The sequence below is a fragment of the Corvus kubaryi genome, unplaced genomic scaffold (assembly GCF_017639235.1).
Source record: "Corvus kubaryi isolate FWS band 111438036 unplaced genomic scaffold, C.kubaryi_AGA036_p1.0 71, whole genome shotgun sequence".
NCBI lineage: Eukaryota > Metazoa > Chordata > Aves > Passeriformes > Corvidae > Corvus > Corvus kubaryi.
The window spans coordinates 3665323-3809501 of record NW_024582059.1 but is presented as its reverse complement, the minus strand read 5'-3'; the positions used below and the strand labels follow the sequence as shown (position 1 = coordinate 3809501).

General features: G+C 40.0%; 5 protein-coding genes across 11 annotated transcripts in view; 1 reads left to right on the top strand and 4 right to left on the bottom strand.

Moving 5' to 3' along the window:
• Nucleotides 1–25564: 25564 nt before the first annotated feature.
• On the bottom strand, nucleotides 25565–84576 carry EGF (epidermal growth factor). Of its 3 annotated transcripts, XM_042049802.1 has the most exons (25): nucleotides 83877–84574; nucleotides 74913–75044; nucleotides 71268–71467; nucleotides 70141–70322; nucleotides 67051–67281; nucleotides 65316–65518; nucleotides 60953–61078; nucleotides 59832–59954; nucleotides 57495–57617; nucleotides 56209–56334; nucleotides 55106–55242; nucleotides 53066–53214; nucleotides 51406–51510; nucleotides 49469–49692; nucleotides 46045–46212; nucleotides 45171–45320; nucleotides 44591–44737; nucleotides 43826–43942; nucleotides 42664–42789; nucleotides 40369–40488; nucleotides 38247–38397; nucleotides 35523–35687; nucleotides 32605–32707; nucleotides 29546–29648; nucleotides 25565–28109 (listed from the first exon to the last, which is right to left on the bottom strand). In XM_042049802.1, exons 1-25 carry the CDS (start codon nucleotides 84001–84003, stop codon nucleotides 27886–27888), a joined length of 3762 nt encoding a protein of 1253 aa, XP_041905736.1. In that variant the 5' UTR covers nucleotides 84004–84574; the 3' UTR covers nucleotides 25565–27885. The 3 variants fall into 3 exon arrangements, with proteins under 3 accessions (XP_041905736.1, XP_041905737.1, XP_041905738.1); XM_042049803.1 differs by lacking the exon at nucleotides 29546–29648 and having other exon boundaries at nucleotides 28012–28109; nucleotides 83877–84576; XM_042049804.1 differs by lacking the exons at nucleotides 25565–28109; nucleotides 29546–29648; nucleotides 32605–32707 and adding an exon at nucleotides 33420–35409 and having other exon boundaries at nucleotides 83877–84576.
• A 14623-nt stretch (nucleotides 84577–99199) lies between these two features.
• Nucleotides 99200–114384, bottom strand: LRIT3 (leucine rich repeat, Ig-like and transmembrane domains 3). The gene is made up of 4 exons (XM_042049930.1): nucleotides 113997–114384; nucleotides 112298–112776; nucleotides 104427–104732; nucleotides 99200–103402 (listed from the first exon to the last, which is right to left on the bottom strand). Exons 1-4 carry the CDS (start codon nucleotides 114110–114112, stop codon nucleotides 102339–102341), a joined length of 1965 nt encoding a protein of 654 aa, XP_041905864.1. The 5' UTR covers nucleotides 114113–114384; the 3' UTR covers nucleotides 99200–102338.
• Nucleotides 114385–114485: 101 nt separating this feature from the next.
• On the bottom strand, nucleotides 114486–132753 carry RRH (retinal pigment epithelium-derived rhodopsin homolog). Its single transcript, XM_042049933.1, has 7 exons — nucleotides 126897–132753; nucleotides 121806–121996; nucleotides 120123–120222; nucleotides 119252–119405; nucleotides 118721–118889; nucleotides 116522–116700; nucleotides 114486–115629 (listed from the first exon to the last, which is right to left on the bottom strand). Exons 1-7 carry the CDS (start codon nucleotides 127000–127002, stop codon nucleotides 115500–115502), a joined length of 1029 nt encoding a protein of 342 aa, XP_041905867.1. The 5' UTR covers nucleotides 127003–132753; the 3' UTR covers nucleotides 114486–115499.
• Nucleotides 132754–132834: 81 nt separating this feature from the next.
• Nucleotides 132835–138426, bottom strand: GAR1 (GAR1 ribonucleoprotein). 4 transcript variants are annotated; one of them, XM_042049938.1, is made up of 7 exons: nucleotides 138229–138311; nucleotides 136800–136990; nucleotides 136565–136719; nucleotides 135061–135120; nucleotides 134525–134660; nucleotides 133650–133757; nucleotides 132835–133344 (listed from the first exon to the last, which is right to left on the bottom strand). In XM_042049938.1, exons 2-7 carry the CDS (start codon nucleotides 136975–136977, stop codon nucleotides 133331–133333), a joined length of 651 nt encoding a protein of 216 aa, XP_041905872.1. In that variant the 5' UTR covers nucleotides 136978–136990; nucleotides 138229–138311; the 3' UTR covers nucleotides 132835–133330. The 4 variants fall into 4 exon arrangements, with proteins under 4 accessions (XP_041905872.1, XP_041905874.1, XP_041905876.1 ...); XM_042049940.1 differs by lacking the exon at nucleotides 138229–138311 and having other exon boundaries at nucleotides 136800–137404; XM_042049942.1 differs by lacking the exons at nucleotides 132835–133344; nucleotides 133650–133757 and adding an exon at nucleotides 133764–134165 and having other exon boundaries at nucleotides 138229–138426.
• A 254-nt stretch (nucleotides 138427–138680) lies between these two features.
• Nucleotides 138681–144179, top strand: part of CFI (complement factor I) — a 14151-nt gene continuing 8652 nt past the window's right edge. Inside the window, exons 1-5 of one of the 2 annotated variants that reach the window (XM_042049932.1) lie at nucleotides 138681–138832; nucleotides 140425–140704; nucleotides 141335–141479; nucleotides 142824–143002; nucleotides 144012–144122. In XM_042049932.1, coding sequence (XP_041905866.1) covers nucleotides 138773–138832; nucleotides 140425–140704; nucleotides 141335–141479; nucleotides 142824–143002; nucleotides 144012–144122 — 775 coding nt within the window. In that variant the 5' untranslated portion in view covers nucleotides 138681–138772. Of the gene's footprint in view, nucleotides 138833–140385; nucleotides 140705–141334; nucleotides 141480–142823; nucleotides 143003–144011; nucleotides 144123–144179 lie in introns of both variants that reach the window. The other variant, XM_042049931.1, reaches the window with a different exon arrangement.

The following is a 144179-nucleotide window of genomic DNA, read 5'->3' as shown; positions in this document are numbered from 1 at the left end:
CAGCTAAGAGCTGGCAGCATGGTAAAACATTCTCGGGTGTGTCAGTCAGGTCCCTGTATGACTCCTACTAAATCTGTGCATTTCAGATGCACATCCTCACTCCCACCTGTTGTCCCTTTCCTCCTAGCTCCCTTCTCACTCCTCCTATCCATTGCCCCAGGCATGCAGACCCGGGGATGATTGCACGTATGTGGTAAATGGGTCAACTCAGTGGTTCTCTTCTTTCATCTGATGCACGAAACAGCATTTCAGACATTGCATGTGCTTTTGAGTTAATCTTCCAAGCCTACAGTGAACTATCCCCAGGGTTTTCGCTACATTAAATGTGGTGTTTATGTGATTTGGGGGAATGTTTGACAGAGTAGGAGGTGTTCACATAAATAATACAGCCACAAAGTCCGTGGGGAACTACTCATTCAATGCAAATTGGCAAAGATGGCAGCATCCCCTTGAGAAGAATCAGAAAATTAAATTGAGGCAAAAAGCTGATCTTCTTTCCATTCACTAGGGACAAAGTGCTCCAGTGTAACTTTCTCTCTTAAAATTTTTTTAAAGCAAGACTTCTTGATATTTCATAAATCAATATTACATGCTGCTGTTAATAAGGCCTTGTGAAACTTTGTTGTTGAAGGAGCCATGCAGAAAGTCAGCAGCCCAAAGGGACAGACTAGCCCTTAGGAAAGGGCGAAGACTGAAGTGGCCTAATCCTCTAGGACTGTAATCCTGCACACCCAGTGGGAAGACAGATACACTGAGTCTGGAATAAATGTGAGGGTGGGTGGTGTGAGGAGCAAACAAAGGCTCTGACTAGGACTTGGCCTTCAAGTGAGCATGAGTTCATCTCACAGCAGGGAACCACGAGCACAAATTGCTATCCAGTGTTTCCATTGCTTTCCATAGCAGAGACGAGCAGTTATGCAGTGATGTAAGGAGTTTTAGCAGGATTAAGTAATTTTTTTCTGAATTGAGAGAGTAATCTTTGATTTTCCCCTCTGCAGAAAGGATCTGTACAAGCATGGTGAGCACATGGAGTGGCATGAATGGCTTTCATTGCTGTCAAGCAATATATCAGCCAGGAGACCAGCCTCCTGAGAAGTTAAACTCTTGATTTCTGTGGGTCTATGCTTTGCCACAAGAAGAACTGTCATAATCAATTTTTTTTTTTGCTTCAGCTCACAAAGCCAGGAGACCTTTCAGCATTTTCTTTCCTCCCCATTTTCCTTCTTCTTCTTTCTGAGGAGTCTTTGTTTGTCTCACACAGCTTGCAAAGTTGTTAAGGCCAGAACAAAGTAAAGCAAATCAATCCTTTCTCCATCTTTAATGATGTGATCAAAGAAAGAATGAACATACATAATCAAAGCAAAGTGGTTGCTCAGAGGTTTCAACAAGACAGACTCTTGTTTGGGAATAGAAGCCACTCTTTTTCTTTTTCATGATGCAGTTACTTATTTTCCAGGAATCCAACATAAAGTGTATTGAAGCAAATACATCTTTCCTAACAGCCTGACTACTACAGGGATTTTCAGCGGCTACATTAAAAAAAAAAAAAAAAAAGCTGTTATTGATCCAACAAATTTCTTAAAATAGCAATGCTAAAAAATTAAAAAGGAATCCTTATTCTATTACAATTCACTCAATTGCAGTTTGGACTGTAAAAATCTTGCCAATGGAGAAAGATCAAAGAGCATCACGAGAATTAATCTCCCAACATTAACTACAGTATCTGTGTGTAAACCACAGCAAATTAGATGTGTTTTTTTAACCTTTTATTTTTAATCCAGAGAAGAAGAGTGAGAAAGAGATGGAGATCTGACTCCTAGGCCTGTCCACTCCGCTGCTATTACTCCTAGCACATGGGTATTGCAGCACACTGGTGTGGGAGCTGGGTGGGTAATCTGGGGCAGTGGGAATGGGCATTTCTCTTCGGTTTTAATCCAGCCAGGCAGTGCATGAACAGCAACACCACACTGCAGGGCTGCACCACCTCAGCCAGGCTCTGAGCCAGCATTTGGCAGGTCTTCCTCTGCCAGTTTCTTTGCTCTCAGTGCCAGGCTGGCGGGGATGGTTTCGTCAGAAGGGACTTTCTGGCCCTAGGCACACTCTGCCCAGAAAACCTTGAGGTGCTGAAGATACCTCGTGCCTGCACTGAAGTAGCATTTGCAAGCTTCACCTAAGCTGTAGGGCTGGTTGGGCTTTGCTACAAGGTGGTCAGGTCTTTAGTTGCCCAAATGTAGGCTGTCTGGTTTTACAGAAAATTTTTAGGGTAGGCCATTCTCACAGTTGTATCCTTTCAACACATTTTTTTTTTACCCCTTGTCAGCGTACCAGGACACAACACAGCCTGAGTTCTTCTGTTAATTCACTGTGGTATAATTCTTCCCTTAGAGTATCAAACCACAAAAACAGTTTATAGGAAATCTTGGCAAAGTTATTCCCATTTGTCCAAGCACAGTCACTCCTCAGTGCGATAAAGAGCAAACAAGGATCAGTGGTTTGCTGCTCTTCCTAGGTTACTGATTAGCTCTGTATGATTAACTATTTATGTATCAGCTGAGATTTGATTCTTTTTCCATAGTGATCCCTTTCCTTTAACTCTTTACAAACTTGTTCTGGGGATAGGCAGAAATTTTCAGGGGCAGCAATAATTTTTAATATTGCAGTGTCTTTCAGTCAAAATAGTTGGGCACGACGGGACATCTTGTTCTGTGCTGTGAAATAATTTCAAAACTTAGTGAAATATCACTCACAGAGCTTTTTCTGAAGCATGCAAACCACAGAGCATCTCCTTCTCTGGAGATGAATAGGAAACTAATCCTGTTTTCAGACATAAACATGCACATCTATGCAAGTTGCAATTTTGCTATTCATTTCATGGCATGTACAAAAGCATTTTTTGGGGGACATTTTTCTCTACTCACACTCATATCATATGCTACAATGAAATCATGTTTCTTGATTATACTCCCGATTATTCATAAATCAGAAAGCCCCCACCGTTTCAGTGATGCCGGTTTGCAAACCCACCATTTTGAGGAAGGTCTTTCAGAAAGCTTTGTTCTAAAACAGACGTGTGGTTTGACCTTTTGGGGCTCATCTGTAATATTCCAAAGCATCCACAGACTGAGTGAAGGATTTACAGCACACACTGTCTCAAGGTGAGACGTAGGGTGGTGAGAACAGGAGACAAGTACTGCAGTGTGTACTGCAGGCAAGGCTGTGGTGTGGTGCTTCCATCACTGGAAGCATTGAAGAATGTATTAGGAAGATATAACATGATAATAGAATACAATATTTTTTATAAAGGTAGTTGTTCTTATCCTGGAGCAGAAAGAATCGGGGAAGCTACTGGATTGCTTTTCAGCTCTGTTCTGCTATGATTTTTATTGCAGCTCTCAATGGGTTTTCCTCAATTATTTTTTCCAAGCTAGAGCTGTACACAGTATTTGCTAAGAAACATAAAACTCACAATTACCAAGTTGTATGGTCTGTAATAAAGCTGTAAAAGTTTGCTTTCTAAAAAGGAACAGATGGATTTTATTCCAGAGGATTAGATATGACCAAGAAAGTGTACTTAACTTGCAGAAAAAAGCCAAAAGAAGCCCTCAAGCAGGTACTAGGCAAAATGGTATTAGAAGCATAATCAATCAATCTGTCATATAGAGCAAATTATAGAAAAACTGTAGCTCTCTAAAAATCAACTGGTATTTTTCCAGTGGTCACCCTTGGCCAATGATGGTGGCAGAATTTATATGGATTTCCAATAGCAAGTGTTAAAGTTTAAGATTAGTGTCTATTTTTCTTTTTTTTAATAAAATGGTGTATCTTGTGTCTTCCCACTGAGAATTATCGTGGTGATGATAAATAAAATAAAGATAAATAAAATAATAAATAAAGACGACAAATAAAATAAATAAAGGAATGAGCCACTATCACAATTTAGATGGCATGGGACTACACCTGAAGAATTGGTTCCAATGTTGAATTACCATGCATGGTCTTTGTTCATCACTGAAAACTTGCTATATTAAAGAAACATGCTTAATGAATAAAGCTCAGTTACTTATTTACTCACACAGGAAGTCTTGGAGTTTTGCTACTGATATTGGACATGCCTGAGTAGGAGAGGAAAATGTGAGTGCTGAGAGAAGCACTGCTGGATTTGGATTACTTGAACAAACTGTGCTGTGCTAACTTGTGTTTCTTTGTGGCTGGGCTATAATTCACGTACAAATAGGGATTCCACTCTGTCACAGGGAGTCAAACGCTTAAAAGTGTTCAAAAAAATTCAAATTGCTCAAGTGTTTTTCCCAAGCAAGCATATTCCCCCTCAGTTCCGACATCATATCCTTTCTCCACTGTAAGAACATCACAGACTTAACCTATTTCACCTGCATTCCCTTGTATCAATCCCTCTGCCTTGCAGAATCCTGGGTCCAAAGTCCCAGGTAGTTTCCTGGATTTTTCCATCAGTATGTAGAATTTATGATCAAAATTTTTGCCAAACTGATAATAAATCAATTTCACAGAAATGTTCAGGAAAAAAATGGTCACTCCGAAAGGGAGTTGCAGGGGGAGGTTCTCATGAAATGCAGATTTCACCTCCCTATCAACTCTTAGACATTGCAGGAGCCATGGCCTTCCTACAATGCTCTTGATACAGCTTTAAGGATGTCCCACACTTTTCTCCTTCTTTTCCTCCTATTTGGTCACCAAAGTATATTTTTCTTAACACTTGTTTCTTAAATCATACTTTCTTCTTCTTGAATGTTATTTGACAATATTCTATTTGAGGAATCAGTGCAAGTTGCAAAACAGTTCAAGTGAAAAATCTGCATTTACAGCAAGGAAAAAAACCCCACAAATCTAAACTATCAAGTGCAAAAAAGTTAAGAGTAGGATGTTGAGATCAGTCTACCCACAATGCTAACTGCTGCATACGCAGCAGCATATAGAAATCTTGGGAGATGAATCATTTACAAGCAGCAGTAGATTAAAATACACATTGCACAGGGACAGACAAAGCCAGCGGATGTCACGTCTGGATTTCAACAGCCAGGGCTGCTCCACAGTAGAAGCCACCTTAGCAGAACTTTCCTTTCTCACTCTGCACCTAAAATTAGCTATATCAAACCTTCAACCATGCTGGAAATATCTGAATATATATATTTTTTTTTATTTTTATTTTTTTTTTTTTTTTTTTGGTCATAACTCAGATATGCCTCTGCATTAAAGAAAATAACCAACTTTTTAAACAAATTTGTTAATGCAGATATGCCTCTGCATTAAAGAAAATAACCAACTTTTTAAACAAATTTGTTAATGGGTGAATGTCTAAAGGCAAGTCACATCCAAGGAAGAGCTTGGTCATGGCTCTGCACAGATACTATCTGACTAGAGAGGGAACTAGGAGCTGCTGTAAAGCGTGATTTCAGGATGTATAAATGAAATCTGAGGACAGTAACGCACCCATAGTGGGGCTGGCTGCAAGGACTAGGGCTTAGTGGTCAAAAATGAGGTCACAAGCTTCTCGTATTCACTGAGGCCCTGCTTGCACAAATGACCAATTTTTATTTACTGGGGTTTTAATTTTCCATGTGTACGAATCTAACTTAACAATCAAACAAGACATGTCAGAGCCATAAATAGAGCTTTTGCTTTGTTATAAAGGGTCAATTCTAGGTGCTGCATAAATGTAATTCTAAAACATTTTGAGATTTTATATAATGCTTCATCCCAGGTCATATCAGTGCTGCTGCATTTCAACAGTGTGAGCATATTTTATAGCAGTTGTTGAAACATCCTATGATTGGGAAGGTGGAGTGAAAACAGGGGAACATTTTGTTAACAGACATAACAATACTGCACCAGATGACTGGTCCAGGCACAAATAAAAATGGGAAATATCTCCTGCATCACGAATTTAATGCAATAAACCCATGCCTGTGTTTAAATACTAGATACTGTAAGTGGATTCTGGTCAGACTGCTGTTTCCTGCTGCAGGAGCACTTGCACCTGCGTGTTGGGAACTGCACACGCAAGGCTGCCTCTCCTCTGTGTAAAAGCCCCCTCTGCTGGACCAGCCTGACATGGAAACAACGCAACATAAAAACAGCAGATCATCCCACCTCCCCCCCAAAAATGAACTAGTCAGCAAAGTAATTCTCCACCAGCTGGCCCTTCTATAGGAAGCCCTTTTCCAGACTGATGCAATGTGAGTCACAGGAGTGGTTTGCTAAAACACATCATGCTTGGAAGAACACACACCTTACCTGTCCCACATGTGAGATGGACAGAAGGCCTTTTCTCCAAAGCATGAAGGACTCCCAAGTTTCAGGCTGTCTCCTGATGTCCTGCCAAGGCAGTTCTTACCTGACAGAGGGCAATGCCATTCCCCTAGAGACGTCTTGTACTGCCAATCCTTTCAACTTTATGGAGAGGATCTTCTTAACACTGAGGAGTATCTAAACTGGATGAGATGTCGGAAAGTAGAGGAGTGAAACCAAAGTGTCCCAGTGAGTTGAGCAGGCTACTCTGACACCTGGAAATCACTCAGCATCAGAGAAGTCCTGGAGCAAATGTAAAGATTACTATTTTCCTAAACATGATGTTAAAGAGTTATTTACTCCATTCAGAGAGAGCTACAAAGAAATGAATGGGTAGCACTCCAGCTTCCTTGCTCTGATTTGGCTGAGTGTTGTTTATGTCCCTTTCACTCATGAACTGCTGAAGACAAAGCAACTACACAGATACCCTTGATAAGTTCTCATGACTCTCTGATTCTTTAGACAAGCGCCATCATTACAAGCTGCCCAATTTCAGCTGGATCTTAACTCCAATGAAAGCTTCCCAATTGCCCCTTCTCCTGTCTATTGTCACACCCAATATCTAAGCTGCACACAGGGATGACCCCTGTGCAGCTGCTCAATAATGCATTAGGACATCAGTCAATATGGCTTTTGTCAATGAGCTGCTGTCTACAGCAGGAGTACCTTTTAGCATGCAGGAGGTGGAAGAGCTGTGGGTGCTTGCTGGACAAAACTGGATGCTGTTACCACCTGACTTCATAATAAACCAAGTTGTGGTATGCTGCCAGTGTGAATTTTTCGGCCAGGCTCTTCTGCTTAAGCAGTTAGCAACGGCACAAATGTGGGTTCAGCATCTAGGCTGGCCATAATAAAGTCATTTATACAACTTACATGGGGTTATTTCTGGTGTCTGGCGACAGGGGTTTCAAGTTTCAGAACAAAATGAATTCTCTTCACCACGTGGTGTTTTATAACACATGCGGAAAATGACACTTAACACAAGCTTGTAAGTGAGAGGCAGTGATGCAGTCACTCACTCTGCCTTGATGGAGACTGAACATGACAGCAACTCAAATAAACATGGGGACTATCATTAGTTTGCAATGAATCTCTCTCACACATGGCTTGCTGGAGCTGTGTGACAGCATCTCTCAAAGACAAAAGAGAAAACATCCCCAGAATGGAGAGGAAAGAACCAGAGGGGAAAGGTCCACAAAGCATTGAGGCGTGAGAGTAAAAAGCAGCTGAAACACATGACTGAGGAGAAGGGAGCCCTGTAATTTTGTGAGGACTCAAGTGAAAAGCATGTGAGGCAAAATACTCAAGGAAAGGCTTACAATTGTATTTTTGGAAATGGAGCAATTAGTAGATCAATAAATGTAACCAGCATTTTCAGTGCAGGTAAAAATGGCAGTGAGGCATTAAGAGGTGGGAGAAGAGAGAGACATTAGTGTGGAAGAGGTGGCATAGTTTCATGGAAGAGTATCACAGGTTTGGAGAAGGAGCAGTCCATAAAGCTGTCCAAACTGTTCACTGTGAACCAGCACACCTGGAAAGCAATGAAAATAAATAATGTTCCTTTCTTTTGGAAAACACTTTGTAAATCAGTATATTAATCTGAGTCCTCAAATTACTTACTTTCTGAAATATGTGTTCCATGTGGGCAAACTGAGATAATGAGACTCAGCTTCCTGCCTCAAACATGCTTCTGCCATACTACATTCTCTTCCTGATTCCACCACCTGTAAAATGAGAATAATAGTATTATCCTGCTCTATCAGACCTTCTCAAAGATAAAGGCTCTGATACTGCAAGGGCTCGGACACAGTGGTATCCTGAAAGAGATGATGAACACAGAGCAGCCTTAGCAGGCCTTCTGTGCCAAACATGAACATCCTACCCCTCTGAAACAAAAATAGAGGCAGTGTTTGTGGCTTTGCCATTGTAGTCACGGACTCTCCCTGGTGGTCGATCTTTGAACCTATGTGGAAATCAAACAGATCAGTACAACCCATTTCAAAGTGTACTTTTAAAGTTCACCAACTTTTTGACCAAAAAACCCCACAATTCTTGATCAGCAGTGTTAGCTAACACAGTTCCAAAGTTTCCTCTAAATTTCTTAAAACAGGAGACTGAAGAAAAATCTGGCAGAAGAGGGTATGGCCAAAGCTTTCACAATGTATCTCCTTGACATCCAGAGGTTTTGCTGAGGTTTGAAACAGTGCAGTTAACTTTACCCTTTTGTCTTCTCCCTATGCACTCCACAAATTTGGCTCTTTCAACCCTCCAAGCAATTCCTTGCTTGGACCAATGTTGTGTCAAAGGGATCTCATCCCTAGCCATTATCTCAATTCAGCTGTGTGGAAATGGCTCTTTTTCATTTCTGTGCTCCCACCTACTTGAAGTTTAAACCTCACAGTCACGGCTCTGTGTAATTTTTGATCAGTTTAAATTTTCTTTTTCATCCACAACTGGAGCTGGAAAAACTGATTCTCAGCAAATAACATATCCCACGATGTAAGAGTCTCTTTCCATCTGCAGGATATCTGAGACCAATTGTAATTTTCTCAAATGTGTTTTGTTTTCTACCACTGCCGAAAGAATTATTTTGTTCTGTAAAACTCTAGTTGCAAGCACCATTCTGCAAACATCTATGCAACTGCTTAATTTACCCATTACTGCAATAAGTAAATTTATAATTATCTACTAAGCCAGATTGTAAAGAAATATTTAATGTTCCAGACTGAGGTTTGCTCAGCTATTATTGGCCATGATTGGGACTGCTTCGAGCCCTTGGCTGAGAGAGCAAAAATAACTGTGCAGCTTATGTATATTTCTGTTTCACTGAATACTTTTGCATTTAGAGTTTGAATGTAACTTCTCTCAGATATTCTAGATAAAGTTTTGTACCAGAGAACAGACAAAACCAGACATAAAGTAGCTGCCAGAACTCACTCAAATGTTAATTCATAGCAAACATATTTTTGCAATACCAGCTTTCAAGTGTACTCCTATACACCCTCAGCCAGCAACAAGGAGTCCCATTGATAGTGCTAAGGTCAAAAGCTTTATGATTAAATTACAGTGTTTATGCCCCCCTCCTTCTGAGAGAATAGGAAGGCTTGTAAACAGGTTCATAAATCCAGGTGTAAAGGTTAGCCCAGTCATCCAGGCCTGTATGTCATTACTGAATATATATGTTTTTAGAATATGGTAAATAACAAAATTAATGTTTACTGTTATGTGCTGAATGCAGATTAAACTCATCTTTTCCATTTATACTATGGGATGTATAATAGATCCTGAAAACCTATCAGCATCCTACTTGAATGGAGCTTTTATTCTCCTGAGTCTGGTTGAACAGTTCCTGGATTCCTGATTATACTGAGTCGTGGGCAAAACTAACACATGAAGAAACCAGCTCTCTGTATTAGCTTGATAGAGAACTTGCTTTCACACTTATCTGAAGTGACAGCCCCTCTGGGTATACACTCCTTACTGTCCTTCATTTAAATGCTACAGCTTCTTTTCTTTAAATGCACTTATTTTGAACAGAAGACTAAACAACTTTTAAATCCTAATTTAATCTGTGTAAAACCTCACATCTAAAAGGGTTGGACAATAAAATGAAAGGAGATGTTAACACTAAGTACTAATGCCCAAAACCAGACTCCAGCATACAATTATCTGGCAAATAAAAACTACATGACAAGTCTCCTATGGAGTATAGAGCCCAATTCCTGGTCTTTCTGCAAGATACTCACTCTAAAAACCAGGGACACTGAACCCCTTGGCAATTTTAAAATCTAGTTTTATCAGAGTTACAGTTAACTCCTGGCTGTTCATGGGCAGATTATCCATGTTGCAGCTCAGTGAGCGCCTGCTTTCCCAAAAAAAGTCTTTGACTACCATACAGAGCCCAGCATGAATCTTCAACTTTTCCTGCAGGAAAAAGAACTTCTTTCTAAACCAAACTCTCCAAATCCCCCTTTTTTCCCTCCAGTTACACATTTCTGGACAGAAATTAAATCAGTTTTTTATCTCTTTACCTTCAAGCCTGCCACATTAAAACAATAGTCCTAGTTTTTATTCCTCAAGAGCATATTTTATCAAACTTCTTCCCAATTGATAGTTTGGGGAGAATATAAAGCAAAGCAATTTACTGTAGATTCTTCCTTTCCCAAAAAGAAAAAAGATCTGTGTAAATTCCCTAACACATCCAAGGATGTTGCTATGCATTTTCTCTAATATATAGTCATTATTGTCAAATCCTCCCAACACATCCCCAAAAGGTTTGATACGAGCTTTAGGAGAAATACTGAATAGGTTTTTAAGTGCATACAAATTAGTTCACATCTTTGTTTAGTGGCACTGTCTGGCAGCAGTACAGGCTGATCTTTTAATAACATCTTATTTTACAGCTCCAAAGGAAAAGTAAGCACTTGTGCATTTTGACATGATAGCTGCCAATACCAGGAACTGGGAAAAGTGAAAGTAAAAAATAAGTGACTACAGTGTGTAGTGTAAAGCCAATGGGGAACTCACCTGAGATGCCACATCTTTAATAGTGATCCATTCATCTGCTGCCTCGGAACAATGTTTCTCATGCTTGAGCTGTGTACCAGGAGCTAGGAAACAAATAGACACCTTCTCATCTGATTCCCCACAGTCATGGAAAACCACCTGCTGGAAAAGAGCCTGTACCATTCCCCTGGCAAACAGCTCCCCACAGGCTGTGATCCTGCCATTACACCCCAATCAGCTCCTTTCAGCACCTTGAGGAGCTGAAAAGAGTCGGACACCAGGAGGATTCTGCTCAGATTCAGGAAGCGGCTGCTGAACTCTCTGACTTTGCTCGTGCTCTCTGGAACATGTGCCCCTGGAGTGGTCCAGGATCATGTTGTCCTGGTGATTCATGCAGGGACGTGGTGGAGGCTGTCACAGCTCCTTTCTCTCCTGTGCATTGAGGTTTCTATCACTTGGAAACGAGGTGCCAGCAGTAGCAATACATGCAGGTGTCATTGAGTGATGGTGACAGGTTTGGCAAAGGCAAGCAGGTGACCTGGCAGCTGGGAATTGATCCCAGTTTAGACACAAATCCTGGGATCATGAGTTATATTTTTCTACTGTGTCAATTTGTGGGAGCTTCCACACAACCAGAAACTATGGAAAGCAACGAAAAAATGCACCAGGAAATCTGCACAAGCAGCAAGAGCTTTGAAAGTGTTTGCATTTTATCTTTAAATGTGAGGACACTGAGCACAAGGAGAGAAGGACAGAGGAGGGCTAATGCTGGCACCATCCATGAGGATGGTATTGAGCCCCAAGTATCAGAACCCACCCAGCTTTATTAAATGCAGCCACAGAGGAGAACATGTTGCACAGGTGGGTGTAAGTGCCTTTCTGCACTCACAAAAATTACTCATTCTCTGAATGCCTCAGGTGCCCTGTTCATAAATACAAATCATGTTTCTTTCCAGCTAGGATTCATTAAGATCAGTGAAGCACTTAAGACTTTGGGTGGAAGCGTTTTCTCTATAAATATGGCCAATAGTATTACACAGTGAGCTATTATTCCTTAAGAAACACAACTAAAATACATTTAGTGATGTAGAAAGGTTTCTGGGGGATCTGTATACTTCCAGGAGTTTCAGAATGGCTCAGAGAGCAAAGGCTAAGAGATGGCTCTGCTCCATTAATGTTAAGTCCTCCTCCATTAATTTTGGTCTCACTTTTGTTGGGCAAATTATACAATTTATCCAAGACAGCACTGGACATGTAACCCAAAATTTTACTTTCTGAATTTTAACAATAAAAGTCCCTTTTGCCAGGAGCCCTTTATAAATGCACACTACAGAAAACAGCAACCAGGAAATTTAAAAGAGCTGCTAGAAACCTCATAGTAATAATTAAGATTCTACAGCTCTTCATATCTTCAAAGCAACTTGCACAAGTTACCCAAATAATCCCAGCTCCTTGGGATTCTCTTGCTCAACTACACTGGCCAGCTCCATGCCTGCCTGCATGGCTCAGCAGCCCCTGCCAGGAAGAGAATGTATGGTACAACCCTGAATATGCTGCCCAGCTGCCTTGAGCCCACCTGGCCACCCATGGTGTTCCACCACACCACAGACAACCTTTCCTAGCAGGTTTCTCCAAGCATGGCCATTTACCAGAAGTTGTCCTTCTCTGGGCTGCAAAGCAGCTCTGTAGCAAAACTCAAGAGCAGCTTGTAGAACCCAGAGAAAGGGAAAACCCTTGTCCAAGCCTCAAACTCAGCCAATAGGGCAGGATGGGGTTGTGTGTCCCATGGTGCCCTAACCCCAGATTATAGGTGAGGATGCCCCTGAGAGCTGACACTGGAAGGTGCCTCCATGTGCTCAAAACACTGGAGGAACTCTTAGTTCCCTCCAAGTTGCCTGGGGCCTTGCTGTGGGATGAACATGCAGTAAGGCATGATTCAAAATTCAGACCCTTGGAGACCACCCAAAGTCTCTCCAAATCTTTTGCCACTCCCACCTACCACTAAACACAAAGTTTCTTTTCCTAGTGCAAAAACGATGAAGAGGTTAAGCCAAACAAATTTCAAGTGTCCCCCCTCTCCTCTGTGGAGAGGGTACAAGTTTCTCTCTCCTCTCATCAAACAGACATCTTTGGACAGCTAAGTGGGTTAAAGTGCGTGGCTGAACCACAGGGACCATCCACATGGGAAAAGTGAAAGCAAAAGCTTCTAGCATAAACCTTGGCTAAGGAGGTTTGTCCTGCCAGTGGAAACTTTAATTGTGTCCTCCTGTCTTCCCTCAGTCCCTCATTTCGCTGTCAAATGGGCATCAGTTTGAAGCACTGAATAAAATATTGGTGCAAGTCACTGATCTCTGGTTGTATCCCTGCATTAAATACACACAAAGACCTGCAGATTTTTTTTTTAATAGAAGTTGTTTCAATAACTGAATTGATAGCCCATCAAGGGCCAAATTACCTTTGATATTAGCAGGATCATGCCTTCATGATAAGATATATGTTAATCTGTGATAAAGGTGCATGTTTTAATGAAAGAGATCAGCTAAAGTAGTAACAGCTTATCTCAGCTCTGTAAAGATTCCTTAAATATGGGTCCCCAGATCCCTGTTTTGTGTGTTCTCACATTAGGGCACTGTGCTATTTCACTTCCCTCTGCTTTAATATTCTGACAGTCAGTGTAGTGTAGTACTGTGAGGTTTTGGGGTGAGTGGGTTGTCAGTGTTCAGGCTTTTTAATTAAATCTAAATAAACTTTAAATGTATTACAATCTAGGAATGTCTAAAAAAGTTATTTAAATAGCCTTGCTCATAAACAACTCAAGCTGCACTAAATTCAGAACTTCAGATTAAATCCTGCAAGTTTCTAGGGAGAGTTTCAGTTCTGACTGGCTCTGTGACCTGTTCTGCAGAGCAGATCCCAAACTCAGAGGTACAGGTTCTGCATATCCCAGCACACCAGCTGGTAGCTGCACCCCAAATACCCTGCACATACTACTTCAGAATGAGCCAAATCCTCATGTAGGTTTGATGACATGGTGTCCCAGTCACAGAAGGATTAAATTGTGTCCCCTGGTCCACCCTGAGAAGAAATGAGCTGAGGTGAGTTACACCAACTGCTCTTGAACTGGTAGACTGACGATAAATGTGCACTCTATTGAAATATTTTAACAGGGTTTTACTCTTTTACTTACTATATATTTCTTTCTAAATTAGTGCTTATGCAAAGAGTTTTACATTCCCTTCCCAAATCAGCAGGAAAGAACTTGATTTAAAAGACAAGAAAGAAGTTTCATTTTCTCTTGCTTATGGCAGAGTTTTATTCTTCTTCCAATTCACTCTTCACATTTTCATTTCTTGGGAGTGACTTTTTCTGAATGTACAAATATGTCTGCTTAGAGAAACAAAATCATAGAACCATAGAATATACTGAGCTGGAATCAGTTTTTGCCTTTCACACTCTTTTCCCCATTCTTTCTTCTCAATAGGCCAACCAAAACCCCTCATCTTAGACTCTGAACCTGCCTGCAGCACCACTGTAGAAGCTGCTGGCAGCACACAGAGTTGAACACCCACATAAACCTCTGCCAGGCTGGGGGCTGAGCCCTCTCCAGCTCCTGGTCTTCCTCAGTTCAGCCTGGCACTGGCCGTAGGAGGGACAGCAAGTGATGGATGGAGGCTGACAGGAGCATGGCCCCATCACTCTCCTGGGGGCTGAGCACTGGTTTCAGCAGGATGCTCAGCCACTACTGTGCATGAGGCCCTTGGAGAGCTTTTCCTGCCAGCGAGGAGTCTCCCAGCTGAACCATGCTTGCTTCTTAACAGGGCCTCCCATGTAATACTAGAAAGTGCCTGTCAGCCCTCTCACAGCCCTTGGTGCCTCACACTTGCCTTCAGGATGTTTCTTACTCCTTGTCACTGGTGGGAGGTGCAGCCACATCACTTCAAGAGACTGTTTTCCAGACACCACGGGGCAGTCTAGAGGAAAATCATGAAAAATTGATTTTTGTAGCTCAAAAACAGGTCTGTCCAACTAAAGCCTGATGCTAGATTTGCCCTACTAGAGAGGGCAAGAGTCCTTCATTGCAAATATACATGCAATGAGACAAGATTCGCCTGTGGTTTTTCTCCAATACACTCCTTTCGGTTGCCACAGATCTTTGCAAAGCAGAAAGGAGATGGATCAGACCTGCAAGTACCATCCTGGTGTACCAGGTACAAATCTGGTTAACATGAATTACCCACTTACAGCAGGTCTACACCAGCACAGGGAAATATCTCTGGCTGCATTTCACATGATCTATAGATACACATTATATGCAGTTAATCGTGCTTACAAGAGCTTCAAACTCTTTACTCAGTGATGTATAAAATATATTTCTTTATCTATTAAATCTTCACTATCTGTAATCATTCCCCAGGGAACAATAGATAGTGAGTCAGCAGGCACATATTTAATTATCAGTTTTTACTGTAAGATGATGATGTTTATTGATATCACTATCAGACAGACACTGAAATGAAGCAGATGTTAATCTGAGGTTAAGCTCCAGGAGGCGCCTAGCAGTCTGACCAAAGGGACTGATGTTCATCAGATAATAAAAGAGGAGACCTCCCTCCCCTCCTCCCTCCCTCCCTCTAGAGACCTGCACAGAGCTCACAGATGTACAGTCTTGTTTTGCAAATTCCTCCTCGCACCATTTCCAACCCCCTCTAATAAGCAGCTTGACCCTTATTGCAGATCTTTCCATTGGCTCTAGCAGACAGTTTAACCCAGCATCTTATTTTACTTACACAAGAACTTTATGGTTGGGTTTGGTTTATTTTTTCCCAGTATATCCTAAAGGGTGATGCCAGAGCAGTTGAAAACAGAAGTGAAGTGGTGACAAAGTTGCTGTGACATCACAGTTGTGAGCAGAAAGTCTGTCACTGATCCCCATCACACCAATATCTGCTTTAAGTAAATCCATAGCAAGGTAAAACACTCAAGTTTAAACGGTACAATGTACTGGAACAGGACCTTCTGTGGGGAAGGATAGGGTGAAAAAGTAACAGCAGCTTTCTATGTGTCTCAGAACACCATCACTTTGTAGTGTTGAGTGCAGTAACGTGACAGTCTATATCCTAATGAAAAATATGCTGGCAGCTGACACTCACCAAAACATATTAATGTTTGACATTAGAACTTGCAAAATGATTGGCAAGCTGGTGCAAATTATCTGTTTATTGATATTTCAGTGGTACACTTCTTTCCTAGCAAGAACACATAGATCAGTTTTGGTGAGAGATGAGTGGATAACAAACCCCACATGATCTCTTTTCTCCACAGACGCTAGTGCTGCGTCCTACACCAACCCCATACTATTTATTGTTACCATTTGTGGATCAGCAAGGGCATTATTAGGCCATACCATGTTGCATTCAGATCCTTCTGTTATGCTTTCAGCCCATAGAAGGCATGGTCCAGCCTCATGCCCGGCTTGCCACAGCAGCAGAGTGATCTCCCTGAGGCCCTGGCTTGGGTGGACATGAGCAAGTCTCTGGGCACAGGACTGCAGGGCATGGCATAGGCAGGCTTTGCACAAGATCTGATTATCTTGAGAGGTACAAACCAGAGACACAGAAATAAAGCACCTCATTGACCAACATCATAGAGCAGTTCAGTGGTGAACCTGGAATCAGAAGAGAAAGTTGCTAGACTATATTGATTCATGCAGTCCCTCAAGTCATATTTACTCTGTTAAGGTCAAAGTCATACATGAAGATCCTCTCCTTCAGGTCCTGCTCTTAACACCACCCCAGCTTGATACCTGGATGAAGGATACCTCAAAAAGTTGACATTGGTATATGTTTAAGTTAATGTAAAAAGGTTGCTTTAAATTACTAGGAAGATAGACCTAATACCCTTGGAGACTAGCAAAGATAATGAGATGGGGGAGCAATGATCCTTTTTTTCAATTAAGAAGAGAAAAATAAGGAGTGAGACCAACCTCTAGAATTTCAGCACGTGAGAAAAGATCATTTGCAAAGGAGTCACACTCAATCTCTGTGACTAGCTGAAAGGAATTTGTGGTTTCATTTCAGGCCCTTTTGGACTGTTTTTCATATCAAAATTACATGTTTGCTATGCTTTGTCGCTCTTCCAAGATTTACTGAAACAAAGGAAACATTTGAATGAGATTTGAGCCAACTTCTTTCTCACCTGTCAGGAAGGTAATCCCCAACCTTCAGATAAATGTGGGCATGTGGTTTCCAGTACTCTCACTCCATATGTCTTCACAAACACCAAATAGATCTGAAGTAAAAGGACAGGTTTTTTCCTCCGTAGATCAAAAGGTTAAAGTGATGGACCTTGCCCAGGATGATCCAGACTTTCTTCCCTATAATGCCTTCATTTTCACTCCCTTTGGAAGTACGAACTCCCTGGCACAGAAATTAGGAGAAGGATTGAAGGTACCAACCCATTCCAGCATTACTGATCTCAGCCGTTTCAGCAACAACTGGAACAAAAGTTATGCCCAGTTTAGGAACTGATCTTTACAGGTGAAGCACTGCAACATTTTGACCACTGTAACTCTGAAATGAGGTAGACACTGTTGTTTTTTTGTCCTTTCTCATTCCTAAAGAAAAATGGTGTTTAATGTTTTGTGTCAGCTCTCTTCCTTCAATATTTTAGAGTAAGCATTATAGAGTAAATACTACAGCTCTAACATCTCCTGCTTGCATGAAACCTTGTGGGTTTGAAATCTGCCTTCATGCACTTGTGTTCATACGGGATTTGGGGAAATACCAATGAAAGCTGAGGGAGTGGCTCCAGCAAAAGAGCAAAAAGATGGACATAGAAAGCCGTGTTTGCACCTCACCACACTTCCATTCCCAATTAAAAGAAAGTTTAGTCTGTGTATATGCATACACATGAGGAATTTTTGCTGGTAGAGCCATTTCAGTCGCAAATTATACCTCTTGGCACTCTGGCCACTGTTTATACAGTAGGTCCAGCCCTTGCCTTACCCTAAAGGCAACAGTTTCCTGTCCTGTAAAATATAACACAGGGTGAAAATTTGAAGAACCAAGCTCAGGCAGCCTGGATGCAACCAAAGCCTCCTTGTTTCCAGTATGAGCTATTGGGTCTGGCAGTGGCATGAGCAGGTCAGGCAGGGGAAATAGCAACTCGATTGACAGCTGCCCAGTTGGCTTCACCACTCCCTGGCTGGAAGTGCATCTCTCAGTACCTTTGCTTTTATTGCTACAAGGCTGGACAGCCTTCCAGAGCAAGGAAATAGTGGGGGGGGAGGGGGGGGCAGTGTTTTACGTGGAATTTTTCCATTAGAGAGGGATGTGGATGTGCAACTAATTCTTTCCAAGAAGGCACACACTGAGCTAGACAAGACTTTCTTCAGAAGCCGATTAAAACACCAATACAACATTTAGCATGCAATATAAGAAAGTCTGTATAACACACTGTGGTGTTTCTTCCTGACATAAATGGACAGAAGTTATGCATAATGCAAAGCCCTAAATGCTGACAGACATTTGCAAGAATGTTTACATTTATTTTTCATAGCCCCAAGAAATCGATTTTTAAGGACATCCCAGGAGAGACTGCATTTGGCCCTGAAATACTGTCCTGGGAGACTGTTTCTGTCTTCCATCTGACACATTTTACAGAGGGTATCAGCATATGGATTTGCACCTCAGCTGTGTCATGAGCAAAGAATTGCTAGTGTTTTACTATGCTACGCTGGGACATTTAAACATTGATATTGTGAGGTACTACTTTACAATTCCCATTAGATTTGTTGTAAAGCACACATTTATGAAACAAAATATTTCTGTATTCACCCATAAAACTCTACGTTATAACAGTATTGAGCATCTGGTTTTAATCAGAAGTCAGGAAATTCACTGTTCAAGCTGGAACTCCATCCTCTCCTAAACTCACTGTGTTTAATTTCTGCAACTCAGATGTGAACGGGTTCTTTAAAGTCTCACTGCCCCTACTGAAAGATAAGCACCACTCACATAGGGGTTTGGAATTAGGTGACATTATCAGGGACATTTCTGCTTTCTGGGTCTTTCTGATGGAGCAGCTTGAACAGTGGCAGTAAAGCAGGACAAAGAGATCACACAGAACATCACTGCTAATAGTCCACACAACGTATTGATGTTCAGAAGCAGGCACATTTGAAGTCAATTTTCAAATCTAAGCTCTATCTAAAAATGGTTTAATACTTTCAAAGATTTTGTTTAAATTAATTTAATGCTTCCTTTCTCTAAAACCTCATTAGGGATTTTGCCAATAAAATAAAATCAGGATTGAGAGCCAAAATAATCTTTTTTTAGTGCAAATCTATTCTAAATCATTTTGTTCATGAGTGAATCAAAAATCCATAGAAGGAAAGAAAATAAATGAGTCTAATGCACATAAACGAAGAGGTGGAAATAATGTTGGACAAAGAGTTTTGTCTGCACCATTTAATAATTTTCAATTGATCAGCTTTTCTAGCAAATAAAGGAATTTTCATTTATGGGGTTTTTGTAAGTGTTCTACAATATATCTGATATAATATAATATATCTCGTTCATTTCAGTCCTTGTTCTTGAGGCTTTTCTCTGCTCCTATAGCAAAGTCATGCTGTCAGCTACAAGTCAATTAAAAATTGGGTCCCAAAACCCTTCCCAAGCAAATAAATGGAGTATCTAAGTATAGTTGAACCTTCAAAGGTTCCTTTCAGCTGTGATGCTACACATTCACAAAACTCTTCTCTGAAGCTTAGCCAAACTCTTGTGATCTGCAAAGTTCAGCAAAAAAAAACTTTTTAGAAAAGCCTGAAGGGTGCAAAAACCCCCCTGCAAAACATCCCTGCACATCTCATATGCTGCAGGACTGGAGCTGTGACTGGAAATCTTGCAGAAAATTAACCAGCCTCTCCATTTTTGTAACACTGATTAAACGTGTTTATCAAGAGGGAGCTGCTACCTCAGGCTCGCTATGGTTTCTCTATCCAGCAGCCAAGAAGGCAAATCACATACTCACAATTATATTTACCTCTTGGTGTTTTAAAGAACAATGTATCATACTGCTCAGGGTACCAATAGTTGGACACTGCTTTCATCTAATGTCTGAAACACAGAAGCAATTCACTGCTGCGTCCCTTTCACCTGATAGGACAGAAAATTTAAAGTTACATATTTAAACTAATTCACAGTGTGGTAATGTAAAGATAGAAACATGCAAACATGCATACAGAAGAGCCTCAAAACATTGCACTAGAAATGGTAGTTTCACAAATGGAGGTAATAGGAGAGATCTGCAAAGAAGAGTTTACATTCATTTATGTCACGCTATATATGATCTAGATTTGTCTTCAGGAAACGCTGTTCTGATGAACCACTGCCTTTAACCACTGTCTCTTCATTCCCTCTGTCTCTTCTAGAGCACTTACAGAACAAATAAACTCCTATTTAATTTTTATGATGAGGAGATTCAAAATCTGCCAGCCATTGCCATTTGTTTCCTGTCCTTGTGGGCATTTGTCTGGCTTTTATATTTTCGAAAAAGCAGACTGTGGACGCCTGTTATCTATGCACAGTATGCAGGATAAATGCAAATACTTAGTGGTGTACCAAATATGACCCTTTGATTTTGCACATGAGAAGCAGAGGAATACTACCCAGGTTACTAAGCCATCTAAATGTAAGGCTGAATGACCTGTAACAGAACAATAGATGGTGAAAAAAGTAGCAAAAACCAAGCCAGAAGAAAAAATACACATTAAACTGGAAAAAGGTGAAATGTGAAATCTATCCCTTTTCTATAAACACATGTGGAAAGAATAACACCTAGCCTTTTTTATTCTTGGCTTCCCCCCACCACCTCCCTTACATTCCAAGAGAAGATCTGCCAACTTTTGGCCATATCCGTTTCTCTTCTGTTGTTTGCCAGTATTAGTGCACTCTAGCACACATTCTTTCCTAAGACTTCAAAACGAGTCATTTGTTAGGTCCAACTGTTTAAAGGGTCCAGCCACCCTTCCCTCCTTTGCTTGGAGCAAGCTGGGTGGCTCACAGGCATGCACATACCCCGGCTTACAGACTTGGCTTTGGCTGGGACCTCTGATTGAAAAGACTCCTAAAGAGACTTCACAGTGCATGCCTTGTGTTACTGGAGATCAGAAGACCTTGCACCAATACATCCAAATGCTTCTAATGCTCCCTTTGTCCTAAAGTACACACTGAGGCAAGCATTCCTGTGCTTTGCTTATTGAAGCTGCTCGTGCAGGGCTTCAGTACTTCTGTTCTGTAAAGCATTTCTAAAATCTTAGATCTGGATCTGCTTATCATTACACATATAACCAGAGGGTGGATTCACCTCTACACTACTGTTTAGCACAGTTGTAATTGTTTTAAGATTTAAGCTGGACTCTAAGGCTCTAAACAAAGGGCTGAGTTTTTACCAAGAGAGATTAATTAACATAATTAAAAAATAAAATATTGAGTAGGTTAGGGTATACAGTACTCATTCTTTGCATATAATAATGGGGTAAAATTCATATTTGATGTAAAATGTGCCAAAAAACATTGCTGAAGCTGCATCCTCTTCAAACAGCTTTTAGTCCGCCTCTGGAGCAGAAAGAAATACAAATCTCAATCAGCTTGATTTCAAGTCCACTGATTTTAATGTTAGCTTTGTTTATAAGAATAGCCCTTCTGTTGGAACTTCTTTCAAAGATAAAAAACCCCCATCATACCAAGAGCTATTACAATATAGGCAACAATTCTTGTGCCCTGCTTTCTCTCCCTTCCTCCCACCATCCCTCCCCTCTCTTGCTTCCTCTCTTTCTCCTCCCAGCTCTTTTTTTCTTCTCGTGCAGAGGAAGCTTGCAAGGACCTGCTGAGTTATTTGCCTGATGTCATCCCATGAGCAGTGCAGTGAGGAAGAGAACCAAGAGCACCTGAGTGCTCACAACCACTCTCTAAAGTAGCAGTATCCTCAGCCACAAAGCCCTGAATTTGCATTTTGAGGCAACATCATATGGGATGCAGAAGAAGAGTAGTGAACCACTGTCTGGGTGAAGACTTTAGGTTTGGTTTATTATTACATTCAGCCACAAGGCAGTTCAGATCCAGACCCAGCTGCCTCAACATTTGGTAGTGTTCAGCTCTGGGGTCAAGGTTCCCTCTCTGTTATGAAAATGGGCTCAGAGTGTGTTTTGATGTACTTCCTACAATTCATACAGATTTTTAGGTATGAGAAAAGAGAAAAGAACTATTATGATTATACCATATAATAAGCCATAGGGGATGTCTTGTTATATATCTGTCTACTGAGGGTGGTGTTTAACACATTTCTGCGTTTAGGCCAACAAAACTCTCTTAGAGGTAAAAAATCATTGTGTAGTGATTAAAAACACTGACAACCCCCCAAAAATGGACAGTTAATACCATGTTTAGGTTCTCATTTAGCAGACTTTGCAGAGAAGAGTGTTACTTAAAACTAACTGCTGTTGACCATTGGAGAAATGAGGAAAGATACTATAATCTTATGCAATCCCAGTTTTGGTCTGTTCCCCTGACCTGGATTAACCTTTTTCCTTTTATCTGTATTTTAATTCCAAACACCTCGCTTAAATGCGACTGTATCCAGATCTCGGCTAAAAGCTTTAATGAGCAACTCTAAGGTCAGCAGAAATGTTTGAGCTTTATTATTATTTCATACAAATGCTGTAGGGATCCTTGAATCTCCCATAGTTATTAGTTATTTTGGTCTCCAGTGAGATGTTCGGCATCTGGCTGTATTAGTTTATTGATTTCTTTTTTAAATGGTTGCCTTTCAACAGCCATTTAAAATACATGTTTCTTCTTCTTAACTTACTTACAGGCACAAACACTGAACAAAGGCTGCATGGAACTGGGCCCAGCTTTCTTTTGTAAACAGTAAAATGGTCCTTGTAGTCTTAGTGTAAATATTTCCATTTCTTTCTTGAGAGAAGAAATTATAAATTTATACATAGCACACTTTAAGTACTTTTACTGCATTATGATTAACTACTGTTAATAGACTAATGAAATATCAACTGTGCATTCTTTCAATTTATTACATCACAATCAAATGTATTATTTTGTTCAATCAATATTAAAAGATCATGTCCATTTAAGTGTGCACACTGTTTTGTAGACTGAATGTAGCACATAAAAATTTTTGTCTTTAATCGATAGAGATCCCAGAGCAGCTAATTATTTTATAAATTATTAAGTATTCTTTTCATTCTTTGCATCCTATTAATACCTAGGGAACTTATTAATGGACCAAGACTCCAGCTGTTCTGTTTCCAGTATCTGCTCACATAAAAGTGAGTAATTCCCTTACATGGTGTCTTTTGACTTTCTTTTAAAACCAATCCAAATCGGTTTGGATAAAGACCACACGGGTGAGGCCAACATTGCAACATGGGCTGAAAACTGGCTGTCAGACAGGATCCTAAAATCCACAATGAGCATACAGTGAGGGTCAGGCTGACAGGGACAGATTAGGGGTAACATGGACAAGAGTACCGGTGAACTGAAGCTCCAGCAATGTATGTGGTATAAAACCAGATACTTGGAAAGGTAACTGTGTCATGCAGCAGTGAGTGAGAGCAAAAACAGGTCTAGGACTCAGATGTTCTTAAAATTATCCTTGGAGATTATATCCTAAATTCTTACCTGGAAAACACAAAGCTGCCAGACTACAGGGTCTTGTTCTATGAAGTGTAGAAATTCCTTGTAGTCTTTGGGCTAGCTTCAGCTTGCACCTAATAGAATGGAAGAGCCACAACCATTCCCTCCAAAGAGAAAGTGGGCAAGGAGAAAACATTTTGGTTGTAACACCTACAGGTGTTAACCTTGAGGAAGAAGAGGTGATGGTGGCCAGGGACCCACTACAAAAGGGCTTCTGCATCTTTATGCACGATTATTGCAGCAGTTGCCTCAAAAGTCAAGCTCCAAAATCTTGGAGTTGAAGGATATTAAGGATCCCTAAGTCTGGCTAGAAGGGACAAAGGCTTCTCACGGGTCTGAATCTAGTCCACCTCAGTACTGAGGAGTGCCTGAAAGTTAATCCCATGATGAATGGTCTTCACAAAGTTAGCTGGTTCTGGTGCACATCAAAACTGGCATTAAACAGCAGTCTCAATAAAAGATCAGAGGAACATAAGCCAAATTAGGCTATCACCCTTGCAGATTGTGTTTGGGGTGCATTCCTGGGCTCTGGAGGAGGTTTCTAATGCCACTAACTTCTTTCCTTTTCACATGCACAGAGATAAAGATGGCCAGTTATCAGAGAGTGAAGCAATAACACCAAGTGTGTCCTGAAGACTAATGGAACTCTGTAGGCATCACCCTGAAAAAACATAAGATAAAATTACTCTCAATAAGACAAAACCACAATATATATTGAGAAGGCATAACCTTCCCCTAATTAATCCCATTCTGAATAACTTTTCACTTTTTCCATAGAATTTTTTTGGGGGTGGAAAGGTTTTCATCCTGAAAGAGATCACCAAGATGAAAAATTTTTTCAGATGAACAGATAAATCTCTGCAAAGCTGCAAGTGACTGCAAAAGGGATGTAAAATTAGATGTGTCATGCAGTTCTATGACTAGGAACCATTGCATCCCCCGTGTCCCATATGAATGAGCATGAACCATTCCTCACTTTCTTTACAATGAAAATACAGCTTTAGCCAATCGAAATGCTGATTTCAATAAAGTCAAGATTTACTAAACTAAACAGAGTCACTTTGCTCTTTAAAATGGTCCGTGGTTTTGTCACTTTGGACTTGTCAAGATTTTCTCCCAATATGTTTCTAAATTCCTCTTTTACAGCTTAATATAACAGAGGACATTTCATTTTTAGAAGTCAGAGTACACCAGTAGGATTGAAGATCAACACTAAGTTTGTTACATACACAGAAATTCTAATAATTTAAAAAGCATTTTTGGTGAAGAAAGTTTAGCCAGAAAAACTGAGGAACCTCCAGGATTCAACTGTTTTACTTCAACTGACCTCCATGTAAAGCCTGAACAGAACATCTTGGCAACCAATTTGAAAACATATTGTGAATCCATGGATAATATTTCTGGACAAATAAGTAGCAGCATTCATAAGAATCATTTAATTGTGGACACAGAGGTTTATATGGATTTGATTGGTGTATGGAAAGGTATAAATAAAATATAAATAAAAACTTACCATATTCAAGGTGGGATACCTGCGAGCTGCAGCAGATAATCCTCACTAGTATAGATTCTCTGGGTGGAGAACGAGAAACCCATGATGCCCGCACATGCCGCACCAACACATTACAGACTGTGCCTGTGTGAAACCAGTGGAGCTTTCAATTTACCTGACATGGGTTCACTGAAACCAGAATTGTGCATTCTCTTCTCTTAAAACAAGAGGGACACCAGGGATTTTTGTCTGGTTTTTTTTATTGTATAAATCAATAACTTTATAAACAACAAATAAACCAAATATATTATATTTGAATTGAAATTTCATGTCAAGTTTTTACACTGAAGATTATTTTGAGTTTAGAGCTGAGTTTAGGAAACGTTTAAAACTCCAAACACCCTAATTACAAAAATACATCTGCTTGGTTTCCCTATCTTATTCTGTAAAGAATACTACCAAATTTAAAATCAGATCCTTGGAAGGACAGCCAAGTAAACAAAAAAACCAGGATAGAATAGCAAACCAATTTTTAAGAAGTCTGAAACATCTTTATTTAGGCAAGGTTCAAAGTTACAAATCTTTATTTCTTTTGACTGGGGAAGCTTCCAGTGAAATGTTGACTGTCATTCAACACAACACTTGAATTTTAAGCACATAAACATACTTCACCAGAGAAACTCGAAGGGATCAAAGTCTTTTTACTGAGTAGCTCTTATGGAAACAAAATGCTTTTTTGAACTGGGGCCTTTAGACCTGGACTCTCTTCCCATTAAAATACAGAAGATCAGTAACGATCTGAAAGACCAGGGAATCCAAACTAGATGCTTTTAACAATGTTAATGAAATTAAAATCAAATCTACCAAATCCAAAAGATTCAACACAATTGTAGTTGCCTGTTCCTGAATGCAGTTTAGTATGCCAACACCTCTCAACTATTTCTCTTTCTGTGGAAGTAGCCTTGTTGCCATTCGCACAAGAGAAGGGGTCTTCACTGCTAGTAGTTTCAACCAAGCTTTGGAAAAGCATATTTTGCAAGTTTATTCTGAATTCAGAACTGATGTGGTTAGAAAACAGACTCAACAATTCACAACCACCAGCAAAAATCACTTTAGAAGTTAAATAAGTGACAACCCTCTACAAAACACAGCATTATAATTTTTGTAACTCTTGGACAACTTGGACTCAGTGTTCTTACTGTTTCACCAACATAAAATAAAACTGACTTCAGAAAGTTACTCCAGTGTGCAACTAGTTTGGATAAGAGGTAAGAACTTTTCAATACTCTTTCCTATATCAGCCTATAGAGCTCGTTAAAAAAAAAAATTACATCATTCCATACCTTTCTGGCAGGACTCAAAAAGAACCCAGAAAAGCAGAATAGTAAACACACAAATTAGTCATATTTGCCACTATTATCCAGCTTATGAATTACAAGGAACACTAGTTGTGGGCACTGTAGCAGGGCTTAAAGGTTACAACAGCAGGCTTCAAAAACAGAGGACTGAGAGATCCCCTACCAATAATAAAAGCATTATTAGTAATTTAGCTGATTTCCAGGTGTCTTCCAAAACATTCTGAAAACAGCCTCAGGAAGTCAAGACAAGTTGGTGAAAATCAGTTGATATCACAGAATCACAGAATGTTCTGAGTTGGAAGGGACCCACGAGGGTCACTACGTCCAGCTCTTAAGTGAAAGGCCCATACAGGGACCAAACCCACAACCTTGGTGTTATCAGCACCATGCTCTCACCAACTGAGATAATCTCACAATAAACAACTGACCTCATCTCTGCATACAACAGGGCTTTATAAGAGAGTAAATAACTGAAAGGGAACCTGCTAGGTGCTAGAAATCCAGTTGCAAGAAAAATTGGTTGAGTTTTCCAGTTGTTCCCTCAGATTTAACAGGCAACACAAATCAGTTGAGTGGAAATCAGTCCAAACTGAGGTGGCTTTTTTGTGGTTTTGTCCCACTCCTCCTGTTCTTTCGGAATAAAAACTGGCTGGACTTCTGTCCTCACACTGAGCCCTATATAATGGGCCAGGTTTTGGTGCCAGGCACACCTTTGTAAAGCAAGTACAGCTCCAGTACATGCCCCTCTGCAGGGCTGAAAACAAACACAAGCCTCCTTCCCCAGTCCAGAAATAATCCTGTTATGCTCTGAAGAATCAGTGTAGACTGGATATAAAATGGAGGCATCACCTTTCCCCTCAAATGCTGCCCATCATTAATAACATATGCCCACAAATCATCCTCCAGTACACCAAACCTGAGAAATACAAGATCCTATTTGGTGCTTGCTCACAGAACCAGATGCAAGAACATCTCAGGTGAAATCCACTAAGTCACTCTGGTCTGTCAGCAGCACTGGGGAGAGGCATATAGTGTCCATGAAAAATATTTTAGTAGTAATTTGAACTAATTTTTCTGCGTTATCCTCCATTCCTGTTTCTCTGCAGCTGTTCTTGTGTCCCATTTTCTAGGCAGTTTCTAGACTCTGTGTGTGTGTAAAGATCACTACTTGCAACAAGCTCCCTTAGAAAATACTTATCACTGATAAATCATCCACTCGTCTATTTCCCCCTCAGTGACCTTTCAGCAGGCAGCTAATGAGGTTAGCAGCAGTGATACTTATGAAGTAGTCATTGCCAACACGTTGCTCACAGTAATTCTTCCAAGCAGAGATGACAGGGAAGGAGTGGCGAGGACTTCTCTGTTTTGTTTTGAGTAATGGTGGCTTTTTTCTAAAGCAGATTTTAATGAAAAAATGAGCGTTGCTTCAGTGTTTTGTGAGTTCCCATTCTCTGATGACTTCCTCCTTTTCCCATTCAAACACAGACTGCTTCTAGTCTGGCTGCATCAGCAGGCTGGCTGGGGCAAGATTGTAGGTCTCTCTTTCTGGCAGGGGGTTGGGATGGATGCTCCAGGGGGCCTGGGGAGGGCCCCTCACCACTCCCATGGGTTGATGTGCTTTCTCACCAATGGGAACCTCTTTTTGATGGCCTTGTTCTTTCTCCTCTTCAGCCAAAGTCTCTGCTGCTTTGTCATACGTTATAGGCTGTTCTTCCACTGGAGAAAATGGATATGTATTACTGAAAGCCGTGTGAAAAGATTCACAACAGCTAAGCTTAAAGAAATGTAGTGGCAGCTTTGAGAGATGAAAGCTATGAAAGAATGCACAGAATCAGGTTCAATACCAACTCATGATGCAAGAACAAAAAACCAGGCAAAATCAAGAACTTGCTTCAGATTTTAAGAAATTACTTGTCCTAGATCCATGGTTTTCTCTTTTAATACATAACAGGAAAAGGCATGCCCATAACAGGAAGATTACCTGCCTGGAAAATTAAGATCCCTGCTTCAAAGTCAAAAGATCTTAGAATCATTCACTGGCATGGTATAAGAACTTCCCTTAATACATTAAAGAAAATACCAGATTATTTATTGTTCTTTTTGTCTAAGATGGCGGAACCACTTCTGCTAAAATTTTCGGGAAAAAGTCAGACACCTGTCATGGGAAATTTCTGTTCCAATACCTGCATCTGATAAAGCTGTAAATGAAAACAGAGTCTCCTAATGGGAAACATCAGTCTTCCTTTGCCGGACAGTAAAGTTCTACACATGTTCCCAATATTAGTCCATCTAAGTAAATGTGAGGCACATTTTCTACTGATGAATAAAGTGACTACTCAATATATGTCTAAGGACATGACAGGCAATTTTGAAAATCTTGCAAGATGCCTGCCTATTTGTATCCTCAAACATTTGCCTTTGCATATTTCTTAGTGACTGAGGCAAACTGGCTTCTCTAGTAACTTCTGCAGTTAGGAAGTATACATGGTAAATAAAACAAATGTCTAAGGATATTAGTCTTTCTCCATCAGTTCTCACCATCTGACCAATTAAGAGATTCAGATGCCACCTAGAAGGCCATATTTCCTAAAATTCAGAGTGGTAACTTGAGAGCCACGGAAGCCTGTTGCGTGCTTCTGTGCTGCCTGCTGCCTTTGGACCAGTGACGAAAGGCACATCTCCTCTATTTATCTCATCTTTGTTCAAGCAGCAAACACTCCCCAAGCAGTCAAACAGCTTGTTTAACACAAAAAGCAGAACTGCAGTTGCTGCCATGGGGACTTCTCACACCTTTCCAGTTATCTTGCCTGAATGAATAAGGACTGTCAAAGTGTACTGTTCCATGGGTATCCCTTCCCCAACAGTATGATGAGCATAACTTCACTTGCAAAGCTCTGGAGGTCTATATGAATGCAAAAATCTGATATTATTTCATTGCAAGAAGCCTCTGGCTTCTTATGAGTGTGAAAGCACTGTTGTAGTATAGTTTCTCATGACTAGTCTGCAAAACAAAGGACTGAATGGTCTCTTCACAGCAATACAAATATGGGTTCTGCCAGAAATAAAATCTGGGTTTCTCTGTCTCCTCTATCAGCCTGCTCCTGCTGGTACAAGGTGAGAAGAGATCTAATAAGGAAGGACATCCTACTCACCAGATTCTGAAGGACAGGCAGGATGAGGATCTGCTGTCTCACACTCAATTAGATCAACTGCTTTAGTCTCCAGAGAACTGTTACCCTCCTTAAAAACCGCAAACTGCAAATACATACAATGTGCACAAAATATGCAGAGCCCAAATTAACATAAAATGAATTGGTTTTCTGAAACCCTAGAGGCAAACTAAAAGGGCCACACACACCAACCACTGAACAGGGAAAAAGATCATCCTGGCTTCTGGGATGACCCTTCCCCTGCAGGTAATTAAACATTTGGGTTGATGACAGCCCCAGTCTTTCCTTGGAAAGCTCACAGTCCCAGTCTAGTAAAGAACTACCAATGCCCTTGCCTTGAAAATCAAAATTTCCAAGGGCAAGAACAAAAGTTCATGAAAATCAACCCTCTCCATAGTACTGAGGGCTATTTTTAAAGTGTTAAAGATATCTGCAGGAATCCAGATAGCAGGAAACTGTGTCAAACATGGGGAAGGAAGCGAGCCTCCTTTCCTGGCTCTCAGCATCTCCTGCAGGGTATGGTTCCATCATGCCACAGTGACAGTGGAAGTCAGAAGATGAGACCCTCTGGGGGAACATGCTGAAAAGACGAGAGGGAAAACAGAAAAACCAGGGGTAGAAGAAGCAATGTGAAGCACTATGATGAAATTGTACAGAGGGAAAGAGGAAAAACCAGTAAAGGGGGAAGGCTCAAAGAGCAGAGACAGGGAAGACAAGAAAACATCTGTAAATAAGATGTTCCAACAAAAGGACTGACAGATTCAGGGCTCCAGGTGGATAGCCAGGGGATTTATGTGAATAGAACACACATGTAGCAGGTGCACCTATTTAGGCATCAGTTCATTTATGAAAAATCTGTACTCTCACAGCTGCTAACCCACATGTGACAGACCCCCGGCAGAGATTCAGCTACACACAGTTCTGCAAAATATCTCTGAGTGGGCAAAGCAAAACACTTGGTGGATGAAAAGTCTCAGAACAGCATCAAAATCCAGGCACGTGCAGAAGTTTACCAAGGCTTACATACCAGTAGGACTAACCTGGCCTTGCTCACAGAACTCTAATATGAATGTCAAAAAATATGCAGGCATACCCTCAGCTAAATGTACCCTTAGCTAATTGTACCCTCACCTGTCAGAGCAGAAGTAAAGGGAAAAGTGAATAATGCTTGGACAACTTATAGGTATAGTTTCAGTATCGTGATACCTAACTTTTGATGTGTGTGATAGCACAAAAGTTAGGTATCCTCTGTATCAACCTAGACAGGCAACAACAAGAAAGTCTTCGCACTCTCTCTCGTCATCCTCACAACTGAGAAATGGCAGTGTGGACTACCAAATGAATGAAACTCATGAGCTCCTTACAGTTACTGCATACACAGCATACAGTCCCAATATGAAGTCCTTTGTTAAGATCATTAATGTTGTGTACATCAATAGTACCCAAAAACCTATTCCAGCTCCTTAAGAGTTGAGCAGCTATTGCTTTCTGTCCCTGATGTAGTATAATCTCTTTTTTTACATAAAGCTCTCCAACAATCCACTTGAAGTGAATAGTAGAAATGGACAATTTCCCACAGCTTTTTGGCAACTCTAGAGCTTCTAACCTGAGTGCAGGGATGCATGAAGCCCTGGTGAACTTAATGATCAATGGCTACATCAGCACAGAGAAAATCACATGCATGAAACCACAGCAATCCATTACTGAGTAAGCACCAATAATTAGCAAAGGGTCAGTGATTTGCTCTTCCAGTGTGCAACAAGCCATTGCAATAAATTACTTTATTAATGTGTTCAATGTCTCCCGGTGCATAGTGAAATGTAACACAAATGTGTAATAGATTTAAAAGCTGGATTTGTTTTTGTTGATTCAGTCCATTGCTTAGCTGTTTAGTTACCTTATACTCAGCAAAAATGTCACTGGTGACCAGCATTAACTGCAGGGTCAGCAGAAGGTGGAGACAGAGCTGATGGGCTGCAGGCCTCTTAGAGCACCGCTCCCAGGCAACAAACTGTTCTCAGTCCCAACAAATGTTTCTGCTTTTTCCAACCTCAGGTATTTTGCAAACTGTGGATTTTACTTCTGCTGTGAGCAAATTATGGCATTGCCATGATTCAGCTCATTTGCTGTCCGCTACCTGAAGGAAAGGTGCTGATGATAAAACATGCATAAGAGTATGCAGTTGAGCAGCTAAGGAACCATATGCCATAACCAGGGTTGAGTTAATTCAGTACTACCAACATATGTTTGACAGTGTGCTTCAGTGGCTACCCACTCACAGATCCTGCCAGACACTCTCACTGAATCATTTGCAAGGCCAGTCTGAGTCTCAGACTGAGCACAGAAGTAGCCACAGACGCCAGTTATGTCACTTGACAACTTCAAGATCCAACTGCAACCATCCAGCAGTGTAATGTCATTCTAATGCCAGTCAGAATCAGATCCTAAGACCAGATTTTATGGGGCTAAATGCAGCTTCAAAAATGACAACAGCCACAGGCCTGGACAACCAGACCGTGTCTGCATTTTTACCTACACCAGTGTAAAATTGGAACTTTATATACCCTACCAAGCAGCCTGATAGAATCCTGGTTGTTTTTCTTTACAAGGCAGCAGCTTCTAATACAAGACATTTAATTTAATCAAGCCCCAAAATAGAGTTCAACATCTCATGTAGCACACACAATACTTGGCTCCCAAGAAGCCTTTTTTACAGCGGGCATACTTTCCTGTGAAAATAGCTGTGTGATATGCCATGTCATCACATTGCCATTTCCTTAATTTAGAACACAGTTCCCCAACTGTTGTGTTCAAAGCTAACAATAACACTGGCTAATGGTTGCAATATATCCAGGCAACTGTGAACTTTGAGGGATAACAATGAGGTAAGATGAACTAGGGTTCACAGCAAAGCACTTGATGACTCTAGCAGTTATTTAATGTATTTAAGATGTGAATTATTTGATGGATAATCTCAAGTGGATCCCTAACACTCTTTGATCCTTCCTGATTCCTTCTCCACTCCACATTAATATAGTTACCAGAGGCTTGTTGCCAGTAGGTGTTACGTTCTGATTGTCAGCGCGGCTGCTGGCGGCTCTTATCGCGTCTGCATAAAGATTCTTCTTATACAAATTCTGACTTCTGCAACAGAACAAAAGCTGATGCAAGTTATTTTGCTTTGAGAGGAACAGATGCTGCCTTTTTCACATGTTATTCTATCAGTATTCACAGAAGTATGTATATTTTGTTTTCTCTCACTGGTTTGTGTATTGCTATCCATTACCACACAGTGGTTGAGACAAATAGCTTGTCAGAAAAAGAAATCAGTAAGAAGTGTACAAATGCTTGTCCCAATGTGCCATCTCTAAAGGGTCATTCATTAGAATGAACAATAGGCCTCGTAATTTTAACTAGACCCTTCCATTTTCTTATATTATTCTATTTATAATACATTTCTCTTATAAAAATTTGTTTCAAGCAATGCAATGAAGCGTGTCTGTGGGTGAAGCTCAGAAATAAAAGTCTGACTGTATTTTTGTACACTATCGGTAGTTACAATTATGAAAGTCACTTTTGTATTCATCTGCATCATTTATACAAAGCAACAATTTCAGAAGTTATTATGAAATAAATGAACTGAAAGTCTCAAAAAGCTTGGAAATAAGTTCTTTCAGGAAATACTCATGACGTACAGAATCGGCTTAAGGAGAAAAAGCCAAGAGTACAATCTGAAGATGGAAAAGGTATGAATAATCAGCTCTAAGAGGCTAGTTCCATAAATTCAAAGCTTGTTATTTTTATAGTTAAACAGCAATTAAACAGTTAAACAGTTAAAAGGCAGTATTAAAAGCCCTTATAGGCCCAAACATTAAATTTTATTTTGCATCACTTGAGATCCAAATCAGTACATCTTCTTTCACTTTGCATACATGTTTTTGCCCTCCTAAGCATCAGCTAACAAAATTAATGTTGCACTTCTCAAATTCTGGAAGTCTGAGGTTATAACATCTTTTTACCTGACCTATTTTAAATAAAATTTAGTAGGTATTTACCAAAGAAAATAGGTATTTTCCTTTTATTTCGGAACTTTACTTTTATTTCTGCATAACCTTTATATACGAAGTAGGAAAGGTCACATGCCATAATTACCATGTATTGCTCCCTTCGTGAAAATACAACATAATTAAATTTTACTTTGTGTGACCTTGGCCAATTGGGGTGGAGGAATCTATGACTGAGGTGTTGAATCTATGATACAGGTTTGGGGTTTTTTGTGGAAAAGAGTTGTTTCCTTGCTTCCCATGGAAGATAAAACTTGGCACAGTATACAGTCAGACTGCATAAACCTAACTTTAAGAATAACACTGTGCTCTTCAGCAGACAATAGTCATTGAACAAACCAACACAATACTTCAGCATGCTTGGCCTTCAGTTCACACATTTTCAAATTGGCAGGTGTAGACCTCCAGCTTCATTTCCTTCAATTGAAAGGAGATAGGCATCTCCATTTTGCAGTAGAAGGAACAGGACTATTACAGACTTAATCGGGACATTTTGCAATACAGTAGATTATCTGAAAAAGTGGTATAGCAATTTCAACCCACTTACTGGTTTCCAGACTCCAGTTAAATAGGGATTTTAGATCAGTGGTTTAATTTTCATCTAGTTATACTAGTAATTGCTGCAGTTCAAATTCAGTCAAGCGTGTAATTGAAAACCTGTTGTTGTGGTAAGCAGTTATATTGATCACAAGCACTTGGCAAGAAAGAAACATAAATCTGGGAGAAATTACGAAAGAGAGAGGAAGGGAAGAAATTTAATATCTTCATACCTTTAAACAAATCATATTCTGTCTATTTTTCATAAGAGAATGCATGAAATATATGGGAAATATAAGAATCTCACAATTTTTCTGTTCTTTATATATCCACTGATCAAAATCTGAACCCCAAGTTATGATAAAAAAACAGGCTACACTTAGCTTCAGTTCTGGACCCCTATCACTAATTAATAGAAAATAAGAAATGTTGCAGCTTCTCTACTTTTATGGACTAAATATGCCAAGAACCATTAAATAAGAATGGATAATATTAGGTTACACAGTTAACTTCTTTTGTAGCTTAACTTTTTGTGTCTAGGAGAGTCTAATTTTAAAATTGACCTAAACCACAAACAAAAATCCTGCATTTAAATCAGCCTCTGAGAACAGCTGTCTGCCAAGGTCATGGCCAAAAGACTCTAGCTTAAATGCTTAATACTTTCCAGTCTAAGGGACAGCGATGACATTTAATTTCACATCAGGCTGCGTTCTTAAATAGTGACTGTAGGAATCCTTTTTGCCACAAGAAGAATCCCAAATCTGTGCAATTCATTACATCCATGGAAAATGCCAGGGAGTACTTTTACAACAGATGTGCTTAGACTCACATCCCTGATTTTACTCTTTCTACTGCCAGGAAAACTGTTTCCATGTTTGTTGCTGGAAACATCACTCTGGAAGTTTGCCTTGGGAAGGTTAGTAGGCTGCTTTTCTCAATGGCAAGGAAATTTTCGGGTGGAATTCTACACTGAAAGGCAAACGAAGGCAAACTCATTGAATAGCTGGTGGAGAAGAGCCAACCTCTACCATGACAGTTCCAGACATCTACAGCTGTGAAAGGAAACCAAGGAAGAAGTAAATGGCATGTTCCTGAGCTCTCTCCTCAATATGAATTATGGCTCCTCCTCAAACCTAATAAGGTCTATTCTTCTTCCCTCCAGACACGTCTGCTCACTAACACCAATGTGAGTTCTGCGGGCAGGGGACGTGCCAGAACTTTCTGTGTTATTCACAGATGCAGTTACTGAAAAGAAAAGAATAGGAATTTCCATCAGCTGAGGACCAGCTCACGTTGCCAGCCACGAGCACTCTGTGCAAGCAGCACAGGAGGGCGGCAGCCCCGTTTGGAAGCAGTACCTGCGGCAGTAGGCAGCCAGGACGCCCAGCAGCAGCAGCAGGGCCAGCACGGCGGCGCACACGGTGATGGTGATGTTCCGCACCTTGGCCCGCCCGGCGCGCTGCTGCTCCCACCACTCCAGGTCGCTGAACTGGCAGCGCTCCCCCACGTAGCCCGTCACACATCTGCCAAGGAAAGAGGGCACACGCTGCAGCGGGTGGCAGGGCACAGCCCCACGCCGCCACTCCTGTCGCCTTGCGCCTTGGTTCGCCATTGATCACCACTACAGAAACATCTGCTTGAATTTTGCAGTGGGGAAGACAAAATTATTTTAAAGGAATGCTGTTGGAACATGTAGAATCCAGTATTAGAAGTACTTTAATTTTTTTTGCGCTGTAATTTTTGCTGGTGTTGAATCGCCTGTAGAGTTACACAGAGAGATTGTAATTACTAGATTACTATGGGTAAAAAGTAGAAAAAAAAAGTTTCTTAAATCCTGTAAATCCTGCTGTGTGATTAGTGTTTCCCCAGGATTTTCCATTTAACTTCTTTCAGCAGCAAGCTTCCCTTCCTTTAAAGGAAGCAGTACAGGACTGACTCATATTTTCAGAGCGATTTGGCTAAGAGAACCAAATTTTAATCTGAATCTTTACTTTAAAATTAATGATGAATGAAAGTGTTTTTAAAAACCCCATGATAAGGGTTAGAAATATCTTCAAAACTTAATTTTAATATAAGCTTCTTCTGTAGGCAGTTTTTGTTGATTTGTTTGGTTTTACCATTGTAAAACCCAGCATAGAAATATCTTGTCAATGCATGAAACCCTCAAATCAAAATTACTAGAAACTGAGAAATACATCAAAAATAATCCCAGCCTAGTTTTACTGTGCGAGGCAAGACACATAAATAGTAGATGGAAAAATTGAAAAGTCTACTCAATTCATAACAATCCCTCAGCAACGTAGGCTCAACTCCTCACAATTCTAATTAGTCTGATTTTACTCAAGTCCAAGAGCTAGTCAAGTGAGAAAAAGAAACAGGATTTGACCTGCAGCAGCTTTTACCTAATATCATGAAAACATTGTATCAGCATTCATTATTAAATCAGGCACAATCACTTTCGTTCTGTCACAATTTAGAATGCATGTGTGCTGGAAGGCAGTAAAAATGCTAATTTTTTAATGTTAGATTACAATGAATTTCAATCATGCTGGAAGATCTACTTTCTAGTGTAAGATCTTTTATTACTTAAAATACAAATCACATCTGGCATGTGATTTTTGCTAGATAACATTTTTCCATTCCTGCCCTTTGGTAGTTAATAGATTAGAGCCTACATGAATGAATGCTGCCATCTAGTGAGAATTCAGCAGGCATGGAATCCAGCAACGTCCACACACAAACCCCAACAGCTAAGCATGGTTGCTCTTAAATTTTTTAACTGCTTCCACTTCCAAAACTTTAAAATATGTATATTTGAATTCTCATTATGCAGTAACGCCTAACAGATAAAAGAAAAAAAGAATTATGTGATCCAATTTGAAAGTTCTGCAGGTTTAGACTCTTTAATTTCAAGAGAGGAAACTTCTGAGGTGAAAATAGATAGTTTACAATGCCTCTAAAAGTTACACTAAAAATTCAAAACAAGCACCAGAGATGACTATGAGTTTGTCTCCTGTAATGTCTTTGCCCAAGGGCTTTGCTGATCTCAAGAAATCCACAGCACAAAGCACCCACCTCATTCCCATATGTGTACATGAGACACATTCCTTTCATATTCTTACAGGTACAGAGATCTGTAGGCAGGGGAGACCACTCAAATTTCAAAATAGGAAAGCCTGAGACACATAGGGAGATTTGCCTACCCTGGAACAGCATCCACCCCCTGCACAGGTCCTCACTTACCACCTGAGACCCCAGGGGAGGAGGCAGGCATTGGATTTGTCCCACTGTAAAGATTTTATGCTTGATTTTGAAGAAAGATTAGGAGTACAGATTCAATTATAATCAGGTTACACACTTAAATGCCAACACTAAATGTTTTGAGGAGATTATTACTCCATGGGACTAGGTTGTCACATTGACCAAGCCAAGGCTGACCTCTGGAGAGATGAGATTCTCCTTGATTTTATCAGTATTCCCCTGCATTTGGGGAACCCAGAAATAGGCCTCACAAAAATATTGACAGGGTTAAAAATATTGACAGGAGAAGCAGGTCTCGATTTTGAGGTCTCGTTGCAACTCTCCCTGTTTTTAAGGGGGCAATTATATCTTATCCTTTTCTGCCTTTCTGAAATGGAAGATGCTGACACCAGACTGCTCCCTGGCCCCAGTCAGAGAAGACAAGACAGAGATGTCCTCTTGCATCCCAGTGACTGCTACACCTGAACAGCAAGGCCAACAAGGAGGTGCAAGTCAGTGCAACACGTACTGGAAAGAGAGCAAGCATCTCTTTCATAAAGCCATGAGCACTAAGTCATTTAACGACTTACCTTCCATTGCCAAAGCAAAGAATCAAGTGCTTAGGGAACAGATCCAATCCTACTGTTAATTTCAACGGGTGTGAATAGAGTGGCCATGCCCTGAAAATTACACTGATAACTTACAGGAAAGAAGAGATTCTAATGCTAATGAGTGACACGAACATCATTTGTGGACAAACTCATCACTGCCTGCAGTTAACCGAGGGCAGCATTCCAAGAGTGCCACTCTTCAGCAGAGAAAATACAAATTTCTGGACTTACGTGCAGGCATAGTCTTGCAGATCAGAAACATAATTGCACACTCCCCCATGGAGGCAGTATGACTCGTACGAAGGAGGGCATCCTACAGGATCGCCTTGCACAGCGTTTGTAGTGTATCCATTGCTGACAGCAGTTGGGGCAATGGTAGATTCTGAAACAGAGAGTTTCACAAGGACATCACAAACGTTTGGCCTCATTGGCAACATAATCTTATGAAAGAACTTCAAGGTACAAAACTAGGTAAAAATATCTAATTTCTATTAATTACTAGTGTTTCACCTTTTTGCTTATGTTGTTATCAAATTTAGGCAAACGGAAATTTAGATCAAATTGTTAGATATGCTTGATTTTTAGATTTACAGTGAAAGACCTGCAGTGATTGACTGAGTTCTGTCTATTTAGATGTGTGAGTCCAGCTCTGAAGAAAAACTGCACCAACTGTCTAGGTGCTTACTCTGAAATAATTTTTGCAATTTATGCAGCTTTGGCATACGGTGAATGTCTACCACACATAAATTACCAGAGTCAGAGGTAGAGGTGAAGGGTGACTTTATTTCATGCACTTGGATCTCAGACTCAGAAGTTTTCACAAGCAACTTGCCATTCTTATGCAGATTATTTCTACTCTGCTACCATCCAGTCGATTGCATCTCTGTGTGATGGCAGAACACATTTTTATTGTTTCAGGCTAGCTCGGGTACAGATGACAGCATCACTGGGGGAGCAAGGAACCCTGGGGTGCAGGCAACCCTATTGACCCAGTTCTTCAAAGGGTTCTGTAGCCTGCTCTGAATCACACGTGCTGCCGCCCACACAGCTATCCAAACTAGCTAGTTTTAAAGGTAGCACTAATATCTCTCTGCACAGCATGACCACAGTGCAGACATGCCCTTACAGAAAAGGAGTGTTTTCATGCCTACTTTGATGCTACAACAAGTCTATAGGTCAGAACAAAACAGCTACATGGCAAAGAATTTCCAGCAGTATGGATTAGCAGAGACATGCCTAATCATTCTCATACAATTGTGGGATCAGTTCTATGACTCACACTAGTTTTATTGCAACATGACCTTCAATGACATTTGGGTCTTAAAATTTCATTAGCAGGAGAACTGCCATGGCAAAGAGCCTGAATGGAAAGGGATGAGTGATTATAGTGAACCCCAGGTGTGTGTGCATTCAGAAAAGAAAATTTCATCTTGCTAAAAGAACTAAAACAGTTTATTAACACCTGTGAAGACCTGGGATCAGACTGACAGATGAGGGACCTAGGAAACATTGCTTCCAAGTCATGCATCATTTAAAATCATAATTTCCTGAGTGACACCTGAAACTATTGAACAATTAAGTAACTGAAATGGGAGTGGGAATCCTGATGGGTGTTCTATTTAAGAAAGCCACAATTTCCTTGTTTTTCTGAAGAAACAGCTTTGTGACAGCCACACAATGTCCCTCCATCATCAGAAAGTTACTCAATCTGCAGTAAAATTCACCCTGACCAAGAAGGGTGACACAGAATAAAACGAGTCACTCTCATTTTCAAGGATTGCAGCTACCACATTGAGGCACTAAAATGAGGGTCGGATAGTCACTAGTGCTGAACCGTCAGGAGTTCCCTTCAGTAAATTGGTAATCAGATTTTCTAAGGAGTTTCAGAGCCCTTCTGAACAATTAGTGCCTGTAACTGAGAGACAAGCTTATACTGAGGAATCAAATGGCACTTAAATCATGTGCATTTCCTGTGCTAGCCTTCTGCAGAGTAACAGAAGGCACAGGGAGTTTGAAAAATGGCACAGGCTGAAATTACCCCCCAAAAATATTACTTCCAAGGAGTATTTACTTCTGCTGTTGATTGTAAATGACACTTGATAGATTTGTTGTTACATTTAGACAGTAAAAATTCACATTGAATCTTAATGTAGATATTTCCTAACTAAACTCGGATCTGTTTTCCTTGGTCCACTACAAAACAGCCTCCTAAAGGCAATGCTAAATGGATCCACAAGCTGGTCAGAGTGTTACTGTGCAGGGATCCTTTAGTTTCCAGGTACAACAATTTATCCAAGAACACAGTTCTTAATTTAGGGCCACTTTGTTTTATTTACTCATTCTATTTACTCACTGCAGCCGATGCCAGTTCCAGAGGCATGATCAGCACACGAGCAAGTGAAGTTTCCTTCTGTATTTGTGCAGGTCATGTTCTCTCCACAGGTGTGGGACCCCATCTTGCACTCATCAATATCTGTCACCCAAAGAGTCTGCAGTTAGAAGAACGAAATGGCTCAGAGCATCAGTTAAAAGGGCAGCAGTTGCAGCACTGCGGTCCCCAGGCAGTGGGGAAAAACACCAAAGATCTCTCCCTCTGCAAGTATGCCTTCATGGAAAACCCAATGGAAAAGCAATCAGCATACTTTCTATAGCAAGAGCATGCTGTGCTGCTGCAGAAACTCTCCACAGGGAGAAAGAGGGAAAGGCTTCCCCACGAAGTGGAACAAATACAGTAGAGTTGAAGAAGATAATTATTTGTACCAGATGAATTCTCCTGGCATTGCTAGTCATAGCTTGCAGCCTGGATCCATATGTCTGCAGTAACACAGCAGAAGGGTTTGGGAGTGGGGAGCTGCCCACCCCTGCACCACCCACCTAGTTCAGCCTGAACAAAAAGTTTGGGTAGAAGAAAAGTGTCTAGAAACCTCCAGGTTTATTCAGTTTGTGTAAACACTTCTATGAGTGAGGGTTTGAATGACTGTGAAGAGGCTCCCTGACTACAAGAGTTTGCAGGCTCAGAGCCCATGTTAGGCTTGTATTTATCTCTCACTCCCATCCTGCTGCACACCCTCCTCCTGCCTCCACTCCTCTGCAAAGCCCACAGCAGCAGCTCCTGCCAGGCTGGCACCTGCACACTGCTAAGTGCCAAAGCACTCCCCTCAAAGGTGAAACCTTTGGTTTATATGGCAGAGTTTGGGAACCTCTGATTCATTTTATGAACTGTCAGCAGAGTACATGTGCCAGATCTACTTCAGGGAATCACAGATCTGTTACCCCAATTTCTGTGAAATGATTGCTTAAGCTGCTGGGAATTTTTCTACAGTAAAATTAACAGGCTCTGGCTCAAAACAGTCTAGAAAATTCAGAACACTTTTAAATACAAAAAGAAAAAAAAAAACAAAAACAAAAAAAAAATGAAAAGGGGGAACACAACTGCTGCAGCATATTTCAAGAAATGTGATTTCACCAAGACAACATACACTCACTGTGTGTTATCACTGAACACACTGTCACATTCCTGGACACTGTGCAGGCATTTACAACTGAACCACAAAATCGCTTGCCAGTTTCTGGTTTTCATAGTACATTTCAAGTCATCGAACACAAAATTAATTTTGGTTATGTTTACTTCATAATAATGCTGCATCTTCTATAAAATGCTGAGAATCTGTTTTCTGGACTTAAAGACTGCAGGAAGATAATAGACTACTTTTCAGTAACAGTGGAAGGTAGTGCATCCTGAACAGCCATACCACAGTATAGTGGTAAATAAGACAGTAAGAGCCCAGGGCTGCCTAAGGACTTGCCTTCTAGGTGGTGCTGGGAAGGCAAGAGGACCTTGTCACTCCTGTGTGCACTTCCAGACACCCTCAAAGACATGAGCTCTGTCTCTGACCCCTGCAGGCAGAAGGCCCTCTCGATTCCTCTACCTCTGATAGTTTCCACACTCTACCCATAATAATGATACTGTTCTTAATTTTTCAGTCATCCTAATCAGCATTGAAGAACCAAAGTCCAGTAAAGATTATGTAAGAATTGGTTCAAACTTAATGGGCTTTGAATTAGGCTATAAAGTAAAAAAGGAAAAAGAAAAGGACAAAAGAGAAGCCAAGACTCTCATAAAGCTCCGAACAAACTGTGCTAGTCAAATACTGGAGAGAAAAACCTTCCTGTTCGTATTTACCACTAAAATGGATTAAGAATTTAAGAGACGTAAGGAATGAACTAAAGACCTGGCATTAGAACTAGATGGGCAAATCAGTGGGTCTGATTATTAACAAGACTCTAAATGTACTCAAGTTGTCAGTGTCACACCTTGAACCTCATGCCTATTAAACAGACCTGGAATTATTTGATGAGTATTATGACACACTCAATACCTGCTTTCGTTTATATTCATGGCAACGATTTCCAATAAAGCTCTACTCCTTCACCTCCACTTCCCTCCTCCCCTTCACTCTTCCTCTCTCTCCTTCTATAGCCACTAAAAAGAGTGCAAACACTGAGAGGAGATATTCACTGACAACTACAGGCTTTGCATATTGATGAGATGCTGAGGTTACCACACTTCAAACAGGGAGGAAGGAATCAAAAAGGCAGAAATGCCCCAGCCCTTCAGGCAGAGCAGAGCCCTCACACGTGCCCGTACCATAGCAATGGACTCCATCTCCAGTGTAGCCTTCCAGGCATTTGCAGACGTAGCCCCCTTCCGTATTGATACAGTCGGACACATTTCGATTGCAGCGGTCCATATTTACAGCACACTCGTCAACATCTGTGAGACAAAACAAAGGACAGGGCACGCGGGTCATGGAACCATCACATCAGTCAAGGAACAGAAACATCTACACCATGGGTCTCCCTCAGACTGTGCTGTCACTTGGCATTTGTGCATCTGAAGCAAATGGGAAGAGAAGGAGAGAAGGACTTGGTGGTCATTTTTGGTATGAAATTTGATGGGGGCGTTCTAAAATCCAAGAGAGTCAACCAGGTACTATCAACTGGAGATCACAAATACCGTTTGCTCAAAAAAAACCTGTTCAGAGGAAATGATCTCATTCCAAAAAAGCTTTATATTATAGAACCATAAGTTTGCATTAAGTTGGAGAAGACCTCTGAGAGCATTTGGAAACTTTGTTTTGCGAAGGAACACATAGGCTTAAAAAAAGAAAAAGTACTACAGTGAAAGAAACGTATGCCCATTTCAGTTTACAAGGTTTTTCCCTTTCTATAGCAACACAGATTCTTCTGAGTCTTCATGCTTAGCCACCAAATGGTATTTTTTCGATTTCTAAACCTTCCTCTCGGCCTTTATGAGAGAAAAGAAGTTCTTCCATTTATGTTGCAAACAAGTCCAAAAGTTTAAAGACCACCCTGAGCAATGTTTTGCATGGCTGTTAGAGTCTTTTTCTAGTGCTAGAAAGAAACTAGAGCAGCACTTTTATATAAACATTACATCAGGAATACTAATTTTGAAGAGATTCCTTATGTCTAAATTATACATCAACTATCATGTCTATGGACTGAGATTTTATAATTAGTCAATTTTAACAAATAAATACATTAGACTTTTATTATCCCTGTTATTGCTTCTTAATATTAATAGGATTAACACTCATGGCTTGAGGGGAAAAAAAGGCATGTGATAATCAGCCATTTCATCTCACATGCTCTCTGCTCATCATCCCTTTCATACTATTGACCTTTCTCTGATGGCTTGCACAGCAGAGCTGCCAATGTGAAAGGAGATAGATTTTCTTCCTCTCTCCCAATGTAAAATTTTTCAAAAGTTATAATAATGTTTTTATTACCATGGCATGATTTCCCCTTCCTGGTAAATCCTTTCAAACACTGGCACATAGCACCATCTTCCAGCAAAACACACTCTGCATTGACATAACATTCTAGTGCAGTGCAGTCGTCTTCATCTACAGCATAAAAAAAACAAAAAAAAACCTGGATGTATTTGGAAATATCAAAGGAGGTACTGTAAGTTTATATTAAAGAAAAACAAACAAGCTAACTAACTAACTGGCTAACTAAGAAAACCAGAACCTACTGTCAAGGTTTGAAACAGCTCTCCAGGATTAATAATGACAAGCCAATACAATTGTTACAGCTGTTCTCTTTGTCTAGATGGAGTTGATATGTCGTTTAGTATCAGGATTTTTGAAAACTTTATCCAAAACCTATTGTAAAATTTAATGATCTACTGTCATCAAAGATACATAGAATTCAATGGGTTTACTTTAACTTAGTTTAGAGGAATGCAATATACTTAAAAATCTAAGGGAGAGATTTCCTCAAGTGTTCCAAATTGGAAAAGTTTGTTCTCTAGACCAGGATAATATTATCAATGTGTGTTGATATAGCCAAGGAATATAGACAAAAAGAAAAAAGCAGTCCTCCCTGGAATAATTGCACAGACTCAAATTCTTGTAAGAAGGTTAAGAGCATCAATACCACCAGTCTTGACAATGAGCCTTTCTTTCTTTAAAGTCTATGACTTCTTTCTGCTCTATAAACCTGTTCAGAGCCTCAGAGTAACTATAGGGAAGATAACTATCAGACTCTACCTGATATCATGATTTCAGCCATAAAAAAAATTATTTTCTGCTTTTCCCCATTGTCTGTATCCTTAAAAATCCCAGTGCTCCGTGTGCTCTGGAGCACAGTCTCTGGTGGTGGCATTGGCATTACCTCCTTGTGCACAGAGACACTTCCTGAAAAAGACAAGAAAAAAGTGACACGGACTATTTAAATCTACTGAAATAGCCTTCTGATTTTCGAACACTTGTCTACTTTCCAATAATCATGGTGGTTTCCTTTTGAAATAAACATTGGTATCCTCCCAGACTAACCATTTCAAATTATTCACTCACTGGTGATTTTTCTCAAATACAAAAGAGAAGACATGTGACTCATTCCTCACAATACTTGTCAGCACTGCACACATCTTTTTCACTGCTAAAGTGCCAAGGGAAAAATTACGGTGGTCAGACAACATGTTATTGTCCCAAGGACAAAATTCCAGCATTTTCATTCTTCAGAGAAACCATCATTCCTTACATTAGAGTAAGGTGAATTTTTCCAGTGCTATCTGTCAGGATCCTCAGGGGTTTGAGGGGGGTCTTTTTGGGAGCTGGAGGACTGTACCTGCTGTTGAATTGGAAGAACCTAGAGCATGACAGGTTTTCCCGTCTTGAGTTTTCCCAAATCCTGGATGGCACTTGCAATGGACAATTCCAAAACTGTTTTCACAGATCTGATCACAGCCTCCATTCTCATAAAGGCAAGGATTTGTCCCTAATGAGGAAAAACAGGAAACTTAACAAGCTGCTTCTTCAGTCAACATCGCTGTTTAGACATGCAGAGTTGAAGCAGTTGGAAAAGAGTAAGGACTGACAAAAGCTAAGATTTTTTAAATTTTATTATTTTTATTTAACAGACTCATATAGTAAAGCACAGAAGTTATCACCTAGCCCCTGGCAGGAGAAGAGATTCATGCACTCTGTATCTAATACATGTAACACATTTTTTTATTAGTTTATTTCCTTTATTTCTCCTTTAATATTTAGAGTCCTAATTTTACAAGGACATAAGGAACCTTACCTTCTCTCAATCCTGGTCTATTGAAATACTCTTTTCTGCTTACGGGGAGATTGTTCCCGACAGAAAATCAAATTACTTGATCAAAAACTAATAGATCTCACAAAATCTTTCTCCATGTCATTTATTATTATTGGTGTGTGCAGGGTGCTAATAGACTAGGATAAATAGGAATTGAAAGACTGTGGTAGACTCATGGCAATTGATCAGCATCTATTCTTGGGCATGAACATAAATCTGCCAGCATTCCTTGGACACATGCCCAGATGATACTTTCAATAAATGCCAATCTGACTATGCAAGGCTTTTTAAAGAGTCTGTTTCTGAGAAGATAATCCTTTCCCCAGGGACATCTATTCTACTGGTATCAGTGAACAGGAGGAGGCTGGAAGGGAATGACTGCTTAATTTTTGCAGTATACCTGGTTTCGCCAAAGGATGAACTACAACCATTGATGAGGGTCTCAGCATGCTGCCTCGAAGACGTACCCTGTTTTGGCCGGTCTTCTTGTCCACCCTCACTAGTGATGGCCTAGCCCAGTCAGAAAACCACAGGTGGTCCTCAAACACCGCTACAGCAAAAGGGTGGCCTACAAAGACACGAGGTTTATCATTTCCACATCTGTAGGACATACACAAGAAACCCTGTAAAGGAAAGCATTATCTGCATATAGGTCAACTTCTAACACAGGGGCCTAGCCATAGCCAGTGCTCCACTTTGATTTCTCATGGAGAGGGATGAGTGGCTGTGAGCAGGGGACCACGGGCACATGTTACTTGTGCTCTTAGCAAAGGAGGCTATGACACTTGCCTGACTCGGTACAGTCTCTACACTTCTGCTGACTTCCAACCAGATCTAGTTCACAGGATGCTTCTACCTCATACGTCATCATTTCTTGAGGCAGCATTGGGACCAGCCTTTCAGAATTGGGGTACCTCCCTCCTCTGTCTCCAAGTGGCCCAGCACAGAGCTGCTGAGGTACACAGTTCCTTCTGTGGTCTTCACATAACAAGGAGGAAAGGAGCTCAGGGCATGTGTCATCCTGCATAAGCAACCTGGCATGAGGCAGCCTGGGAGCTACAGATACTGCAGCCACAGACTCGTGGTAGGGCCCCAAAGCCAGTGTGTGGTCTCTGCAAGTGCCAAAAGTACACACAAGTGCAATGCAGGGGGGCCACACATGCATATAACCAGCCAACATAAACCATGGGAGGCAATAGGTCATCCAGGTAGCTTCCTCTCTTTTCACTGATGACAACAAGATCCTAGACACCAGCTTTAACCAGGCATCTAACAATTACATGACTAACAATGTGAGAAATTCCACCCCAAGTTCAGAGCACAGGAACTTTTCCTTGGTGGCACAGAATTATGTGCACTAGGAAAACTCAGATCCTCAGTTTGACTTTCAGAGATAAGCTCAGCAATTCAGAATCCACAGGAAAATTTCATATATATAATGGCAGACATAAAGGTTTTTACAAAATGATTCTGACTCTTTCTAATCCTTCATGATAGAAAATTGTCATTAGTCCATATGGGATGATGCATTTTTTCTATACACTCAGAAATCTCCTGCTTTCAAGGCAGCCTTTGGGCAAGATATTTGCAATAGAAGGTAAGAACACATGCTGTTCTTCCATGGATGTACACCTGGCTTCAGAGTGGATGCTTCCTGGCTGAAGCAGGTTTGCTTTGTTCTGGTCCTTAGAGCCTCAGTGTGCACTGCAGTCTGAGCCCCTCTGAAAAGTATGTTTTGTAAGCACATGGTTTTTATGATCTGTGCTTTTGCTTCTTAATGTAAGACCTCAATTAGGTGATGTTTAATTTCAGTAAAGAAATTGGGATCCCAATATATATTGGCTTAAAAAAATTTTTTGAATCAGAGACAAGCAAAGAAGCAAACAAAAGGTCAGATAAATTAGAACCTTGGGGAAGGAGTATGTGTTACTATATCTTAAATTCACCTCAAATGAACTGAAAAAAACACTCCTTTAAAAAGAAATTTATAAGACCCTTTTTAAGTGTTCTTAAGTGTTACATTGAAGAGTGTATTGTTGGCACCTCACTGCCTCCACTGACCCATTCTCAATCACTGACCTTGGTTCTTACCTTTTCATTCCACTAAATTTGGACAACTAGACCAAGATCTAGATACTGTTCTCACCCAAACATTTGCTCACAATTTTTGCACTATTCCCAAACAGCACCCTGCTTTGACCAGCAATTTATTAACCTCTTATTTTGCAAATACATTAAGGATTAAAATAAGAAGCGTAGTGTCAGTCAGTGGAGATAGCAGGAACAGTGCAAATGCAACCCACTGCATAAACAAAAGGGATGCTTGTGTTCTTCGTTGCCTTGGGCAGGTTATTACAGGCTGGTTTACTCACAGCTGAAAACGGGGTTAGGCGGAAGAGCAGAAATAATTTACCTATTTTTGAATGCAGCTCTACTGAACGAGCTCTCAGTACAGGGGCACTAGAGGGAGCTGCTGTAATAAAAACTCATGTTACAGCCCAACATGCCACCTTCCCGTCCTCCAGTGTACGGCTGTTCAGAACAAAAACTGAATTCTGGTCTCACTAACAGCATTAGCAAAATAGCAGGACATGCTTCTCTAAATTCATACCCCTACAGGTCTTCATCTCTTTCACTTCCTTGCATACAGAGGTTGATGTCCTTTTCTCTCACCTCCAAACAGCCGTATCACTGCTCCTTTCTCATAGCCCATGTTTCTATAGTGCTCCTAGCTCTCCTTCTTTGTTTTCTCCCTGTAAGACACTGTCTTACTCCTTGTGGGGAAACAAAATGAAACTTTGATCAGACTTCAAGGTTCTCCTTTGCAGATCTGCTGCAAGGTGGAGCATACAGCAGAATATGCACAGCAGGGGAAGACAGAGGAAGGCTGGAAACTCTCTCAGGCTTTTTGATGTCGTATAAACTGGAGAACACTGATTCCTCGAGGAACTCACTCTCCTCACCTTCAAAGGAGTGGGAGGGTATCTGGCTTAGGTGATGAACACAAGCCTTCCCAGAGCACAGACTCAAACAGAGGCTGCTCAACAGAGTAACCATAAAGTTACCCACGGCAGTCATGGTATTGAGCTACAAGTCCTCAGTCTGCCCATGTTTTGTATGCACACCTACAAAATGGTCCCCAGAGAGATGCCATGATCAAAAGGAATTGCCCTCTTCAGAAACTGTTTTGCTGTGTACAAGATTCTTAAACACATGGTTTACTTTAGGAGTGGTACAACATCAGCTCCTTGTTGCCAACACTTCTGTTCTCTTCCTCCAGGACAACACAGTTATGTGTCATGCAGTAGAAATCTCAGTCATAAAAACCACCAGCATTTTGTAAAATCATTTTTCATTTGCTATCAATTGTGTGTTTAGACTCATTCCAGTGTTCAACATTGCAGATGCAGGTTTGTTGCTCAAGGACCTTAGCGATCCAGGTTAATTCCATTTCTTCTTATGTCAATATAACTCCCTGATGCAATAAGCACAGCAAAACCTGAGTTAAACTAAGCAGCCACGCATGGGAAAAACAAATGACATTTTTAATGTTTTGATTCTTTTCATTCTTTTGTGAAGGCAGAGAAGTCCTTCAAAGTGACTCATTAATAAAATCAGTGAGTGTTAGAAAGACATACTTTTGCTAAAATTAATAGAAGTCAGCTGGGTGACAGAGTGAAGAACTTAAGTGCTGTCATTAACCCCAACAGAGAGTTGCATGGGATATACAGCACAGCAGCTGGCCAGTAATTTACATGCACATATGCAGATGTAGATGCACATGGACAAGCAGCAGTAGATAATTATCAACCCCAAAGCCTCACCTACATCATTCTGTGCAAGAATTCGACGACCAGAACCATCCAGGTTTGCGCTCTCAACCACAGCCTGTTTAGCATCACACCAGTACAACTTGTCAGCCAGGTAGTCAAGAGCAATTCCACTGGGCCACACCAGGCCAGTGCTGGCTATGACCCAGCGATCGAAGCCTTCTAATGAAGAGCTGTCAATCCGCGGGTTGACCCCCATGTCAGTCCAGAATAATCTCCTTCAGAAAACAAAATGAATACAGGAAGTCAGTAAGTAAATGTTTGTCCTCCTCTCCATGGAGTTCTTTCAAAGCAGAAAGGTCAGATCAGAGCAATACAGCCCTGAGTCACAGGAGAAAAAGGGCACACTTCAAGCAAACATATTGGCTGCTGATCTTTTCATACTTGCCATAAGACTCCAGGTGGTTACACTGGGACTTATGCAGAATCCTTACTCTGTTCACTGGCATGAAACCTTTGGAAAACAGCTCCTGACTATGCTAACTGCCAGCTGTTCATATCTGCTTTTGTATTTTCCATGTGACAGCTGATGGTGGTTTAGACCACAGAAAATGATGCATTAGCCAGACCCTTGCCTAAACAAAGATGTAACAATACACAACTGAAACCAAAATTACGCATTACCCATGGAAAACAAGCAAGAGTAGGCAGGTTGTTTTAAAAAAAACCAGACCAGAGTATCAGACCCAGAGTCTTTCTCTTTTTAATAAAATCGTGACTCTCGGGGTCTCCCTCTAGACTCCTGTGTGTTACTCACTGAGTGTTTAGTGATTTTCAATGACTATGCTAGAAGGTAACTCAAAATGGGGACAGCTAAAATTGTAAATAATGTCTGAAGTTTGGGCTCATCTTCCCAGGCATCAGTTGCCTCTGTCAGGTTTATTGAAATTATTATTATAAGGGATTCACTTAGATTTAATTACAGAAGCAGTTTTGCTCCAGTCATGCAGGGATCAGTATTTTTAAGAGCCTTGATTGTGTTTCACATCCCTCTTAAATATTTACAGCTATGGACATTGTCATAATGCCTGTTCATCCTTTCACCATTAACTTTCTAAAAAGAAAGGTTTTAGTGATGTTTCCTCCTCCCTTTCCCTTTGCACTTTTTTCCTCTACAAATAATTTTAATAAACAATCTTCCAGAAGCTAGCTTTCTTCAAAGTTTTCCTGAAAAATGTCTCTATAGCATTCAACCTCTACTGAAAGATTCTTTCAGGTCTTTTATGTCCAGAGGCAAGCTAAAAAAACATCCTCCCAACCCTGCTTCTTTATTTGATTAATCGGTACTTAGTTACAGCAGGATATGAGCATCAAAACAAAATTTGAAAGACCAGATTTAAAATGCTCCTACTACAAGCATATTGACTGAAATCCATGGGACTTTGCCATTGATTGAAATAGCCAGAATTTCATCAGGAATTTGAATGGCTAAAACTCCTGTGATCATTTCAACACTAATTAAGAAGATATAAGGTGCATTTTAAACAAGAAATCTCCAGAACAGTAAATTAGGTTTAGTTTCCTCTGAAACTGAAACGTGAACCAAAAAATGGCTGTTTTGTAAGCACTACTGGTTAAAAGTGATTACTTTCTTCACACTAATAGATATGGAACTATCAAAGTTTCTAGTGTGGTACCTACAGCTGTCAGTGACCTCAGTTGCTCATGCTTTTCTTTAGCTTAAACTGCATACAGTATCATTAATGCTTCTATTACTTTCTTCTAAAATCTATATGAGAAATGAACATGTCCCAACTCATGACAGAAACCCTGCAATAAAACATTACAGTTCACACAACTCTGCAAGGCAATGACCAACCCAGCACAAGACTAATGCACGTTTTGACTGCCAAAAAGGGCAAGGCTTGCATGCTCATTTTAAAAAATCCTCCACAAGTATTGCATGATTTACTGTGTTTATCACTCCTTACTTAGCAAATGGGTGAATGGCAATCCCTCGGGGCTGGGAGAGATCCTCCCAGATGATCATTTTTCTTTGCATTCCATTCAGATTGCTCCTTTCAATGCACACCTTCCTGCAACACAGAGCACTGTTAGGCCCTCCCTGCTATCTTTTTTAATTATCTTCTTGGGCTGAATGTACTAAGATTTTGCATTGCTTTAGTTTAGTTGTAATAAATAATTTCCCAGCGACAGGAAGTAATCCTCCTGATGTGGGATGTCTAGTTGTTTTATCAACAAGTAATTCATGTTACAGCTTCATTATCTGGTCCAGGGCACGATGATAAAATACCTGCTGCTCTGCAGAAGACATGAAGTTCTCCTTCTTTGGGCGAATAATGAATTGCAAGTATGATTACTAATAGAGAAATGCTAGCTTTGAAGGGAGTCAGGAGGAAAACCAGCTCCTAACTGAATACCATTACCAAATGTATAAAGAATTTTTTTAAATTAGTACGTTTACATAGCATTTTTCATCCAGAAATCACTGGTCATTTTACATATTACATCTATTTTGCAGGAAAGAATGAGGCTAAGAGTCTTAAGATTGCTCATACACTGGCAATCTTCCAATTCACCTTTTTTCCCCGAAAACTCATTTTATTGCTGCAATATTCACCTTGCCAAAGAAATACCAGCATCTACCTGCAAGCAAGCCTACAGCCTTCCATGCCTCTTTGAACCTTCAAAGAAAGGCTCCACAGAGATGGAAGGAGAAATATATTCCTGGAAATGTGAAATACAAGCAGGTAAATGCAGTGGGTGAGAAGGAAGTCGCAGGTTCAAATTCTCACATTCTCCCTGAACTCTTGTCCTATGGAGAGAAGCACCATAATCTCCCATTTCACAAGAAACGTGGGCATATTTCTACAGCAGCACAGTCATGTGACAAGATTGTACCTCGAAGCAAGGAAGTAGACTAGCCGAATGTTTAAAATGGAGAAGGAGGTTGAAATTATTTTTTATTGACTAATGAATTATGGATCATACTGAAAGCTCATGACCACTCTCCAAGGAGTCTTCATTACTTGTTGTGATCTGACACTGCCTTTTCATCAAAGGTCAGTTTTGTTTCCCTCTGCACATAAGGTTAGGTATCAGCTGAAAGGTGGTCATATTGTCTGGCAGTGGTCATTCCTCTTTTATCAGAGATAATAAAAAAAGGCTCCCCAATAGCATGGTTCTAGCTGCCAACAACACTGATTTCTGTCCAAGACGTGCTCAGTACAGTAATATTCTTTTTTATATGAATATATAAAGATATACCTATACACACACACATGCAGTGTATGTATATAAAGAAGAGTGTAAGCAAATATATTCACACCCGCATGTGCACATACGTGTTTGTATATATGCAGTGCATGCTTTAGATTCCTTGCAACTGAGTCCAAACCCTTGCTTTCTGGAAAGACAAAGATAAAAATACAATAGCAGGCTGAAAGTGAACTTCCAGCACTTTAGTTTTAAAGATCCTTCCTACTGTATATACTTGAGACTACAACTACCCAGTCAGAATGTGAAGCACTCCTGAATTAGAGTGATATCTCAGCTATTTCTGTATCAGCAGTCATTTATTCCAAATATTTTATGGCATGCTTCAACATAAATGCACTGTGGAGCATGTACCCTCTGTCTGTCCAATACAATTTACGGTTAATCCAGTCCACAGCAAGGCCTTCGGGTGTATCTATAGCTTCATGAATAACCTTTTCACGATCTGAACCATCCAGATTAGCTCGTTCTATCCATTTCAAGGCGGTATGGGCAAAGTAAATCTGTAAATAAATAACAGATGAGGTGTCATTAGTTCCCATCTCACTTTCTACTCTCCCCCCCGTCTAGTATCTCCATTTCTAAAATACCTTTTTCATCTTGGAAATTCCCTAAACCGCTTATTCACAAAAGGCTGCACAGGTAACCCGTGATCCCTGATCAAGTAAAAAAGCACTTATCCTTCAACCAGGATGACTTCTACAGGCAGCTTGTGCTTAGCTGTAAATCCTGGTTGCCCTATATACAGCCCTCTACATATCCTGTGGTTTTGTTTCAGCCAGCAGCTACTTCACATGAAGCACAGCTGAGGAAGCAAAAGTTGGAGAAGGCAAAAAGAAGGACCTTGTCATTTCACTGGCTGCTTATGTTGAAAACAGAGAAGCATGGAGAAGAGAGTAGAGCTCTATGCATATCAAGGAGCTGGGAAGGGGAAAAGGAGTAAAAAAAATTGCTTCTATTTTTTCCCCTCCTTCATCTTGCAGCTATCTTAATTTTTACTGGGTGTCTATTCTGTAACGCTCTAACATTTCTAGGAGAGGTTTTTTAGTTTGGGGTCAAAAGAAAAGTTCTTTGCTGGTAGGGAAACTAGGTTTGCATTTTCCAAGGACGTGTAAATTTTGTCTTGTATTCAGTACCAGAGGGAGCCAAACACTGTATGGCAGACCCACGTGAAAAGCAATGCTGAGGCTTTCTCTGGAAATGGTAACAGCAAAACAAATAACTTGCTTTGATGCTAACCATGAGGTCAAACAAAACAGGAGGGAGCCTCTAGCTTAGACCAGCTAATTCAATATCCTGGGAACACAAATGGGTGCTGCCTTGCCACTCAGCTCCGTGCTGACAAGACCGGACTCCCGCAGCCTGAATGGCCCCTGCATGTCCCCTCACCTATGTACTGCCCACCCTAACACAACAGGAGGGGATCCCGAGAGCACACCAGAGTCCCTGGCACAGCTCATCTACACTTGGCACAGCCCAGGACAACTGCTACCTCTCCAGCAGGGCCCTATTTCAGGAGCAGGTGGCAATGTTCCAGAAGCGCCTGAAGTGCTCCTCCTGTAAATGCAGATCTGGTAACATTCACATTTGTTTGGCTGTGTCCATCTGGGCCTTGAGATGCTTCCAACAATTTGACCGAGCTCCTCATCAGCTTTCACTGTACCATCCAGGATTCCTTTGCAACACTTCTACAGTGTAAATAAGTCTCTCCATGGGAAAATACAACTATCTGCAACAGAAGGTTTAGCAAAGCACAGCTGAACTCCTATTCTTCCTAACTCTGCAGACAAGGAGTAGGACATTAGGATGTGGCCAGACAGACAAACAGCTCTTTACACAGAGAAGACTCCTGTTTCCAACAGCACTATCTCGAACGTGAGGAAGACATTCTGGAAGAGCAATAAACTCTGTGAGCTTTCAGCAGTTTTGCTCAATAATATAAGAACATGGGAAATAATTCTTGTTACCGTTACTACTACATTTAGTAGGGATCATACAGATTTAGCTGTACAGAAGAAAAGATACCTTTGCTCATACCACTACACAGTGAAAAAAACCCACAATATATTTCCAGAAAATACTGCAGTCTTAATGGAGAAAACTTAATGGAGCCACACAAAAATTCTTTGAAATTGAAATCATGCCTGAAGTGAGTTTAGAAATCCAAATTCTCTGTGAATTATTTTCACTGTACAAAAAATAAGTAATTGAAGAATGAAACTCCTCAGCTACTGTTCAGCAGCCTGTATCAGTTGTGCTCCTAGACAGGCAACAGAACAACAAGCAGCATAACGTGTAATCCAGATCACTGAGAGAGGAAAGGTTAAGGCACATGAAAGCTCAATCCTTTTGGCCTTGAAATACTCCTGAATTCTCTCATTTTCAATGCCTTACCTTATTTTCCACTGGGTCAGAGTCCAGTGCTAAGACTACTCCCATCTGCCAGTCAAGTAAACTTGTATAATCTGTCCCATCAAAACTGATCTGACGGATATCTTGGCCATTTGCAAATAACAAAAATGGCTTAGGACCTGTTGATGAAAATTTGCCAGTATGTTTATTGCACTAAGTTCAAAGTGATCTCCAACTTGCATTATTACCTAACTAGCATTGTAAATAAGTAATAGGAAAAGATAAAATGAGGAACACAAAGATATTATGGCAATTTTCCTATATTCCACTTGCCTCAGGAAATTAAAGATAAATGTGAATACAAGTTTACAGCATCAGCCTCAACATTTCTGACAAAAGCAGTCACTAGTCCTGCCGCATTTCACACTGAGTGCCTTAGTCTCAAGGCAATAATCTCTCTACATTTCACATGAACTTGACTTTTCACTTGAGTTTTGCATATGGAGAAGCCTTGTGTAGTAAAAGCAAGAAAAATACTGTCCTCCAAAAAGAATATAGCTTTCCCCTTATTTCAGGTACAAATCAAAATCTTCTCTTTCCTCCTCTCTCTTTGGCAACTGCTTATACCTTGCGGATCACCAGGGTCTGCCCTTTTCTCAGAAGGAACAGAAGGGTCTGGAATCCAAACATGCACATCAAACACCTCAGCTTCCTGGGGCCACTGGGGGAGAAATATCCCTGTATGGAAAGTCCTTCAACAGACTATTTCCTACTCTGCTCTCCAAACATAGACACCTCAGCCCCAGGTCTGCAACACTGCGCAGAAACTATGCCCACATATATATGAAGGCACAAAAGCCTGCATACTGCAGGACAGACCTCCACAGTATGGGAGCCCAGAGTGAAATGTTGAAGAGGGATCAAAAACTGAGCTTTCTGTGAAGGAGACTCAACCATATATTGGTGCTTGTTCTGGTTTATTCCCAAAATAGGTTCTCTCTCCTAACAACTAATACTTCCCAAGTTTCACAAAGTAACCTGAAATCAGTGCAAAAAGGGATCCCAGTTGTGTCATCCACCTTAAAGGACTCAATAAAGGTTTTGCTTTTATTGGCAGAAATATGCAGGCATACCAAGACACTGACCTATAGCAGTGCAGTGCTTTCTGTCTCGCTGAAGCTTATATCCAGGAAAACAAGCACACTCCCAGGAGGATGGGCTTAAAGAAGAGCATATCTGACTGCAGCCACCATTATCTGGAGATGTACAACCTTAAACAGAGCATTTGTAAAATTTTACTGTGCCGTTCTAAAAAAAAATGAAATACAACAAAATCAGAGGTATAAGAGAATGATTCACTCTGCTCAGGATTTCTACAGTGCAAATCATCTCAGCGACTGCTAGATTTAGCAAAAGGCTTCCTGCTGAAAGCAGAAGCCTAGTGAAGTGAAAACAAGTTAGTAGTAATTTGTTTCAGAGTTTTCCTGAAAATTTACAACACAAGATGGGAGATAGGAGGGTGGGATACATAGAGTGTCTTCCACATGTTTCAGAGAACTCTTCTCCCATACAAATCTCATCCCATCTACAACAGAGTAATAAATTTTATCAGACTTCGCACTCCATGCAAAGAAACAGCATATTTATGCAATCCTCTCCCCAGAAATTAGTTAGCCTGGGATGGCAAATTGATATTTTCTAATAAAACAAACCAAGATTTCATGTAAGAAGAAACCATTCTTTTGTTATTCTTTCTGTTATATTCTAAATAGCAACATGAGATAGCAAAACAGAAATAATGACTGAATCTATGCATAAAGTACAGTCCAAAATATGAAAGGGATTAAAAGGGAAAGAGAATTTTTTTCACAGCATAAGGCTGTCAGTAATGGAGTTTTCTTGGTCCCTCAGACTGAAAAGATGCAGCTGAGAAGCTACGGTCCCCTGAATTCGAAAAATTGCTGAAATGGGGAATGGCAGATTAGTGAGTGTAGCAGCTTCAAGAATTCTGACTGCAAAAAATTCCATTTGTGAGTAAGTTAGAGTGACTCTGAACATGGGCTGCATGATGTCAATAAAACTATCTTCAGGTTTCACCCAAGCCTTAATTTTGTACATATATTTCCCCTTGAGTATAAATTTTACATGTCTCCCACAACAAAAATCTGTAACATGCCTTGATCTGTGCCGACAACAAGAGAATTTGGCCTGCAAATATTGGATGTTGCTGCTACTAAAAGTCCACTAAAAGATGAAGATGAGTACTGCTCGTGTCAGCACTCAAAGCACCTTACATTCTCTTGCCTTTTATCTTGTACAAACATTTACAGCTCTGCAAAATGAGTGTAAAATGCCTTCATTCACTTCTGGCTCTTGGTGCCAAGAATAAACAGAGCCTGGCAGTCACTTCAGCTAGAAAAATGGAACTTACCTGTGCATGTTTTGCCGTCCACTTTAAGTACAGATCCTTCCGGACAAAAGCAAACAGGGCCTTTAGATGTTTGAAGGCAGCCATGGCTACATTCAGTGTCATTACTCGTGCACATAATTAGCTCTACAGTAATTTAAGGAGAAAAAAAAAAATCCTAAATGATGATAAAAATTTTTACTAAGCCCCCAACAGAGATGTTAACACCTTCTTACACAGCAAAAGAAGGGGGAAAAAAAGATAAATGAAATATATGAATAAATAAAAGTGTGGTGTTGAGACTGCAACACTTCTGCAGTCCTTCTGCGGTTTGTTTTGCTTTGTTTCTGTTTTTCAAAACTTTTTTTTCACACTTTCACCTTATTACAGCCCAGGAGAAAGCCAAAATTGCTAAGTCCTGAAGCCATTATATTTATAAGCTTTAAATGTTCCAAAATTCTCTGCAGACATGTTATCAATATATAAGTCATTTTAAAAACTTTCTTTCTTACATTTCATCAAAAACAGATCAGGTTTTAAAAACTACAAGGACTCTATGCTGAAAGAATAAGTATGAAAGACAAAGAGAATGAGGAAGAACTACTTTCCTACTACTCCAAGTAGAAAGGATCAATGAAAACAGCAGATGAACCTTCCAGAAACAAAACTATGTTCCTTAGTGTCAATTTTACAAGTTAAAAGGGGAAAATCATATGAGGACCTGGCAATGGCTTTCCTTTACTTGCTGTTGGAAACATTGCAGTGCCAGCATTTTTCCTTTTTTTTGAGTATTTCTTTAGTGCAATTTCACAAGATAGGCTCCTTCTACCTTCTGTATTGCAGTCCCAGTTCCAGTGCCATATGGCAACACATGCTGGAAGACTGGAACTAATGCAAGATTCCCACAGCTGCCTCTATGCATCAGTTGCACACACTGCCTTAAAGGGTGTATAATTCTTGCAAATATTACTTTTCCAGGGCAACTGCATTCTGGACTGGACTGTGCTAATGACTTAAGCACAGAGAATAGGGTCCAGAAAATTCAAGTTTCTTTCTGACCAGAACTTGTGGCTTTAGATGAAGACCTTCATAAAGGACTTGGACGACAGAGCATCAAGATCTCTGGCCAGCATTTGGACTTCTCATCTCGTGTGTGTGTCTCTCTCAAGCTGCATAGTTAGTGAACATCTGCCTTGTGCTGCGGTAGTTGAGGAGTTACACAGTCCATGCTGCATCCCCTAGCCTGTGCTAGAAAAACATTATTTTCTATCTAATTTGAGCCACTCAAAATGCAGGCATACAGTTCAAGCTGGTCATCCAAAGTAGGACTGAGTTGTAGAGTGCCTAAGTGTTGTTTTGAAGGCAAAATTATATCCCACCTCCCAATAACCTCTGGCTGCAGCACTCCCATAGGTCTTCTGCCACAGCTAGCTACCTTCTGCAGCTGTCACACACACCCTGAATACCCACATTTGGGTCACTGAATCCTGCTCCTGGCTCCCTCTTAATAAAGAGGAAGAAGTGGCTCTTACAGAACCATAGAATATCCTCAGTTATAAGGGACCCGCAGAGGTCATCCAGCCCTACCCAGGACTCTTGGAGTCTAAAATAGACTGACTGCTAGAGTCTGATAGATTCTATGGCTATATTTACTCTCCAATAGTGATATTTAATATACCCTAGATCCTGATCCTGCCATGATCCGCACTGAACTCATTGGCGTGCATGGGCACTCCTGCCTGGGGCTTACCCCAATGTTTTATTTCCGTAGAAGCAAAGTAGAATGACCTTTGTCTATGCATAAGTTTCACTTCAAAAGTGACTGGCAATATCCCAAGACCTCAAAACCTGGAATCTTTTCACATTTTATGTTCTAGACTTACTTTAGAAAGGCTTCATTCATTTCTAGACTGAACATACACATTTAATTCCACTAATGTCATACATATTAACAATGCTATCAGCCCTGATCTGAAAAGAAAATACATGATGCTTTGAGCTGCTCATTCAGAAACCAGGCAAATTCTGGCAGAGTGAGCCAAATTCAGACACCACATTTAAAAATACAGAACTGCTTATCCACCTGGAATGTGTCACCGGGCCTCATCTGAGAAGAGGTCTCTCTGGAGACATGGCTTTTTTTCTTCTTCCTCTGAAGAAGCGGATACAATTTCTCACGTGTAACATACGCTTCCTCAAACACGACACCAGAAATCAGTTCACTCAGTTTAAGCCGATCCTGCTTACTTAATAAGGGATTGGAAGCAAGCAACTCAACACACAGAACTTTCAGCAGTTCCAGTGTTAAATGAGGACTCTCCAACACGATACTCCAAGGGTTTATCTATTACAGCTCCTTACCATGACATGTTTTCCTATCAGGCAGCAGAACAAAGCCTCTTGGGCAGGTGCAGTAATAGGAACCAGGGATGTTCACACAGCCTAAAGTGCAGCCGTGATTCCAGAAGCCACATTCATTAATGTCTGCAAAAAGAAGGGCTTGTTGAGTCAGAATAACATCATCAGCCAATGCTGGGGAATCGATTAATGAAACAAAGTAACACTCTGAAAAAGTGTCTCCCTTTTTTTGCATTCATTTTTCAAAAATATGTTTTTCCTAATGAATTATAAGAAAAAAGGTTTTCAGACCTCATATAAATCAGTGTTAAAAACCTTCTAGCAAAACATTCTCAGGCTGCATGTGTCCAGCATAGGTGCCTAGAGGACTTTCAAAAATATGCCTTTCCATACAGATTCCAGTGCCATTTAAATCCTGTGCACATCCAAAAAGTTCACACTAGACACCTTCTTCAAACAAAAATTCTTTTTAAAAATTTGGCTTCAACATGACTTAAGTAAAAGCCTCAAAACACAAGTGCATTAGAAGTCAAAATTCTGAAATCAAACCTGGTGAATTTCCTGAGAACTGGAACACTGGTGCTCAGGCAGGTTTGTATCCTGTAAGCTAGGAATTCTGATGCCATTATGTCTTACAAAATCTGGTCATGTTGTGAAAAAGATGCATTAAAAAGCATCATGCTATCTATTAATAATAGTAAAATTAGTTTTTAAATAAAACAATCCAGATAAAAACATTTAGAAGAATGTTAAGAATTTCTGTCTTTTTTGAAAGTGATACTTAAGACAGACATCTTGTTGATGGGTTATTCAATGTTTCACCTTTGGTGATACCTCTGGTTTCATTTTTATTTAAAAATTAAACTAGCACACGTAAACATTTCGACTTATCTGAAGCTCCTTTACCTGCTCAGACTAAGACCAAAGTTTCTCACAAGAATAGCACCTGTGACACTTTCATAGGTCTCTTTTTAAACTACTTCAGAACTTGGAAGGACACAAAACCAAAATGGCACAGTGAAATTTTTAGAACTTCATTATGATTTTTCATACTCAAGATAAGTAAAAGAACAGAAGAATTTTTTCATGTAAGGAATAAAGCTTATGAGAAATTAATGCATTACCTTCACAAAACTGTTTATTTCGACTTAAAATAAAGCCACTAGAACATTTACACCGATGAGTCCTTGAGTCTGGCCTGCAGATTCTTCTTCTGCACTTCTCTCTGTTCAAATCACAGATTCCTTTTTCTGGAAGAACGATTACAGTGTAAGTGGGGCGAAGTACCATATTAACCTTCCAGGAGAAAGATGATAAGAGGTGTATTTTCTCCTCAACATCTGCTTGCTCACCCTGAGGAACTTCTTATTAGTACAAAATAACTTCTATTTTTTTCCATTTGTAAAATCAGGCAAAAAACCAATCACTGTAAAAATCAAAGTACTTGGAATACTAGGAGTAGATGTGTGCAAACAATCATTTCGAGCTCTGTGTCAGCACAGGCAGATTTAGAGAGAGCCTGAACTAGGGGATGGTTTGATTTGGGTCCATTCCTATAGCAACTATGAAATGGAAAATTCAGGTTTCACATGCCCCCACGTCCTGCACAGTATTATATATTACTCTGTAAAACACTCTGAAATAAGAATAACAGAGAGGAAGCACACATGCAGAAAAGAGAGAGAAGAGAGATTTTTAAAACACAACATGCTAAGACTGCTATTATTATTACTGAAGATTATATTGGAGTATTGTTACCTCATAATTACTTATATTATTTAACAAAAAAGCTGGGCAGGTCATAATGACCATATGCTTCATTTGTACACTTCATTTCATTTGAAGAGTATTAGCACATCCTAGAGAACTGCATTGGAATGGATCTATGAGAAATACAAGCATTATAAATGTTGAACCATTCTTCAAAGGAAGAAGCAAAAAGTGCCAAACAGGTCCCCAGGAGCCTTCCTACTTCTCCTGCTTCATGGAAAAAGCTACTCCAGTATGCTTTTTCATGGGAAGGATTTGCAGAGCCTCATGTCTGGGCTCAGCTGTCTTTCAGGACTGGTGCTTTTACAGATATGCGGCACTCATGATTTTGTCTCCAAAATTATTATTTGTGTTTTAATCTTCATAATCTTCCTGTGGAGTTTCTTGCCCCTTTCCCAAGCCAACAATAGCTGAACTGATGCTACTGAATATGGGTATGCAGCCACACAAAACTCTGTCTTTGCCTTGGCTGTGTGTGTAACGTATAAGAAATCACTAGTTCATACAGGCAAAGAAATGCATATGTAACCAATGTTCTTGTGCTGTTGCCAATTCAAAATATAAATTCCAAGAGATGGAAAACTGCATAATATTTAAGCTCCAAGTTTATTCTTCTGCTAGCCACAACAGAGAAAATGTTGGCCCCTTGGTGGAATGACAGATCACATCTATAAAAGTAATAATATATGATTTCCCAGACAGACACTGCAGCCTGGCTGCAGACACAGATACCTTGCACATCTTTGCATCAAACTGGTTAATTCTTCTCTAACAAATGTTGTATCAGTAAACGAAAAATGATGAATGGATGACTTGATGGATATTATCTATGCTATTTAGCATGTTATCCTTTAAAAGACTTGAATTTTGTGTGGTTTTAGCTAAGCCTCTCGTTTTGTATAATTAATTTTGAATTGGACACAATCTTTTTCTACTGCAACTGAATAGGGAACATACAGTAGTAGAGAGTCTAATCTTCAAATAAAGAACCCATTAGAATGACAAAAGTGCAAGTCCGTGCAGCCACAAAACAGTAGAAGCCAGAAACAAGACTGCATTCAAGACTGCATCCAAGACTGCATCATATGTTTATCACTGTTTCTGTTTTCCTCCCCATGTTTGTACCATTATTGATCTAAGTGGTCTAAAAAGACCTAAGACACCTGGGAGTTATGGAATAAGTAACAGAACCAATAGTTTTGCCATCTGGACAATCTCAAGAAGATAATAATTTTTAACTGAGTAAGTATTAGAAGTCTATGTAGCCATATCAATACTTAAAAAACCAATCACATTTCAAAGCTTGAAGAGAATGGTGATTAAATTAGGAATCAAGAAGTTTATAACGCAGTATTTTCTGGAAGAACACCATTACAAACCATATTTTATAACTTTCTTGTGTTCTGTGGGATTTTTTCCCTCCCATCACCTGTCTTATATGGAAATATGTGTACTCAGATATTAGACTGATGTTAGTATCTTACACTGGAAAGAAACAAAACATAATTCCTCAAAAAAAAACCCCAAACCAAGTGTACTGAATATCATTAATCTGTTAGGAAAGATTCTTTAAAAATGTCAGAGGCAGTGTTAAAGTAATTCACATATTTTATGAGCCATTGTTGGAAGTGCCATACCAAAGTCATTCTGTGGGGTTATGACAGATCCATAGATGAATTAATGCTCTTCTCTTTACTTATTGGCCCTGACCAAGCCATTTGAAAGAGAAAGGGAAGAGGACATGAGGAATTTAAGTAGCAAAGTAAATAATTCAAATTCCAGTAAAAAAAAATCAGATCATATCAGTTGCACACTTATCCTAAGTTCCCTTTCCATCTGAAGGAACTCGCCAGTTATCTGCTTTAAAGAAAGCTTGATAATTCACAGCTGACATGACGTTGCAATGTACATTTTCTTAGCCTGTACAGAGCATCCAATTAGTCTAGGTATGCTTTTATCTCCAGGTTTCTCCCTTGTAAAATCAGCTATAAATCTCATTTGAACTCCAGGCTCATTAGTCCTCCTTTCATCCCTGTTCTTGCATTGGATAAGCCAAGTAATGTACATACAAAGTCCAAAAGATTCATCTGGATTCAGCCTGTTAAGCTTCTTTCTACTCCATCACTTCCCAGACATTTTTACAAGAAGTTATTTTGAATTTAAAAAAAAAAAGGCTACTCTTGACAACATTTACTATCACATAAAAATTTACTAAACATGTTGGAAATATACATACATTTGAAAACATTTGTAGTTTATATATTAATAAAAGCAGGGAAAGCCTTTTTTCCATGGAAAGAGAAATGTCAGAAAGCAGAATGCTCTGGCGGAAGAAGTGGAGTTAGTCTTCTGAGAGAAGAATAAAATCTAAGTGCCCACAGCCACTGAAATCAAGCTGCACGCCCTTGGCTTAGTTCCTCTGTGTGAGGGCACCAAATGTGCCAGTAGAAAAAAGTGCTTCCATTTTCCAGGACACCCATTTTCCCCAAAGTAAGGACAGATCAAGTATTGTCTCTGAATAGAGACTCCCTGTGCTTACAAGTGTAAGCTGGATTTCCAGGAACACTTTATCTTCTGCATCTCAACACATCTTGGCACTGCAAACAAAGCATTTGAAGGGGAAAGATCCTTTGAAGGTTTTGGTTTTCCCACTCAGACCAGTCTTCAGAGAGCAGATACTGCATGGTACTGCATAGAGCTGTTGGATGGCATGAAGAAAGACAAAGCCTATTTTATAGTAACTATTTAGGAATAGTTCAGAGGTATTTACAGTTTCATTTTTGCTCATACAAACTAGAACAAACACTATATTCTCCCCATGTCTTTATACTGTCTATACCTCTGGGAATCCATGGCCATCTTCCCTTGGGGGTTGTGCAACCTTTGCTTGACACACAAATGCCTCCACGCTGTTTGCTCTGTTGCTCTTATCCAAGCAAAACTGGTGACAGAAGCTATTCCATTAAAGCAAGAATGCTCTGCTCCCCAGAGACTAGAGGACAAGATATTATTTCCCTGGATATCCCCCACTTCCTACTTCCTCAGCAGGAATCCTCAAGGAAGGTGAACTGTTGATAGCCAATTACCTTCATTTTTGGATCCACTGTGAAAGGCAGCAAGATGACCAACTCACACTGTGGGCTGCAACTAGTATCAATTAAAGACACAGGAGACTCTTATTCTATACTTATCATGGCAGCTTCAAGATTGCCTAAGACCTGCTGACTTTTAATTGAATCATTTCCCAGCAAAGCTGAGACATCCATTTGTAGAACATAGTGTGTGCTAAAAATCCTTTGGTGCCATAATAATCAGAGGTGTTTAGATGCACCCTAGAGTAAAACTCCCAGAATGAAGCACACATTTGATGAAGATAATGTAGGCAGAGGATTAGAAAGCTGTATGCTTTGTGCATTTCTCAGGAATGCATAAAAATATCCTTGTGTAAAGAAAGGCAAGAGAAGGAGAAAGTCACATTTATCTGCATGTGTATTCAGATTAATGAAATAAGCAGCTCATGCTCAGCATGCTTCTAGCCTGATACTCAGCTGGAGCTACACACACCAAGAGGAACTGTAGACCACTGAAGTAAAAAAAACTTTTTCCTTTATTTCACTGAGGCCTGGAATTTTGCCAAAGAAAATTCTTACTGCAGAGAATCAGGGTGTATGACATTATCATTCTCACACATAAAACCGCAGCATTACATTTACTTACCCAAATCCTGAGAATCAATCCTTGCACCTGGCTGTTTAAATGGATGTACTATTTTTATCTCCACTGGTGGGAAAAATGATGGCTTCAGGCTAATTGTGACTACAACTTTTCCAGTATATTTGTTGGCTCTCCATATCATGCCGGACTTCAAGTCTGAGTAGTACAGGTGCTCAGCAAAAAGAGACATACCAAGCAATTGATGTCTACAACAAGAGAAGATAATGAAGTGGCACGTTACCTGATCCCTATATATTTACTCACTCAAACATATTGGTTTATATATATTTATATATATATATATATATATGTATGTATGTATACGCACACTATATTATCTTCTATATATGAGAATCAGAAGAGGTGCAGAGACATTCCCAAAATAATTCAGCAATCATAATCCTGCAAATTTGGAAGAAATAGACACAAAATGGATAAACTGCATTTCTCACAGGGTTAATGATCTACTGTTCAGGACTGACTTCACTGGAAGGCATCACCCTGCTTCTGGTGAACCCAGCAACCAAAATGGAAATTTGGTTTATTGAAGGATGTAGGTCAGACAAGCTCCACCATTTCCCAATATCCAGTGCCTCCTCTGACAATTCAGACTGTCTGAGGAAATCAGGGTGGAGATGAAGTGGTAGGAGTAGGGAATTCCTAAAATCCATTTTCTGTTGCTTCTCCTATCTCAGGAACGTAGTTTTCATTCACTGGTCAGTTATAGCAGCTAGCAGAAATCACAAAAGGACCAAGTTTTAAATAAGAGAGAGAGCAGAAAAAATACTGAAAGAGGTATTTTTGTCTTCCACTTTCCAGCACATAATCCAGGTGGAAAACTAAGAATCCAGATCATCCAGTCCAAAGGATTAATGCCCCAGTGAACAACAACCAGCTCAAGGGAGAAATGGAAAAAAAGTAAGGAAAAATCCAGTGTTACTACGGGCAGTGTAGGGAGAAGCCACCTTTGTGTTCATCATATGCAAATGATGTGCCACATATTTAAATCAGCAGGCCAGAAAAACTGTGTATTTTTCTCAGTTTTGTGTTGGAAATCCCTTTTCCACACATGGTGACCCAATCATACTGAAAGACACTTCAGTGACAACCTTTTCCTGATCCCCTCACTGGCCCCATGACCACCACCGGGTTCCTGTACCCCTGCACGTCATGAAGGCCAAAAGCTCAGTGGTCTAAGAGCCCCCCCAGCCATGCTTAGCCCTGGCACTGGGGAACAATTCTCTTGCACAGTACAGTTTTCACCACATCTGCTGATGCTTCTTGGAGAGCCTGAGCACAGGGCCAAGCCTCCCCACCCAGCAGCTAAGGAGGACAACAGGCTTAGATGAGGATGGAGTTCAGTCTCTTGAGCACAGCTCAGACACCTGAGCTCACCCACTGTGACCTTGGGTAAATCATTTAATCTCTCCTTTTGGCTCCCCTATCTGTAGAAAAAGGTCACTAATAAACACTTAGGGAGGAATTCTAAGGATTAATTAGTTATCATTTGCTAAAAGTTTGGGAGATGGAGAGTACTGAGTGGCAGTATTATCCTTACAACAGTGATACTTTTCCATTTTCCTATCTTTAATGTTCTATTTACAGTCACAGGCCATTTGCACTACATTTTATACTCTTCATGTTGTCAACTGACCCAATAAAAGGGAGAATGAGGAAGAGAGCTTAACTGCATCCCTGAAATGAGTGTTTTATTTCTGACAAGCTGAGGAAAACTCACCGGACAGAACTCCTGAGGAAACGAACAGCCCCACCATCATAGTCACATGATCCAATATGGGAAATCTCTTTTCCGTGGTCATGTTGGATCCAGTAGAGCCTTGTGTCAACAAAATCTAGTGAGATGGCCTTTATTTTCTCTGTGGTTTTTAAAATATTTATCATATCACTTCCACTGAGGGACACTCGGTGTATGCTGGAAACTGTACCATCTGAAGATACAAATAACAGCCTGCAGGCAAGAGAGGCGTGTTTAAAGAACAAAACAAAACAAAAAACCCCACAACAAACAAACCTCACGTTTGCAAAATCACATCACAGCTACACATGCTTTATTTAGTTATTTAGTTGCTCCTGTATACAACATTTCTCAGTATGGCTCTAGAACTACTGGTACTGCTGGGGATCCCAGAAACCAGTATTACTGGAGGTACTAGCAATTTCCCTCAAGTAGGTCAAGCAGGAATCAGCCCAGCTTAACCACAAAGCACTATTGTCTGTCTCTCTGCTCTGTTCAGCCGTGCAGTCAGACAAGGAAACTGGAATAATTTCTCAGATCTACGGGGAGCTTCTGCAAACTTGAGGAAAGGCAGGTCTTTGAGGCAGATCTGCATTGCCCTCTGCCTTTGGGAAGGAATTTATCTCCAGAATTTCTAGTTGAACACGCCACTTAAGTGATGAACTTAGAAACGCCATTTCTGCTATAGTTCTCATTAATATCTTCCTGCTGGTTATGGCAGCCAGACTATGCTGTTATTAAACGAAGACAGTCAAAACACAGCTCCAATATTCAAACCAGTTATGCACTGAACTACTTGCATGCCAGGTTATTCATGGATCAGAATCCAGATTTACTGATGTGATTAAGAGAAAGAGCAGTTCTTCCAAAATAGTAAGTTATCCCTAATCTACATATATTTTATTTGTCAATGTTTGGGTTTAGTTCTTTCCTTGGGTTACTTATGGACAAAAATTCCAAGAAGAATCATTATTTTGACCTGTCATCACAGAAGTGCAGGGTTTATATGTACAAGATCATGTAGCATAAAGTCACCTTTTCGGGATTATGTTAATAATTTGTTAAAGGCCCCAAATGTCTTAGGTATCACTGGCAAGGGACTGTACTAAACCAGTAGAAAGACTCAGCCTCTGCCTCACAGCTTTTCCTCACTGTTACACAGTCTACAGTAATCATGAGTGTTGGTGTATAGGCAAAAACACGTTTCCAGAAGGACAGCCAAATTTTATTCTTCATTTTTAAAAAGTTATTAATATTTACTTGCCTTTCGCTGGTATACCTGTTATTCAAGAAATGTCACTACTCTCAAACTCCAGACAAATGTGAGGATTCGCTTTTTACACACAAGGAAACTAAGAAACAAAGGAAGTTATAGTCTATGCCCAGACTTTGCAAATCATTGTAGGGATAGAATATGATACGAACAGAAAGACAGAAGAAAAACTATGATTAGATACCACCCTGAGTAATTGCCAGCCTTTACTGTATTTTCCTTCTATTTTTCTTCACACTAAAACCTAATTTTTTGGCATTTCTGAACACCATTAAAAATTCAAAGTAATCTATTGCAATAGTTATATTACTGCTTCTAAAAAAATCCTATCACTGCTAATATCCAGGCACATACTATGGGAAAAACTCTGTTATTAGGGTATCACATCAACCTTCATTACTTAAGAGTTGCACTTGTTCAGAGGAAGACATTGTTAATGTCAGATTTAGTCCATGTGCATGTATTTATGCCTGTGCATGTAAACATACTGGGGGTTTTGATTCACTTCACATTAAAAATAGAGCCCTCAAGAGTTTTCATACAAGCAAATTGCCATAAAAGTTAGGACATAAAAATTATGTTAGACTTCTTGGAGTCTAGTTTCTTTACACTTTTTTAGTGGCTTAATGGCCTTGCTCTAAGCACATGACTACAGCTTTTAGGCACAGTGAAGCACACCTAGGTGAATATCCACACTTGAGTCTCCCCAAACTTTCCCATACATTCAGCAAACACATCCCTACATTGCCATTTGTAAGATGCGTTTCAAAGGCATTTGAGATTGGGTCTGAGGAATTGTGAATATCTCCAAGACTGATAAAAGCTACATTGAAAAGGAAATCAGGGAAAAAAATGCACAGGCTAGTGTCCAGGCCATGAACCCCACTGAGATGGCAAAACTCCAGAGAATATTAGCAATGCTGCTGTCACCATAAGATTGGTTTATGTACAAATTTACTAGGAAAGGACACATGAGCCTTAATATTAAAGTAGTTTCACACACTGCTGAGCAACTTTAATGCAAATCAAAACTGGAGGCAAGGACATGCTCTTGCTAAGCAAAACAGGAGCATTTCAAAGTCTGCTCAAGCTTCTTTTTTCGTGACTTTAATGCAAGAGTTTTTTGTGTAAAGAGAAGTTAGCAGACCACTGTGGTGGTAATTCATAGAGGTAACCCTTGAGGAGCCAGGCCTCTCATGCGAGCATGGTTCTCAATGTAAATGACTTGAAGCTGAAAGGAGCATTTCTATGAAGGCCAAACTACCAGTGATGCTAAGCAGCAGCAGTAGATTCACAACCAATATTCAGAGACACGGGTAAAGAAACAAGGGAAACAGCAGCAAACTGTCAGTTCAGCCTTTTTTTTTTCTAAAACATACCAATTTATATTCTAAGTGTGGCTGGGTTTGGAGCACAAGGGGCTCCCAGCATTTGCAGGCACCATTCCCTTTGCCTCTCCAATACTGTTTTCCTACCCAGAAACTTTGCTGAAAGAGCAAAGTTTGTTTTAGAAAGGATGTGAGAAATAAATTCTTTACTGTGAGGATGGTGAGGCACTGGAATAGGTCGCCCAGAGAAGTTGTAGATGCCCCAGCTCTGGAATTGTTCAAGAAAGGTCAGATGGGGCTTTGTGCAACCTGATCAAGTGGAAGGTCTCCCTACCCGTGGTGGGTGGGTTGGAACTGGATGATCTTTATAGTCTCTTCTAATCCATTTATATGATTACATGAAACCACAGTCATAGTACTTTACATATTTGGAGTCCATTTCAATGAAATTACGAACCCATTTAAAATTACCTTTGTTCAGCATCAACGGTAATCCTTGTGGGACGACCAACAGCTCTTAGAAGAACTCGGCGTTTCTTCCCATTCATGTCTGTTGCTTCTACGGTTCCCTTCTGTCTGTTGGCCCAGAGAATGTCTTGATTTATCCAGTCAATAGCAAACCCTGAAATGCCTTTGTCTACGTAACATAGTCTCTGTAAGCAAGATAAAAAGAGTTGACAAGAAGAATCCTGATGACTGCTCTAAACTTGGCTTTCGTTACAGGGAATAGAATACCCAATTGAAACTTTCCAGCTCATTCCTTTGCCTGCTTCATTTTTTTTTCAGACCTGTAGCTATTTCTCTTTCTTTTTCTTCCATCACTTTCATTTGGTCTTTGTACTTACACATACCTCCTCTGAACTGAGTGACTCCCTGCAAAAGGAGAAACTGTTCTGCACAAGAAATACACTGGATTTATATTTAGCTACAACTTTTTGCATTTGACACACTGTGAAGCACCCAGGCCTGTACTGTTACAGATGGAAGTCTCCTAACACACTGTTACAGAACTATGATCCTTCAAAATCAGTGAAAATGCATCAGTGAAAACTCCACATGGGTAAATGATCCTGGCAATCTCTCTCAAACGAAAGAACGCTCTCACAGAAATGAAGTTCAGCCAAAACAGCCTGTCTACCCTTTTTAATCAGCCACATGCAATGAACTGCAGAGCTTTTTTCTGTGCTAAAAGCAGTTATGCAACCATTGAAGTCAATAAAAGGTTAGAGAAAAAATGAGTAGGAATTTGAGTACATTCTTCTCGTAGCATTTGTGTCAGCTTCTGTTACAACAATCTTGAAGACAAAGTTGTAATGCCAGAGATTAATCTATAACTGATACAAACATTATTGTCTACAAAGCCTTCGTTTGTCTGAATTTCCTATCCTTCATTTTTAATTCCCCTTTACTTGGTCCACAGAAATGTACGTGGATACCAGTAAAAGAGCCTGGACTCAGGATCAGAACTATTACAGCAGCAAAAGTAAAGCGCTAATCGATGAACAGTAACAGCAGAATTGTACCCAAAGAGCAGATGGTTTCCACAGAGGGGTTTGCACCTATTAACTTGGAGAATTCCAAAGAACTGATTACACTACCTCTCGTTTTGTGTCATTTAGGTGAATTCTTTGAAGTAGTCGCCTTTCAGAGTCTACCCAATACACTTTCTCTTCTATATAGTGGAAATCCATAAGGGTTGATGGACCAGTATCCGCAACCAATCTTTCATGATTGGTCCCTTCAGTGTCAATTCTAAAGATGGCATTTCCGTGGCTAAAAAGTAAGAATGGTGCTGGGTCTGGTGTGGAGAAAACAAAATGAGACCAATTAATTGATAATCATTGCATTTTTGCTGCATTGAGTTCTCATTAGTAGTATACAAGTCAAAGAGAAAGTTCAGGATATAGTGGTCTTATTTCTTAATGATAACTTTCTAGGTGTACCACAGAGAACCAGTAAGATATAGTTGTAATGGTCCTTTCACATTTAATGCTGAAAATTATAGCAAAAATCTGAGTTAGGAAACTGAGACTGCAATGGTTGTTATCACTACTCCCAAATCCTACAGCCCAGTCAGAGGTCAGAACAACTGCTGCATGCTTGCCAGCTGAGGTTGAAAGAAGTTTGCCATGGATGTGTCTCCTAGTTGAAGACCACTTCAAACTATTGAGCCATAGCAAGAATTTATCACAGAGAGCTATGCTGGGGTCTCCCTTTAACTATCCAAAATGGGAAATAGAATATCCCAAGACAGGGAAAAAGAAGAAGCTGGAGACTGGGAAGGTTTCTTGTGCTGCAGAAGGCTGAAGGAAAACAAAAGACCTGTACTTAAAACTCCTACAGCTCAAAAGCCACAACTTCTTCCAGACAAAAACTGTATTTGTACTGGGCGAAGGGTAAGAGTATAGCAGTACCTGAACATAAAATGTGTTAAAATCAAAGGTGTTCCAATTATGTCCCAAACTGTAGAAAACAAGTTAAGGCTGAAAGTGATGAGCAGCTGATGGTCCCAAATAACCTTGATGCAGCCTTAAAACCAGGTGATAAGTATGGAAGTACAATTAGTAGGGCATAATGATTGGGGCTGCTCCAGTTTTATCAAGTCCTCTTTGTTATTTTTAGGGTATCACTGTAGAGCACAATTAAGATTGCCCAAGGAGCCTTAACTACATTTCCAAACCACAAGGGTTTTCATTTAGGCTATTTGAATATTATGGCTGTCTGTCAAGCGCATAAAGGAAAGGAGTTCTTACGTAACCAACACACTTTAACTTTCATTTTAAAAATAAACATGGGTTTGCTGTTTGCATTTGGATTTGTTTATATATATATATATTTGTGGGCATTAACTCTATTCTTTAATTTACCACTAAAAAAACCCCAAAACATAAATCCCATTTGTGTTAGTAATGGTGGGGATTTATAACATGGTTGCCTGAAACAACAGATTCTGACATATGAATAGTGCTCTAACCAAATTATTTTGAAATGCAGTTATTGATGTAGATCCAACAGAATAACAGCTTTCAAGCCTGTATAATCAGCAGCTGAATTATTCTGCACTGAAGAAGCAACTCTCCATTTATCAAGAATGGATGCCATTAAAGACGCACTACCACCAGTTTTCTTACACATATACTTCTGAAAATTAAATTGGTTTTATTGACAAGGTTCACATCTTTTTTTAACTAAATATCTTTGCTATTAGCATGATACCCAAGGCTTCAAACTCAACAAAAAGCACTTCTAAAAATTTTAGACAGGTGCTCCACCTTCATCATAGTTGCAAGGTTAATTTTCCACTCAAAGCAGAAGAATGAGACAAATTTTGATTTCCCAACATGAAGAAAGTTCTGATGAGCACCCAAGATGTAATTTTGTCCTGTTCACAGGGAAGATGGCAAGATGGCCAGAACACTGTTTCTGTACTAACAGAATGTTTTGTATCTCAAGTTTTAAAGCCATCACCTAATTATAGCAGCCACTTACAAGATTTTAATTACTCCCTTTTCCTGCTGCTACTTGCACTGAGCAACCCCATGTGAGCATATTTGAACAATGAAGACTTGCTTCATGTAAATGGCAAATGAATGCTGAAGAGTAGCCAGGCTGATTTATCTAAGGGATTTGACAGCTACCACCTGCATTTTTGCCAATTTGTTGACCAAGACTATTTATACACTTTGGTTTTGTCCTTTCCACTCTCTGAGTTTCCTACCAGGTGCCTGTGAATGAGGACTCTAAATGGAACAGGAACTGAACAAATCTAACTTTTACTGCAGAGGCACCAGTCAGATTTGGGACTCAGTTTTGTCAGGGGATTAACTACCAGGCAAACCGTATCTGCACCAAAGATCTTCCTGTCTTGAAAACTTGAGGGTATTTAACCTAGTGCATCCCCCACAGAAGGGTTTATACCTGACAAAGATTCCATATCCATCACGGTAGCTCTATCAGTCCCTTTCTACAGTTACTATAAATGTTAGTAATAACATGCTAAAAAGTTGTAGTACTCCAGTATGAAGGTAAGATTGTTCTTTGAAAGATACCTGTGCAAAACTTGCTGGGAAGCAACATGTTTGTTTTCACTTCAGTTCAGAAGTGGAAAGTTTGCAAAGGAACTAGGCATTTGTAGGCAGGACCAGAAAAAATCCAGACTGGGTCTTTGTGAGTTACATTTTGCTGATAATTATGAGATTCTAGGGGGGCTGGTCTAAAGTAATTGCGTTGGTGGCAATTTGGGATCTATACAGAATGCTTTTGGTTATGTTCGTGGTCCCAAAGGCTGCATGCATAGCGACTCAAGTACATCTCCTACTTCTCGGGTCAGAAACATGCCTTGTCACATCCCATCTCTGCGTTAGCAAGGGCCCCAGGTAAATACTAGTCAAAAAAAATCCAACTTGAGGTACTGGATCAGAAGGAAGCTATGGTGTATCCCAGACAGAAACCAAAGCCAGGCATTCAGAATTCGAAGTGGAGAGGTGAGAGATGAGCTTCAGAGCACTTCCACCTCATACTCTAGATGCAATATAGGGTTAAGCCAATCAATAAAATCCAACTCTATTTTTTTCCCCTGGATAGCGTCAGTTGAGGACAAAATGAAGGTTAACCAAAGGCTGCAACTGTGAATATTTTCCTCTTAAAAAAGCTAAAAACTTTGAAATTTAAATGCATCTCCCATACTTAAAAATCAATTTATATACTCAGGACAGAGGAAATGAGAGAAATAACTCACAGAAGCACTCAAGTCTTTTAACTGCTAATGGATGAAACAAAAAATGTGGGCCTCCTCCTTCTAATTTTACCGCACTGTCCCTAGAACCTAAACATATTGGAATGATATCAAGGCCAAGAGACTGAAAGCAGCAAAGGTAGCAGAATCTTGTGTACTGCCATGTCTTCTTGGAAGTAAGGATGGGATAAGAGAATTTACACTTTTAAACTGGCAGAGAAGGCAAACAGGAGGTAATTGTTTAATTTAGTTTTTTGTTTTCATATATTCATTCATCTTTCCACCACCATAGTTTACATTCTTCACCGTCACTCCTCTGTGGCACCCACTTTTGACTTTGCCACTTACCCACACAGCAGGAGAGGCATTTTTTTTGCCTCTGGTCAGCAAACCAGAGAACACCAGTCACTGACCAGTAGGGACCAGCAGGCATAGTTCACTTTGGGAAGCAATGCTAACTAAATCTCTAAAGCCCTGTTTCAATTATCCAAAACAAAAATCTCCTTACCGTTCACATTGCAAGACCACTTGTCAATACCCAAGGAGTAGCCAGGCAAACAGGAACAGATGTATGACCCTGGAATATTGATACAGGTTTGGCCACAGGTTCCCAGACCACCTTCAAGGCACTCATCAATATCTGAAATAAGTATTTGAAAAAGATCAGGAAAACTCAGCTAGCAACAGTAGCAAAGAACAATACCTTTGACATACTTATCTAATAATAAATCGCCACAAAATTTAGTATCCCATTTTTAAAAAACGAGATGAGGATGGCTGTATTCCTTCATGCATTGGTTTCAGAATTATTTGGACTTTTTAAAATTTATCATTGTCACATTCACAGTGATTTTGGAGGGCATTGTAGTTTTGTTTTGGGGTTTTTTTTACTGTCAAGGGAAATTACCCTTCTCCCTACTATCTGGGCACTCTGGTCTCTAATTACCCAAACACAGCGAACAGACTTGTCTTGATTTGTGTTATTATTTGCTATGCAAATGCTGCTTACAGCTACTTCCTTCTATCTTTATCCCCTTTTCAAAAGTAAAAATTTTGCCAAGAAATTAACAGACTTTGTGAAACAGCAAGGCAGCAAACAGACTGTTACAGCACTGAGTTCAACACTGAGCTCATTTTGGTTTGAGTCAGATCTCAAACAGACATAAAAACCACAAAAATTCCCACAATATTCTGACAGCAACAAGCCCAAACCAAGGCAACAAGCAAATTAATTAGAAACTAGGCTTTTAACTGGTAGGTTAGGCTATAACCTTTTGGATTTGAAAGATATTTGGTGTATTTATGATGTTTTATCAGGACTTGAGGAAGTAACTATTACTTAAGTCCTAAATTAAGGAATCTATTTTTCAAAAGGAAAAAGATTACCACTGAGGAGCGCAGTTTACACTAAGGGGAAAAGAAATTGGCAGTACCATGGATAATTGTCCCACAACATTGAGATAAATTTTAGTTCCTTCTGAAAACAAACACGTCTGATAGTAACTTCCCAAGGTACTTGGCATCTGGTGGTACCATATGGTATATTTCTTGTATACTTTCCTTCTTCAACTACTGTGTGAGCATTGCTCTAAGGAGCAGCTCTTTTCTTGCCCAAGTTCTTTTTGATGTCAGTGGGTTTTGTTCTGTATTTTATCATGTGACTTGGCACATGCAGGAAATAAAGGAACCAACACACTTTGTTTTAAAGCAACACATTTGATTAAGTCACTAAAGGACATGGATTCACAACCAAAACTAGGTCTGTGTGTATCATGTGAGAATTCCCTTAGTTTAAAGAAGGGAACCTTAACTACAAGGAACAGCAATTTAGCTAACTCCTAAAAGACTTTGAAAGAAACTTTCTCAGTAACTTAGGAAGAGCTAAGTAACCAGATCTCTGATATCCCATGGTTCTGGGAACCAGTCTCCTTAACTGCTTTTAGAAATTATGTGTAGCAGAAGTGTTCCAAGGCGTTTTTTCTGTGTCCAAGTATCAAAGGTGTTTAAAAAGAATGCCAATTCTTTACGGCCGCCTAACATGTCTGTATAGACTAGAGAAAGCTTCCTTATTGTTTACAGAGTTTTCCCACAAGTTCATGTTCCGAAGAGCAGAAGAGCTAATTTGACAATGTATGAAATGTAATCAGAGCACATGCAACGGATTTCTGTTTAACAGATTACAAAGGTAAAGCAGAAGTATTTTCAGCAACGTAATTCCATCAAGGACTCTAATTCCAACCCACACTTTTCTTCAAAAAATCAGCTTTCAAGAGCATATTTTCCCACATGTACTAGGATTGTACATTCCATTCTTCACAGCATTAAAAGAGAAACTCTTAAAAATCCGCTCTAGGAAGGTTTTACTGGCTTAGAAGTGTATTAATGGGCTCCAGGTCACCACTAAAACTAGATACTCCTGGAAAACACTGCCTGGATGTCACTGACGCTAAAGGGCTCTTTGATAGCCCAAAAGGGAGGGCTTTGGAGACCTCAGGTCCTTGTCCAGCTGCTGTCAGTGTCAGACATGACCACTGTTTGACACTATCTCCCCAATGCACTGGTTTTTAAATCAAGTAACTGAACAATTAAGCTGGACACAACCTGATCCAGCCACCAGCACCACAGCAGGTGTGAGACTCTGTTGATAATGTAGTTTATGTTTGTCAATATACTTTTATGACAGTAGTAGCTTGCTAAATGAACCTGATGCTATTTCTCTGTGGAAATCACAAGTATGGGTGAAAAAGGCAGCTGTGTAGATACAGGATTGTTAAAGAGAGAGGTTGTTTGATTAAGCAGTGTGAAGCACTGCTGAGCTATTATTCGACCACTATAAAGAGCACATAAAATAAGAATAAAAAAGATAGGCCTGGCCTGTAGATTGGATCTAAAAGACTGCTTTCTCTGAGAAGGACTTGTGTTCATACTGGACAGAAAGCTGACCTCTTAGCATGTTACTGGGTAAGAAAATTCAAATCACAACACAGAATAAAATAATGACTGTGAGGAAAAGATTTGCTTCTCTATATGGCAGTGGTCAGACTGTTTGTATTTCTCAGATAAAGGTTGGCATGCTGTTTGTATTTCTCAGATAAAGGTTGTTAAAGGACCAGGAAAAATTAGGAAGTGTATACAGCAAGGATAGAAAGCCTGATTTGACAGCAAAGAAAAGTGCCTTTCTGTGAGAAAATTAAACAGCTCAGAATGCTTAGATTATCAGAAAGAAGCTTGTAAGAAGGACTGAGCACCACAAATTAATACCTTCACAAAGAAAAAGTAGTAGATTTTCTAAAAGACACTATAATCTTTTCCAGGAGCAGTTTAACAAGGGCTGATATATGACAATTGAAGCCAGGGAATTCAAATTCAGGCATTAAATTCACATTTTAACAGGAAGGGTGAATCACTAAGGGAACTAGCTACCGAGGCATGAAGGGCATGAAAAACATCAGTGAATATTCTAAAGTCAAGGTCATACTGGGAAGACATGCTTTAACCAAGCACAGGTTACTGAGCAACATACCAAGGTAAAAGGGCAATGACCCTTTATTTCCAGGGTAGATTTTCCAGCTTTATATGAGGGTAAAAACTGACTTTCCAAGAACAAGAACACCGACTGGTCAGGCTACAGGAAGTTGCACTCTTTCCCCAGTAATTGCACTTGAAGAGAAGATTTCAGGGTTATCATCCTGTCCATTTTCATCACCACCAAAATTCACATAGTATAGCAAATCCCACACGGACTGTAAAGCAAGCCATGGCTTCAGCTGAAGAATGGCTCTCATGGAAGAAACACTGCCCAACAAAAGAGCAGGGGCACAGTGGCCACAGGCAGCTTGGCCACTGGAGAGTGCCCTTCCAGCAGTAAGCAGGAAGAGGCCAGAGACACAATGCTATTGTGAAACAGGCCACAGCACTGAATGTTTGGCTCTTATGGCATTAACAGTGGAAGAGGATCCTATGCTTAAAACCCTCTCTTCTTTGTTTTAAGTAAAAAAAAAAAAAAAGTCCAACCAAAAAACCCAAATCGAACAAACCAATCAACCAATCAAATCACCAACCCGAAAACAAAACAAACAAATGAAAAAAGCTGGTTTTTAAGGTTTAGGAGAGCTCATCACAAAACCATCCATCAGGTGTAACGAGCACTGCCTTCATCTGCACTTTTAGTGCCAAAGGAAAGCGTGGAGTTGCATCCTGTTGTAGCTGTTTTACGTGTCCCGGCAACCACATCCCCCAGTGGGAACTTTACCCTGTGAAAGAAATCAGCTTAGTGAACACAAAAGCTGTCTGCAGTGCCCTGACAGCCAGCCCTGAAAGGAAGAATGAGCTTCTGCTTAGTTCTCAAAGACTTCTTTATGCAAAAAAATGCCTTGAGAATCAGCAAAAACGATGAATCATGTCATCACGATGTTGGCAGCTTTCAATGACTTTGCATACAAATATACTACTTTATTGAGAGTCCTGAGAAAGGCTCTGGTTGCAGAATGTTGAAGCATTAGTATGCCTGGCAGGGACACAGAGAAACCACAGTGAGCCAGAACCTGAATTTCATTATGGCCCCAAATACATACATTGTATACATAAAGTGTACGTGCAGATACATACACTCAAATAACCTCATGCAAACATAGTTCCTGTTCAGCTGGACTTTTGATTAATTCAATCCGCTGTATTCAGCCACCACCATAATCTTTTCAACAAGGTTGAACATGAAATTTCATCTGGCTGACAAAGAAAGCAGCCCATCGCTTTTATCTCTTTTGTTTAAAGCATCCAGCTCCAAGAACAGAAGATAGCTAGAAATGGAAAAAACACCCCAGCTGTCAGCAGGCCACAGTGAAATAGATGATGCACAATTCAGTATCTTTTCTGTCCAATTTTAAATGAGGCTTAAAATACAACCTGATCACTCACAATTTTTGAGAGGAGAGAGTTTGTGAAATGCTCACGTTCTATGATAAGAAATACAATCTGAATACAATGAGAAGGTTACCAGTCCTGGTGTCTTCCATCCCAGAGCCACAGAGATGATCATTCACAGATATGACAGCAAGTGTGAACATATGATTTATCAAGTATAACATAGAATCAAATTTAGGATTGAAATACAATTAAGAAACCAGTTGTAGACATCTTGAAGAAAAAGGTCAAAAAAGATCCCCAGGAACTACAATATCTTTTATTCTTCCTTTCTGGACTCAGATCTCAAGTGTTTCCTCACTAGAATGGAAAACAAAACCCTATCTTTGAAAAAATTCTATGTGAAATAAAGTCTATGTGTTAATTAGTAACTACAAAATGGACCTCTACTACCTGGATCATGCAACTTTCAATGTATTATTACTGGCTTGCCTTTCAAAGATGAAAGTCATGAGGCATCATCAAATACTGTCATCCAGCTCCTTTTAAAATCAGATTTCAAATTAGATCCTAAAAAGTAGTCAGTTTTTAGAAACAGAACACAAAATTAATAACTGCTATTTTACACTGAGCAAAACAATGAGTTTTTCAATATTAGTCACTGGCTTGGGAGTCTGCCCTGTAACCCTCTTTAGGATTAAGTATCATGGGATGTGTGATGCCATTTCTGTAGTCTCTTGTAACATATTTGCCTCCTTCCTGTTTTGATCCAAGTTTTTACAGCTGAAGATAGTATTTGTCCACATTCAGCTGAATCCAGCTGAATGTGAATCTTCTCATGAATTGGTCTGTGGCTTCAGACCCATGTTGAAGAATTCCTGCCTACTATTTGCTAAAAATATTTACAAGCTTCTTTCCCCAAGTCAGTATAATAAGAAGTGAGCTAGCTGGAAGACAGCTACTGAAAGCAAGGAAAAAACACACCTCAACTACAGCTCCAGTGCTCTGTGGTAGGAGAGAGGTGAACAGAAAGGAAGCAAAGTGTAAAGCCTGACACACAGAAAGAAGCATCTGGCCAAAAGAGCTGACCTAGATAGCTGCAGTTGTCAACTTCAACTGCAGGCTGTAGCTCTGTAGGAATGTGCAGCATGTTAGCCCTGAAGAAGTGACAAGGGCTGAGCAGTTAATGTCAGAATCTGGCAGAGATGTGCTGAGTTTAAGAACCTATGATTAGGCAAAACTTCAATAATGTGGGGTTTGTTTTGCCTTCTTCCAAGACTTTTTTACAATACTGTTGGGTATCTTAAAAATTACTATCTTTCTTCATTTTTAAAACTTACAAAGTGAGTATTTAAAGTCAGTCCTGAAACCAAAGTACACCTCCAGTCTTGCAGTATCCAGAAGATAATATATTTACCTAGGGTAGCCCAAGACTAACAGGCATTAATCTCTACTCTAAAATTGGTAATTCGAGGGGCTGCCCTAGGCGCTGCTCCAGACAAACATGTGGAAAACGTTTTCAGTCTTGAGTAGGGAAAGGATTATACAGCGTGGGAGAATAAAAAATACTGTTGTTAACGTGGTGTTTCAGGAGGACACAGGAAACTGATTCCAACAGACATAGGCCCATCCTCTGGTGTCCCATGTATGTTTACGTTGTCAAATGTGTTACAAATCAAAGCTCTCCTGGGACCAAATATGCACATGTTTTTTCTTTGTAGGAATAATAGCTCCTTTGGAGGCCAGACCAGTTTTCTTCAGAGGTAGAAGGTTCTATGTTTCCACTGGGGTTTAAGAAAGATGAGTTATTAAAGGTGACTGAGTCCACAGTCCTCACAGCATCTTAAAATAAGTTATTAATTCAAGATGGCATGTCAAAAATTGCAGAAGTGCCTCCAATTCTGCCATAACTTGTCAATACATCAATGCATTCATTCATCAGACTAGTTTTGCTCTGACCTTGTGATCTCTTCTCCCACACTTTCTTTCCTACAAGCTTTGCTCTTTTGGGACTAACAGCCCCTCAGAAAGGCCTCTTCTCTCTTGTCATACCAAGTCAGGATTCAAATAATTTCTCTAAAAATAACTGTATAAAATTATGTGAGACATTTAGGGCTAGATTTCATTATAATTCCACAGGATGAGGAGGCCTTTGATCTTTGAATATCCATAGAAATAAAAGGAACTAATTAAGGAGTGAGCTATTTAGCAACGTAAGAAGAAGATGACCTAGACCTTCGTCAGAAGCGGCAGGGTGGAAAACAGATCTAGAAAAACCTACACACATTCTGGCAAGCATCACTTGTAAGAGCTCACTAACAAAGAGCAGACACCTTCTCAGTTCAGGGGAGTCCTTATGGCTGGCAGGTTGCCACCACAGCCTCAGATGTTTAAGAGCATTTTACAATTGGTGTATCTATTACAGCTCGCCAAGAATGGTCGCCAAGCCATGATTCAGCTTGCTGTCATTGTTCACAGTTCAATGGTATGAATCATGTCTCCCACTCACCCCTTTTATCCCCAGTATTACCTTCAAAGCCTGCCTCCAGCTTCCTGCCACTTGCTTCCACCGCACCCTCTGTCTCACATAATGACTGAACTAGAATATCACATGTCCAGTCCTGGTCAGAACACCAGTTGTGCATCCAGTACACAGAGGAAGGAGACAGGGAAATCCCTTACACTGAAGCATCCTTCAGTCTTACATTTCATGTCAAAACTTCATCTTTGCTTAATCCCCTGTAATCCAGTGGTCGGTAATTGAAAAATCACCGTAATGCATCGCATTTTTTACTTATTTTATGTCATATGGAATTGCTCAGAGTATGTCACAGTAACATCAGCTCTTATGCAGAAGATTTCTTCTGCTGCTATTTCTTGGAGATTTTGCTGAGGCACTAGCCAATCTGTTTCAGTGTTTTATCTAGAGCCCTCCATTCATACAGCAGCTGATTTTCAACAGAAAAGACTTAATGCAGGGCAGGTTACGTCTTCATTAATGGAAGAGCAATATGCATCAATATGCAAAATATGTCCACTAGGAAAAAAAAATCTTTGCAGCCTTTTGCATGTTAGTATTTAGAGTGGGGTTTTGACTCATTAAACAACAGCCAAGCAATTCCCTTCATCTCAGTAGGATTCCCCCATTATACACAAGCTCTTAATTGAGCTACCCAGTAATGCAGAAGCCATAATTAATGAACACCCTAATCAGCTTGTGCAAGCTAAGTACATGTTAGCAAATAGTATGGATCTATAGGAGAGGCTGTGTGAAGTGCAACAGTTGCTAGGGGTATGGCACACACACTGTATGTATTCCAGCCTGGGCTTACAGAGAACCAGGCCTAGGCTGGTCCCAGGGACCAAATGGCCATCAACAGCAGAGAGGGAAGATGATCCCTACAGGGACACCCTCTGGTTTAAGTTGGCCTAAAGGGAGTCCAGTCTGTGCACTTTGAGAGTTCTTTCCAACGTAAAGCAAACATAGTAAGAGGTGGTAATAAGGAGATTAATTTCAGAAGCCTGCTTCTCATTTGAACTGAAGCATCAGGGTTGGAACTCTCTAGGTGTGTTTGTCTCTCAGATAAGCCTTCAGTCAGGTTTACAATTTGTACACAAAAAATGCCCAGCTCCTCCCCCCTCAATATGACAGCATTTGACATGCAGGCTTCTATTTTCCGCTTACGAGATGGTATTTCTTGGCAGAAAGCACAGAGGAAGCACCTGTTATTACATCACTAGAATCATGACGAGAACTGACTCAGGGCCTCTGAAGCCCAAGGAATCTAAGGCAAAAAGAATTAACTCCAAGTATGAGGTCTGTTTGCTTGAATCCTTGCAGAGCATTTCCTCATCTCCTAACTGCAATGCCCACAACTTCATTGGCTCTGGATTTCTTGAAAGAATTGGACCTCACGGTAGCAGGGGAGGGAGAAGGGTTCTGTCATCCTTTTTCTTACACTCTTTAAAGAATTGGAACCTCCATTTTACATGCTCCAGTTCTCTGGAGATGATTACAGTAATGTTAGTGTTGCACATTTCTCCCAGACCTCCCTACGACAGTATTAAGCACACCTGCTATTCATGTATTGTATGAGATGCATTATTAATATGAGCACACTCATCTACATGTAACAGTAAGCATAGAAAAAACAAGTTTTAAATTTATCTAGCCCACATCTAAATATGCACTAGTGCATAATCATTAAAACACTCTTTCTATATGTATATAGAAATAAAAAAACCACACCTATACTCAAACTTTACATATATTGAAGCACCAACACATGCATGCTCATGTACTGAAACTATGGAGACACTAAAGCTGTGGCAAGGAGTTTTGGTAACTGAAGAACAGTTCATATCTCTTAATGATCATATGAAAATTTATTCTGCTTTCTGCTAGTTAAACGAACAGAAATGTGCTGATTTCTGAAGAAAAAAAAGAGTTATATTCATTTTGAAATGCAACAGACATTGAGAAGCTGACTTATCAGTTCTCCCAGTACAGCACAAAAGCAATCTGCAAAAAAACTCCTTGAAAATTATGAAGTGAAATTAAGAGAATACAAATGTACTTTTCTTAATCTGGGAAAGTTCAGCAACTTACCTATACAAGCAGAGTTTTCAGGCTTTAATCTATATCCATTAGGACAGTTCCAGTGCTGCAGAGCTGAGAGGCTGACAAAACCAATTTTAAAAACCACTGGCAAAAAAGCAACAAGGAAGAGAAACATAATCCTGAGGGGGTTTTTGTGCTGTCACTAGAGAAAAACTAGCTTGTATTCAGTCATATCCAGGACAAGATGAGCATGTGTAATCCCAAAAGGTTTCTGCAATCTGCCACTTTAGACTCAGACATCTTATCACAATTTCAAGTTTTATCTTTGCCTTGCTTTTCTTGTCACTTTAGACCTTACTGTGTCTGACTGCAACCTTGAAGAAATTCCTGGGAGATTTCTTCCCCACACGCATCAGGGCTTTTTCTCTCTCTCTCTCTCTCGTTTCTTTTTTTTTCTTTTGGAAGGCAAGTATGAAATGCCTGACACTCTTGCCACAAATTTAACACAGCTTAAGAGCAATGCTAGCAAGGATCACTGCAAATTTCCTTGCAACAAAGCTGCCGTTAAAATCTTAAAAGCAGAGAATTCAGAAAACTCTTCACCACAGCTCTCAGTGGAGTGCAGGGAGCGAAATCTCCAGGTACCGTCCTTCTCCGAAACACAGTTGTTTTTTACATTCAGACTTGGATGGGCTCCTCTTTTCTTTTTAAAGCTCTGCTTGCCCCACCTCTTCTCTTTTTAGTACCACTTGAGTGAACCCTGTGTTTGCAAATAGTAATGTGGTCAGTTCCTTACTACAGGGAACTGAGCCAGCATGCAGATATCCAGCCACCCATAATAAATACAGTCTCTTTAGAAAAGCAACGCCTCCTGCTTGAGAAGTACCTGCAGCTTGCAGCTAAGTTTTTTTCCACAGAGATTGCAGGCAAGTTTATTTAATTCCTGTTCAATCATGATTAGTCGCATTTCTGTTAATATCGTCCTGTGATTTAACAACAGAAACAAATTTTATCATCAAAACATTTCATGCAAAAATCAGGGAAAAAATCCCTCTGGTTTCTCTGCTATATTTTGACTGAAATTCAAATCACCTTAAGGTTAAGTTCATATCTAGGGCATGTGTTTGCAATTTTGAAATTGAAACTATCTCTCTCAGGTCTGAATTTGGCCCCTATGCATCTACAGGATAATACCTGTTGTTAGAGACTGGGGTAATGATTTCTGAGCCTGCATCACCCACAGATGTTGCAGTCATTTATATGTACACTGGTGCTGCACAAGGCTACTGTCAGGATGCAATGCTCTTTTACACCTGTTCCACTGAGGCATAAAAACTAGACAAATTCCAGGTGCATTAAGCTCATAATTCTTCAGTATTGAAAAAAACCTCCTTTTTCCAGTCTATCAGCCTAGACCAGCAAAGCTCTAGAGCACAAGCATAAGTTTCTGCTGCTAAGATTTACTGAATTTGAAAGTGCTGAGATTTAAGCATGTGTTTAAATGGTTGACTGTGCCAGGCTTTGTTGAGCTAACTAATGTGAGGCAATCTGGTCTTGTCACTTTTTTTCTTTCCTTTGATTTTTTAAATTTTTTTTTCTGGAGTGTTGTGCTGGAACGAATACTAACACAACAGCTGAATACAGCAGCAGCACCAGAAAGCTACCCACGACTGTATGAGTTCTGCCTCTGGGAATTCTCCCTCTCCTCTCCCCTCCCCTCCCCATATTTGTCTGGATCAATAAGAGTCCAGACTTGCACTGTCAGAAAATGGGATTATAACCTGGTTATAAATTGGGCCACTCTCCATTAAAAGTAACTGTTTCTTGATGTTTTTGTCTGTGTGCAGGCACATTCTGGTCTCTCAATCTTCACTGCTACAGCCACTGCAACTAGTTAAATCCAGCCTGACCAATGGCAGCCACATTTCCATATACTCTGTTCAGAATCGAGTCTTTATCCCACATGCTATGCTATAAAACACAATAAGAGTAATGTAAATTATGCAGGGCCAGACTCATGCCAAAGAGCATTTGCTTCTCCAAATAGTCCCCGGGAATACAAAAGGACAAACAATGTGAAAGCACAGTATAATGCCATCCCATCTAGGATTACAGGATCCTGCCCAGGAACTGTGGTATGTTCCATATGAACCTCTTTTACTAATTCTACAGTCATCAGTTCCTCCTCACGCAATTGTCTTCACTGTTCAACTGGGAGCAGGCAACCTTAATAGTTTAAAAGGAATGTGTCACTTCTTTGTGAACAGCCACCAGCAGTGTTTGCCAGACTGTGAGGGTGACCATCCCAGCACATCCCTGACCTCCTCCAGGGCAGACTCAGACAAACTCACTGAAGGAGACAAAATGAATAAGCCCTCCCTTTCCTTTTAAAATCCAGAAACAATTTCTGTCTCACATTCTTTCTGTCTCTCATTTATACACGTTGTCTTTCCTGAACATCTCCCTCAATCTTCCCCCACTTCTCCATTTCCTTTACACATTTGCCTTTACATAAAGCACAGTCAGAGGCACATCCAAGAATTTGTGGGTTTTTCCCTCTAAATTAAAAATAAATACATAACTCTCTGACATGCCAATACCAAATGACGTTTTCTGAAGAAAGAAAACCCTTCACTTCACCTCAGTAGAGAACAGTTAATAAAGTAATTAATTTTACCATCTTAGAAGTATAGGAATGGCTTAACAACAGGAAGAAAAACATCTTAATAGTGGAATTACTTTTTTTACCCTTAAACCCCAAATTTAACTTGGCCCAGAACCAACTACCAAACCGACAATATGATAAGATCTAGGCCAATGGAGGTAACTATGCATCTGAAAATGGATAGAACCAATCACCTCCCCTTACAACAAACCAGAAAGTTGTCAATAAAGTTTGAAATGCATTAGGCTGTGGTACACCTACACTTTTAAATCATACTATTTTTCACCAAGTGGTTCAGCATACTGCTCACAGTAATTCCTTTACACCTGAAGTCATTTAGCGTTTCAGAAGTTGTTCAAATGAGTTTCTGAAAAGCAAACTATTGTGCTCACCTTCAGGTATTAAGTCCAGCAATCTGCATTAGTTTGGCACTCATATGATAAATTAGACCAAAATAGCTCAGCAGTCTCATTTTGTAGGGCTCACTGCAGAATCAGTCCCAATAAACTCAAAATCATCCCCGTTCATCAAATGTGAAGAACTTAGTCGAATTTGACCTGCTGACTCAAGACACACCAGAACTAACAGCAAATAAACATTTTATCCTTTTCTCTTGGAGTTCTCACTATCTTGGTTGGCTTTGGAAGGCTTTTTTTACCAAAGTTGGTAAAGATCAGCCAGCGATTCAAACAGCTTCTTGGCTTCTTGGCAAACAGCTGCTCTAGTTCAAGGACAGTATATTCTGACTGTTTCTAAACTGTGGAGGCAACAGCCCTCCCTCAGCTTCCCAGTGCTTTCAGTATCGACATTGTATTAATAAGCACATTGTTTAAATCATATATTGGCTTTTATTCTTGCTCACTACACATTACACTACCTTGTCAGCAGTTGGACTTCTTTTTCTGTCAGCCTCTGAGCACCTAATTCTGGCCTTAGGCATATTCTAATGTGGCTACAATTGTATTTCATAGTAATCATAATCCAAACTACCACCAACACAGGTTGATTATTAAATGCGAGTTCACTGATGTAGCATAGGAAATGTGTAGCAGCTACCTCTAGTACAAATAGCACAGAGCAGCAAGGAACATTCAGATCCCACAAAACAGATTCCAGAACCTCTCTAACGGCTCCAGAAAATCTGCCAGCCCCTGGAACAAGATGCTCATGTATGTTTCATTCTGTCAGAAAAGGTATTGCTACCAGAAAGGCAGCTGATTAACACAAGCAGCTTTGGTGATGATACTGGGGATTTCTCACAGTCTTCAGGAGAAAACACCCAACACTTGCCTAAGCCATGCCTTACACTTACTTGCCAAAGCCTGATCTCAGGGCCAGTGTGGGGATAGCTGACTGATCACTACACTTTCTCTGACATGGCAGTGCTTGATTCAGTACTGTTAATGTCATTTCAGCAGGTTCAGCCTGCATCATCTGTAATTCTGACAAAAGGGACATTATGCAATACTAAATTGCCTGTCAGACAGAGCAGGGAGAGGCACAGCATGAGAGACTGGCATTTTCCAGTGATGTCTAAAAGCAGGAATGCCTGAAATCTCCTCCTGAGGTATGATGGCCATTCTGGCTTTGTCCTCAAGCATGTCACTCACCACTTCAACAGTTTGAAGATTATATTTGGCTGGCAGGATATTTTAATTTAATTTACTAATAAAATTAATTAAAGAGCGGGGCTTTAAATCATGAAAGCTTTTTGAAAACCAAGTGTTATTGTAAGTAATCTCTTTCCACTTATCTCTTGCACAGCAGCAATTATGACAAACGTCCACTGGGTTTTTTTGGAAGTTTGAGTACCATAATTTTTCTGCTATAGTTACATTTTTTTCCTACTACAAACTGATCTTAAGCAAAAGAAAAAACTTAAATAATCTGTGTTTAAAGCATACTGTTAATTATAGCTGATACTATCTTTTTCAAAGCAGTTTTACATTTAACATTTTAACAGACACCTTTCACCAGCTGCTATAGAGTAAATACTTATTTCATCACCTAGACCACACTGGAATTCACAGAAGGATCCAGAAAGAAAATTAAATATGCTCTCTCTCCTATCCCAACAGCCAGAGCAAGAGGGAAACATTCTGGGGAATCCACATAGCACATTACTGACTTATGACATTTATCAATGTTAGATGACTACTTTAGGCCTCTATGCTAACAGACATAAAGGAGTAGTTAAAATAGCATGTTGAAACAATCAGTTGGCTCTCTGAAGTGGAAATAAAACTGAAGAGAAAGCAAGTAATTTTTCACCATGAATAAGATCTCTGCAGCTTGCTATGTGAGAACATTTAAGAAAGGCTCTTAGTAACAGGTATGGCATTACTTCACTATCAGAGTGAAAAAATGTATCCTCTCTGTGTTTTTTGCTGTTTTCATCCCAAAGATAGCTCTGTTTCCCTCCCAGCATAATGGTTTCTAGTACACACACTAGAACAGCTGCTCTAACAGATCTCTCAGAACAAAGGCACTGGCTGAAATCTAATTTCACTAATTTTTAGAATTCCTGAGCATTCACCATTTACACTGATACCACTAAGAGATTAGGAATTCATCTGTCAGCCCATAGGTTCTTATTTGAAGTCCATCTACCATAGATATTGTTACTTTTACTCTTTTTATCCCTTAAGTTCTGGCCTGGGAAGGTGAACAATTAAATTTACTTTTTTAGTCAACTTTTTCCTCCTCATTACAGACCTTGTCAGACAGTTTATTCATCTTATGACTATAGAGAGTATAAAGCAGGGAACAATTTATGGTTTTGTTTTATGGCTGCTTTGCTGGGTCTGTGGAACAGAATCACTGCATTTACCAATCCAATTCACTTTGTCCCATTAACCCCGTTTCACCTGGCGCATCTATAACACCAGTCTGGCATATCTCAACAAACCCACATCTGCATAAGCTTACATCTGTCTAGCACATCTCAAAGACAGAATCAAACAATATGGACAATAAATAGGAGAAGAAGTAGAAACAGGCATTTTTATAGACAGCCTTACACAGCAAAAGCACCTGAGGTGAATCCAAGACTGGAATTACCAGAGATGTTGCCAGTGCCCAGTACTGAGCTCCTGCAAGCAGGCTGCAGGATGCTCCCAGTTGCTGCCATACTCAAACACTCTGGAGGAGGCAATGACATCCTGAGCATGTTGCAAGCCACATCCTCTTTGTGCAAGTTTATTATTTTCCTATACATGGCCATGCAGCTGGTGCCAGAGGGTTTTGTCGGTGAATTGCTGGGCAAACAAGAGCAGGTGTAATAAAATACGCTTCTAGCTGCTGGGAATGTTCCGTTTTTCACAATTCATAGAACAGATTCAAGAGATCTCTGGAAGAAACTTTGTCCTGATTAGAATATATTTGAGCATTGAGCATCTCCTGAAGTATTTACACAGAGCCCACTGAAAGTAAACTTGCACTGGAAGTAGAAGCTTTTGATGCAATGTCATTTCTTGTGTGAGACAATTTGACAGGTGCAATATAGAATAAAAGCAAAATAATGTTTGGGGGTCAGACCCTACCCACAGTGGCCAGAGTGGATCTCTTATACCCTGCTGGGAAGCAGTAGGCACAGAAAGTGGCAAGTGGTCAGCAAGGGCTCCGCCATGCAGGAGGCAGCTTGACCTGACACCACCTCAGGGAGCCTCACAGCTGCAGGCAGTGCAGTGCCAGAGCCTATCACAGACCCAAATGCCTTTGTGAGCATGGTATCCCAGGACTTGGCATCCAAATCCTGCAGCTATCAAACACACCCTGCTTGAGGCCACAGCTGTCAATTCTCCTTCTAAACAGGGACAAGGAGAGAAGAGCAGTGGGGAAAAAGGGCTGGGGCATTGAGCATAAGCAATAACACACATTATATTTAGCTTTCAGATAAGGGTTCTGTACTTCAAAGATTTGAACAGATCCCATATTGCTGGTTGGAGTGTAAATATGGAAGATCCAGGTCAGACTCAACTGACAATGGTCATTTCAGAAAGGGGAGAAACAGCTCCTTGCAGTAGTCATTTTCCCTCTGGAGCATTTTAAAACTGCACTACAGGAGTCCCCTGAGACTGCCTGCAGGAGTCAGAAATAGTTTTATTTCTATGGCAGTTCTGAAGAAATTGAAACAACTTAACAAAGGCTTGGTATCAGGGACTGATCAGGCAAGTACTAAGAGCTGCGTTAAACATGGGGGACAGGGGAAAATCACTTTTCAATAGAGCAGCATAAAATGTGTAACCATCAAACACTGAGCAAGGTGCTCACTAACACTCGCACACTTTCTCACAGAATGTCTCCTTGGCTGCACACAACAAGCAGTGTCTGTCTAGCTGAAGGGTGAATGAACAGATTCCTGGAAGTTACAGCTACCCCCTTTAGAACTGCCAGCACGTATTGGCTAGTGTAGCCTTGGCCTTACACTAGGCTAGGAAAAGCAACAGTGAAATCAGTCACAGTTAGACTTTGCAAAATAAAAGGTCTGTAGATGCACAGAGAAATTCTGTGGATGCTATAACCATATGCACAGCGTATTAAAAGGCTCCTTCATTCCACCTACATCCCTGCCACAGGCTTCCTGAGTGATCTTGGCATACTTTGCAAATGGTCCAGTACTTCCTTTTACATGAAGAAATGTATTTTAATGTAATAGCTGTTATAAAGTGCACTAAGACTCTTGGATGCAAGGTTGTACTCAAAATTGCAAAGTAGTTGTTAATTTATTCCTGCTAAAATCACATAGGGAGAACAAATTAGGCCATAAAATACAAGGTAAAAGAGAAAATTAATTTGGATTTGTACATAATTTGTACATGAATTACGTACGTAATTTGTACATAATAATTTGTACATAATGTGGTGGTGCAAAGCACTGAAAACTTTTAAATATCACTTGTTTTTCTCAGAATGCAGTATATGTTTATTTCTGTATGGAAAAACACAGTAAAAGTACACTTCCTTCAAATGAGATATGTTAATTTTTGTAGTGCTTTTGTATCAAAAATGATTGCACTGTACTGTAGAAACTTTTCTTTTTCAAAGTGCAAGCTAAGTTTATCATAATAAAATTCCTATTAGTGCTATGAGAGCATTTCTGAGAGCCACTGCCCCGTACACTGTATAAAAAAAATGCTCCACACTCTCAAGTCACTTCACAAGTTACCAAACTAAAATTGTTATAACAATGAACAGAGTATCCTACCCACAATCACCACCTATAAGATGCAACCCAACATATTATAGCATCTTTATTAAAAAGCAGAGTGTTTCAGGGCCATTCTATATAATATTACAACAGGGCATTAGGACAAGATTCTAAAAACGAACCCCCCTTCAAATCCTCCTCAGCAATGATCATGGAGAAGGTTTGGTGTTCCTCTTGGGCAGTGCTTTGAAAATTAGTCATAGGTGCCCAGCTTTCCAAAATGAAATAAGACTCCAGTAAGTGGAGAGGGGCACAGGAAATCTATTCTGGGAGTCTGTGTTCCCAATGGTAAAGAGCCTTCTCCATTTGCATGTTTGTGTTTGGCTGCCTTATTTAGAGCTGGGCTGGCAGGCAAGGCAGGACATGTCAGAAGAAACTCAAGCACCTAAAATATCTGGGGCAAACACTAAAATTCTATTGCAATCTATATATCAAGAGAGAGACTTACAGAAGGACCTACCTTATGTGTGTTGGCACAGAAGTCAGACACTCATTCGTGCTTACATTCCCAATGCTCACAGCCACTCATTGCTGCAAAACGCACGGACCAAGGGCAGGGACTCTCCTCAAACATTGCTGGATCTCAGGCTTACATTCCAGGACGAAATACCCAGAGTGACAGCTCTGTGCTTTCAGACATGAAGGAGAAACTGATCCTGAGTTCACTGACATCAAACTTCCATTGATTACATAAAAAACATTGGACCGGGCCTATCTTGTGGAAATGACAGGTTCTTGTCTTAGTCATCAACACAGCTTAAAGAAGTACATTTCTGTTTTATCCCTCGGAAATCAAAAGAGATTAGGTCCTTTGGTAAGAGAGTATCACTGTCATATGCTCTCCAGGGCCTACTTAATTTTTTTTTTTTTTTTAATATGTGTAATTTAACTTAGGCATGATACTGAGAAATAAAAGAAAAACTGAAAATTATTTCTAATATTTTAGAAAATATTAGCAAGCATAACAGCAAAAAGAGGACAATCTGATTAAGACTTCAGCATATGGTTTTCATGTCATGCCCTTTTACGCCTGTCCCAAACACAAGTTGCCACTGTGCGAGCATACGACATGGACATTTTTTTCCCAATCCAAAGTCTACGGGAGATGGCAGCAGGAAACACTATCTAGCGGTTGGCATCAATATTCCTTTTTCCTTACTGCCAAAACCAGGCACCTCTTCACTAATATCAATAAAGAAATAATACCTTCAAAAATTATCAGTTATTAAAAATTCTTCAAGGTGTAGTGTTCTGTGGATCGAGTATTCAGCTACTACTAATACTTTTGTAATAACATGAAGAAGAACTATCTATTATCTATTAAGTGCAGAACAGTTCAAGAGAGGAAAGTGTTATAAGCATTTAATGCTCAGTGGTTTGCCTGTACTGATACTTGATTCAGTTTGCTACAGCTGCATCCACAATGAATAAATAACAACACTCATCTTCCACATCACTCTGGTTTTACCGGGACTCATCAGATTAAACATATTGTGCAGACTAATGTACAGACAGGAAAATACTGCCATATGTTACATTCATTTGTTTAATATAGACTGATTTACCATGAAAACTTACCTCCAAAACTGCCAGGATTTCCCCTCACTAACCAGCTAGACTTTTCATAGAAGTACTGTAGTACCTATTCAGTAGCTTAGGGGGAAAATAAGTCTTTTCGATGCAGCAAAGCTCTTGGCAGTCAGTGCTCAGACAACATTATTAGGACTTGAAATAATACTCTGGAGATTGGAGTGCTGAACTCAAAGCAATATTCTGTGACCAGGTGAATTGCAGAGTTACCAATAAGCAGCATTTCCACAAAACTACAAAAAGTAATCAGCCAACACTAAAGAAGGACTCGGTGTGCTACGCTGTGAATGGCAGTCACTTTTCCTTTCTGCAGCATCATTACTTACGCAGTGCATGTGTTAAATTCTGTGAGTGGCAACTTAATGGCAGGTGGAAGGGCTGCTCCTCATAAACTGCTGAACTTTGAGGATGGTGGAACTGCTATGGAGCACCTGCACATAAACGAATAAAGCTCTCTTGCATAAAAGTGCTGGGCAGAACACAGGTTGCGGATGGCTGGTAAGGCCAATTCAAAAACACATGGAGAGTTTTTATTTGTCTGTTGTCATCGGTGATTATTTATCCACACGAGGTTTGTACAGTGACTAAAGGAAACCCTTCAGTTACACCTCCACAGGCTCCTTTACCCTGCTCAAAATCTCAGCCATCTGTGGTCTCCTCCATAAACAGTCAGTCAGCCTCAGAGAAATTTTTGGTGCAACATTTTTGGGGAGAGGTTCAAAACACGTTAGTAAGTGACATTTTTCCATTACTTTTTTATCAATACTGCAAGTGGCATACCCTTTACCTGACACATTGCTGAAGTTATTAAGATGTGGAAGCATCTTCTGAATCTCTCGCGTGTCCCAACCTCTCACCAGACACTCCTGCTATTTATGCCTACTTATTCTTGGTGTCTGAACACTGCCTGAAGCAACGTGGGACAGGATTCATCTCACTGTAACTGGAGTACCACCGCCCTAAATCTTGCACTACTGGCATTTGCTGAAATGGCTGTGGGCTCAGAAACATTGTCAAATGTCAGTTCCCAGGATGTTGTCAATAAATCATTTAGAACATCTTTTCAGAACCTATTCCTGTGTTTTCTCCCCAGCCCACACAAGGCTGGCATCATACAGTTCACAAAGAACATGGCCTTTTGTGGAATTTACTCCAAACATTCATCAGAGGAAGAAATCTCATCATTTCAGCTATATTTTTAGGTGGTGACATTTGATTTCAACTTCCTCCAGGCCTGTCCCCCTGCCCTTTTGATGAATCACAAGTTATTTGTACTGTAATGGGCTTCCTACAGTTAAAGTTCTGTCAATTCATTCTGCCCAGAAATATAACCAGGAAGGATCAGAAAGATATGCAAGGTATGTTCGGAGTATAACAGATCCAATAAAAGTACATCACCTACATAGCTTATTTCTCTCTTCAGTTTCAGTATTCTACTCAGTAAGACTGAAAATCATTCAGGCAGCACTGCCCAAGTTCACTTCAACTATCTTTCTAGCTGCCAGTTGTTACCAAACACTGGCCTAGCTTTTCTCACTTAACATGTGGCCCATCTAATTTTTACAGTTCAATTAGATTCTACTGATGACAAAGGTGTCAATCCTGCAGCTCCTTTCCTACGCAGATTCTTTTTCTGTCCTTCAGCCTATGCTTTCCCCATCCACAAGTCTTGTTGCAAGGCAGTTACCTCAGCTTCAGAATTGATACCAAATATAATGAAGAAATCATGTACAACAGTAGGGTCTTTTGTCCCCCAGGTCAGATTTGTCTAAACTCTACTGAAGATCTTTCCTGGATCCATTATTGGAACTGGTGAATTGCTACTATTCTTTCTCCTCTCAGTTCTTGCCCATATCTTTACAAGCCAAACAACTGGAGGATGAGATCCTTCCACTCGGGGAACTGCATATTGTTCAGCAGAGTGTTTTTATTCTTTATTTAATCTTACTTGTGTGTTTTCTGTAGGAATCTCCCTTGTTTCTTATGCATACCCCTCCACCACAGCCTTTTTATTAGTTTAGAATCTGTGTTTGATTAGGTGCCAATTTAGTGCTCAACCTCAAGGCAGACTTGTACATAGATAGTTATAATAAGAATTCATGTTTCATGTTACAGCCACAAAACTATCATTTATGTGTTCTGCTTGTACTGAGCACCTTTCTAAATGTTCATCCACCGATTCTGGGCTTTTCCAGTCTTTTATTTTAAAAAGAGCAATTGTTTAACATTATTCCTTTTTTTGGCACAACTTTTGGCTGATCACCCCTTAAAAGAATTTTCATTACCATTCTTCTAGTTCTTTATGAAGGTCAATGAGCTTTAAGAATCACCCTTTTTTCTCTCATACCATTTGATTCAGATTTCATTTCTAAATCTCTGAATCTTCAGTAGTGACAAACCAAAAACATAATCACCTTGTGACCAGACAAACTCTTGTCTCTGCCAGTCCACATTCAGGCATTCTCTAGTGTTAAGTCATTGTCAAAGACACAAGAAAATGTCACTTTTCTATCAATAAACAAGGGACTTTATTACTTACCTCTCCTCATTAATTCCTGTTACAGTTTGAAAGAAATAGTTCGTATAGCTACTGGATATGTCTATTCAATCATTTTGCCTGATCAGAACAAAGACCATTATTTTTCTGGTTTGTGAAAAATGTTTCTTTCCTTGTTTTTGCTGCTGATTACTTTATCCAAAGGGAATGTCTGCTCCTCTGTCAGAGAGCAAAAAATGCTCAAGCAAGGAACAAATAAACAGCACTTCTGTGTATGAAAATATGCCTCCGCCATTCTAGAGAGTTCTCTTCCTAGTGCTGAGAAGTAATTTAGCACAATCTTCTACTGAAAAATGCTATGCTCAGATTTTAGGCTGAACTCAAAATAATTGACACAGAACTCCAGGAATTGAGAGCTTTGGAGATATTGATCCAGACACAACAGCAAACACTACAATTGCAAGGTGCAGTGCCCAAATTCATATGGAAGTTAAATCACAGAGGGAGAAAGAGGACAATATAAGACTACAGTGAGCAGCCAGCTACAGAGAATGGCAAATTGAATTCAGAATAATATTACTTTCTCTGATCCTCAGCTATGAAACATTATGCTCAGAACAAGCAGGAGTGTTATGATTCCTGTTCTCACATTCCTGCTTCAGCAGGGAAGAAGTCACTCCATCATGTCACTTCTACACCAGAGAACAAGAAACGCCAAGGAGGATTCTTTTTTGGAGAATCAGTGAGAAACCAGAACAGGTCACTCAGGACCTGAGAGCATGCTCTGGAAAAATACCCATGGATGATGCCATTCATGTGCAATTTGAAGCGAGCAATACGCTGCAGGATTAGTCTAACAGTGAAGAAGGCTCTATCCAAAGAGAAAAGTAACATTTAAAGAGAGTAATATTATTCTGAATTCAGTTTGCCATGCTATATAGCTGCCTGCTTACTGTACGCTTGTCTTTTCTTCTTTCTCTCTCTGTGATTTAACTTCCGCATGAACTTAAACACAAGGGACTGAGCTAGAAAACAAAAAAAATAATTGGTACAAATTATTTTTGGAGTCTCAAACATTTGGTCAAATATTAGCAGGAAAAAATTCGAGACACATGACTCAGTAGTCCATCTGATCAGCCCATGGCATTGGATTTCATCATCATTAATTAAATCAATTAATTAGTTCTTACAAAAAACAGTACTTACCAGTATTGGATTTAATTTTCTTTTTCTTCAACAAAGGTATGACTGTTTTAGAGACTGGGAAATAATACAAAGTAGACTATACATATTGTTTTGTTCTGGTTTTCTAAAACAATACTAAACTAGAAAGCATAAAGGAGAGTCAAGCAAGAATCTGATCTAGAGATTTGTTCATTAATTTACTTTTTGAAGTATTAGAGAAGTTTTTTTGAGGATGCTAGAGGTTTCCCTCAACTGTGTGCCTAAATGAATGAAAATACTGAAAAAAAAAAAATCAACAAAGCGCTCATTTATTTGACTGAACAAGCAACCCATTGAATTTAAATTAGAATTGCACCGAAACTGCTAGTAATCGTCATTTTGGATTGTTCTTACTTTCCATCTAGCCCAGCAGCATTCGTAAGTGTCAGCAGCCCATACCAGAGGCCTTAGAAGAAACCGCGTGAACTTTGTCTGAGGCGACAACCTTGGAATACTCTATTCCTGCCCTCAACACACACACATATAAAGCTCCTTTCTCCTGTATTAAAGCGAGTAAGAAAACACATTCCATTTCGCCCTTCTCTGGGCATAAGCATTTCACCAAGTCTCTCTCACCTTAGTTCCAGATCTTAGTTAAGGATAATAACAAAAAACCAAAAACAAAACAAAAACAAACAAAAAAAACCCCCGCAAACAAACAAAAAACCAACCAACCAACCAAAAAAAACCCAAGAAACCACACCACTACCAAATTCCTTTGACTCTTCCTCAAAAAAGGTGTGTTGAATATTTGATAGATCACCATATTTTAGAATAAGGTATTTTCTTGCCAGAGCCTCTTCTGCAAAATGTAGACATTCATACACTGTCAGTGAACTGGTATTCTGTTATTATCAGAGGTTAGTTGTAGTTGTTTGCACAGTCAGCTCCTTTCATAATACTCTTAAGTCAATCAAGGGTCTTTTAAAAATACCAGACCTGAAGTTAGAACAAATATACTTAAAATATATACCTGGGAGGTGCTATTGATCTTGCTGCAGCAATTCCGCATTCTTTTCTAAACAAAAGGTTAGGATGTTATTTCAGAAAAAATAGAAAGCTGGAGAAAAGCGCAGTTACTTCTATAGTGGGAAATATTGTATCCTTTTGTTCGTAACTGCTTTCTGCCTTTTTGATTGAAAAGATTCCCATCTTGAACACTGATGAATAATACAGCTTTGTAAAAAAAATCTCCTCCATACAGGCTGTTTCAGACTGATATTTCAGCTTGATTTTCCACTTTTTAGTAAGGGAGTTGTTCAGACATATCAAAATGACACATTAATAGGGCCTTTACTCTGAAGGGAATGCTGATCTTTCGAAATTCAGAGTAAAAAAATTTCTGCGATTTATAAATAAAAGATAAAGTATCTGTTCTATTGAGAACTTCTCATTTTCAACAAAGGAACATGACAGTGCTGACCTGGAGCTTCTGTGGCTTTCTGTAACACCTAGAAAAATGCCATGAATTCTGTGAGACAATGAATCCAGGTCAGCAGGTTTCTAATCTACATGCAGTTAGATAATTAAAAAAAGATTCATTTTGAAATCTCATCTGTGGTCATGAAGAAGATTCAAGTTTGTGTTTACCTACCAGCCACAAATCTAACAAACTGGTTGTTTTGAAAAGAAAATCATAGATCAAGATGGATGATTGTAGTATATTACATCTTGGTTTCAGAGCCTCTCCAGAACAGTTGCCTCTCTTTCTAGCAATAAACTCACAAGCGACTTGCTCCCCCCTTTTCAGTTCAAAGGCAATGCTCTCCAAAAACCTCTCCCAACTTTGACTGGGACACAGGCAGACTTCAAGGCCAGCTTCAAGTGCATTCTTCAAATTTCCCCGGTACCATTGTTCCACACTCCGATTTCATAGCTGCCTTCGCCTTGTCAAAACGGGGCATGTGTAGTGCTCCAATCATTGCAATAAGGACAGTATCTTCACCCATCATTTTACCTGGCTGCAGATGCCCCAGTACCCTTGTCATGGCAAAATTTCAAGCAAAATACTTTGTGGCACACAGTCCCAGAATTCTCTAGGATATCACCCTTCTTCTGTTGTTTCTCAGCTTTCTTCCTGTATTCTCTCTCATTCCTTTTCAGATTTCCTTTTGCCCCCACAGCTACACTCATCACATATTGTCTAAAGCTATAAACAAAGACAAAAGGGTCATGAAAACACATTGTCTTGTATAAAAACAATTTTTTATTTTCACATCAAAACAACTTCTATTTTACTTACTTCTTTGAAAAGGTATTGAGTTTAAAATGTCCTTTGTTTAGCCTCCTAGGTACAGTCCAAGTCTGATGGTTTTGCTATTACAGACATTTCCATGTTACACATGAAAGAGTTTTCTCTCTTAATTCCCTGCCTGAAAACAGTATGAGAATCTGATGTGGTGCAAGGAATAGAAAGTCCACTGTGAGCAATGGCAAGCAAGAACTAAAATAGATGCATGGATGCCTTAAGTTTGGCTTAGTAAGTGCACATTGAAGCCAAGATCATGGTTTACTATCATAAGTACTAAGGCCCACTGAAGCTCTCAGTAAAAATTAGGTTTACTTAGAATTCAGCTCGCATTACTCAGTTATTTCATTAGTCATCCAATTTTGACTGTAGGTAATGTATAAAAAGAGGTCAAACCTTTTTGGTGAAAAGCAGGATGAATTCAGAAGACAAAGTGCAAAATATATGAAAGGTGATACATAAACATGGGTTAAATCCTCTCCAAATGCTCCTACCAAGCAAGCACAGATTAAAGTCATCATTGTTCATACTGATGATTGATCCAGCTCTGCATTTCAGAAGACATTGTACAAATGATCATTGGTGACAAAATCTATCTCACAATGATTCCATCATTAGCAATTGACAAAAAATTACATCTGTTAGCAAAGTATTTCTTCAGCTCTTTAATTAAACCAATCCTGCGTGATACAGTGCAAACATCTTTATTGTGTCATTTGCCCTTTGTGTCAAATTCCTACCAAAATTCCCCAGCACATTTGGTGTTTTGACGTGAGTTACAGAAGCATGTCTCAATTACGTAACTTTTGCCTCAAGAACTGTGGAAAAAATTATGTATAACATGTTTTCTTGAAGGAACATTCTCTTTATAGTAAATTCCATCTTTGATATACTGATAGCCCATGGGGCCAGAGATTAATTTCTAACTTTAGGACATGCTAATTCCACAAGGATTAGTCAAACCAAAAGGTTTAACATTCACAAGTGAGCTCTCTCAAGCAAACTGTGCACCACCTCAGTTCAACATATTGATGTATCACCTACAAGTCAGGTGATACCACTTTTGATCTTCAGAACTAGATTTAGAGCTTTGAAACCTGAAATCAAATACTTTCCAGGAAAAAAAGAAAAGTTAAAACAATCATTCTCATTAACAAACATGGTGGTTTTAATTGGAAACACCTTCAACAACTACCAACTATACTGTCTATCAGGAAAATGGAAGGCAGATATTGTAACGCTTCAGGTCCTGTTAAAAACTTGGTTTGCCATTAACTTGTCAGATGAACCTTGGTTTTGACACAAAAAGAATCTGTTTTCCCTAAAAAATCCTAAATTAAAAAAAAAAAAAAAACAACCCTGCCAAAGTAAAATATTCCTCTTAAAAAGCTAAAACCATTTTCATTGCAATCCAAATAATTCATGGAAAAAGAAGAAAGACTGATTTGTAACCGCACATAATTGTAACACAGAAAGGAATACCAAGGCTAATTCTAAGCGGGCAAGCTAATTTCGCACTTTTGAACACCTCACATGCTTGTTTATTACAGCTCCCATAGTCTCAAATACTCATTCTACTAATCCTGGTCACTGAACACCATGGTGTAGGTACTACAGAGATTTTTCAGTGTGCTCCTTTCCCACCATGATTTTATGTTGGTGGCTTTTGGGCAAAATGTTTTCCTCTCATGAAGCCAGGCCTTACAAGATAGGCTCATCAGCATTCCAGCAGGCAAAATTTCATCCTACATTAGTGACACTGAGAAATGCCACTGTTTTGAAGCTGACAAACTAAGCTTTGGTTTGGAGCTTTGAGTAATATTTCTCCCTCTGGAATGAGTAGATTTCCAATTTCCTAGCAAAAAACCCCCAGTTCCTCTAGGCATAGAAAGGTCCAAGAAAAGAACACAGCTGTAATTTTAAGGAAAAACTGTGGCTCACAATTCATACATACTTCGAAACAAAATATCTGAACCTAGAACAACGAAAGTTCTCTTATTTACTTCAGGCATCAAAAGAATTAGCCCCAGAATAGACTATTCATTATTAAGATTAATAGGCCATTCTGAATTCATTGTTACTATTAATTCCTGATTTTTAAACATCGGGAAGCATACTCACAATTAACTTTCACTATGCTCATTAAACTTCACATCCAACATGACCTGAGGAAAAAACTCCTCTTGCTGTATCTCGAAATGTATTATATTAATGCAGTGTAGTACATAATGTTGTGCAATATCTGTGTAATATATAGATTTAAGACTGTGTGTGGTATTACACAGTACCACAGAATTTTCTGTACAGAGATTTCTGAAATTGAGGTATATGGACAGACACATCCAAGTAAATTCTAAGGCTGAGATTTTGCAATAAGATCATTTGATGTAAATTAACATTATTATCTAGTGTCTCTCTGAGTACCTCATAGTATCTTACCTGAGCTTCAGGACACTAAAGCAGCTTCTTTGCCCTTTGCAATAACGTCTGCAAAATGACAATACAATGTGTTTTGTACCTCTCAAGAGTCCATAAACTGTGACTTCAGTCTCAACCGGCATGAGAATACTTTCAACACAAGATACTGTACAAACAGCTGTATAACACCTCAAAGCACAAGCTAATATCAGAAGAAAACTTGTATATTCACATAAAGTTTTGACCCCAATAGAAGTAGCTAAAACTGTTTTTCTAAAATTTTGAAGTACATAGCTTTCAAGAAAATTGAGATTCATGTTTGATACATGCAACTAGCACACCATGTGATGAAATGAGGGAAGAGAAAACAGAATGTTTTAATAAAAACATAGAATATCTTTACCCAGGGAACCATTTCATGCTGTATTTTTCTTTGGAAGGACATCATTTCTTCACATCCAAAATCACAAACATGAAAACAAAGAAAATAAACAGGCAATATTTTTCATCTATTCTCCCTCCTACCCACCACCATCCAGTAAAACTCTACATCAGATAATGTATTCTGACCATCATCTAGCATCAACCTGCTTCCACATGCAGTATCATCATTTTGAAGTAATTTTACCTATTATTTATTTCATCTCCACCCTCACCCTTCAACACAGATACTCAGACCTGGAGCCCTCACTTTTGAAGGTCATTTGAGAATCCATGCTTGACCTAGAGCAAAGGAGAAGTCTTTCTGACTCATCTGTGTACCTTCGTGCCCAGAGCTGGTCTCCTGCACTCAGCGTCCGAGGCTTCAGCGACACTGTTTCAAATTGCACATAGGTCTCTTTTGCAAGTTCAGCTTCCTTTGCAGATTTTGGTCTTAAATGAAGTTTTAAAACTTTGTAGAGTAAGAAAAATATCAGAGGTAAAATAACCACGCATGCTGCACTGCTGGCCACTATCAGAATAGAAAACCGAGAGGTGCTTTCATCAGTTAACCCATCAGTGGAGAAAACAACACACTGCTCTTTTGTAGGTGGCACCCCTTTGGGTGAGACACATGCCATATACTGAGTACTAGGTTGCAAACCATCAATTGTGACTTTGTTTTTGTTAGAATCAGTGCTGAGAGGCAACATATCTTTCTCACCATACTTGGAGTATAACACAGTCACAGCAGAATTGCCTGTGGCACTGAGAGTGTTCCAAGTTAAGGTCACCCTTTCATCAGTTTCACTGATTACTCTTAGGTCCTTCACAGTAACATTTTGCTCAGCCACACCTGCTGTATTCAATGAAGTATCCTCACCTTTCTTGCTTAAATCTCCAGTCTGCTTTTTGTTCCCATTTGTCACTGCCTTTGAAATTTTCCTTCCATCTAACATGAGCCTGGATTGCTTTTTGTCAGTAAATGTCATGCTGGTTGATCTTTCAGTGCTAACCAGAGCCGTGGTGGTTGGTGTGGTGGGAAGAGGTGTGGTTGTCCTCTCGGGTTCCTGCTTGGATTCCTCCTGAGTTGTATTCTGCCTCTCAGCCTCTGGCTTCCTTCCATACTTCTGTGGTGACAGAGTTGTAGTAACTACACCAACCACTGTGACAGTCACAGCAGCTTCTGACATTCCTGCCAAGTTCTTGGCTTTACATCTGTATTCTCCTGCATCCTTGTATGAAATTCCTGTCAAGCTTATTATGGACCATCTGACACCCTCTCCAGGAGTTTCTTGAATTACTATGGGAAAATGCAGAAAGTAAAACATTATGAATGGGAAGTAAAGAGGAAGTAAACATTATTAGACTACTTCTTCCCTTTCTGCCAGAAGGAATCACATATATGAAAATTTTAAAAATTAAAAACAAGCCGTCAAAAAAACCCAACAACAACAAAAAAACCCCAAAACTAAACCACATTTCCAAAACAAACTGTGGAATTCCCAGCCATACTCTATTATTAATAAAAGTGCTCAGCTTCGGTCAAAATGGAAACAAATGTCTGGTAATTAGAATATAGTTTGCAGTTTCACTAAGAAAAACAAAACCACATAAAGTGAACTCAAATGTCTTAAAGTTGCTATTGACTCTCAAATACAAGACCCACTGACTTCACGTGACACTGATCGTGCAACCCATTTAAAACACTGTTGGAAATTACCTTTGTCCTAAGATATTTCAGTACTCTTACCTTCATCAGACCCATGATAACTGCTAACTCCTTGGCATTAGCAAGTAGCATTTTTTACATTTAAGTTACTACGTAAGTATCTGTCATAGCAGCTAGAATGGTATCAGACAATGACAGCCTTGCAACATTTGCAAATAACATAGAAAACATGAATTTGGAAAATCTTGTGTTTACAATGCTGAGTTTTAACTGGTTCAGTTATGGCCTCACTGGCTTTTTCAACATTAACATTTTCGAACAGACGTTCCAGCAACAAATTCTCCTTTCTGCTTTCCAGCTTCTGAGTTAGGGTTCAGCTAACCCAACCTCCATTTTCCTTTATCCTTCTCCCACTTCAACCATTTCTGCCTTCCACACACATTGCTCTTGTAACAGACCACATCCAGAATCAAAACACTCTGCTGGACCTGTTAAGACTGAGAACTAGACAAAGAATTTCATAACAACCATTGCACAGATATGACTACCAGCTTGGTGCAATACATGGTCCACTGTTACTCACTACAATGATCTCAAAGTACAAGCAACCCAACAGTTTTTGGTTCTCCCATTTCCTATAAAAGAGCAGTTGTACCTGTATAGTTCACTGGAATATTGTCTGACCTAGTCCAAGTGAGCTGTGGTGTTGGGTACCCCGTGGCGTCACAGCGTAGCAGGACATTGCTGCCCAGTGGTGAGGTGATTTTTGTTGCTGAGGTCATCACAGATGGTTTAAGACACTGCTCTAACTCAGCTCTCTGGAACAAGATTCCTGCCAGGTTCTCAGGACCACTACATGAAACCAATGGATCAAGAAGTACAACAGAGGTGTCCACAATTTTGGAAAATTCAATTAGCTTTGAAATGCGACAGTCGCAAAACCATGGGTTGTCCTGAAAACCTGAGGCAGGGAGAGAAGAGAGGAAAGGAAAAAAAACATTGTCAGTCAATATATGGATATTGTGATTACAGTATGACACATGACTACCACCAAATACAATCAAGGACAGTCCTGGACCTATTCTGAGATAATCTTTTCTCTTTCAACTTGTGTTTTTTGTTCAGATGATTGGTGGGGGAGTATTTTCAGAGGTTAGGGAGAACAGTATCGAAGTTTATTAAGCTAAATATCATCTTCACAGAAGTTTACAGGAGCATAGTGATGTGCTGGCACTACCTGTGCTTAACTTTGCTATTTATCTAGGAAAGAAACACTTTGAAAAGATGTCTTAAGACTGATGATATATTTTCGCCTGCCTGTGCCTACTGGAAAGACAGCTTCTCAGGGATATTACTTCAGGTCACTCTCCTCTGCTATAAGTCCTTCTTTGGGCTCTTACAGCTTAACCTTCCCTGACCCTCTTTTTCAATGCTTGAGGAGAACACGATGTTTTAGGGTTTAGAGCTTACACCAACATCTCTACCCCTTGAAAAGAAGGGATAAAGACTAAGGAGAAAAAGGTTTATGCCAACAAAATTCTTATCTGGCTCTGAACTACACCAATATTGTTACAAGCCTGGCTTCAATTTAGTACAGCCTCTGAAATATATTCAAGAAGAATAACAGAAGAGTAGAAAATAGGAAGGATCACAAAACACCATGATGACTGCAATATTTTTATGATGGCATATAGGAACGCTCTCTCTCTTCTGTCAGGGACAAAAACATTTGCTTCTTGGTTCCAGTCTATGAATTAGAAGCTTTTCCCTCCTCGTGAACTTATTATATTGAAAGACAATAGCCATTTCTGAGGATTATCAGTCTAAATCCTCAGCTGCTATTGATTACTCCACTATGTTGACTTTCACAGAGCAACAATGGCTTCACCAGGTAAAATACAACCCAGCATATCACTCAGGAGTTCAAGTATTTTCTTACTGGACTTACACTTTTGGGTATGCCTTTCTTATTTTTTCCGAGTACTAATAATAAACAAAACTTATGGCCTGAAATAAAGATGGTATGCAAGGACCCCTCACTACTCAATTTACTGATCAGTACAATAGACAAGTCATATAAGTCAAACCAGTATTAAAAGAAAGAAAGAGCCTTAAACACCTGCTAATATTGTTCAGTGTGTATTGTTAAGAATTATCGAAACAGCTCTTGGAAAAATCATGGGGTTTGTTCTGGAAAAAAACTGCCGATGAAACAATACATGAATATTTTACTACTTCTTCCTTTTATCACCAGACCAAGATTAGGTTATTTTGAGCATAATGGTAGTGATTGGTTAAAACTGTGGTAAACCCCAATTAATCCCTGCTCTTTAAAACAAGACTTGACCTGAAGAGATTCCATGACTTTGACATCACAATCCAATTTCACCCCTTGCAGACAGAAGAGATTTTACATCTATTCACTGCTTATTATTTGCTGGAACAGAGAAGAAGTCAAAGGAAAGTGCATCAGCAACTGCTTTTCCTCAAAAAAATCTCCAAAATATAAAAATTTGTCTGCAAACTTCACACATATATTCATAAGGAGAAAAGATACTATCCAAATGTTTTCCATATCTAGACACATCAACTGTTTGTGCTTATGAAAATTCTGCTCAATCAAGCACATGTATGCAACTATTTGTGCTCATCTTTTCAATTAGGGAAGCTTTGTAGTTATAGACAATACTCCTGTCATTTTCTTTTTCTTCTCGCTTGTAAGGGGTCGATTTTTCTCACTATGTTAAGAAATTTACGGCAGGAAAGGAAGGGGTTTATTATTGTTTCTAACCTACTCAAAGCACTCAAAAGCCTTTGAAATAGACCAAAAAAATGGTTACATTAGAAAAGACCTTTAAGACCATCAAGTCCAACTGTTAACCCAGCCCTGCCAAGTCCAGCATTGAGCCATGTCCCTGAGTGCCACATCTACACATCTTTTAAATACCTCCAGGAACGGTGATTTCACCACTTCCCTGACCCCACTTTCAGTGAAGGAACTTTGCCTAATATGTATACCTCCATAGCTCTCATATCCTCCCAGTGTCCTGGAGAAAAGCCAAAGTCAGTAAAATAGGTATCAGAAATTGACAAAATAAAAGGAATGATGAAGCAACGATGAACAGTCCCTAGACTGGATGGTTGTTAGTCCAGCCTGGGACACAGGTTTGACCATCTGTGTGTAGGGCGAAGGAAAAGTTATGTCAGTCAGTCACCTCATCTTCCCCATCCATTATGATTCCTGTGCAACTGCCTAAAGAAGCAGGACTTACACAAATACACAAAATATATACAGCTACAGGAGTTCCTTCCTTGCCTCCATGGCACAACCCTTCTGTTTATCTGTGTCTTGCCAATATCTGACAGAATTCACATTATTTCTAGCCATTGTAAATTGTCAAGTCGTGTGAATTCCCAAAGTGAAAAGATGAAAGCACTATTGAGTTGGAAGCAAGACAAAACACTGAATTTCATTGTACTTCAGTTAGTGTTGAAGAGAACAGAAATGTGAATGTAAACCTAGTTTCCAAACTACAAGGGGCATTTTGAACTTTAACAGCTTGTGTTGACAGGATGTTAGAAGTGAAAACAAACACGTTAAAAAATAAGGAAAAGGTTAAAAAGGGGGGAAAAATAGGAAAATGGAAAAGATTAGGGAGCTTTAATAAAAAAATAATTTCTTAAGAAGCAAAAATGAAAATAATGATAAATCTCTGATGGCACATGTGTCTGAGGAAAGAGAAAGTCTTTATAAACCCTGGATTATTTGTAGAAATATCAAGGCAGCTTGTTGATCTGAGAAAGAAATACTAGCCCAAGAAAACAAACATTGATAAATATTTATACATTGTGATATACCAATGCAGTGTTATTTTAATATTAATTACTCTTTTTCTAGAATATTTCTAACCCTTTATTCTAGATTTAGCATATTTTATATTTACTCTCACACATTTGTATGTGTGCTTGCATGTACAACGGCAAACGTACGTGTATGTGTGTCTGTGCATGCACATTTTCGTAGTCTTTTGTAGCAGGGTTTCCCTGTGCTGTGTCAATATGGACTTTAGCTACGAGCAAAATTTCCTTTGTAAATCAGTAACCAGACTCGGACGATAACTTGTGTAGCACACTGCTTTTTCAGTTGCTGCAAAATAGCAAGATGTAAAATATTCAAGGGCTGATAGAAATATTCACCACAGCTTGGGCCAGCCTACCCCAGGCTCTTTCCAACTGAACCTACACATTTTGATCCATGGTTCTAAACAGCAAATTCCATATCCAACACTGTGTCACATGGCAATGGTTAGGGAGTAGTTTCAGGAAAAGCAGTATCTACCCAATGGCTCAGCATAACAGCTGGGAGCCTGACGGACCTGCAGCATTCCAAATTTCTGCCACCTCTGCACATAACAGAGGCAAGATCTCACATAACTGCCACTCTGTCAAATGCTGGACTCCTCTGTTCCTCTCAGTGACTCACCAGAGCCCACCATACAGAAAACGCTACTGCCATCGCTCCTGCCAGAAATGTAAATCTCTGTACAGCAGCCAGTGCTGAAACATAGCTGTGATTTGGATCAAAGTATTAGGCTATGGCTCCAGAGGTAACCAAGAGGGCCAGATGAATTTACACACTGGTCCCCCAATCATTTGCACTGTTTAATTTTCAGCTCACTCCACAGCTTTGTTTTGACCTGTTCCAAAGAGCACTTTCCAAGGCAAAGCCAGACATGGGTCCAGGGACAGTTTACACTCCAGGGATTGCTCCCTGATAGGCTTATGGATGAGAGCACACCAAGGGTGGCTCCCCTCTGTCCTGCCCCCAATGCAAGTGCAGCAGGCTTTGTACCTCCAAACGATTCTGCATGTCTGTCAGCCCTTCAGGCATACAACATACCCCTGCTGTTTCATATCACAAAAGCCCAGTTGAACAGTTTCCAGTGCAATTCTCACATAAATTCAGGCAGGTTAGACTGAAGGAAAAACATCCCCAACCCCAGAATTACATTTTAGAGTCACTCTAGAATCCTGTAGAGCTCACAGAGAACCAAGGGCTAAATCTTACGAAGTGTGGAACAGACAGTCAGCTTTAAAGAGAGCTGGCCCTAAACAGTGTGGATGAGAGCCAGAGTGAGCCACTTGGCCATATTCCCTAACCTTCTTTCATTTAGCACCATGCACACACAGAGGAACATCATACAGTGGGAGGTAGTTAAAAAACCCAAACCTCTTAGTACAGAGATGATGAACTGGAATACGGGGATGCTAACACACCAGTCCTCTGGCAAAAGTAGTCTTCGGCTCCTCCAAGAGTCCTTGAAGCAAACATGGGGAACTTGAAATTTCTCATATGTGCAACCATCTTGGTGTTCAGTCAAGACACTGAAGATAAAATTGCCTCTTGGTGTTAAAAAATACATTTGCACAAACATTAGAGATTAGGGTCTTGTTAGTTTTGATCTTGTTAATTACACACAAGTGACAATCCTGTTTTGACAGAACCAGGACAAAAGACTGCTCAAGCCATAATTGATTACACTAATTAGAATCTGACTGCTGTTTTCCTGACTAGACAAAACCAGCATTTATTTACTCTGGGTCCCAGCTTCCAGCAGAGCTCTGGCTGCTGTGACCATTCCATGTAGGTACATAGGTCAGGCTGAATGCTCCCACAGAGAGTGGCTGGAGCACATAGGACACTCTTGAGCATCAAACCATGCAATTGTGGTCATCACATTTTAAGAGAAACATTTTTTTAAACCTAAAGGAGTCCAAATGGAACCAGTAACTATGGTAGAAAATGAAAAAAAAAAAAAAAATACCACACACAGCAAAAAAAAAAAGCCGAACCAAACCAAAAACAAACAAAAAACCCCAACAAAACCAAAACAAAGCAAAAAAATCCCATCCAAACAAAAACCAAACAACAACAACAAAATTAAAAAGCCCACAACAAACAAACAAACAAAAAACCAAACCAACAACAACAACAACAAAATCAACCAAAAAACCCCCAAAAACCTTCATATTATATTAGAAGCTGGTGAAAGAAATGGTGTGGTTAGTTAGGATGGCAAACAGGGAAGGAAAACCTATGAAAGACTACTACAAGAGATGGTGATTAGTTTTTCTGTATGCCCATGCCCTATAGGACAAGAGGTAATCAGCTTAGTTTGCAGTAAGGGAGATTGAGGTTAGATATTAAGAGAAACTTTCTCACTATCCTGATAGATAAGCACTGGAGGAGGTTACTACGGAAGGCCCTGGGGTGGTCTGGCCACAGGCTTTAAGAACAGCACTGGCTTTACCAGAATGGCTCAGTTTCTCTGGATCTGTATCCCAGCAGGCTAGGTCCTTCCTGACCACATACCTCTGTGATCCCTATCTGTAGCTCAGAGCAGGAGGAGAGTATCTATGGGATGCGCTTCTTCTTCCTCAGGCTCCAGCAAGCCCAATAGAGACAGGAGGGGTGTCAGAAAAGAAGCACTAATACTCAGTGGAGTCTAAATAAACTTGTCAAAATAACCCATGACACAAAGAGCATTGCACTTTCTAATCTCCAGAGAAAGGGGACGTTTTCTTATTCACTACAGAGTTCCTCATGTAGCAAGCACTGTCTGTCTGCTTTGGGATACACTCCTCAGAAAACTATGATGTCAATGAAAAAAAATCCACCTAATTCCTTCACAGCTTATCTAAGGTAGATTTACTCAATGTAACACAAGGAAAGTACTACCTGGCATTATGTATTCTCAGGTGCAAATCTATAATAGCTGCACAGAGCCTCCCTTAGCACCTAACATTAAAAAAAAAAAAAAAAAAAGAGAAGCAAGGTTCTGTTTAAACCCAGTGTGTGTTACCCTCTGGAGATCTGTGTTAAAACCCGATTGTATTTCATAACAGAAAATGGTCCAAAGGTCACATCCCAAGCCCCCAAAGAACTCAATGCTGGCACCAGAGGGTTTGCCAGGACTACAGGAGGCTGGAAGAGTGCCTGCACCAAGGAAGCCTGCAGATGGTTCCAGAGTTAAGGGGAGAGAAGAGTGTGTGAGGTTTCAGGATTTTTTTGGTGTTTGTTTTTTTGACTTGGGTTTGGGGTTTTTTCTTAGCTTCTTTTTCTTTTTCTTTTTTTTTTTTAGTTCCTTTTGTTGTGTCTTTCAAGTGGTGAGGACTACATAAGACAAGAAAACCAATTAACCTCATGGACTCCCACAGGAGATCATGATGATTAGATCTAGCACAGTCAGCTCCCACTTTACAGCCTCCTGTAGTCTTCAGTGCGGGGACAGGGAAAGGAGTACTGAGATGGAATTACTTTTACAGCTTTTGCTCTTTTTTTTTTCAATCCTGAATAAAAGAAAACCCTTTAATGATGCAAGCCTACAGTTATCAGGCTTATGAAGCCATGAAGCCTACTTTCATCTATTAAGTTACTCATAAAAAATATGATCTGAATGAGAGTTTCAAGCTGCAGCTTCTGCTGTGAAACAAAGCAGCTGAACAAATGAACAGTGGATTGTGGGGGTTTAGACCAAGAAATTGGAAATACGAGGCAGTACAATGCAGGACAGATCTTTACCAGTCCTTAAAGAATTGCTGCAGTAGAGACAGCCAGCTGGTTTTCCTCCCTTCCACCTGCTGCACTACAAAAACATCAAAACATGCATTTACGTGTAAACACTAGAAAAGACAGAAAAGAACACTACTGATAGAACTGTTCCAGCCTGAGACTGAAGAAGAGAAAGGAGTTACCCTGGCAAGACTAGGAAGTGGAGATAAGGTTAAGATAAAGCACAATGCCACAAACAGAACTGATGCAATTGCATACTAGAGAAAGGGATCAAATGATGAAAAAAATCAGAGTCTGATCAAATTATTCTTAAATATTTACCTCAAACACTATAAAAAGTACTGTGGATATGTAGGGATCACATTCCTGTTCTCTCATATTCAATATGTAAATCGGGCAAAAACCTTCAGGATAGTTAGTCAGCTTTAGAGTAATGCAAGGTCAACAGAGGTCCCGGGAAGAGCAGAGTTGCCCTATTTTGAGCCACCAACACCACCTGCAGCATTATTCCACAGGACAGGCTTTATATGAGGATCAGCTCTAGCTACTTGCTTGGCCTGTGAGCCTCTAGAAAAAGCTATTGCAAATGGACATGCTTACAGTTGCAAACACATACAGAGATGAGGGAAATGTCACCAGAAACACAATTTAAGTTATGCATTTATATAGCTACTGAATACTCCAAATGGCCTGCATTCCTGCAGACTGGATTCTCATAGCTTTTACTTCAGTTTTATAACTTTGAGGTAACAACACACATGGAGGTCACTATCTTAATTCATGGTTTTCTGTTACCAACAGAAAATAAACAAATAATAACAGAGCAAACCAGAAGTCTGACCTTGGTAAAAACCCCTTCTCCTGCATCCAAGGCTGGTGCCCTAACAACTCTCACTTTCAATTTAATGTTTAGGTATATTTCAATAAGGAATGAGACGGCCTGTTTAACATACCCAAAATTATTCTCTGCGTCACCAGAATGTCTGTGTTCTTGGACATGACAGCTCCTGAGAAGGGGGGCCAAATGTCCATGAGGTCTGATGGCAAGGTGGTCAGCTTGTTGCTGGATAGGTCCAGGTAGGTGAGGTTTCTCAGGTAGCGGCCAGCATCAGCGGGAATGCTGGTCACTTTGTTGTTGTGCAGATCAAGAGTCCGTAAGTTGGGCATCTCTGCCAGGGATTCCCAAGGGAAAGTTGAAAGCAGATTACCATCCAGCCTCAGCTCATGCAGTTGTTTCAAGTTATAGAAGCTGCTGATATCAATGTTGGCCACACAGTTGTAAGTGACCCACAGGTATTTGAGATCTACCAGGTAGTAAAAGGCTTCAGTTGGAATCCTTCGTATGACAGTTTTCTCTATACGAAGTTTTACAGTATCCACAGGAATATTCACAGGGATCTCATACATGTCAGGGTCATTACAGAGTACAGACCTAGCACAAGGAGGGGAAAAAAAAAAAAAAAAAAGGAGAGACATATTTGCATTTATTTATCAGAAATGTTTACTACCAGAACAAAGAACACTGAAATCAAGAACAGTCCTCTGCATTTAAAAGTTGAACAAACTCCACAAACATGGAGTCTCTAAAGACAAAAAGAATACAGAGCAGAACTGATCCTTTCACATTAAACCTAGATTTCCTCGATTCTGAAGTATGTAAGCACCACCATCTATCCACCCCTCACTCTATTGGCAAATGAAAGACAGAAGCCATTGTACAAGGAATAATACATGCAGGTATCTCAAGTGTGAACTGCATGCCCCCGTATTAAAATTATTAAAATTCAAAACAAAGATTACTAATCTCTAATTTTTCTGTATGATGAAGATTCAAAGTATTTTCTATACTTACCTTTCAGAATAGACTGAAAATTGAAAATATACCAATGAAAACTCAGTAAAGAAGAGCTTTCTAGCCCTCTTTCTGATGCCTATGTACAAATTACTTGCTTTATAGAGATGACAGGAACTTTCTGCTCACAATGATTTCAGTGAAATGGGATTTCTCAGCATTTTCACTTATTTGATTTCAGGAATCAATTTTTTTGGTATATATTGTTTGCACATACTAGCTTGAAGATTCCCCTACCCTCTATAAGTCTATCCTTAATTTTTTCCTCCTTTTCTCTAGATTATTCCTTTATTTTACTTTTTCCTCGTGCAGCTTTATACCAGATAGGCTATGACAATAAATAGCAATGACAAAGAGTATCTCCTAAAATTGACATGACAATACCAGGTCACCACATTTCAAATTAACCTCCTTACTATCAAAAATTACATGATTTACTGCAGATTAAAAAATAATTTAAAAAAATAAACTACTGTATTTATTTAAACCAGAATCACCTTACAGTAGTTAACTAGTTTGTAGAAATAGAAATGACATTGCAATAGCAGGAATGTCATGGAGCAGAAATAAATTGCCTCCTGAAAAAAATGAAGATATAGAGTAGCTATTTGCTAAGTACAAAGCCATAATCACCATCTGCTCCTGCTCAGGAATGCTGCTAGCCATAGAACACTAATGCAAAATATGCCTTCGTTTCAACTATGCTAGAACTAATTTGCAATCTCTGAGAATGTTATCTCCAATTTCTTCTACCCTTTTCCTTATAAATTGCCCTATATAACAAATAATAAAATAGATACCTTGTTCCAGTGCCATCGCTTCTGCCATGGTAAACGCAAGTGCATTGTGAGGGACAAAAGCCATGAACTTCTTCAAAAAAACTCACTAGGAGGTAGAAGTAAATAAACAGATACATGGCTTCCTCCCAGAAGAACTGACATGAAGAAATGTGAAAGCTTTATTCCTAGGCACTCATGTGCAGTGTGCTACGAATGTGAATGCAGCCATCCTTTTAGCAACAGCAGATTACAGCAGATTAGCCGAGATCTGTAGTTGCTTAACCTTCAGATGTATCCTGAGTGGCATCAGTTAAACCAGCTCATTCTTTACTCTGTCAGAACACACTCTGCTTCGAATCACATCCAACCGTGTTCCAAGGCTGTTTTAATATGTAGATTGTAGAGCTAGTGTGTAATAAAATCTCTTTTCTTCTCCTAAGAGGCAGTGCATCAGTTACTGTCCATAAAGTGTTCCAAGGTTCCTGAAGGAAATCTAGTACACCATGAGGATATTGCATGGCATTTTCTTTAATACTGAAAATGACAAATTAAGAGGAACCCTAGATTGCAGAGCTTTTAAAAAATCTTGTAAAACCAGACTTTTGCCAAAAATACACATATGCTTTAAATAAGTTTTACACTGCAAAGCCAAACTGCATATGCACACACCCATAACAATTGGAGATAGATCTATACAAAGTCATCTTTTTCACCCTGAATAAATCCATTGCTCAGACTGCCAAAGATATCTCTTGAAAATTAAACATCAGACCTATATAAACATAGGATTGACTTAGAAGTGATGAGAAATTACCATAAATATTTACTCAGTTTTATGTGCCTCCCAAGTGTGCAGCTTGAAGGTACATTTTTCCACATTTTCAGGATATGCAGTCACAAGCACTAGAAACATGCTACTTACAAAACAAAAGCTGTCTTTCCTACAAATTAATTTGGTTCTGCCAGTCAGAATTTTAAAAATACTTCAAATATGTTGAAATTCCTGCAAAATCCTAAAACTTAATAAAAGATCCTATGGGGTCAGGGTAAATATTTTGACACCCTAACATATTCACAGAAACAGAACTTTGCAAAGCATATCAACATGGACACTCGGTAAGGAAATATAGAGCGACAGGGAGTATCCAGAATATTTCAAGTCTGGAAAACGTTCAAGGGAAGTCGGTGGAAAGTGCTTCATGAAAGGAATCAATACACATGGAAAATCTAGGGTTACTGAACCCAAGCACTTTGCACTTTTGTCTTTACTGACCCCTCTGCCACCTTGTCTAACTCTGTAAGAGCCACAGTGGCCACTTTGTTACCCTTTTTGTTTGGGACAGACATACTGGGCCAATAAACCACTCAAAAAACAGTCTTGGCATGTTTTGTCTCCTTAACTTCTCTAAAAAGATTACAGTGACTAACACAAAACAGCTGGCTGGGAAAGATTATTATTCAAAAAGATTAATTGTCCAAAAGATTAATTAACTTGAACCCAGATTTCACTCCTTTCCATGTAACTTATGCAGGCAAATGACTGGAGTTCTGCGATGTCAGTGCACGTTGAGATACACTCATGGGCAAAGCATTGTTTATGGTTATCTCTTGTCTTGTCTGACATCGCACCATTGCCAGGATTGCCCTCCGAAACCTGCAAAGGGCAAGAAAGGGAAAACAGAAAGATCATTAGCAGGAGAACCAAATAGAAGGAAAAATTTGGTAAGATGGTCTTAACTATTACAATAGTTTTCAATTTTAGTAGAATGCACTTAATAAAAAACCATGTACTTGGAATTCAAAAGGACCTGGGTCTTTTCCACTTCCAGGTACAAGAATGTCTTTCATTTCTAATTTCATTTCTTCAACAGGGATTGCAGCAGCTTTTGTTTATCCCAGGAGACAGTACAGCCACAACAAAGATGAACTGAATGGGAAGAAACCCAGATGTTATTCCATCGACTCAGCAGGATCAGGTATGTTCACCTAGGCAGAGATCACAGGCTCTGCTTGAAGGTTGGTAGCAGAGACAGGAAGAATGCCTCTTTGCAAAACACAGTCCTCAGTCAGAGGCACTGGCTTGATTAGGGCATTTGTTATGCTTGCTCAAATCAGAATAGGCTTAACCTATTTACTTCCATGAAAAGGGTCAATCCATCCTAATCAGTCAGAATAAGATACATCCCAAATAAAAACCAAGAAAATCGACACAAGTTACACATCACTAAGATGCACACACTTTGGCCACAGTCATTAAAACCAGTTTACTACTGATGCAACCCAAATTCCATACTGAGAAAATGCAAATAGGACTTTCAAAAGCTATGTTAATGTCTCAAATACACGTATCCATTCTGTATGTTTTGATGATGATCAAAACAATTTATTTCAGGCTTTCCTGTCCAAAAAGTCATCTTGGTAAATTAACTGTGGTGTACCCTTTGGTCTTTGCTAATCAGCTTGCCATATTTTACAGGAGATCCTTCAATGTTCAGATGATATGCTAAAATCATGAAATGGACCGGTACTAAATTCGGAACACTTACTTTTTGTTTGCAATGACATAAATGCAGGGATTATAGAATGTGGAAGATTTTGCAAAGAGAGGAGCTATGATGGCCATTGCAGGAGAAATTTTCTTTGGGTCTCCAAAGGAAGACCACAAACACACAATGGAATATGGAGACCATGCAACCAAGAACATTAAAATCATCACAACAGACATCTGTAAAACAAGAGGAACAGACACATAACTAGTATTACCTCAGGATGAAGACCTCACAACAAAACCTCAAAGCACATGCACCTGGGTGAAAATAGAGCTATCCTGAATGAAATAATACATAAACAAGCATATCTGACACATTTTGACAGTTTACACTGAAATCTCACTTTGGGGATTTAATAGCACACCTCACTGCCATGTGTTTGGCATGGTGTCATTTCATTACATACAATATTCCTTCAAAGTCAGCACTACTCATTATGTTAAATCTGTCCATCGAGAGTTTAAATTACTGGAGAGGACTTCACACATGAATTATGACCGCCATAACAAGTCACTCTGGGATGCTCTTACAAACAATAAATATGAACAGAGACAAAAATTTAAGCCACATATTTAATTAGGCCTTAATAAAAATGTTTCATAAGGCTTAATTATGGTACCATTAAATAAAAGAAAGTAAATGTTCTAGGACATATAGTTAAGGAATCCAGAAGTGTCTTCTTGGTTTAATGAAGCATTATAGACATGTTCAAGTAGGATACAGAGGAGGTATCTGAGCAGTCATGTCTTCTCTGCCTGCCTGCCAGAGAGAACAACCTGGCCATGTTGGGGCTCACGCCCCAGGACATGCCATGCCACAGCCAGACCTGGACAGTGACAAACTGGGGGTAGTGAAAGTAGGAGAGGTATCAGCTGAGACAGACTTTTCTGGCTTCTGTCAGGGACATGAATCAGTGGTGGAAACTGGGATGGAAATCTCAAATGAATCAAGAGGACAAAACAAAGCACTGGAAAACCAACCAAAACTGCAGGGCTGCATACACACAGGATTCCCTAGTGCTGCTCACTACACCCCTAGTTAGTCTTTCAGATATGAACACAATGAGAAGAAGTAAACAGCTGCTTTGTATGAGCTGCTCTAGAGCGCAACCAACACACAAGCAGTGACTGTCACAGAGGATCCCTGTTTAAATGCAAACACAATACCAAACACAATATCAAAATGTAAGAAAGAACCCGTTCATTTAGAAGTTTGGTGCATAGAAAACTGAGAGGATGCTAATTTGCAAAAAGCAGTTCTAAAGAAGGATATTGTTTAACTCCAAAACATTACTTTTTTTCTCTCCTTTTTAATTGTAATTTAGGGTCTTCAACTGCAAAATAGAAAAAATGCGTTTTCTTAATAAACATGAGTCTAAATTTTTACCTGAATCCTCAGTTTCAAGTATTCTGAAAGTTCTTCACAAAAATAAGACACTCAAATTAGTCTTTTTAGGTAAAAATACTATTCTTCAGAACTTAGCAATGAGAAAGTTTTCCAAGGAATGCTGTTTTCACTGGTAAGTAATTCAAAAACATAGGTACATACTCTTCTGTCCAATTCTCTCTCACTTTTTCATCATGCCCAATCATAAATCACATCTTTACACAAAATCAAAGGAGCTGGTGAACTTCAAGATTTCTCAAGGACTTTTATACATTAAAAGAATGTCAACCTTCCAGGCAGGATATATCATTTCATGCCATAACTCACATTTGCTACTGCTTACATAAGAGATAAGCTCAACAGACCGAAAAGAACAAGGGATTGGAGCTGGAAATGCACTCTCGTTCCTAGGCCATGAGTTCAAATGAGACTTGACCAACGCATTTCAGATCAGACATAGCTGTGAACCAAGCACAAAGCCTAAGAACTCTGCAGACACAGAGTAAAAGCTCTCCTAGAGCACCTCAGAGGTGCATTTCTAGGTAATGACAGAGAAGAGAGGCAAGGAAAATTCACAGTGTTCCCAGCCTTCAAAGCAGCTGTTCGTCTGGGAAGAGTATCAGACCAAAATTAAACAATCTAGTGTGATAAGCCAAGAGTTTTCACCAAGGCTCAGTATCAGCTAATATTTAGTATGAAAGAAAAAGGGGAATGTAGGAAACCAAAATCCTTAAAAGGTTGCACTGTTCCTTTGCCATTAGGACTTTAACACAAAAGAACTTGCTTAAAACAAAACATGCACTCATTTACCTTCGTCACATCTACTTGGTCAGACCAATCTATGTTAATGCTCTCCAGGCAGTTACTGCTGGCACATTGTTTCATCGTCCGGGAAACATTGTAATAACAGTAAAACATGACTGTTAAGGGTACAACAAAATTAACAGCAATTACACTCATTGTGTAGGAAATAAAGGACCTGATAAGACAGAAAAACAAAACAGAGTAACTTACAAATAGCCATCCAGGAAAAGTTACCAAAGAATCTGGTATTTTGATTTGATTATGAGATTTTACAACAAGCTCTAAAATAATATGGAAAATTTTCCTTAGCTTTTTTTTTTTTATCAGAAACTACAAGTATTTCAGTTTTGAAGCATGGCTCAGTTCCTATGGGTTTTTTTCTAGACTTGCTCTATGTTATTTTTATTGTTTTAAATTATTTTTAAAAATTTTGCTACATACTTCAGAAAGAAGTTATGCTCATACGGTGGTGAATTAAACAATCTTAGACTTCTGTGAGCTAGCAAAGTTAAAAGAAAGCGTGAGGGGGAATCTTACGCATCATTTTTCCTCCAATTTACTGTGCACGTTGCTCCAGTGGGATCTGGAGCGTAGCTGGCCCAGCCTGCAACAGGCATGGAAGCCCAGAAGACTGCATTTATCCAAGCAGCAAGGATGAGAGCGGCATAGCTACGGGTGGTCATTCTTCTTCCTGCAGCCAAGCACAGACAGTCACAAACGGTTCTCATCTGCTGCTTCCTTCCAGTGACAAACTTGAGTGACAAACTTGAGTGACAAGTGGCTTCCAGCAAGCACATGATGGGTTAATAAAGACCCTTTCCAAGGCTTGCACTCCCAAACACTGTAGCACCCCTGTTTCATTCTGCTGACTGACATCTCAGTCCTTGCAGCCTTTAAAGCCACTTGAACACCATCAGCCATTCCAGCTCCCAGCAGACAGGCAATACCTGATCCCAACCCCACGCCAAAAGCTTATTATGCAACAGTGCATTCAAGTACATCCTTGGAAGATTGCAGGGGAGGAATTAACTGTTACAACACAGCTGTAACAGAGGAGAGAAAAACACCCAGGGTGGTGTTAACACAGCAACAGAGGCACACACCTGCTTGACACAGGTCAACACCTCACACAGCCAGAGGCTTTTTGTGTGCTTCTCTGTATGGATGTGACCCTCTAAAGACTGAAAATAGCCATGAAAACACAATTTATAAACAGAGTAACAGCCTAATGATTAAGTTTTCACTTTAATGAGCAGCATGCCAACTAGATAATTTACTAAACCAAGTACTGTGTGTTCAAGTTATGCCCAGTGCTGTAATTATGGAGTCATTCATGAGAAAACAATACAATCAAATCAGACTTCTATTCCTCCCAATAGGGACTGATTTTTGACCCTAAGTACAGTACCTATATTAGGCCTGCAGATGGTCAGGTAACGGTCAACTGCAACAACAGTCAGCAAACCAATACTTGCCATCCCAAAAAAGATATTTAAGGCAGCATAGATCTGAAATGAAAATAAACAAACAAGAAAATCATTTCCGAGAAATCTTCCAAATGTACAAGAACGAATCTGTGTACTGAATCAACAGAATTCAGCTGGAGCTGTCTTCCATAAGCAAGGTCCTGAAGGAACTAATTCAATGCAGGCAATTTGAAGCTGCCTCATTAAAAAGCAAACATTTCAAAAGCACATGCTTGCATGCACATTAGAAATCATAAAGACAATAGTCTCAAAATAAAAGAAACACTGTCCTTCAATAAGGAAATTTTGAAGTTCAGAGTTTGGAGGGGTTTATTTCATGTTTTCAATACATGAAATATTGGAAACCTGAAGAGGATTTGGTCTCACATTTAGCAAATGTGAGGTTCTGAATTATCACTCTCTCATCTCTTGTATAACTACACTTATTTCACAGCTATGGCCCGCTGCTTTACCTCCTCAGGCTCCATTTTTATGTGTGTCAGATCTTTTGCACAGAGTGACACATGCTGCAATCCCAGCATGCTCCAAATGCATCTGCCCCATCATCCCATGGGAAGCCTGACCATGAAGGATGACTGGGAGGGCTCTGTTACCACTGGCACCCCAGAAACACAGAGCACTGAGCCAGAGCACACAGCACAAGCAGTTATGCTAGAGCCACATGGCATTCAGCCATCTCAGATCACAGGATTCATTTGGTTTAGGTTGACATGAGTTGTGCTTCAAGTGGTTTTAACTCTCAAAGCCTTGGTAGTGAGATCTCACATCAAAATGAACACACCACAAGACGATCCAGATCCAAAGATGTTAGAAGTGAGGCTGACTGCCAAACCGTGTCTGAATTATGAGCTTGAAGTAACTGTCTACTGAGGCAAGTGATGTCAGATTGTGATAAGCATCCGTTATAGAAATGTCCAAAATGTTTGCCTTATGACACATTTTCAGTATATCGCTTCACATTACCACTCATTTTCCCAGGCACTTAAACCCAACAGTCTATCAATAATGTAAATTAAAATCACTGTACACAGTGAGCAAAGGCCACCATCTCTCTGCTATGGAAGTGTATGTTTTTCAGTCAGTCTATTCTTAAAAATAGACAGCTATTAAAATTAGGCTAAATCTTTAATGGAGACCAAGAGCTTTAGAGGCCTTTGCTTTGGATATCCTATTAGTTCCATCCAAAAAGGGCATGCAGTTGCCAAGCAGAACTCACCAAGATCTGTCAAGCTCATCATCAAATCAGCAGCCACAATCAAAGTCTTTAACTATCAGCTAAGTCATCAAATGTGCATGTGCTATGATAACCATCTTCATTTCAGGATTTGATTTTGTAAGCCTTCTTAAAGCTACTTTAAAAAGTCTAGTTGACAGATATAAGGTTACACTTCAATGTTTTCAGATTGTAAATATATGCTTAAAGCGAAATTCACATGAAATACTGTCTCCAGGTATTGCTGACATCACAGAACATCAGCTTCAGGTCCAAAGTCGAATTCTGCATCTCCTCTTTATCTCTTAAAATAACATGAGCTAGAGCCATTACTTATTTCTCAGTTTGCTTTTAAGTACTCAAAACATTCTCTTTAACTGAATTGCAATACCTGGCATCCAGTATATCCAAATTTCCAGCTTCCATGCAGGTCTGAGGCAGCAGACATGGGGTATCCAATGCCACTAACACCAATGTCAGTAAAAGCCAAGTTGATAATAATTGTGTTGGTTGCTGTCCGAAGCTCTTTGTACTTAACAAAGATGCCTAACACAACAATGTTACTGAAAATGCTTATCACTCCTGTAAAAACACAAAAAGGAAAACTTTACAAAAGATACCAGCCAGTAATACACAGGCAGAATAAATGCAGCCTATTGTAATATGTAAGTCCCAAAGCTTTATTTTCAGTCAAGTGCAATTTTGCAAAGAGGATAGACACCAGAAAAGGAGAAAAAAGCTTTTCCAATTAGGCAACTTTCACCTGGATTCAGTAAGTGCCAACACTGGAGCATTTGCCACACCTGGGACTTTCAATGCAATGACAACAAGCATAGCAGAAATTCAAATGCATCTAGGATTACACTTCAAACACTCCAGCCACCAAGTACAGTGCTGACCTCCATGGTAAAGAAGAATGCGAGCTGGTGACAGGCAACAGAACAGTGTTGGAAAAAAACTTATGCACCTGATCTAGCAGAAGGCCCCAGCCAATACCTGAGGGTTTCCATTCTGGGCCGATAGTTTCCACTGTTCATTCAGACAATAACCCTGGGCAAAAGGGATACAGAAACTTTGACTTTGATATCACTATTCTAAACAGACTTGGAAGTCCACATTCGGTATGACAGTCATTCACTCAAGCTCCTTACAGAATTATTCCTCAGATCTGTGATGACAAAAACTGTAGTGTTTCAATTCATAGATGAAACTTATAAAATATAAACAAAGCAAAACAAACAAAAAGCCAAACCAAAAATGTCTGCTCTCTGCTCATGAGGTCCCAAAGCTTTGCCAGCATCAGAGTTGTTTCAGGTTGCTGCAAATTGTATTTTCTAAGCCTTGTCAAGCAGTCTGGATGATTTGCACAGAAGCATGGCCTGCACCAGAGCCATCTCCTCCACGTGACAAGCTTTAGGGCTGTGTCACAGCCACGGGAAAAGTCCAGCTCTGCTCTGAACTTGCTCCTGCCTCACTAACCCATGTGTTTTCATCCTTTTTGGTCTGGCTTGACTCAGCATCTGAAATCTATTATCAGGCGACCCAAGTAATTGCCAGGACTCAAAGAGTTGGAACAAACTAAAGCTAAGATGTACACTCTCCTCCCTTCACATCCGATCCCTCTGAACTTTGCTTTGGACTTAAAGCTCCTCAAGATGCCCAGGACATTCTTCAGGACATTGTGCATCAGGAAGCTTTTTCTGATCCTGGTGTCCTCCTTATCCTTCTTTTCTCCAGCTATTTCCCTTTCCTAGCCAAATCCTACTACTCACTCTTGGAGTGAGTTTACATGGCATTCCTAAAAATAATTTTTTTTGTTGTGGTGGTGGTTTTATTTTCTTCAGACTCCAGCCTATTGTAGAGGTATCCAGAGCAAACTCACCTTCCAAACTTCTATTAACCCACTATTAACACAAACTATCAATAAACAGTTAGCTAGGTTAAAAACTCCACCTTGCACCTCAGCAGAGACGAGACTTACAGCCCTTATCAATATAAGGGAGAATTCAAATGTTCAAGCAAAGACAGACATTAAAAAAGTAACTTGCGAGTAATAAGAGGAATTTATAAGTTTTTCATAGATTCCTTAGTCTGGCACAGCTGCTACAGTATCACTGAACCAAATCCTAAACTTACAAACATTTGTATAGCCTGGGCACTTTAAACTACAAGTGGATAGTGGAATTTTTTTTGGTAAAAAAACATATTATCCATGGAAATGCCCCTCAGAATTTTTGGTTTGGCTTTTTGTTTGTTTTGCTTTGTTTATATAAATTTCACCTATGAATTGAAACACTACAGTTTTTGTCATCACAGATCTGAGGAACAGTTCTGTAAGGAGCTTGAGTGAATGACTGTCATACCGAATGTGGACTTCCAAAAGCAGAACCTTCTTCCTTCAGTCACCCTGATATCTTTTTTATTATACCTGGAACTCACATAAGGATTTTCACTGCAACATTTTATTAAACTGATCCATCTCCTACATTAAAGAAATTCTCTTATCATATTCAGTAATTTTAAAATCAAATGAGGCAAAATCATAATTAACCCTCGGCTATCTCACTTTTAACACTGCCAGGGATGTCTGTTCTCAGGTGCAGGTTTCCTGCTGGAGGTCCAACATCTTTTGGCCACACAGATGCCATCAGCTATCATATTCATATATTCACACATTTCAGGAATGACACTGATCCTATGTGCTCCTAAAATTATCAAAACCAAGGAGCTGAGGATATGATCTGAAATGAACACCATAGTAAAAAAACCATGTGCAGTGCCAGTTCTGTCAGCTCTCCTGTTGACAGATAGCATGTCATCTCTTGGAAGAGAGGGGGCAAAAGAGAATTACAAGTTTAATAATACAGGCTTCTTATGAGGCATGTTTTAACAGATATTACAGCTACCAAGAATGAAATCAGACATACAACAGGACTGTAAACTCATATCCTCAGGGTGAAGGAAAGATCCTTCTAGACGCACTTAAATTTAATAATTCAGAGTCCAGTCTTAAATTTAAGGGGGGGGGAGGGGAGGCAACAAAAAACAGGGAAGAAAAAGTGGAACCTATATTCATTAAAAATGTTAGTATCACTAAAATAAAGTAATAATAGAGCAAAAAAAAAGAATGTTTTGAAGAACAAAAGATAAGACAGAAGAGGGATTCCATCTTGAACAAATTGAGAAAAAAAGATGTAGAAACAAGAAATGCTCTTTTTTCTGTTTCTGAGCATCAGGTCAAGCAGATGAACAAAGTTTCTCCAGGCAGCAGTTAAGCAGTGGCCATTAAAAGGGCAACAAAGCTGGTTGAAGTGCTGGAGCACAAATCTTATGAGGAGTGGCTGAGGGAGCCGGGGTTGTTCAGCCTGGAGAAAATGAGGCTCAGGGGTGACCTTATTGTTCTCTACAACCACCTGAAAGGAGAGTGTAGCCAGGTGGGGGTCGGTCTCTTTTCCCAAGGAACAAGAGATAGGGTGAGAGGAAACGGTCTCAAGTTGCACCAGGAAAGAGTACTTCTGGGTATTAGGAAAAATTTCTTCACTGGAAGGGTTATCAAGCATTGGAACAGGCTGCCCAGGAAAGTGGATGAGTTGCCATCCCTTGGAATGTGCAGATATGGTGCTTAGGGACATAGCATAGAGTTGGACATGGCAATGTTGGGTAGTAGCATCAAAATAAAAAAAAAAAATCAGGTACATGTATAATATGGAATTTACCTTTCCAGCAAGCATTTTAAAATGATACCAGAGCATTTCACCACCATAAGCAGAAAGACATCCACGAGGCAGCATAGCTTGCTGCAGCCTGAGTACCCCTGTTGTCATCACAAAAATGAATACACTGACCAGTATAATGCTTAACAATTACTTCCTTCTCAGAAAACAAGAGAGAAACACTTAAACCTTTTGAAGAGTGGCATAATGATGAACACTGTACCCAGACTTCATTCTTATTCTTATACATCTGCTTATTAACAAGGCTTAAATCTTCCAGATGTGAAATTTGCTGCAGTAAGGCAAAGCAATCAATCATACTTTCAAATATTTTATGGACTTCATTGTCAAAAACATTTCTCATTAAGAAAGGAAAGATTTACTAGACTCCCCCAACTCTAATTAGAAATAAAAAATGAAAGAAAACTAAAACCACAAAGTAATACAACTTCTTTTTTTTTTTTTTTCCCCCAAGACATATAATTTCCATGCAAGATTAAGGAAGAAGAGCTGGGTTGATTCTGGCTAGTTCCATTGATACCCTATGATCACCAATGATAGCTTTGATCCCGAACACCAGCTGGTAAAAACTATCTGAAAATATCACCTTGTTACATACAACATAATCAATTTTAATAAAAATAAGAGGTATACCTAGGCTTGCAATACTTGACCACTATCTCTAAAGCTTCTTAAGAAGCTTACTGATCAGTGTAGCTGTTCTATTAATTTCTTTAAAGACCTTAAATAAATTATTGTCTTTGCATCCAAAAATACCCACTTTTCCAGAACAGCAACTTGATACTCACCACTTCAGACATATATGTTAAATAAACTGCGACCACCGGCGATACTATTTCATATAAATGTAAAATACATTAATATTTTAAAGTATTTTAAAATCTAACTACAACATGGAAAAAATTGTGGTACAGTCAATGAATAAAGACAAAACAGATTTGATTTTCCATAATAAAGGTATAAAAGGCCTGTTTTTAAACACAGTAGGTTTCAGTTTTGGTTAGGTGGATATTTCATTACTATGGCACTCAATGCTTCAGAAAAGCACTACTGAAGCACTTGTGGTTATACAATGAGGAAGTGTTTAAGGGAGAAAAAAAATAATTCTATAATCATTCAAGTTTAGGCAAAGACCACTGCAGTCACAGGGAACAAACACGAAGTGAAGCCTCACAGCGTGCTTTTCTAACACGTGTCATTGGTGAAAAATACAGCTGCAACTGGAATCTGCTCTTCTCTGATTAATGACCAGCTCCCTCCCTCTAAGTCACATTCCAACCCTTCCCCTTACATCCCCCTAACAGACACCCGCTCACATGCTCAGACTACACATATATTACTACAAACATGTAGCCCACGAGAAATCTGAAGATAGCTTCGAGCACATCACAGAAAAATGCAAGATGTGACAGCTATGACCTATTTTTATCTCTTCTGCAAGCTGGCAGAAATTAATTCTCACTCTCTTCTATAATTACACATCAGCAAAATGTATTTTTTGAGACACAACGCTGCCTTCAAATATAGAGCAGAAAACTTAGATGTTTCTGCACACTTCAGATGTTTCTGCACATTTCAGTCAGGCAGCTGATTGCTAACTTGCCAGTAAATATGGGGAAAAGCCATCAGACAGCTGTCTAATACAAAATGAAATACCAAAATACCATCACTGTTACTATACAAAATGAGCATTCAGATCTACAAGTTCTATTTTAAAAAGCTACGCAACAATTTGCCAATGCCCATACCTGCTGTTATTAAGTAAGCTGCAACTATGTTGTGCTCAGTCTGCGTGAAGGCTGAATGAGCTTCATTGTCACTTTCTGAGGAATTGGATGAGTCATTCCAATGCATTTTCGACAAAAGAGTGTCGTCTATCTTCTGCAATAATTCATCAAGAAGACGAAACTCTACAAAACCCTGTCAGGCAAATTCTTTCATTATTCAATAGACTCACTGAACAATTAAAAGAAGGGGGGTAGGGAGGAGTTCCCCCTGCCATTGACAGCTTCCAAGCATGATTTAATTGGACTAAAGTTGAAAGAAGTTTATGCAGTTTATGCAGGAGATTGTTAATTAAAACAAAGAGCAGCACAGAACTGAGTAAATTTTGAACAGTATGCTTAAACTTCATTCTTACTGCTAATGAGATTAACTGTCACATGCCCCCAAACTTTTTCCCCTCAAACCTCTTGTGCAATGCTCTGGAAACCTCAACAAAAGTTGACTCAGTTCAATCAATCATCAGCCTGGCTTGGAACTAATTCCCATCATCATGCAGAGTGCAAAAACCTGCAGTTCAACATGAATAGACAAATGTCAGCTTCCTTAAAAACAGGATACAGTTACTCTAAAGCCCATCCCTTCAAATCTTTACAGACCTACTTCTTCAAGATTCTTTGTTTGAGTTAAACTCTCCGATAGAGACACAAGAAAAACACATTCCAGTATTTTTCAAAGTGAAGCAGCATGACTTTCAGAAAGCTCAGTCGCTACATTTCTAAAACAGCCTGGTCTATAGAAAATGGCTGTTGAATATGCCTTAAAAGCCTGAACATCTTCCCTCTCCTAAACACAATACTTGTCAGCTTACTTCGGGCAAATTTTCCAAAGCATGTTGCTGGGCAGGAAATTACTGGGCATTTTTCAAAGACCTGAGCTGCAAAAGCTCATGTTTTCTTCCCTTCAGGGATGAGGTACCAGCACACCAAAGTACAGATCTTTTTAAAAACCCTGCATAAACATTAGCTGCAATAAGCCCTTGCCCAAAGAGTTTATACGCAGTATCAGAAAGCAGCTGCTTCCTCTCACTCCTGCTTCATACCGTTTTTGCCTTCAGTCAGTATTCATACTGGGTATAAAAGTGACAAGGATAAGCAGCAGTGGTTTTTCAGCTGTAAGTGGTTCATAGGTAGGTCAAGCAGGTCCCAGGCTAGGGCTGTGCCTTCTGAGCAGCAATAGGAGCGCAGTGACACAAAAATACAGTCATCCCATACAAAGTATACCTGAAGACCTCTCTCTTCTCTAGCCTGTGAAACACTCATAGAGCATTCCCTCCCACTCCTCAGCTCACCAAAACAGATATCCTGCATCTTTCACCCATTTGAATATAATGGTAAGAAAATTCTTATATAAAACTTGTGCAGTCACAATATTTAGTCATCATTACTACACACGATCTCGAGTCACAGTGCCACGAGCAAACGTTTTCTTTAATGCTCCACATCTACACTCACAGCTCTGGGTATTTGTATTATTACAGTATTTTTCCTGTCAGAAGAGGATTAGGCAGGAACAGGGTGGAAGGGTTCTGAAAGGAAAGATGACCTGTTTGGCAATGAAGCCACTTTCCTCGTGCAACACTGTCCTGCCCTGAAAGATAAAGGCATGGCAATAATTTGATATCTTTGCTTTCCTCCTCTGACACTTTGGCAAGATTTTCAAAAGCACCTCAGATATTGCACCTTCCAAAGACGTCAGAGCTTGCAATGCTGAATGTCTCAGAAAAGCAAACCATTACTATTTTTACTCAGATAGGATTCCAGATGTACAGTAGCAATTAACAAAAGAAATTTTATACTTGTTGATTAAAATGCAACTTTCCAGTATGTGCAGTCCCTCCTATGTACCACCACATTGTCTCTTCTTAAATTTGACTTATTTTACAGCAACTGGAATTGACAAAAAAAAAGGCAAAACTAAAGGCAGACATCATCAAAATATTTTTTTTCTGCAACACTGTAGTTCATAAAATAAAGCCAAAAAGATAAAACAAGAAATTAAACATTGAAGTATACAAATAGTCCAGGAAGATGGAACCACAGCTTCTAAGCCAGATAAAATACGTCTTACCACATTGCTTATTAATACTGGTATAAGAATATAAAATCCAAAACCTCAGGCTGTTTTTCTCCTCCAATAACACAGTATTACTGGTGTCAGAGGGGCACTTTATAAAGCCAGGTGATGCTTTTCCTTCCCACTTGTCCCAGATCAGTAGCAAAATGCAACTTCTATTGAAACCCATTCTTCAGTTCGCATGTATCTCTGTATGTATGTGGGGCAATGCAAGCTGCTTTCAGTTATGTCTAAAATATATACCAATGCACGAATGATGTGGGTACAGAAATGTACCTTTTGCATTAAAAATAAATAAAAAACCCAAAACCACCCCCAAATCTCTTCCTTTCCTATTTCCAGCAGTAACCCCGCTACAAACCCACGGCAAACCCAAACCCCTCCCACGTTTATTACGGCCCCCACCGCTGGAGGGCTCTCTAAGGCAAAACGTCCCTTTAATCTTTTCCCAAACGGAGGCTTGGGAATGGTTCGAACCCCAGGGAAAACAAATTAATAATTTACCTCTTTCTCCTCGTTCACAGAGACTTTTACTACATTTAAACTGTTGCTTAGAAAAGTTTCGCTCTATAGAGATTTTCAGCTGACAGAAGAAAAAGCCCTGAAAAATGTGTGACTCTACAAAGATTTTTACTTGCCTTACATCACACAATAGCTATGCTTTTTTTTTTTAATAAACAATACTTTTTCTTGCCAAGACAATGTTTTACACAACTGCAAATTACTTTGCACCAGTACGTGTGTGATGGTCCAGCATTTCTTCAGGCAAACACGCACATCTACGAATCAGTGCCAGAGAAAATCCTTCCTGTTCTACATCTGCCAGTGCTGCAGACTTACATTAGAATATCCCAATTATTTTCCACACTTCATCAAATTTCTCTGACAAAGTAACACAGAAAATCTATTAACTATATTAAGTACATTGAGCCATCCTATCCCAGCAACTGCAGAAAACACAAGGAAAATAAACAACTCTGCAAGGAATGCAGGGGCACTACAGCCATTCTCAAAAGGTAACAAGTTAAGCTTTATAATACACCTCCACATATTACCCCCTGTTTAATGAGGATTTAGATCCCAAATAGAAAAAAATATAAACCCAAAATTTTGCTGTGGCATGGGCAAAAGGCTCCAGGTCTTCTAAATACTTGTAAGCAACCTGATCCTAGTGATGTACCAGGTGTCAGTTTCAAAATCAGCTGGAAGTCAGAGCCCACACCCGGGCCAAACACTGCCACGGTAATGGAGGAGGACACAGGTAGATGACACCAGTACCACTGTGCACTGTGGGGCGCTCTGAAGCCTACCTGAGCTTCAGAGGAATATTCTAGGACAGCAACGCCCCTTGTGCTGCTGGAGCAGGTAGCAGGTGAGAAGCGATTTACATGGTCCAGCTATTTGCTCCAAAGGCTGCCAGTAAGGGGAATACAGGGAACACCAAACTGTCATCAAGAGTCTACACTAACCCCTTACCCCCACTCCCCTCACTGCAGACAGCACTGTGACCTTTCTTCCCTAGGCACTACAACTACTTGAAATTTGCCATTTCTGCCAACATACCTATTTCTGTCATGGTACCTGTGAGCCCCTTTCCTATTCTCTGCAGCAGCAGCACAGAGTATCTGTAATTACACACATAAATAAAACTGCAACATTTCACTTACTAGGATCGGGAGCACCATGACAGACTCACAGATAGAATTTGAATTAAAAGTTCAAGACTGAGAGAAAGATGTCATATAAAATTAGAAAACATCTTAGCTCATTACAGCATTACACTGCAGACAAGACATCTTAAGTTTTTTTGAGGCTGAGTTTTCATCTATAACAGTCAGCACCTTACTTATATTAAGAGGGCAGGGTCACACCATTGCACAGAGAAAACAAGGCAGAACAGGGACTGAATGTGCCTTGCAAATATCACCCTTCCCCAGAATGAAGGAAAAAAACCACATTATCGTATGGCAAACACATCCAGACAGTTTCCTCATGTTCTTCCATCCTAAGAATATCCTACAATCTCCGTGGAGATCTAAGACTACAAATTTTCTCTGGATATCTGCATAAAATCCATCCAGCACTGTTTGTATGCATAGGCCATGCCATAATGCTCCTCGCGCATTTCTCCACTGGGACTGAAATCCCTTCCCTACAGCCAAGAGGCCGATCTTTCCTCCAGAGCTGCAATGGACATTGCTGTTTAGGTCCTCTGCACACAGAGGTCAAAGCCCTTGCTTTGGCCAGGCAGTGCCTTAGGCTGACTCACTGCTCCATCTGCTGAGAGACTCAGCACACACATCTGCTCCTGGGCTGCCAGGCGGCACTGCCTGCAGCCAAACGCCGCCTGTCACACCATGCAACTTCCAGGTCATGGCAGGAGCCTCCTGACACCCTGGTGAAAAGCATGTCCCTAAAAAATAGCGAACAGCAGCAGGAATTTGAGTGTAACAGTGAGGACTGTGTCATGTTAGCCTTCCAAAGACAGAACAATAAGGAAAGAAGATCCAAGCCAGCTGCCCACTACTGAAACATCAGTGAAGAAACACAGCACAGCAGAGGATCCAGCCGCAAACATGACAGAAGCACTGACATTGCAGCTGCACTTGGGTCATGCTGTTCAGCTGCAATGTGGAATGCACAAAATGCAATTACTTGCACAGAATTTAGGTAAAAGGCAATTTTAAGTCAAAGCCCTGAGGCACTATGGCCTAGCAACACATAGCAAAACAAGCCTAATCATTCTCAGAGTTCTGAATTTAACTGACCTGGTTAAAGCTAGGCCTGTAGCAATATCAGGAAAAAACTGGAATCCCTCACTTCCTGAATGTACTGGGGTTAACAGTAGACTCAGCTTCTTCTCACAAAAGCAGACCTAGCAGAAATTCAGTGTTCTGTGTTTTGTTTTCTTAAGCTGAAGAACATTTTTATCTGTTATCCCATGCAGCATCTATTCACATTAAAGTAAATTCTTAAACTTTTGTTTTCCTCTCTTTCAAGTTTTGTTTCAGAGATTATTAAAAGTAATGGTCACATTGGTTAAGACATCCAGTAACAGTCCAATCCTGGTACTGAAAAATTACCTGTTGCCTTTTGTTAAGCAGAAGACTAACATAATTAATCAGTTACTACATTCATCAATTAGTGTTAACAGTGCAATCAGTTCTGAAAGGAACTTGTTTCACCTTGAACAAGATGTTCAAAATACTTGCACATACGTTATTCTACACATCCCTTTTCAAAAGTGCTTGGTAGAAGAGTCTGTGAACAGATTCTGGCTCCAGCTGAAATTCAGGGATGTTCTAGTTTTCACCTATTTTATTTCCAAAGCTCCAGAGTACAGAGGCACCCTGGTCTCCTCCATCCTTAGGAAGGCACAGTCACTATCTTTTCAACAACCCTCATTATGCACCCATTTAAAGAGACCAAATACTCATGCAGACTTTTTCATGCCTTTCTAAGCAACACATAAACTGAAAGCATTGTGTGCAGAGGAGCCCTATGATGGGCTATTTAATCTAACCCTACACAAGCCCAGAGCACCACAGAGGTACAGTACCGACATCAAAACCTCAAGAGGAACAGGCTAAGGGGGGATGCAGGGCCAGTTAAAAACCCTTAGCATTTTAATATCAGTGTAATTAGATACCATTAGATGACTGACGTATAGTATTAACCTTGTCTTGTTCATTAGACAGCAGCTTCAAAGAAGACTGTGTCTTAATGCCTTCGGCTTTCATTAATATTTATATAGAAAAATTAACAAAATATACTTTGCTGTCTTTTCTTCTGTACATTACTATGCATTTAAAAGAAATTATCAACACGGAAGTTCGAAATTTAATTTATACAAAAAGGTTCACAAAGGTTGTTAAAACAGCATGTCCATTTCAGAGCAGCCCGGAAGATTCGATGTAGAAGGAGGATGAGGACCAGGGATCAGTCATGCACAGGCTCACACTGAAGTATGTGCATGCAGTGAACCTGTAAGGTCTTTGGAGAACCCATTTCAATTGATTGTTTACTCCAAACTCCAACATGGAGTCAAGCATTGACTGCACTGCTTGTCAGAAACAAACAGTTTAAGAATAACATCGAATCCTGGCTTAGTTTACAGATATTCTGAGCAGTCTTCAGCTCTTCGCCTGGGGCTACACTCTCCTCATGCATCCATCAACAGTCATGAAGTGTAAAAATAATTGTCATTTGTAGCTTCAAGTTCTTTATAAAAAAGATTTTCAGGGTCCTTTACAAGAATTTTTCAAGGTTCTTTGCTACTGCAGATGGCATGATATGAATGAGGAGATACTTCATGGCTCCATTTTTAATGTCCTCTTCCTATTTTAAGAGAAAAGAAAAATACATCAAACAATTTATATCTTAGTTGCATTTAAAGCAAATTCTTTACACAACACTGAATGAGCTGATGGAATAAAATGCAAAAATCTAACATGGTTTTATACTCATATCAACAAATGCAGAGTACTGTGCTTCAGTTCAAGCTACTGGGATGCACAGAAATCTCTTGCACAGAACTACAAACATATACAAGACATTAAAAAAAACAACATTCTGTTTAATATTCACAAGCTTTAGAAATCAGGAGCTATTCTTATTCCTGAAAGATAAAACCACACACTCACCCCGAAAGCCTCCTCCACCACCTCTTCCTCCTCTGAATCCTCCTCCACCACCTCTACCTCCTCTGAATCCTCCTCCTCTTCCTCCACCTCTGCCTCCTCCAAATCCTCCTAAACAGAAGAAAGAAATTACCCTTTGAGGAGTATATAAATGATTATGCACAACAATTTATTTCATTGACAGCATCTGAAATGAAATGAACAACAACAAAAAACCAGAAACTGTCAACTGCTGCGCAGTTACCAGGTGAACTACTAGTACCTTGTCTCTTCTAGGGACCATCTGCAGCATGTTAAGCATTTTTAAATATCTGATACACCATGTCCAAAATACTGAAGAGACCTTCTTTCACAAGGGCAAAAAATTAATACATATATTAACCAGCAATTGATTACAACTATTAGTAATTATTATTTATTAATTACAACTCAACAGAATATTAAAACAAACAAACCAAACCACTTTGAAACACTTACACCTTGCTGTAATGGGGCAGGGTATGGAAAAGAGGCCAGATACTGCGATGTAAGAAAAAATAAACTTCAGTTTTAATTGAAGAGTACATCACAGGGGATGTTCAAAAAGCTTTCTGCCTTTGTTATAAATCAGCATTCTCTCCTCCCTGTGCTTTGGAGCTGTTACATAGGCAGCTCAGAAGCCTAGGTCTTGACGTATCACTGCCTTTTCTATTAAGTCAAACAGAAACATAAATAACGTTTTTCTTTGCAATACAGCTGTTGATATTCAAGTACTTACCAGCAGCTTTAAAAAAAAAAAAAACCACCAACACAAAGAGTCCACAAAACAAATGACCAGAATAACCCATGGCACCTCAAATAAATCCAACATTCTGCAGTTTTCATTCTTGTGATCTTACCTCTACCACCGCCTCTTCCTCCCCCACGTCCACCACCACGTCCTCCTCTACCACCTCCCCTGGGAGCACCTTTTTCTCCAGGGGGCCTTGGCAAAAATCTCTGAAGGGGTAGCAGCTTTGCTGGATCAATGTAAAACTGCAGGAAGAGACTTCCATTAGGCTTTCAGAATACCAAGACTAAAAAGCACATTAGTATCTCCCTTTACAAATACCCACAATTTGGTCTTACCCCATTATGCCAAACTGTCCTCTGCAAACAGCCAAATAAAGTACACAAGTAGTAAATCACAGAATTAAAAAGCTGCTAAAATGTAGGTGATATTTGTGTGATTTTCATTGGTTACATCTTTTCTTGTGGGGAAGGGAGAAGGAATAACATGGCAAATACAAAACTGAAAAGGAAGGGGACATTATTGCCTATGTTGACAAAGGACAGTCAGCTTAAAAGCTTAATAAAGCTTTTTATTATCTGCTGACAGAGTAGAATTATCTAACTGATGACATACAGTAAAATTCTGTTATTGAGATTGGCTAACCTTTTGCATCTTTTTAAATGAAGAGGCTTTCATGTTCTCAGACAGCTTCACTGAAAAATACTGTTAGTTTATTTAAGGAGCATTGCAGTAATAAAACGGTAAAAACTGTGATTTTGATCCGTATAGGGAAGGAACATTCAGACATTTTCTAAGTTAGTATTTTATAAATTCAGCTAAATTTCATCACAATTGCAATTAAAAGATCAACAGAAACTATTTCTAATTTCTTTGTTTTTTTCACAGTGACAAATGTGGTATTTTGTGGTAAAAAACTTTTTCCTTCTATGCACGAAGGCATAAGGAAGAACATACCAGTGCAAAAGCATAACTGTAAAGAAACACACTTGCATAGCAAGTGATGACCTCTTTAGCCCCAGGGTGACCTCAAGGCTCATCTGGAACAATTCACATGCTGCAGGGGCTCTGCTGCTGCTGCTGCTGCTGAGTGCCTGGCTGTGCAAAGGCATGAGCCAGCAGGGACTGCTGGACACCACATGCCCAGCCTCATCCTACAGGGAACTGGCAGACACTCTGTGACCCCACGTGCAGCCTTGTGCAAATCCTTTGGCCCTCCAGTGTGGAAGGACTTTGCTATGCAGTTCCCAAGATCAAAAAAGCTGCTGGCCAACTCTGCTTACTTATAGTCTAAATGAAATGGGGAAGCAAGGAGCTGCAAAATCCATAACATATTTTCTTCAAATGCTACTGCAGGAAGAAAACAAGGCTCTGCAATTCAAATAATTCTGGTACAAAAAAATAAATCTGCAAATCAATACATTCAGAGCATGAAAGTGATTTAAACCTGCATATTTTACTTCACATTTAATGTGGGAGAGGAAAATGCATGCAGTTAGTGACTGATGCTCAACCAACCAACACAGGCTGAGTCTTACTGACATGTTACAGGGTTACTCTCCCAGGTATCCTGCGTTTGTCATGGACTCTGTCCATCTGGCAGAGACACAGAATATCTCTGTGTCAAGCTGGCTTTTCCAGAAAATGTCCTGGCACACCCCACTTTTATGGGCAGGTTAAGTAATAAACTGGATGATGAGCAACAGGACATCTTAGTACAAACTCACTATAATTAAATAATGAGCTGGAGCACGACCAAGGTCCCCTAATGCACAAAAAAAATCCCCAGTCCCTTGATCCAATCCTGTTATGGCTTAGTAACCTATAGAAGAAAATTTGGTAAGTTGGCCAGAGAAAGTAACAACTCGAACCAGCATGGATCCAAAACACATCATCAGTACTGGTACGGAGTGAAAAACTCTGATTGACTTAAAGTACTCTGTCATATCAAAAAAGCTCTAAGACAGGCACTTAATATGAATGAAGCACCTGTTGACACCAACAGTTGCAGCTACACTTGTGTCTGTTCACATATAACTGGCAGCCAAATACTGAATGATTTTAAAATCCTAGAGAAATCCCATTTAATATCCAATCAATTTTTTAAAAACAAATATTGTAGGTCACACTTTTTTTTTTTGAAGGATACAAAGTCTCTCAGCTGTCCAAAGATTTCATCCACTTTGCCAATCTGCTCCTTATTATCCAAGTACACTGGGGCATTGAAATAAGGCACCTTGTTTTCTTCTGTTTTACATTTACAAACAATGTCATCTTCACAGGGATGCATGAACTCTCCCAATACTGAAATAAAGAACAAATAAGCTAAAGATCTGGAGCAGTCATTCTAAATTAAATAAATGAAGTTTCTCCATGTAACTTACAAACTACCCTTTCTGGAGGGCCCTGGTCATATCCTCCTCTGTTGAAGCCTCCTCTTCCACCTCCCCGTCCAAAGCCACCTCGTCCGCCACGGTTAAAGCCACCTCTGTCACCACCACCTCCTCCACGATTGAAGCCACCTCCTCTTCCTCCTCCACCTCCTCTTCCACGAAAAGACATTCTCTACTGTTGCCTACATTGTGCACAAAAATCAGTTGTTTAAGATATAAAAGATGTGTCACATTTGATTTGCTGTACAAATTACAGTCTCCTGTCAGCCTTGTTTGTTAATCTAATGATTAGTCCTTTTCAATCCTCACTTAAAACATGCTGACCTATGAAAAATCAAGTTTACACCTAAGATGTCATCCCCTGCAACATCCACCTGCAACAAGTGACTAGCAGTGACCAGCATCTTTTTCACTCATCTGTACAAAGGCTGGTGACACTCTCCAGCCCCACAAGTAAATGGCACAAAGTGAGACCATCATAGAATGGTTTGGGTTGGAAGGGATCCTAAAGATCACCTACTTCCAATCCCCCTGCTACATGCAGGGACATCTTCCACAGGTTGCTCAGGGCCCCACCCAGCCCGGCCTTGAACACTCCCTGGGATGGGGCATCCATAACTTTTCTGGGCAACCTGTTCCAGTATCTCATCACCTTCACAGTAAAGAATTCCTTCCCAATATCCAATCTCAACTATCCCCTTTCAGTTTAAAACTACTTTCTCTTATTCTATCCCAAAGTGCCCTTGCAAAAAGTCCCTCTCGAGCTCTGCTGTAGCCTCCTTCAGGCACTGGAAGGCTTCTGTAAAATCTCCCCAGAGCCTTCTCTTCTCCAGGTTGAACAATCCCCACTCTCTGCCTGACTGCAGAGTAGAGGTGCTCCAGCCCTGTGACCATCTTCGTGGCCTCCTCTGGCTCTGCTCCAAAAACGCCACGTCCTTCCTGTGCTGGGGGCCCCAGAGCTGGATGCAGCACTGCAGGTGGGGTCTCACCAGAGCAGAGCAGAGCAGAGGGGCAGAATCCCCTCCCTGGCCCTGCTGCCCACACTGCTTTGGATGCAGCCCAGGACACGTCTGGCTCTCCGGGCTGAGTGCCCATTGCTGGGTCATGTCCAGCCTCTCACCCCCCAGCACCCCCATGTCCTTCCCGGCAGGGCTGCTCTTCCTCTGTCCATCCCCCCAGCCTGTGGTGATGCCGGGGGTCGCCCCGACCCTTCCACTCGTCCCCGTTAAACCTCAGGAGGTTCCCACGGGCCGCACTCCTCGGGCTCGGCCGCACGGGGGGCGCACCCGCGGTGCCTCACGGGGCCCTCGGGACGCGCGGGGACGCCGGTTCCCGGGGCTATTCCCCGAGGGCTGGCGGACAGACGGAGGGACGGACAGACGGCCACGGCAGCGTCCATCCCCTCCCGCGCGGGACGTACCTGCACGTGCGCGCCGGCCCCGCCCGGAAACTCCCGCGCTGCCGCAAGCGAGGCTGCCTGCCGTAAATGAAAGGGCACCTGCCGGCCGACACTGTCGCGAAGGGCTTTAATTGCCGAGGGAGGCAATGGCAGCGTGCCGTGTGGGAGCGGCGGGAGCGCCTGGCGTGGGTACCCTGCGGGGAACATCCGTCTGTCACAGGAACCGGGCACACAGCAGCCCGGCGAGCCCGTGGGACGGATCGATCGCGCTCCTCTGGGCAAAGAAAAGAAAAGTGTAACCCTCACAAGCGCTTCCTTTTAATCATTTACTTCAAAGGCTTTACTTTGGTTATCTCGCCATACACTTACGTGTACATAAAACCAGTTAAGGCAGGATCTTTTGAACAGATTTATCAGTTAATAGTTGAGGCTCCTGTACTTTATTTCTAAACACGCTTCAAAATATTTTTCTAGTGGCTAAAAATTAAACACAAATCTAACAGCTGACACTCAAAAGAATCCCAGCCACAGGAATTTGTCTAGGAAGGGAGATAAAAATCTCACCATGCGAATGCTCCCAGTTTGTTTGGTTTTCTTGTGTCTCTTTTGTCTTTGTGGATCAGAGGTAAGATACGTTTTATTGTGTTAGCAGTAATTTATTAAAACCTTTAATAAACAGTTTGTTGTTATAAAAGCAAAACCAGTTGAGTTTTTAAAAAAAGTTTCCTTTCATAGTATTTGTGTTTCATACATTTATTTTAGCCCAGCCTGAATGTGTGAAGTTTGCTATTTCTCTTTCATGTTTTGATTCTATCCGGGGCTTATGCTAACAGGTTTCTGGAAAATATTTTAATCATGAGCCTATCCTAAATCAAATTTGCAAGCAAGGCTGACTAGAGAAAGGTGCTGCAATTTTCCCTGCCTCCCTTTTTTGAGAAGCGGGATTGCAGCCTTGTAACACGGCAGCGTGGTATCTCCCACTGCCGGAAGGTTTGCTGCGGGTTGTCTTCGGGCAGAAGTGCCCAGGAAAGCCGGTCTGGGCTGAGCATTCAGCACAACCCAAGTCTTTCAGAGAAGTCCTGAGATAAGAATCAGTACCTGTTGTTCCCGGTGAGGAGGAACACCTAACACAGTATGGGAGTTATGCCAAGCCGGATCTGGCTCGCAGTTTGGATCCTACTGACCCCAGAACAGCAGGAAGAATTTAATTAGATTATACAACCGTGAAAAGGAGAGGTATTGGATTAAATTCTGCCCCAACAACATCCTCACTGACTTTACTGTGGCCAGGATTTCCTCATGAGAACTTTAAACTTCAGCTCTATTGATTCAGTTGACTCAGTCAAAGCTGATAAATCACATTCGAGGACTAACGTTTCTCTCCCATTTTCACACAGAGCCCATCCATATATATTTTTCATGTTTCATCATTCATACTACCCACAGATCTTAGTAAGCAAAAGCATTCAGCCAGCACTGAAGTCACCAGAGAGCTGTACAAACACAGGTGCAGAGCCACTCACCCAGAGGCTGTCAGAGGGAGGGGGTCAGAATCTGTATCTGCAGTCCAGTGATGGCCAGCAGCACCCTGCAAATCCACTGCTGTGCAAGATACAGGAAAAAAGTTGATAAGGAAGAGCATTCAATTTTCAAATTGCTTTCAGATACTTGAGATACTTGTTATTTGAGTACTCATATGGACTCTGCAAAACAAATCATTAATTATAGATTTATTTGCTAGTAAGTAGTTCATAAATACTTACTGGTGATATTTAAATCCAAAGTCAACCAGGCCAATAAAACAAATCTTAGGAAAAAACCCCCCAAATTGCTATTTTTTTCACTTTCTGGTGCTTAAATTCCTAAATGTTTATAATCTGCTCTGCACTTCAGTTGATGTTTGAAAAGTAAAGAGTATAAAGTTTGGGGGAGATCAGTGAGAGTGAACATCCCACCAGGTAAATGACCCAAAAAGAAAAAAAAGTGTTCAGGAAAACAGGAAGACAAGGTGGCCAAGACAAGGGGATAAACACTATAAATGGCATTTAGCAACTTTTGGTTAGATTGGAAAGGCTTACGAATGGACACTTGCTGAGGTCAGTGAAGAGATCTGCAAAACTCTTGATGCAGTCCCTAATCTTGCTTTTTTTTTTTTTTTTTTTTTTTTGTGCCTTGCAGAATGCAGCATTTAATGCTGAAAAAACCCCCTTTCGACAGGTTAAGCCTGCCCAGCCAGCTGAGCAAGACACCTACCTCATAAGAGAATGCTTAAGCAACCAATACACCCACAAGTCCTGTAAAAAAGTTTTTTGTCAGCCATGGGAACGATGTGTGGAGGGAAAATGCCTTTGTAAGCTTCCCTACCAGTGCCCAAAGAATGGCTCTGCAGTTTGTTCCACCAGTGGAAAGAACTTCCGTACCTACTGTCAGCTGAAGAGCTATGAGTGTCAACAGCCCAAAGCAAAGTTCCTGCACAAGGGAACATGCATGCCTAAAGGTATTAACACATCCTTTTCCAGAATTTATCAGTCATGGGTGGCTAAGGAGATGCTTACACTATTTACAGCTCAGAAAGTCTGTTCATTTTCTTGCACTAGTAACAAATCAAACAGAAAATGAAAAGTCACTGAAAATGGGCAGTATCTGTTGATTTTCATAAAAAAATAAAGTGATTGACAGGCCCAGGTCATCCTCCTGCTGATTTTGTTACACAGATTGCTGCAGGCATTTTGCTACACAGGTCATAGAAGCAGGATCTGGCCCTCTCACTTCAAGTATTATTGGTTGGTTACCAAAAGTCCCCTAAAGAAGGTTATTATACTAAAATGCAACCTGTTCTTGGTAGACTTTCAGGTACTCTTATGTACCCATTACCCTCATTTGTCCTTAAACTGGCATATTCTGAAAAAGTAGCAGGCTCAAAGACACAAAGTCAATACTCAGAAAATTCAGGAATAATACCTGAAACTTCAGATTCCCAATCTAGTGTTCTTTCCATATGAACTTCAGCTGTAAATACAAAATCAGTCCTGATTTGGTATTGTGCTGTCTTTCTACTAGATACATCTATATAATATGATTTTGTTTCGGGATTTTTTTCATTTCTCTCTTTTTTTTATGTTTTAAGAAACATTTTCAGTCTCTCTGGGTCATGAAGATTCAAGTTTGCTTCGAGTAAAACCTGTGAATCACAAGGAAGAAAGTTTTGTATGCGCTAGTGAGTGGACTATGAATGAAGCAAATGTGGCTTGCAGGCACCTTGGCTTTGAATTGTAAGTCTGGGGAATTTATCTCTGGATAACTGCAAGGGATCTGAAAAAGTAGTGATGCTTACAGAAGTGTCAGTCACAGCCAACTGTTAAAACAGAAAACTCATGAACAGTGTATTGGCTGCAATATTCTGATAAAACTACTTAAACTGACACCTGAGAGTGAGAGCCAAAACAATTTTTGTGTTCTGTTACAGGTTACAACTATGCAAACCATAATTGTTTTACTTTAAAATAAAGATGAAGACCAATTGGAGGTGTTCTCTCAGGCCTGTGTTAGGGAAAGTGCATGGATGGAGCATCCCCAGGTAGCTCTGAGCAACGATCTGTGTGCAGAGAAAGGTTTCTCAGGACAGCTGACAATAGGGTACAGCTCTGTTTTGCCACTTACACCAGCCAGACTAACAAGAACCTGAACATGGGGTTTTTCCCTTCACCCCTTACCCTGCTGCCACTGCTTGCCCTGGCCCCAGGGATGGCTGAAGCCCCACAGAACTTGTTTTTTTTTCCTGTGACCACACTGATGACCCAAGTTGCATATTCAGCTCCTCATAGAGTCACCTCTGTATCCTGTACATAATAATTTTACACCTGTACAACTAATTTAACTTAGGTAGACTTGCTTCCCCAACCTTACGGAAAAAAACCCCTAAAAATGTCCCCAAAAATCTGAAACTGCTATTGCAGTGCCTCTCTGGGTGAAAAGGACGTATTTCCTAGTCCTGATCAGTGTAGCTTTAAATAGCAGATAAAGGTTTGCCCTGGGACAGAGCACTGAGCCCTGGAGTCTCACTGAAAGCCTCTCTAGTTACTTATTTACTCGATCCATATTTCTTTAAGGTAGGGCATACATACACTGTTAGGAGAATACTGCTCAGGTAAAACTAAGACAGATGAAAATTTATCAATCCCAGCCGTGCAGTGGCCTGAGCTTCCTCAATATTCACTGGTTTTGATGGCACCAAGGATAGCTGACCCCATGCAGGATGGTTTCCAGGTTATGGCTCACCCATGTCCACACAGAGATAGAGATCTGAGCTTACAAGTTTTGCTGCATAAGGAGACTTTTCTATCCATCATGATACACAGTGTCTTTCATAGAGCTACATATGGATTTGGGGACAGTTCTAGGTAGCAACCTGCAAAAATTAGCACTTTTTCTTCCAAAGTAAACATCTCCCATTTACCCCTAGACAACTCCATGGGAAATCTGCTCTTTTTCTTAGCCATGACCAAAATTCTTTGACATTGAGGGAAATCATATAAATTCTAAACAATAAAAGCAGTGCACAATCCATGGTGAAATGATATAATTTGTTATTATTATTATTATTTGTATCTTCACAGAGGTGCTGAATATTACCAAACCAATTCCAGCATCACAGAATCTGCCTTAAATTCATTGCACTGTCTGCAAATAAGTTGCAGGGGCCTGGAGACAAGTCTTGCTGAATGTCACACAGAGATGAAATCAAGAGATAGTAATGAGGGACTTGTTAGCCTGCAGTGCCAAGAAAATCTCAGAGGTTAGTAGTTCTTTTAGTTTAATATCTCTTCGGTGTTTTTACATTTTAAGTTTATTTTAAATAATGAGGACCTAGTTTGCTGAACTCTCAGCCACAGAAAACCTGCACTGAAACCCTTTGATTATTTTAAATCATAATTTTGCATACTTTAAGATAATTGAGGCAATCTGGAGTCAAGACAGTCTTGAGTTTGCAAGTTTGAAAAATCACTGTTGCTCCTGAAGTGTTTTTACAGGTATTTCCCCAAAGGAAAATTATTTCACACATGGTTCTGTTTGTTCCACCATCCCTTCCAAGGGTACCAAGGTATATTGTATCCCACAAGTCTTGTCTCTCCCGGGTTAACTGGTGGGCAGCCAGGTGACACTGTCGTGCTCACTGAGGGAGGTCCATTAGCACACCAGGAGCACTGCAGCCACACAAACATGGCTATGGTGAAACTGCTGGTGGCTCATGGGGGGTTTAGGACTCCTCAGTTTCTCACTGATAAAAGGGGAATCAAGGCCTTGTTTAGAATTCTAACAGCTTTTCATTCTCTGCAGTGAGCTTTCTCTGGGACTGGTGAGGATCAGCCTGAGATGCTGCTGACTAGAAAAGCTATGAATCATCTCAGGTTTCTCTTACAAAATTAGTTATTCACAGGTTCTTGATGAGTTCTTTCTAGAGGAGGAACCTCCATCATCCTAGTTCCTTGAATCATTTGCAGTGGGTTTGAACTGGTCATTTCTGGTTTAGTCCTTGCCAGTCCTTTCATTAGAAGAAATTAAATTCCCTTTTGCCAGACTACTGGAATTTGGAGGAAGAAAATAAATGGTCACACTGAAACCCTCATGAAAAGGCAAACAAAACACTAAAAAAATATTCCTATTTACCTGACTGGGCCCCAGCATACCTACTGCTGATAGGCCAAACTGCTGACAGAATCAAATATGCAGGCAGAGTATTTCCCTGGGCAATTATGAACCTACAGTCAATTCCACACTAACTTCATTTTCATCTTGCTGCACAGTTTGTTCAGATGGGGAGTTTCAATGTGTCAACAAGAAGTGCATTTCTCTGAATAAAACCTGTGATGGAATCAATGACTGTGGAGACCTGAGTGATGAACTGTGCTGTAGAGGTAAGAATTTCCTTTGTCAGGTGTTTCGTACTAATTTCAGCAGAAAACCACCCACAA

Coding starts and splice junctions, on each gene's coding strand:
- RRH (XM_042049933.1), bottom strand. CDS start 127,002: ATGCATTGGAATGACTCATCCAATTCCTCAGAAAGTGACAATGAAGCT. Junction 121,997..126,896: donor AGCTTACTTAATAACAGCAG/GTATGGGCATTG, acceptor GTGTTTTTACAG/GAGTGATAAGCATTTTCAGT. Junction 119,406..120,122: donor CATCTGCAGGCCTAATATAG/GTACTGTACTTA, acceptor GCTTGGCTGCAG/GAAGAAGAATGACCACCCGT.
- EGF (XM_042049802.1), bottom strand. CDS start 84,003: ATGTTTCTCTTCCTTGTTGCTTTTTTGCCAGTGGTTTTTAAAATTGGT. Junction 57,618..59,831: donor TGATAGGAAAACATGTCATG/GTAAGGAGCTGT, acceptor AAATTACTGTAG/AGCTAATTATGTGCACGAGT. Junction 42,790..43,825: donor GAAGGGGAAATCATGCCATG/GTAATAAAAACA, acceptor TTTGTCTCACAG/ATGTTGACGAGTGTGCTGTA.
- GAR1 (XM_042049938.1), bottom strand. CDS start 136,977: ATGTCTTTTCGTGGAAGAGGAGGTGGAGGAGGAAGAGGAGGTGGCTTC. Junction 136,720..136,799: donor CCCTCCAGAAAGGGTAGTTT/GTAAGTTACATG, acceptor TCTTTATTTCAG/TATTGGGAGAGTTCATGCAT. Junction 134,661..135,060: donor CATTTAAAAAGATGCAAAAG/GTTAGCCAATCT, acceptor CTCTTCCTGCAG/TTTTACATTGATCCAGCAAA.
- LRIT3 (XM_042049930.1), bottom strand. CDS start 114,112: ATGTATCTGTTTATTTACTTCTACCTCCTAGTGAGTTTTTTTGAAGAA. Junction 104,733..112,297: donor GACGCAGAGAATAATTTTGG/GTATGTTAAACA, acceptor TCCCTGCCTCAG/GTTTTCAGGACAACCCATGG. Junction 103,403..104,426: donor TATTCCAGTGAACTATACAG/GTACAACTGCTC, acceptor ATTTTCCCATAG/TAATTCAAGAAACTCCTGGA.